Genomic DNA, 135716 nt, shown 5'->3' on the forward strand with positions numbered 1-135716 from the left:
ACATCATGTACTTTCTCATGAGGCACAACCTAGAAGATAAGTTGTAAATGTATAATATAACAGGCCAACAATTATGGTGGATACTTAAGTTACCAAAATGGATTCATTTCATCGGTAGCTTAACCAAACTGAAGATTGCTACATTCTTCACCAAACTGGGGGAATTCATGATCAATATTTTTCGAATGCACTGAATCAGTTGGAAGACGAAGTAGTCCATCATTTTTTTCTCTCATATGCATGCCATATATGGTTTTTAACGACTTTTGCATTTGCAAACAAACACTTAACTTTGGGAATGCTTGGAATGTACCAATCTAATTTCAAAGCGAGGTCATCATTTTTTAAATGACTATTATCTTTAATGCTTTTTTCTTGTTTGTACAATCATCACCCACCTTTGAATTTTTTTTGGTATAATATGCAATCATTAGGAGATGCATGTATCCTTTTATACTTCATACCCATTAGACAAAGAATTTTCTTGGCATTATAATTACAAGTGAGTAGGTTTTTTTCTTTTCATTCGAAAGCATTTCATTCAATAACGCCAACAATCATGTGAAACTCTTATTAATCAATTCATTGATTGCCTTCAAATTCATGAGCCTTAATACCATCAATAATCGTGTGAACTTAGTTGAACCAAGACACAACGGAGCCTCCACATCAGTGAACATTCTCTCATACACATGTGCTTAGACAAAAGCTTTTGCGCCAACATCGTGGATTATTTCCTCTAATTTGTCTTCTTCCAATCAATCTTCCATGGTGGAATCAACAATATGTTAAGTTTGGGAGACAGTTGGAAAATTTATTAATTCGTCATGTCATGTCCATGTGGTATAACTTTGAAGGAAATCATAATAGATAAAGTGTTCCCTAATTTCTGTTGTATTCAACTTTCTCCTATTCAAACAATTAACACAAGGACATATGAACTTCACTTCATCATCACTTATATACCCTCATTATGTTACGCAAATTGTATAGATTCTTCTACTACTTTCTCATATTTAACACTGATGCGTGATGAATTAATCCAATCTTAATCCACACGTATATATACTTAAATTTTTACCATTGTTACGTCAATTGGGTTGATTTTGCCATGTATTTCAAAACTGGACAGCTCATTGAATATTGGCTAAAGTGATCATTACACCGTTAGCGTTTTAAACACCGTCAACAAAAATGACCAAATTGAATCATTTTTACAAAAGAAAGGACCACTTTGAACAACTAAAAAATAGGAGTATTGTTTTGAACCAAACTAACTAATAAGAGGACAAAATAGATATTAAACCAAAAAATAATTTAAAATAGGGTTAAATATGTTTTTAGTCCTTTAACTATTAAGCGATTTTGAGTTTCATCCCTCTTTCAAACTTTGCTTCACTTTCATCCTATCCTTAATGAAACTATAATTTTTAGTCCTCCAAAAGCAACAGAGTTAATTTTTTTGAGTTGGCTAACGGTGTGCCACACTATACATTTAGAAACTCTCACTCTCTCCACAACCACTACCACATCCGCTTCTTTTTATCCTCTGTCACCAACAACGCCAAGAAGATCGATCCTTTCCTCCCTTCCTCCGCCACCAAAACTCCTCCCTCCCTCCGCCACTAAACCTCCTCTCTCCTCCTCCCATTGAAGAAAGTGTTGTTATGTCGGTGTCTCATAAAAAACAGAGTCCCTAACTCGCAGACCTGCGAACTTAAGGTCTGCAATTGTCACAACCAATGAGGAAGAAGGAGAAATAGCTAGCCAGGAGGAGTGGATCTAACTCATGACATCATTCTGTTTGAAGTACTATCAAAATTGTGATTTGCTAAGAAAAAATAAATCGAACATTGCTTTAACTTCCAATTTATGTATTGATGTATTAACAAACTATACCTGTCATTCCTATTGGTTATTGAGTATTTTATTACAATTTTCTTGAGGCTTAATCATCACAATTACCTAGATTACATATTGGACCCTTCATATATCATCATGTGCAGTGCTCATATAGAATGAAATAGTAATATACCTGTTAATTGTATTTTTATTTATTTTTTATGAATTTGTAAGGTGAAAACAAGGTTTGAAATTTGCAGATAAAGGTATGATTGAGTTTGTGATAAAGGTTTTACTTTTGTTCTCTGATTGACCATCTGCTCTTCAAAAGTGTGGTGTCAACTCATGGCATCATTCTAAAGTCTCCAACTCTAAGGTTGATTGGGTTTATGCCATTTGATCTTGAACTTGCAACCTACAGAGGGGATCATGAAGAACAAATTGTTACAAAATGGATGCATGTGTTTAGAGTTTCCCCGTTCTTCCTCATTCTCTTTCCTCCTTGCAAACTCTTGCCTCTACCATTTCTTCCCCTTCCTCCAAGCCCCGAACCCTAGTTTGCAGCTTTGTGCACCACTTCAACCACTTCCCTTTGTCCACGTGCCTTCTTTGAAAGACGAAGTCGTTCGATCACCACACGTTTTTCACGTGCAAGGGGAAGTTGCAGAGAGCAATGCAAGCTTGAAGCCTTTCTCTGATGAAGAGTTCGCGAAGCAGATAGAGGATCTCGCGCTTAAGTTTCAACTCTCTTATGATGCCGTCAATGCCAACGTGGCACAATGTTGCGATCGCCGTTGTGGCTTGACCACCGGTAACACTGTCGTGGAGGTTCAGGACCAAAGGGGTCACATTCATACCATTGATTCCTCTAACGTCAAGACCTTTCCTATTTCCAACGGGAAGAATAGAAACGTGGCACACAGTTAAAATGAAACCAGACATCAAACGTGACACACTTTTAGTCACCTCACACCAAATTTAACGTCGCTGCTTTTGGATGATTGAAAATTATAGTTTCATTAAGGAGAAGGATGAAAGTGAAGAAAAGTTTGGAAGAGAGACGAAATCCAAAAACGCTTGATAGTTAAAGGACTAAAAACATATTTAACCCTTTAAAATATTATATCTATTACTAAATATTGTTAAAACTAAAAGATTAAATATGGTGAATTATTTTTATTAAAAGATATTTATTTTCCATTCAACAAAATTTAAAATAATTAACGTTTATATTTATGAACTATAAAATTTTTAAATTTATATAAAATTATTTGCTTTCCTCCTTTTGAGTTATTAACTTTTGTTATAACATATATTCTAATAGAGATATTATATGTTATATATTTTTAAAACTTTATTTATTGACATTATATCAACAAATTAAACTTGAAACGATAATTTTATTTTTAATTTTAAAATACGTAAGTAGGAATGACAAAAGTTTTTTGTACATCCGTGGATAAAATTCATAATGGATAGTTGGTACCTAGGAGTATTTATTATTTACGGGTAATGTGACACCCGGGCACTGACGAGGGCGGGGAGTGATCGCTAGTGCAAGAGGCACGATGTGCGAGGGGCACAAACAAGGAGCGGCTCCTGACAGGCTTCTAGTGGAAGGGACACATGAATGAATCGAACATACACCGAAATGAGAGGGATCTAGAGACTGTATAGGTATGGGACTATACGGTTGAAGGATAGCTTAAAGGGATTGATTTTGCTACTCATATCACCAAATGCATTTTCTTTTCTCGTAGATGTCTACTACTCACAAAAAATAAAAATTTAATTTTAATATATGTTTAATTTAATTTATATTATATTTTATATATTTTTTTATAATTTTATTTAAATTTTATTTTAAAATATTATATAATATCTTTTTTAAATATTCGTTTATATCCATGAGTATCCATGAATTTTAAAATATCGATAAATTTTTTTAAACAAATAATCTCGTGAGTAATAGACTAATAGCGATATACCTAATTCCATTCATTATCATCTTGTACCTCCTGTTTAAAAAAATTAAAAATATATTATTAAGCTACAAATAAAATAAGAATTAACAATGAATTAAAACATTGAAAAAAATATTTAACATGAGTTTTCAAATTTTATATTAAATTAAATATGTTTTTAATTTATATATTTTTACATGAAATTATAATTTTTAACGTGGAGTCTCAAATTCTTTTAAAAATAATCTAATTATATTAAAAAAAGTTACATATTAACAAGTTGATTTTTCAACATTTGACATTATTTCACACATTTTAATTTCAATGAGTCTATAATGTCTTTTAACACAACAGAAAAAAAAAACTCAATTAAAAAAATCAATTTATTATTAAATCTTAAAAATAAAACTATAGGAAAATCTAAAATAAAAATAAATCTCAATTTTATATTCATATTTATTTTATTCCTGCAACAAAAACGATGGGTGGGGAAGTCAAATTAAAGTTTGTAAGTCAAAGATTTCGATCAAAAGTTGTCCTGTGTGCAGGTCTTTCACATTACACCTGGGACCCACGTAATCAATTTCCGAACTAGGACAACCGTGAAAAATATGCATGAAACACGGTACTTCCATATTATTCTCCTAATTAAATTAAAAAAAATAATACTTTAACAAGAGAAATATATTTTACTTTAAAATCACTACAATAATATAATAATATGTGCTAAAATTTTAAATTAAAAAAAATATTATTAAAATATAATTATATCGAGTTATGAATTGAGTGTATTTTATTTTATGAAAGTAAATATATCACGACCGACATATAATCTTTCATTGAAGAATTATAATTTTACAACCTAACAAATTTCTACATCTATTTTTATTTTTATTTTTTCATAAATATAAAATTTTGTTTTTTATTAATCATATTCATAAAAAGTAAGTTAATTAAAAAATATAAAAATAAAATAATACATATATAATAAGTGTAAAAATTTATTTGAAATCAAAACTTATTCTATATCCTATTCTTAATTTAAGAACCCATGGTAACGTAATCTAGAACCTGATTCTTAAGAGATGTTTCTACAAGCATGATTGGGTTTGTAAAGAACCCTATGTAATAAAGTAGTTATTATGTATGATTATGTCATTAACATTTACATTGTTATTTTGAAAGGCATTATTCTTGAGGAAGAATATAAAACGAAGATTTGAATATCTTTTAATGTTTTTTTAATGATGAGAAAGCGATGGAAAGTAATTTTTGAGATAGATATAAATTCGCCATCCCCTGTTATGAAGATATATTTGAGAAATAAAGGTAGCGTTTTTACATAAATATTTTTATTACTTTATTTTCATAGGCATACTATTGTTATTTTTTATATGTACCATTATTTTTTACGTGTACTTATGAGACTCCTAAAGAATACAAGAGATATTCATTACCTCAAAGGTGACCACACACTCATACACCTTTGACTTGTTGACCATGCACAATTGAGTTTTTTTCGATGAGTCATTAAATAGTTGGTTGGTATATATTATTAATTGAGTAGCGGTGGGGAGTTGTATTATATTGTTTCCTCGAAGTACTCGTGTAGTGATGTTTTTCCAAAGCTTTAAAGATAATTTGGTGTTATACCACTAGTGCAATACAAGGATATTGCTTCAATTGTTTTGGTTTTATAACAGTGGTTGAAGAACCGAGATATATTCATGCGAGGTAAAAAATTGAGACTTTTGGCCTCAATTCAAAAAACCCAAAGCTATAAAGAAAAAAAACAATGAGTCTATTGCTTGGGTTGGATCTATAACCGATGCAATAGGCCTTTTTTTGCCTCGATTTTTACTAGAACCGTTGTCTAAAGTATTTTTTAAAAAAATAAATTGATCGTTTTTGTAACCATTTCAGATCACAAAAAATATATTACATAATCCTAGAAACACAAAAACAAACACATAAACAGACCTGCACACAAAACACTGTCTAGAAAACGTTGTTTTGTATTTATCGGGAAAGCATAAAATGTGAAATGTTGTCCAGAAAACACTGCAAACAAAACGGTGTCCAACAAACAACCAAACGAAAACATGAAAACCCTAAAATGGATCTAACCTTGAAGGTGAGTTTGGGGTTGAAATGAAACGAAATGAACATCCCAAAGCGTCTATGCAAAGAGCACATGTGCACAAAATCAATCGGTCAAAATGAAATAAAATCATTCCTAAGCACTTAATCAATGAAAAATGAAAGAAAAATTGGAAGAAATGTTAAAGATGGTGGTCACGAAATCGAATACAAGAGAGAGCAGCAGCGTAGAAGATAACTTCTGTCTAAAAATGCCTCTGTTCACGAAATTTAAACATAAACGCATGTTATTACCTCAGTTTTTTTTTAATCGAAGCAATAAGCCTCTACCGCCTTTGTTCTGTAAAGAACTGTTGCCTAAAGACAATAAACAATCAGCTATTTTATGTCTCGGTTATCTAAACAACCGAAGTTGTAGACCCCTTTAGGCCTCATTTCTTTTTGAACCGAAGCATATACGTTTGCGATAGTTACAAAAATGTCACTGCATCATTTTATGCTTCGGTTTAGACAAAACCGATGTCAAATGGACGAGTTAAAATCCTTATTTTTTACTAGTGCACACTGCTCAAATCTAGGTGAGTACATAATGATTGTGACAAGTGTGTTGTTCATGGTTTATGGAAAGTATTATAGTAAGAGTAGCCTTGACAAACATCACAATAGCCCGATAGCGCATAGAAGCTTAACATCCAAGAAACCCGATAGCATGTTAGTCCAACAAACATTATAGTAGCCTAACAGCATAGAAGCTCAACATCATACCAACCCGGTAGAGTAGATGTTTGATGGGTAGCATAATAGCTTAGCAACCCAACACTCCAAAACATACATCTTCTTTTATAATAAAAACTTGGTTAGATTCGTATTATAATTCTTGTGTGCAGGTTGAATGGCATGACACATGCATTGAATCGAATTTGTGAAGATTTGGAACCGAATATGTGAAAACTTGGAATAGATTCCAAGAAGAATGAAATACGTTCTCGTTTGTTTGGAATCAATTTTAAGGTGTTGGAATTTGTTTTCTTGTGTACCTGGAACCGGTTCCAAAGCTTTCACTTGTTCTAAAAAATGTGTTGTGTTATAGGAAGTGTTGGACAGGTTGTATGAGGTGGTTCGATAGTTGAACCGAAGACCTATGATGGTCGTTGGTGGAGGCGACATGGTGATAACCGTTCGTGGTGGAGGTAACTTCACCATTGGAGGGTGTTGAGTGGTTTGATTTATGTGGATTTTGGTGGTTCGTGGTTAGGAGTTCCTACTAGTTACTTATGGTAGAGGTGATGATGTTGCCATGTGTTTTGTTTGATGAAAATTTTTTATATTTGATTTGAATTTCATTCCATATTATAGGTGATATATCATGGAAGGAGGTGTTGTGTGCCTTTTGTTTGGTGGTGAACAGTGAGTTCATTCAAGCTTGTGTACACATAATGTATACATTGTTATAAGTTACAAAATTATATGAATGAAAGAATTAAACATTGATTGATCATAAATCATATTGTTTCTTGTAATATACGTTCTCATCCTATATTATGACATATTTTTAGTTGATCTTATTACTTGTGTGATAATAAATCTTTAATTATTTTAAGTTTTAATATTAAAATTTAAAATATTAATTTTTTTAATACCAAATATATTGTATTCTTTATTTATTTCAATTAATATTTGGTAAAAAAATTACTCATTAAAAAAATTTCTATAATAATTTTAATTCATCTAAAAATATAATTTTATATTACATTTAACATAAAATCAATTGATAGTCTTATTTTCTAATTTATTAAAAATTTTATTTAATTTTTCACATTAGTCAAATCTCTCACGACAAATTTTACTCATAAATCCACGTCACCTCCAAACCTCTTAAAATAGCCAACACACACTTTATATTTAAATTCATATAAATCCATCCTCTATCTCAAGTCATTTCTTTCAAAAGAACAAAACTTAAAGTTTTTCTAGTTTTTAGGTTAAAATTAAATAATTCTATTTTTAATTATTAATAAAATGTATATAAGATCTATCTTAATAATATTAACAACTCTTTAAAATATATAAATTGGAGAGCTCTATAATGATGTCAGATATTGTTTCCGCTGAAAGAGACTGAGGAAAACTCCTGCAGCTACCGCTCGGGAACGCTCCTCCTTCACCGATGAGTCCTTCTCGCTTCCGTCTCACCTCTGACGCTCAAGTCAGAATTTATCTTCGCAAGTCTAGTGAAAATTAGTCAAATCAGAGCTTACCTCCTTAATCCCCTATTATTTATAGGGTTTCAAGGAATATTAACTATTAATTTACTTCTTAATGACCATCAATGCTCACCTTAACTGTTCGACAATGACCGTTACCTCATTAATTATGCATTCATTGTCATTCAAGTATACATTCCTTGTCATTCAAAAGCTTGTCTCCAGCCGGCTGGAGAGTTCGCGAATATCACCCTGGCGTCCGTTCGGGAATTACCGGCTTCCATCACCCTTACGTACTCGGTCGGTCGTTGGACGATCGATCTAACCTACTTAGTAGCAACTAAGCATATCCGGTCGGTCCATCCTACTCAGTAGTAACAGATATAATTCTTATTAAAATGTATATGAGATCCATCTTAATAATCAACACTTTAAAATATATAAGATTGGAGAGGCTTTCTGTAATGATTTCAGATGAACTTTTATTTCACTTTTTAATTTTTTTAAAATCGAGCTCAATTGATTCTCTTAAATATATATTTGTTATTATTGATAAAAAAAATTTATTAGGTTAGTGAAAAAAATGTGTTTTCATTGCTTAGAGAATATATTCGATAAGATGTGTTTTCTATTAAGATGAATTTCTTAATGTTTTTGGACGGTGGGTACATTCAGATTCCTTTTCCTGTTATGTATTTCATGTTTCACATTTATTGCATTATTTCTTTATTTTTTAGTATACTATAAATAAATTGGCACAAAAATTTTCCTTATACCATTATATAAAAAGAATTTACTCTTTTGGTATACCTTTTCTTAATTTTATTTTTTAATAAATATATAATTTTGAAACTAAAATATATAACTATTTTATGAATTATATTTATGTAATTTTTTTTTAATTTAATCATTTTTAAAACTTAACTATTTTTTTCAAGTTAAAATAATCATTACATACAAAATAAATAAAAACTATTTAAAAATAAATTTTAGATCTAATATAATTTTACAAAATCTATTTTTAAGTTGAAATTTACAACACACTTGTCATGTTAAGTTATAAAATCAACTTGGAAAGTTAAATTTGTATTTATTTGTTTATATACTGTAAATTGACTTTAACAAAATTATGAAAATTATTTATATTTAATTTTATTATTATTATATTAATGTTTACTATGATAAGAAAGAAAATGTATACATGTAAGTGTTCACACTGATAATGAATAAAGAATATAAATTTCTTTAATATTTTCCGGTAAGATCCGTAAAAGAGTTTGGCTTTTTAAAATTTAGGAAACATCAAATATATTCTTATTATTTAATTTATTCATAGTGATGTAAAATTAAAAATAAATAAAATTAAGAAACTTTATTATAAGTACATATAACACTCCGTTCCTTCCTTTGTCCATCAACAAAACCCGCACCAAGTTCTAACCCTATTTCTCTCCAACCTTCTCCCATGGACTCAAAACCCCGACCACACGACTCTCTAAAGAGAACCCTAGACCTCACTGTTCTATCGGTGGAGGACCTCCACGCCAACTGGAGGCACGCTGCTCAGAGCCTCTACGTGGTGGTGCGAGCGGACTCCATCGCCAGCTACGCAACCGGCACGGCCACGGTAGAAACCACCAGCGATGGCAGTGGCAACCCGTCATGGAACGAGAAGCTAGAGGTGGACGTGCCGGCACAGGCGAGGTCCGTCACGCTGACAGTGAAGTGCAAGAACGCGCCGAGCATGAAGGACGTTGGGATAGCAAGGATAGCCATAGCCGAGTTGCTCAGCGCTGCGGCGGCGGCGGAGCAGAACCTGCAGATTCTGAGTTACGGGTTGAGGGATTGGGAAGGGAGGCGCAGTGGGGTTATTAAGTTCAATGTTAGGGTTAGGGAACGGGACATGCTGTGTTCTTCTTCTGGCAACGTTGTTGGAAATGATTTAATGTATGACTGATTTAAGAAATGCCGAACCAAATATGCTCAACTGTTTAACCTTGATTAAGGCACTCAAATTATTTATATAAATAAATAATTAACTTATAATACTAAAATCGATTTATTCAACTAAATATAAAAATAAATTGGCTGAGTGAATAACAAGAAATTATTTTACCAAATGCAAATTTATATTTGACTATAAAATGTAAGTTTTAGAACAAGATTTCATGCAGAAGCACACTTTTGCAAGTAACTAAGACAACATTTATCAGTTTAAGGAGTTCTAAATCTAGTCTCGAGAATGATTGTTGTGGTGTGTTTAGTTAAAAACTCAATTCTTCAGAATCAACACTTGGTGAGGTCAGCATGTTAAACCTAATTTTACAAATATTTGTACAGAAGTTAAAATTAATTTATATAGAAAATAAAAATTAAGAACTGAGAGAAGTTATATAAAATTAAAATTCATTGACTAACTTATTATGAGGATTAGAAAATATCCAAACCTGGCCAAACTTAAGCATAGGATTTATTCTATAGTTGCAGATCGATTACGTTTCTTTTTTTCACATTGAAGTATTGTCATAGGCAACAACAGTTTGCTGACAGGTAGAACAAATTCCTGACAGCAAGTTATGACCTGTAACTAGAGAAGGGAAGGGAATTTAAACTATCCTTAAGTCTTAAATATATACACGAGTCTCGTATAGTCTAGAAGTTCAAATAAAAAACAATTTAGATCAAATTTGATTTTTCAATTCTTTGTTTTTAAGATTATGAGAATCCTTATACTCTAAAAAGAACGAATAATATTATATATAACTATTGTATATTCTTTTTTCCACACTAAAATATTATTATAATTTTGTTTTAAGACTAAAAATTCATCTAAATTGATTTTGATTTGAATTTTTAAATGATGTGAGATTAGTATATATTTCAGATTTCAAGGATAGTTTAAATTTTCTTTTTTAACTTTTTGATATACTTTTTAAATACAAAAGTAATTACAGGTTCACATATAATACCTTAAATATAATGATTGACTATAATATCATACTATTTCAAAAAAACACTTCAAATTGAAATGTTAGATAAAAATTAAAATTGAAAGATTAGATAAAAATGAAAAGAAAGTTCCAAAAATAAATTATTATTCTATTAGTCTTCATTAGAGATGTTTAAATCCCGATTAAAGACTTGTTTCAATATATCTAATATTTACACATTTTTTAAGAATTAAAATTAAAGAAAAACCAAATATTTATTTTTTCTTAAATTTTTTGAGGTGTTTTTTTTAAGAAAAAACTGAACAAAACAACGTAAGGTTTCAAAATGAATAATACATCAAATACATCGAATACAGTAATTCACCGTGATGTTATCATTAAGTAATATATAAACATAACGTTCATAATTAAAACCTATTATTTATTACTTTAATATTTTGAAGTGAAGTTGGATTTGAACTTTTTTGGTAAGTTTAGTTCACATCTTATTATTTAATCTTTTACTAATATATCTCTTTGCAACCATGTCCCATCATGTGCAAGTGTGATATAAAAAAGGTCATGTATAATCACTTTCAATTAAATACAGAAAAATACTCCTGTTAATAATAAGTGTAAATGTTGTCCTGTTTATATTTACACACATATAAAGCTCTTCTCCGTAGTAAAAATCAAATTGGAATTATTTATTATGTAGTTTTCCTTTATTATTGAAGGTTTTCTGTATGAAAAATTGTTTGTTAATTTCTATTTAGAACTCAATTTTAGTTTAACTTGTTTTTAACTTATATCGGAAAGAGGTATCAAAGTATCAATTGACGGTGACATATCATTCATGATATAGTATAATACGTATACTTTTTTTAAAGGATTTTTTCATGCATGTTATACGGTGCTATTTATAGTTAAATGCATGTAAACTAGTCAATTATTTATAAATGTATTATAATTATCCGGTAGTATGATTGTTCAATCATTTATAAACTAAATAGAAAATCACGAAAGTGTCAAAATAATTAATCTTAGTATTGATTAACTTAAAGTATGATTATCCTTAATTAAATCATAATACGTTAATAAAAAAATTATTTTAAAATATAAAAATATAGATTTGAGATAAAAAAAAATAGGTGATAAAGATTTACTTCACTATTTATATCTCAATTGTCAACTTTAAATTAATTTTGACATTAAAATACTTTTTCAAATACCTCCAAATAGTTTAAACAAACAATTACCCTTAAAACTTAGACTTCAAAACAATTTTAGATTCACTGGACTTTAGACCATTAATATCAATAATATATTTTGAAATAACAATACTTCAACGTGGCGAGCGAAAATTATAAGCAAAAGTTTACTTCAATCTTATCAATGTCAATTATCCTTAAACAACTCTATCAAGAACAAATTTTGATTGAAAGGCTACTTAAAAGACAATTTTAATTAAAAGGCTACTTCAAAAAACCTTAAACAGTAAAATATTTGTGTATTTTCAGACAATAAAAATACCTTTTTCATGTTAAAGAAATATATATTATTTAATTCCAGAATAAAACGCATATATAGGTTTTCACGCGCATCAAATTCTTTGATACCAAAGATAATCTAATAAAAACCCTAACAAATCCTTACGTTCCTTCAAAAACGGCTCACCGGACTTTTTAAAACGGCTCACCGGACTTTTTAAAGCCACTTTTGTGAAATCAATTGAATAATAATAGAATTATATTTTCTTTTAACTTTATGATCTGGGCCGACAAAAATTGTAGGCAGGCAGAAAAGGTTCATGGAATCCCTCCAAATGAACGGAAGTTAGAAGGAGGAATATTTTTTTTTTCATTTTATTAGAAGATTTTTTTAATAACTTTTTATTACTTTTCAATTGTTTCACTCACTCTATATTATTTAACTTTATTTAAATATTGTACATACTTTTATTTATTATAATTTTAAGTAAACATATTTTCTTTTTGTGTAATTTTTTATATGTATTGTGTTTTGGTTGAATTGGTCCGAAGGTCGGTCGTCCTTCCTTGCTCTACTCTCTTTTGATCTTTAATCCTCTCCGAGAATGCGATCCACTACAATGAGTTTCTGACCTGCAGAAGACACTAGACGCTCTAGTCAGACATGTTTCATAAAGAAGTCTATATTTTATTAGGATAGAAAAAGGTGACGCTCAGATATGTTTCATAAAGAGGTCTATATTTTATTAGGATAGAAAAAGGTGATTCTACCTGAACATCAACTGTCTACTTATAAGGCTTGTGACAGTCACGTCCATTAATTAACCATTAGTGCAATATATTTTAAGTAATCAAACCCAATAATTAATCATTAATGCCGTATACTTGTAGAATGTAAGGCAATCTAGCCTATTAGTACCTACTTAATGACAATCGATTTCGATCGGTATACTTCATATAGTACATATTGCATTTTTAAAAAGTAATTATTAATTTTCTGAAATTAAATCGTCTAAATTCTTAATTTATTAGATGATTTAAAAAAAATATTTTCGTATTCTCAATTTCGTTCATTTGAATAGTCCATAGTCAAATCTTCATTGTACATAATATTTTAAAATTTAAAATAAAAAAATTGTTACATTTATCAAAAGAGAGATACATTTATCAAAAGAAAGAGAATTACTCGAAAGACACAACACCAATTAAGTTAGGCAAGTTCGGATGTCATCTATCAAGCTTAACTTTATGCTACCGTCTAAGTAGGCTAAGGTGTTGTCTAAGCAAACTTAACTTGTGCTACCATCTAGATAGGCTTAGATCTCGTGTTTGCGAGCTTAACTTGTGTTATCGCAAAGGTAACTCTCGGGTATCAAGTTTGTGGGCTTATGTTATCGTCTAGATAACTCAGGATGTTATGCTTGTGGGTTTTTGTTACCGTCTAGGTAACTCAAGTTTCGTTTTGTGAGCTTTTGTAATTGTCTAAGTAATTCGGATGTCACGTTTGCGGGCTTTAACTTATGTTATCGTCTAGGTCACTCGGTGCCATGTATGCGGTCTTTACTTGTCTTACTGTCTAGGTAACTTTGGCGCCATGTTTGTGGACTTTTGTTACCATCTAGGTAACTCGGTGGTTCGTTTGAAGGCAAAACTTATGCTACTGTCTAGGTAACATGGTATCGCATTTGCGGGTTTAACTTATGTGATCGTCTAAGTAACTCGGGTGCCACATTTGTGGGATTATGTTATCATCTAGATAACTCTGGGCACCGCGTTCGTAGGCATAAGGTACCATGTTTGTGAGCTTTATGTTGTTGGCTAAGTAACTTAATGCCTCGTTTGAGGGTTTTATTTGGGTTACTGTCAAAGTAACTCAGTGTCTCGTTAAAGGGCTTTACTTATGTTACCGTCTTAGTAACTTAGTGTCTCATTTGAGGGCTTTATTTGAGTTACTGTCTAAGTAACTCGATGTACCATTTGAGGGCTTTGCATATGTTACTGTCTGAGTAACTCGGTGCCTCATTTGAGGACTTTTGTTTATGTTACCACCTAAATAACTCAGTGCCTCGTTTGAGGGATTTTCCTATGTTAATGTATAAGTAACTTGGTGCCTCATCTGAGAGCTTTTCTTAGATTACTATTTAAGTAATTTAGTGCATCGTTTGAGGGCTTTACTTATGTTACTATCTAAATAACATGGTACCGCATTTGAGGGCTCTACTTATGTTACTGTCTAAGTAATTTCATGCCTAGTCTGAAGGCTTTGCATGTGTTACTATCTACGTAATTTGGTGTCTCGCTTGAGGGCTTTGCTTATGTTACCATCTATATAACTCAAGTGTCTCGTTAAAACCTTTCCTAACAAAACCCAACTTAGGAGCAAAATTTAAGTGAAGGAAAAAAACTACAGACTTCCTCATACCTTAATTGTAATACATTTTTAAGTAGGTTATATTCCACATCCTCGCTCGGGATAAACTTTTTATTTGACCTCTTTTAGTTTGTAGACTTTATTCTAGAGGGAATTTGTAATGCAATACGGTTTGTCCCAGATGAGTGCAAGCTTTCTTTATACTTAAAGTTTTTGGCATAGTCCAGATTAGGTCTATCTTCTACATCATTCTTTCTTGAATCTGAGTATTATAACTCTAGGTTGTTATCTTCTCTTGTACTCAGGTAATGTAACGCCAAGTTACCCCTATAATCAGACACTAGAACGTCAACTTACTCATATACTTTGTCATAGAAACATTAAGTTACTTCTATATTGGAACATTGAGTTATTGTTGTACTGTAACACCGAGTTCTTCTTACTAACTAAATTCTTCTTGTACTTGGGTATGGAACACTGAGTTGCTCTTATTCTTGTACTCTGGTGTTGGAACATCAAGTTGCTTCTGTACTTATTGGAACACTGAGTGATCATGTACTAAAGCATTGTAACGCTGAGCTACTCTTGCTTTTGTACTTAAGTGTTGGAACACTGAATTGCTTCTATACCCAGTTACTTGAACGTTGACATGCTTTTGTACCCGGGTACTAGGAATGCCAAGTTTCTCCTTACTTGATCAATGGAACACCAAGTTCACTTTTATATTCAAACACTGAAACATCAAATTGTTCTTATATTTACTGAATTATTCTTGTATTTGAGTATTGAATTAAACATCAAGTCGTTCTTGTACTCAGGCATTGGAATGTCGAGTTGCTCTTGTATTCGGGCATTGAAACGTCGATTTGTTGTTGTACTCGGGTGTTGGAACACCAAACTACTTCTGTACTCGGTCACTACAACATTGAGTTGCTCTTTTACTCGAATACATGAAATGTTGAGTTTCTCCTATACTCGATCACTGGAACACCAAATTTATTTCTGTATTTCGACACTGATTCCAAGTTACTCTTGTACTTGTTGAATTCTTCTAGTACTTGAGTATTAGAATGTCGAGTTTCTCTATAGGAGCATAGGACTCAGCCACCCTTTTATCTTGATTAGATGAAGTGTGATCTCTCTTCGACCTTCAAGACTCTTCTCGTTGTGTATTATGCTAATCTGAACATTTTGAAGATCGGAATTATTACTTCTTGAAGTGGTTGTGCAAGACTTTGCTATTAGGATGAAGTTCAACAATTGCTTTTAGAGTTATTCCTGTTGAAGGAATCTTTGTGTTAAGTTTCAAATTTTTTTACTCAAATGTTGTAATGATGTGCAACTTTCTTATTTTGTTGTTGCTTCTCTTACGTAGTTTCTTTCTTAATTTCATGAATAAGATCCGGATCAACTTTGAGATTTTCTTTGTTTATTGTGTTTTTCATTAAAATGTTATCTTACCAAATTCTAGTATTAATTAATTCTCTTCTTCATGCGTGAGAATGACTTTATGAAGTATCTTTGTTTAACTTAACAAGTAAGAAACGTAAATGCTATATTTGGCAGATAGCTAGTTATACAATAATATTACAATCGTATCATAATCAGTTTAAGGAGTTTTTCTAAACACTAGACACTTTAGTCTTGGAAATATGTCTCAAAGAGAATTTTAGTCAAAATAAAGTTCTATATTTTGTCCAATTAAGTATTTTGGCTTTTGGAGCACAAAGAACAAGATTAACACTAATGGAGGAACGTTTTAAAATGTTTTTACATTTATTTCTATTTTTTCATTTTTCATTTTTCATTTCATTATAGCTTTCTTACATTTTTCCTTCTTTGCCCTTTTAGCAGGTGGCTCAGTATATTTAAAAAACTTTACTAATACTATATTAGAAAATAGATTTAAATTTAATTTAATCTCATAAATCTAATACTATATTATTTTCGCATGCACCAGATAGCCGTCATCTACTTAATCACGTAACTCGTCCATGACATGGTTCTTTCGTGTATTGCGGCACTTATAGTGATATTATTCTTATTATATTACTATTATTACTATTTTTCTTTGAAATATTGTGTACACTCTAGATGTATACTAAGTTTTCGTGATTGGCTAGATGTAAATATTAATTTACTCTATATATATATTTTAAAATATTTACTAGATATTACGTAGGAAAAAGTTTGTCTTTAAGTATTATTCACTTAAAGGGGTTAGTTGCGAGAGATACAAACACTATATTTTCTGCTCAACATTTATTTAATATTAATAGAAAAATATTTTCATTTTAGAATATAAAATAAATTAAGATAAATTAATTAAAAAGTAAAAGTATTGGACTGCCGTATAAGTCCACCAAGAATAAGCGACCGGTTCCAATAAGTTGTGATTAACACCATCAGGCGTCATCCAACCAAGACAAGTATTTCTTATTAACTGACCACCCGGTCATGGAGATGGGAGACAAAACGGACGACCTCCAAGATAAAGACCCTTAAACATAGCTCTTGATCAAGATCACCGGTAAAAGTTAAAAAAATAAGCCCATCTTGAAACCTATGAATAGAGGTTAGAGGTAGGTGATGACATTTAATACAAATTTAAGATTTTTCAGTTTATCCAATCAAACTAATTACTGACTTAAACGCGTTCAGAATTATCTCAAGTGACTCAAAGAAAAGTGTAAAATAGTATTTTGTAGAAATCTTCGACCCCTGTATCCAAAATATATATAACTTGAATAGACTACCATAAAACAAAGATAAAAGGGGTGATAGTGTGGAATTAAAAAACCTAGAGAAAAAAAAGGTAGAACATAAAAACAAAAATATATTATGAAGACTACTTTTCTCAAGACGAAGCAATTCAGAAAACGATCTCATTGTCGCAATTCAGAAAACGTGCATGTACCTGGAAAATTAGAACTTTAGCACTTAACATTATTCTTGTCTATTTAACCACGCTTCTCTTTTTCAGGTTATAACTTTTCCCCACGTTTTCGCTCACAGCAAAGAAAAACAAAAGGAATAGTTTCATGTTTCTCCACTGTCTTGCACGTCAATCTAAACATTTTGTTTTCAAGCTAAAAGGAAAGATATTTTATTTACAAATATAATTTAATTTACTTGTTATGTTAAAAAACTCTGAAAATTTATTTATTCTGCTAAATATCATACATTTAGAATTTTAAATCACCGTGATAAACTTGCCCACTGAGACACGCAGAATAATGAAATTCTTTTTGCAGAAAAATCTACAAATTCTAACAACTTTTGTTGAGAAAAGTAAAGATTCATTCAATCTTCCGTTAACAAGACCATTCCCACTGAAATTTACTTTTCAACTTTTGCTTTTCCTTCTAATTTCCTCCAAAACAGTGACAGACGAAGAAAGCAAGCTCTCCATCAAATACGTACAGTTCAAAAATAGCTGCACCTCCTTGGTTGATATTTATATATGTATATTATATCATATTTAATAAGAATTTTCAAAGACTAAGAATTTTCGAGTTTATTAATGTTTTCATGGCTATTATCTTGTTTACACAATACTGCTGCTTTGTTTTGTTCTATTATGTTCTCTTATCCATATTAAGTTTATTTATTATTTAAAAATAGATTTTAAACTTACCTTAATTTTACAAAATCCACTTATAAAATAAATTTTACATTTACTATCTATTATAAATTAATCTTATACTTAATTGATGTTATACTTTCAACACATCTCCTTTACTCTAATGTATATCATATTAAACATAAGATTAAACATTATTTAGTGATTCTTTACTCTAATGTATATGCATATTAAACATAAGATTAAACATTATTTAGTGATTCGATAACACTATGATATTGAATGAAATAATAAATTTAACAAATAATAAATTTGTTATAATAGACTTTAATACATTATTATGATATCAAACTTAAAAAATAAATTTTAAATTTAATTTACTTTTACAAAATCGACTCAGTAAAATAAGAGTTTTACTTATTGTAAATTGGTGAAGAATTTCCAAGTATACTGTCAACTAATAAGTCCAATTCAACAGTGAAATTTCTTGACTATTGTAAAGAAGAATATTGGTATCTGCATAAATTTCCATCTTCTTTAAAATTTCTCTACAGACCGAACAAGCACCAATATTATTAAAGTATATTACAAAGCCATTACTAAAGGACAAGAAAAGCAGACGTTTCATGTCTCAGACATCATGATCCTTCTATCTTAATCTTTTCCATTTTCTCTCTCTGTAAAATCCAAATCCCATAGATCTTTATGCACTTGCATTCCTCACTCACAGCATGGAGATCACGATTATATCAGCCGAAAATCTTTGCATGAACGGAAAACCAATAAGAAAAGACACATACGTTGTTGTTCACACGCAATCATGCACCAAATTCTTTACAACCAGGACAGAAGAAGAGGGTGGGAGCAACAACCCATCATGGAACGAGAAGTTCTTGGTTGATGGAGCCAACTGCATCACGTTAGAGGTGCAATGCAAGACATGGCTGGGTGTTAAAAGTGTGGGAGCAGCACGAATAGCAGTTTCTGAGTTTGACCTTGGAGGGTTTGTTTCAGAAAATAGCTTGCAGTTGTTGAGTTATAGGCTTTGGGATGAGAAGGGTAACAGAAATGGGGTCATCAATTTCTCAGTGAGGGTGGTGAAGGCACCACAGGAGCGTGAATCTTCGTGTTCAATGGTGGAGATTGAAAAGAATTCGAGAGGGTTTGGGAAACAAGTGACAATGGGTGAGAATGATGCTGCAGGAACTGTTACTGGGGTTCCTGTTTTCTGGAATTTCCCTCTCAATATTCCAAGATGAATGTTTTTGTTTTCTTCTTGATTTGGTTAACAGTAATTTAAGCATATTGACAATGGTTTAGTTTCTGACACTAGTTGTAGAAAAGGTAGAGTATTTTACTAGTTTGTTCACTTTGTTGACCTCTGCATTTCGGATGTTAATATTAGTCTCTTTAACTGTACACGGATGAATGAGTTTATAATGTACCAAAAAAAAACAGTCAATGTTTGTAGAGAAAAAGTTAGCTTTTAAAATTTTTTGTGTATGTTCTACTTCCAACACGTGTTATTTTGAGCACACAAAAGAAATTTAGTAAGTCATATGATCAAAATAAAAGAGAAATAAGTGAAGTGTAAGATGAGTACTTAAAAATTGAGATACAAAAAATGGGTGTTAATAGATTGTATTTCCAAACATCAAATTTAGGAGGATGATTGTTGGACCAAGACCATCTTTTAGACACACTCTTCCATAATTTAGGTTTGAGGTATATTGTATTCATGTTACATATTTCTCTCTTCTCAAGCAAACAAAATATATGGAGGCCCATCGCTCCCCAAATAGGAAGAAGCTAGAAGATCTCACAAGAAAAGGATGGATATTAGAAACCCATCAAGAGAGATTTCAGCATTACTGCCAGTAATAACCGTGCATGAAAATAAAATGTAGCAATCATATTTTATCTTGAAGACTACGAAGGAGTAAAACAACAAAAAAACCATTGCATGGAAATCATAATAAATTTTATTTTTCTGTACAGGTCCAACAATGTACAAGAATTTGGATATTCTCATTCAGGCCTCCATGACCTTGTCATCGTAAGATACAGTTATACAGAACAGGTGTGAAACCTTGTGCAATAAATACGATTTTCCTAATATAAGGCATCGTGTCTATCTGGTCATGTCATGAGCTGAAGTGAGAGGGCTTATGGTCTTAATAGTTAATGCACATTTAGCTGGAAACAAACTGTTCCCAACATGATTAAGGGAGAAATATACACAGCACAGAAAACAGAGCGATGTCAAAAGGGCTCTGTTTTCCTACTAATCAATGCAATGAAAAAAGGAACCTGTTCAAACTTCATGATGGTGGTTACCAACCAAAATATCAAGCTTGCAGAGAGGGCAGGTAGCATTGATTAGCAGCCATTTGTCTATGCATGCGCAATGAAAATGGTGGTTGCAAGGAAGTTCTCTGATTTCAGCACCATCATCATATGGAGAGAGACAGATACAGCATTCCTGTCATTATACCACAATCATCAATGTCATAAGTGGGATTTCTTTTAGCAAAAATGAATTTTGCTCTTCCAAATTGTGAAAGTGAAAGTGTGAAACCATCCATCAAAATATACAGCTACCTGGTGCAGCATACTGGGCATTATAAAGGTTGCATCGGCTTTAATAAACAAAGATATAAAGTTCAACAAATAAGATGTTTATATTTCAAATAGACTGAGTACTCAAAACACATAAAGGGTTTAGTTCATGTTTTAATTATTGGTGCAAGTATTCTAAATGTACCTTAAAAGGTACAACTTTTTCCAAAAAATGAGGAATTCCTCCCAACAATAAAACAATAATAATCTAAACATTGATTTGCTTTGACACGATGTAGATACGATTGTGCAAATGTTATGCCCAAAGAATAATTTGATATCGGTCTGTAACTTTTACGCAAATCCTCTTAATTCCTAATCAAAGAAGAATTAAATGTTTGTTGTATTTTGTTTTATGTACTTCTTTTTATGAAGTATCAAGAGGTAATTGTTGGAAAATATAGCAAGGCTCTATATACATGCACAAGAGCTTACAATAATATATAGCAAGTATCCAGAAACACTATGCCTAAATTTTTAAATGTTTTAAAAATATAAAACAGAAGAAAAATATTTAAAATCATAATAAAAATATGTAGAATTAACTTAAATAAATAAAAGATATAACAAACAAATTTAAACAGAAAAAAAAAATTAAAAGTGAATATACATAACTAAATTTTTTAGACAATTTTAATGGAATGTGAGGAGAAGAAAGAAATCTTAACACAAAAAGATATGTATTCAAATCCTAACATTTGGAGGATAGGATCATTTTTATTCTGAAAAACACTAGGAACTTACTGCATCTTCTAAGGCAACAACATGTTCTGTGGCTGTCTCACTCTCAGATTCGATCATTATTCCTCTTGAAGATTCTTCAATATCACCTTCTTTTATTATTCTGAACTTATATTTTGGCAACTGGTCAATCTCTTCCTTCGTTGCCCCTTCCTGTTACCAATCAAAGGTCAAAATTAAGTATGAAAAAGTTGGAGAAAAAGAATATGACGCATACAAAAAAGGGAATGAAACAAAATTGAAAACAAATCCATGATTCGACATTGATAAGTTTGTTGAAATCACAGGGATTTACGTACTGAAGGGACAAAAGACAATTCTTTTAATGATATATAAAGATGGGTTGCAGAATGCATGGCATTACGACCTGATCTGTCACTGCGTACAGGAGAGCAAGGATGCATGGTAGACAGCAGCAAACAGCAATACCAATAAGGCATGCAACAGCGACACAGATCAGTACAATGACAACGTCGAAAGAAAGAAATGCGATAGAGACCCTGCATAACACAACATGCATGATGATTACAAAATGGGATAAGGCAGAATACTGCAAAGAGAGGTGCATGATGATTAAATCCATGAAGATATTATTAACTTTTCATATAATTTAACCAATACATAATGTTACAGATTCCAACTAACCAGTAAAGCTGAGGTGCATCCGTTGTCAGACTCTGGCCACCAAGAGTTACCCAGTAGACTCCAACAGTCCACCATATAAATGAAAGCATGGTATTTGCCGACTCTATGTATTTTATGATGCTGACAAAACAACAAACAATAAGTTTACAAACATGCGTAAGGTAAAAAAAAGGAACAGTTCGACATTCAACCTACAATGCTAAATACAGCAAAACTAGTCTCAAAAAGATACTCTCTTTATGAAATGCGGTTATATTGGAAGAATTGAAACGGATATATAGTAGAGAATGAAAATGCATCAAGACATTAAACAATGCATAACTGAATGATTCCAAACTTGTTAGTTTCAATTTCTTCACTTTATACCGCTTTCATTCATTGTCACCCTAACCGTCCGTAGTCCAGAATGATCATTCAGACGGCGAAAAACACACACTCGTGAAATAACGTGTATAGTATTGTCCTTCAAAGCATCGTTTCAAACCACAAATTTATCATTAAATTCATCACGAGTTTGCACAGACAAACAGGAAATCTATTGTTGCCTTTTCACAATTTAAAGGTCTATCTGTTCCACGTCCAGAATAAATATATCCTATTATTTTCACTTTTCATCTATATTCAGAATTTCACAGAAAATAATCTACGTTGGAAAACTATAATTCAAAATAAGAAACCAAGATCAAAACTTAACAAATTTCGGGTTTCCACCAATTACCCATGTTCGAACGATAAAGAAAAAAAAAAAAGAACAAATACGACAATGCATTTGCTTTCATTTGATCGAAGAAATTATAAAAATTAAAAAGAAAAAAAAATCTACATAAATAAAATTCAATTTGTTTTCTCCTATTTTTTCTTTAACTCAAATTTCAAACTTTTTTTACCAAACATATTATAGTTTACTACACTAAACTAAGAAAGGAAAATGCAAACTAACAAAACATAAACGACCAAAATACTATGGTATAGATAATAAATCATCATGTGCCGGGGGAGCTACTAGTGTTCTAAAGGACCCAAGGCAATGTATGTTTTTTCCTACAAAAAATAAAATAAAATTATGAAATAATCCAATTAAAATGCAATCAATTTTACAATTTAATTTGATGAATCTCTGACTAAATATAGATTGTGCATTTTATACTTAAAAATTACAATACAACAATAACAAAAAAAATATAGTGAAGAAAAACCTTAATTGACTACTAATACACAACTTTTAACATGACATTGTACATTTGTAGTTAAACTATACTTATTACCTGCTAATATTTTTATATATACAAGTTATATAATGTGGTGTATAAACACTTTGTAATAATGTGTACACTGTCCAACTAAATTATTTCTTTAAGCAAACAAACATGCTTAATCAATGAACTTTACCTATAATCATTTATAAAAAGAAGAAATGTTATGTTCATAAAATTTTATGTATAACCCGAAGTAATAAATGATCATAAGAGTTGGTACCAGTTTTCATCACCCTGGAGAGAGGGTTCGTAATAATAAAACTCTTGGTCACTTTCAGAAGTGAAGCTCCATTCAACATGGTTTGGCACATTGGAACGGAAATTGGTCCCACTCATCATTCTCCTTCGGAACTCAACCAGGACGCAGAGAGAGTGAATCATTCCCTGCACTAAATACCCCAAAATCCACGTCCTGAGAGGCACGCTCGGCTCCTCCGCAGCGCTCCGCCACAGCACCGACGCACCGATCACCAGAAACGCCGTGTTCCACAGGACGTCCACCGCCACCACCGGCCGCGAGTACGCCCACTCGCTCTGCCGCTCCTCCACCTCGGCCGCGGCCGCTTCCCGCACGCGCACCGAAGCCTCTCCCAGCATAAGGCGCCGCCCGCTCGCGCGTCGGAAGAACCTCGTCGCTGTTCGTAGTGGGGCACGGCGGGCGACGTGGCGGCTTTGTGGGAGGAACGGCACCGGGTCCACCGGCCCGGCTGAAGCTGGAGAAGATTCAGTAGAGTTTTGCATTTGGTTTGTGAGATTTTGTTTTGATTCGTTGAATTGAATCTGAGAAGGATCTTTTTGAACAGTTCACACCGAAGCTTTGGAATCAGAAGAAAAAAAGATTGGTTTGATTTGGTGTTTAAATTGAATTTGACTTTTCTCTCTCTTTAGTTTGAATCACACTTATTACCTGATTCATGATATATAGGTAAAAAGAAATCTAAATGTCTAAATTTTTGTTCAAAATTGAGTTTAATTTCATATTTTTGAAATTAATTATTTTCATTTATATAGAAAGTCCAATTTGAATGCCTTTTGGTCAAATAAATTTAATTTTTACCTGAATACTTTTTAACTGTTATATTTAAATACAAGGTTAATCATATTTGAGTGTTACTTTTACTTGTTATTAAATTTTTATCATAACTATTCTTTGATATTTAATAAACCGTCTTATTCCAAGAACTTTTGACAACGAACTCAATTAAAAATATTTACAAACAGTATTCAAGTGTAAATATTGTCATTAATTTTTAAAGAGAACAACATTAAAACAAGTTATGTGATTTTAGTTTTAAATTAATTAATTATTATCCTTTTTCAAATTATTAATATAGTTGCTTAATTTAAACTACTTTCCATTTTTACACTAAATATAGTATTTTTATCTTAGTTTACGGGGTTCTTCACTATTCAAACATATTTTTAAAACCATCTTACAATCTTTGTTTCAAATAAAGAATTTTTAATAATTATTTCATTTATTTTTTAATTTCTTTTTTACCCAAAGTCCTATTTTGCCAATACTTCATAAAACTGAAATCTTATAATCATGGGTTTTGCCCTTTATATTTAACATTACAAGTGTAGAAATTATAGTTAGAATCATAAATTTTAGATTTATATGACATTTTTATTGAAATGTGATGGTATATTTAAAATTTTATATTATAAAAATAAAAGGATTATTTAAAATATTTGATACATTAAAATTTAAATAAAAATTAGTGAAGTGCGACTTCTATAAAAACTCTTTTATTAGAATAAGAATTTTAAATATTGAAAACATTGCCACATATTGAAATTATGTAAAGTAAAATGCATTTCATAAATGATTATATGAAAAATGTTTAAGATGTTAAAATAATTGTCACGTTACTGTGAGAAATTATAATAAATTATTTTTTGCACCTAATCTTGGTAAAGTTCTACTCTTTATATTTCAAAAATAAATTGTCTTGCAAAAATTTTATTAACCTCTTCATTGTTCTTTCTGATAAATATTAACAATATGTTATGTTTTAAGAAATTAATTTATTTTATTTTTATTTATAAAATAAGAAAAATATTTTAGAAATTTTTATCAAAAAATGATTTACTCTTTTCGTAAAGATATAAAAAATAATTAAGAGTAATAATTGTCTTGATCATACTCAATTATTTTGTTACTAAAAATTTGAGTATAAAAATAATTTTTTTATTAATCGAATTTCTCTGTTATTTTTCTAAGTCTTTGGCTCCATCTTTCATTTGTTTGAAGATCAAAATATGTTATAGAACTCATGGTGTCGAGGTATACAATCTTACCTAATCAAAATATTGAACAAAGTAAGTTCATATTTTGTTCTTTTTTTGGATCTTGATAGTAAATATGTTGCATGTAGGGTATAGTTGTTTGGATGTGATGTTAAAGGACTCAAGATGGGTATTTGTTCAAGTAAAATTATAATTGTGTGTTCTCATTGTTAATCAAAGTTTTATGTGTGCAGGTAGTTGAATTATAATGATTTATTTATTTTGAATTGATGAATTGATTGTGATGAAATTAATAATTTTTGTGATAATTATTGGTATTTTCGATATGTTTGGTTTTGTAATACATTTGTGGAATTGGTTTGATAATGTTAGAATTATCCAATTTGCTCTACTTGAGACTTATTTTGAACTAAACAAAGTACTTTGAACTAAAAAATAACTATTGACTAGATTGATAAGTTGGATAATCTAACGTAATTGAATCAAAAGTTATTTTATTGATACAACATTAAGCGGTACCACATAACCATTAGGCACCAGTCGAAGAACTCAAGTCAATGAACTCTAGAGGTCCAGGATGTTCAATGGTATCGTGGGACTGTTGATGCCCACTTGAAAATAATCTTCAAAGGTATAAGGCGTTGGACAGTACCCTGGTTGTTGAGCGCTTACTTGACAATGAGCAAAGGGGTTCTAAAGCTGGGTGCCAAGTGTAAGGTGTTGAGCACCACCTTGGTTTTGTATCTAGGCTGCCTCGATAAAATTTTGATTTATACTTAATTAACCGTTGGATCAGATTGAAATTGTGACTAATGGTTTTTGAAATATGGTTCTTCACTTTGACTATTGGGATTGTCAATTAAACATTTGTGGTTAGATAAATGATTTTCAATATTTTGATATACTTAATGAAAATATTGTACTTGAATATTATACCAACGTAATAAAAAATAAATGATAAAATATTAACATTTTAATTAAAATAAACAATATGTGGGTGATGCTATATGATGAGTTTGGATTGAGGTAAAATACACATGAATGACATAGTATGATGATTTAAGTGTAAGTTAGGTGTGAAGGTTGTATATACTTTGAAGTAGTTGTATTTTTACTTCGGTTTGATATGAACTTGAATGGAATGAAAAGAGTGATTCCTATAATGAGAATTCTACTATGTGTTGTGATGTGTGTAGTGTATAAACGATAAATATTGAAATGAGATGATTTTAACTTTATTAGTATTAAACTCATATAAAGGAACATAATTAGTTGTAACTGTCAAGGAAGGTTGTGAGAGTCGAGTGAGGTTCATATCTAGAGTTTTAACAAGAGGTTAAACTTGTAAGATATAAAATTTACCTAATTATACTCTGTGGATCAAAGATACGACCTAAATATGATATAGTTATAACTCCTAAAGAGTGAGAGTTACAAATTTTTTCCTTTATAACGAACATTTTCTAGAAATTATAGTTAAAATCACAATTTTTACATTTATAAAAAAGTTTTATTAAAATGTGATTTCATATTTAAAATTTTGTTATAAAAATAAAAAGTATAAGTTTTGAAAAGTTAAAATTCTCTTATTAGAATAAAAATTATAAAATTTAAAAACATTGTCACATAGAGTAAAATGAATTTCAAAAGATGTTTAAGATGTTAAAATAATTATCTCTTGTTGCATCTCATCTTAGTAAAGTTCTACTTTTCATATTTAAAAAGTAAATTATCTCGCAACATTTTTATTAACCACTTTAGTTTTCTTTATGGTAAATTTAAAAATATTTTATGTTTTAGGACATTAAATATTTTTTTATTTATAAAATAATAAAAATATTTATAGAAAAAATTAGATATGTTAAATTAGTCATCTCATAAAACTTGATCCTAGTTCACATGGGTTGAGACAAAAAAAAATTCACATGTCAAAAAAATATTTTATTAAAGAAAGTTCACAAGATCAACTATCTATAAAGACCTACAAGCTAATGTCAACCCATGAATTTCCTTTAATATGTTGATTATTTCATTCCTAATAATATATTTATAGTAACATTTAAAAGTTTTTCGATTAAATTATCGTATTGGTCTAACTTATTTTATAACTTATCGTATACATTATTCATGAATCAATATTAACATCTAGTTTCTTTTATATATATATATATATATATATATATATATATATATATATATATATATATATATATATATATATATATATATATATTTTAATTTCATAAAATTGTGTGTATTATTCAATTTTGATATACAAAAATGTTTATGTTATATTAACATTGTTTTATAAAAATAATAACTTATTTGATTTTTGTATAGATTATTCTTTTGAGAAAAAATTGTTTCTTTTTAAATTGAAACATGTTTATTATATTTTAGATGTGAAAACTAAAAAAAAAGTTAAAAACATATTGATATATAATTTTTTAAAATAGTTTATCAAAATAAGTTCATAAAAACTAAAATAAAAACAAAATTAAAAGAAATATGCTTTTACGATTGTATCCAAATATTGTTAAGAAGTGAACTCTAAGCCTAACTCAACTCCACAAAATCTCTTATAAGATGACGTTTGCACCCACTTATAAGATGTGAGACTACTAACACATCCTCACGCCGGGTATATACATACCGAGCGTGAGACTAGACATTAATGGGTTGTCCGATAGCGGATGAAACAATATGTCCAATAAACAATAAATATCGTTAGGATAAGTTCTAACCTAAATCTGATACCATGTTAAGAAATGAACTTAGTCTAACTCAACCCCACAAAAATTTCAAAACACAAACAAATTAAAAGGAATATGTTTTTGACGATTATATCCGAATATAATATGAACTTGTAAAAAATAACTTGTTCAAATATGTTTTGACGATTATATCCGAATATAATATGAACGTGTAAAAAATACCTTGTTTTGAACATTTTTTTCTTTCAAAATTATCTTATTTTTATGTTTAAACACATATATTATTTTTCAATTTTTCTAAATAATAAAATTATATATCTAAAATATGGTTACAATTAAAAAATTAATTTGAATAACTTTTTATAAAACCAATATTTATATATTCTTTAGGACTAATAAGTTTTTAGAAGCAAATATAAATTAACTTTCATTTTTCAAAATCTGTAAAAAGTAATTATTACACAATTTTTATAAAAAATATCTATATTTTATTAGATAATGAAAAACTACTATTGTACAATAAAATTTTTAAATTATATTTTTTAAAGTATTTTACATTTCATAAAAATGTTTTGAGTAAAAAGAAAAATGATAGGAATAAATTATTGTCAGATCTCATTAAAACGCATCCAAAACTCATTTGAGTGGACGTCAAGTGTCAAGCAAAGAAAATCTGGAAATCAGAAAGTGGGAGGCAGGTGTGAGCAGCTGAGTGGTCGTTCATCTTTGACGGTAGAAGTAAAATTCAGTTTTCGAAAATTGACGCCACTCTCTGCATGCAACCATCTTCTTTAACCTTCTGAGTTTCCATTTTCTCCTCCTTCTCTCTAGATTTCTTCATCTTCTCTCTGAGAAACACTCATTTTCTCTTCTCCGATCACCACTCAGGCACCATTTCTACTCTTCCGGCGTAGAGGGCGTCCGTTTGAACCGATCAGTTTCAGATTATGGGCTGGTAAGTTCCTCTCTCTCAGCCGAGTAGTTGTCTGTACATGCAAACTCAGTTTCAGTTACATGAGTTTCTTAAACCCTTTTTGAACGCCTTTCTGGTCTTTCATTTGATTAGTTTCATATATCACGATCCTAGTCTTCTAAGAAATTGGTGGTGAGCTATTCTGTTCAAGCTGTGAACGTTCGGTCACGTTAGAGGTAAGGAAAGCTTATATAATTTGATTTTTATGTTCGTTTTTATGTTCGTGTTGAATGGATGCATGTTCGTTGATTGTTGAATGAATATGATTTTTGCTATGTTTTGACTGTATGAATTTATGAAGATAAATGTTGAGAAACGAATTGATATAAAGAATTTTAAGTATGTAATTCCATATGAAAATTTATGTTCGTCACTGAATGGTCTTTGACCGTTTGGTTTTCCTGTGGACTCGGTAAGAGCTGGATTCTTTCATTTGGAAAGAATTCTAGTGGATGACCGAGCGTCTTCGTTCTGTAATATCTGTATATAAGCGTTCAACCAAGGATATCCATTCCTTGGTGTTTGATGGTAAACCTAAGTATATCTATATGTAATTGTATATCTCGTTCATTCTTGAATACTAGTTAAATGGTATCTTATATTTATCAAGCCTTTATTCTATAAGTTTAGTAGTGCTCAGTCTTACACCAGGCGCTCATTCTCCTTTTTGTAATCTATCTTGATAATAAGAACGTTCGTCCAAACTCAATAGTGTTCGCTCTTTACGGTGCTCGGTCTTCGACTGGCATTCTGTTTTTCTTGATGTTTAACTCATTCAAAAGCTAAGTATATATTGACGTTCGGTTTCTTCACAGGATTCCGTTAAGTACTATTATTTGATGTCTTACAATGTCTATCTCAATTGGTTTCAGCCTAGAGTCTTAGTACTTGGCCTAGGCTTATTGGCGTTCGGTTTAAACTCTCGTGAGTCAGTTCATTCAATTGGCCCACCTTGTAAATAACGTTTAGTTCTATTCGTCCTTGAGAAATATTATTGTAATCAGTCTCTATCTCAAACCCCGATATTAACTTTCCCGGTTTTGATCTGTTTTGGAACTGGAGACCTTTCGATCTCACTCCAAGCGTTTGGTCTCGTTCGGGGTTGAAGTTTAACGTTCGGCATTTGGTATCCTAAGAGATCTTTAATCAAATTGGTTTCGTTGAGGTCTTAATAATGAAAGATGATGGAATATGATATGAATGAAATGACTTGGGTTATGAACGAGTATTCAGGGGAGGAATAACTCATGAATGTATATTGGAATTGGTAAAGTATGAATGTGGGCATGCTAAGCTGGCGGTTCATCCTGATATTCGTGATTACTCGTTTCTCACGTAGAGAAGGGTAAGTCATGTGTGAGAATGATAGGAGGTCCTCGTCCTTATAGTTAATTTGGACAGAACGGACTAACCTCGGGTGGCAGCTGTTGAGGGTATCCTAGTTACTACATCACCCAGGTGCACGAACGTCGTAGCTACACAGAATTCATACAGTCTAGACAGTCAGAGTCTAGTATTAGGCTTTGCATGTAAAAGTGAATGAACTATCTCGTTTATTTGAATTGTGTGAAATCTATGTTGATACTTGAATTGAATTACATAAGCTTACCCTACTTCCTGTCTTGTCCGTTTTGTACGTTCGGTGGTTGTCTTTGTGTTGTAATGATCATCCGTGTGGATGTGAGCAGAAGGAGAAGCGTTGATGGAAGAGGTGCTGGAAGAAGAAAATTTGGTAGAGGTAGATGTTAAGGTTGAACAGTAGAACCGTTTGGCCATATGTTGTTTTCTTGCTTTGGAGGACCGTTCGGTATAAGTATTCTGTAAACCGTTCGGTCTAGGATTGTATATTTGTACAGTTTTAACCCCTTGCTATTTTGTAAGGCCGTTCGGCCATAACCGTACATTCTATCTTTTGTAATAACTGATCTGTAGTATTATGAATATGATGTTCCTATCATATATGGCTTTACACTATAGTTTTGGGATGTTACAATTTTTATGTTGCAAAACTAAAAAAAAATGAGTAGCAAAAAATATATTAAAAATAAACTAATTTAATTTTAAAGGTAGAAATTCACTCTAACTATGTTCCAGCCCACTTTACATGGGATTTTGGAAATTATGACTTTTAAAAAAGTTCCATATTAAGTAAATAAAGTTTAGTTTTAGAAATGGTAAGATTACTACATACAGCTCTAGAAAAAATTATCCAAGAATCATTTACTCTTTATGGTGACGTTTTTGGTCTTGTGTCTTTTATAATTACTAGTTTTGTCCCTTCATCTATTCAAAAGATCTGTAAAATACAGTGAAATTCACTGTTAATTAATAAAAGTGCGAAAAATATATATTTCAAAACTATATACATTAAAATTAAAATTGACCAATAAGTAAACAAATAAAACCCATTATACACAATAAACTGAAAGAACTTCCATTAGGTTGAATAAAGAAAACTGGGGAGTTCGTAGTTTTCTTTTTTCCTTTTTTTAATTGAAACAACAGAATCAAGCCAAACCAAAAAGAAAAAGAAGATGAGGTTTGATTGTGATTTCCTTTTCTTTCTTTTTTTGTGCATAGCAGAAATACCTATTTTAGTTCCCAATATAGCTGCTATATGTTCTATATTTACCGCAGTAACACACTTTTTTTCAGGTTAGAATTTTCATTTTTGAATAGTCGAATTCTAATCTTTGTTTTGCTGCATTTTCCTCAACAATATTAATATTAGTCCGAATTTGATTTTCGGAAAACCAAATTTTGAACTGATTTTTTTATTTTTTTAATTTTATTAAAATAATAGAGAACGAAAAATTAAAAAAAAAAGTTATATGTTTTTTTAATGAAAGGATATTTATTTATATGGTTAGATTTTGTTAAACTATATTTTTTAAATAATTTTTTTATTTTTCATTTATTAAATCATAGAAAATGAGAATAAAAATTAAGAATGGATAACGTATAACGGTAGCATTTTAATTTTAGCCCGCATACAACTAATAAAATAAAATGTTATAAAATTTTCTTAAACCACAAAACTCTTTCTCTCTCTAACAAACTCAAATCTTTCTTTTTCTTAAATTTCAAAATTAAGAAACCAAACTATGAGTGTATAATCTCATTACTTTTATAAAAACATTTTATATTCTCGTATAAACTTAAACTCTTAAATTGTAAAGACACGATAAACCTACGACCATAAGTCATCCTAAGAACTTATTTGATACCAAATTATAAAATTCCAATTTTAATAGCTTACAATTGATAAAATAAGATGTTATAAAATAAATAAAACAAAAATAAATTTGTCTCAAACTTATAAATATAATATTAATACAATTATCTAATAGAAAATAACCATAATAATAAATATATCTAAGAGAATTAAAGATAATCACTAGATGACCAACAAGAAAACTTTGTAGCATTATCATCTTCTACCAAAGATGCTTAAACATGTATCTCTCTTATCTGTCCATACCAATAAAATGATCATCGCAAAAAAAAAAAAACAAAGGAAATACAAAAAAAAGAAGCAATTGTAATGTGTAGAAGATTTGCCCTAATTAATCATAAAATACCAATTTATCAACTAAACATGTATAACTTACAACTAATCATATATTCACATAAATAGTTAACACTAAACTCAATTATATGAATAGATGTCTTTGATATAGGGCTTCAACATAGGCGTGTACTTGTAATGGTATCTATGCTCTGTAAATTCATAAACAAAGAAGTTATCACCCTACCACCTGATAACAGTTGATTTTACGTGTTTTTGTGTATATATTTTGTGAATAAATCAACTCCTTCATAGCTTTTACCTTGTGTTATCCTCAAGTTTAGTGTGCTTTCTAGTTTTCTTGTGTTTTATTTAGTATATGCTTGTTTTTACCTCTAATATCTTTATTTGAGTGTGTGAAATAAATGAATAGGAAGCAATTCTAGTGGAGGAAAACAAGCAAGAACTCAAGAGAACATGTTTTGAGACAATAAAAGATCAATTTGAAGCAAATACCCATGGTGGACGCCTTTGGAGCAAGCAGATCTGCAGAAAAAGTGAAAAAGATGTAGGACAGAAAAATCAGGCCGGGCCCTCCCTAGTTCAGGGGGGCTGAGCGCCACCTACACAGAAGCTGATTTCTGGTGTGCTCGAGCCAGGCGCCCCAGGAAGGGGGCTGTGCACCAGTCTTCGCGCAACTCTCGCGTCGGGCGCCCCAGGAACGGGGCTGAGTGCGGACGGTGCTGATGTGTCAAAATGGGTTATTTAAACATGGGTCTCGCGATTTTTTTTAGCATTCTTCTCCTCCTACACTTCATTCTTCACCTAGAGAGATTAGGAGAGGCCCTTGGAGGGTGTTTGGGGGTGTTGGGAAGCTCTCCCACTCCTCCTTGGATCTTCAAGCTTCATCAATGGTGATTTTGCCCCTTTTGGATTGAGGAAGAAGATGAGTCACAAATTGGAGATGGAGATGCGAAGGGGAGGCACAAATGGAGCATGGAGCAACTGCCAAAAACCTTGGGAAAGGCTGTGCATCCTCTCTTTGGTTCCAATTTCTTCCCTATCTCTTCAATTTTGTAGAACCCTAAGTTCTCCACAATGGAGGGCTTTTCCTATTTGTTGAGATTAGTTGTAAAACATGAAATTCTTATGTATTTTGTGATGTTAATGCTATATGCTTTTCCAATTCATGTTAGTATTTGATTTCTATGCTTAATGCTTGCTTTGGATTGATCCCCCATGCATGAATTTTGGTTCTTGATGTATTCAGAAATATGAATTGAACCTATAACTGAAATTGAACACTTATTGGATGGAATTGAGATGTTTGTGAATGCATGAGAATGAAATGGATGAATTCTAGTCTTAACAAATTGTAAATACTCTATGTTAAATTCCTTGCAGACCAACTGTTTGATAAAAATACCAAAAAGAGTTTCTTGTGTTTTTTGTACACTTTGATGTCTAATTGAGTTATGGAAAGAAGAGTTGTCATGTGTTGCATAAGTCCCTTGGGAGAGAAAGATATTATCACTTGCTACGCTGCGATCGGTGCACTTGCCGTTGGTTTTGCAACTAACAAGTTTTTGATGTTAGTCCCCTCCACACCTAGGACCAAACATTATCCATAGACTAGGACCTCCTACAACTCTCACAACATAACTCAATATGAGATTTGAGTGTGAATAGCTATTAGAGTTCAGGATACCTCATTTATGACCCCTATATGTCAATGCATATACTAAACATTACCACCACACAAAATTTCTCCTTAAAATTCTCTCAACAATATTTTCAAACACATTCTCAACCATGTTATCACTTAATAAAATCATCATAATACATCTTAAACGTACATAAAAATCATAATAAATTTATCTCAAACAGTTTACAACATAAGAAAATTAAATGTAGACACTAGCACTCAAAAGGTGTCGCCTCGCAAAATGTTGTGCTTAGCAACACCCTTCTTCCACTTAGTGTCCTGGAACCAAATTGCTCTATACTATAGTGAAAAATGGCACTCAACGATGCCCTACTACCACTCAATGCCCAAGCATTTGTATTTTCTCGCACTGTGGTACAATACTGGCGCCCAACAATCTTAAGCTAAAATGCTTTCAAACTTGCACAATGAATTGACACTCAACGCCAATTTGTCACTACTCAACACTGCATCAAATATCAACATATGAAAATTTTGTGAATTGTGAAAATAGAACCTGTTCAAATGGTCTAATTGGTATTTCATTCTTAGTACTTGAGTCAAAAACAATTTTTAAATGTTAGGACACATACCAAATGGCTCAAATGATTAGATCTTGATTTCTCAGATCAACACAAACACAACCAAAAAATTCAACCAAGTAACATTCAAAACAAAAGAAAATTAGCAGATTAAACTTATCATATAATTCAATCATAAAAATAACAAATCTTAAGATATTTATAACTTAAAAGCAATGCAATTTATTTCTCTTCCCTGGCCAACTGCTCACAAGACCCTAACTAGCGAAACTCTTCCCAACTTGCAGGATGTTCTATCTATAAATAGAAACATCATAAGGACAATAAGGATATACCTATAATCACTAATAAGTAGAGACTCAAATATATGATTAAAAGGACACATGCGAGTTAAAAAAGGCCCACATGCAACCAATAACATAAAAAGACTAAGAAAAGAGCTAAAACTCAACTTACGCGAATGAAGAAACTGATCAGTTCAAATTGAAAAGCTCATCGCAATGATCAATCTTACAGTCTCAGTTCTTTAATTAGACAAACAGAAAAAAAGAACCCTTAGAAAGAAGTTAAAGAACTTTAAAAAAAGTGAATTTTAAGAAAATTATATGTTTTAAAATAATGAAACTCGTTCATAAAAAGGTATTTATATTAAAACTTTTTAATATTAAAATAATCTACTCTTATTATTTTTAAACGATTATCCCTTTTAAAATGTCATTTTCTAAGTTTTTGCGAGAAACAAATAAAAATTCAAATTTGAAAGAAATAAGAAATAAATGTATAAGTATATTTTTAATAGAATTTGAATATGAAAGAAATAAAAAATAAATGTATAAGTATATTTAAAAGAATTCAAATATAAAAAAATAAAAAATAAATGTATAAATATATTTAATGAAATTTGAATATGAAAGAATAAAAAAAGTAAAAACATAAATTGGAAGATAAAAAAATTTATATGTATATAAGATGGAAACAAAATTATATTTTGTAGTTTTATTTTATTTTTTATTAAGAATAGTGAAAATATTAGTTATTAGTAGATACGTAGAAAAAAGAGGAGAGGAGTTAGTTAATGTTAATTGTAAAGAAGTTTTATAACTTTTTTTTTTATTTTAACAAATTGATTGATTAAAAAAATATTTTTTAAACAAGTTGGTTTTGTTTTGTTTTGTTTTTTTTTTTTTGTAAAATATAATTTTTAATGAGACCATGAAATTGAAAATGATAAGTTAACAGAAAATGAATTTATTAAATTAAAGCAATTACATCTAGACATAATTGAAAATGAAATAAAACCAAATAACTACAATAATTGTGGTCTAAATTTTATACCTCTTTTGAATTGAGAAAATTTCAAGATTTTAGATATTTTCATTGTTGGTTAGGTGTTAGTAGACATATATCTATTGTTTGGATGAACAATTTAATATATTTTTAAGAATGGGATGATACATAAATGGACCTATACGTTGAACTTTTTTTCAATGGTTGATCATTTGTGCAACATCATTATTTGAGTTGATTTCAACCATATCATGGATAAGTTTGTTATTAACTACCTTAGAAGACAAAGATAGTCAATTTCAATTACTATTTATTGTTTGCACAATGTACTTTTTGGTTTATTTTGTGTAGAAGGCCATTGAAGATGTAATTGTAGAGGATTGACATGGTGGTAGGATTGTCTGATCTGAAGTATAAATCATAACCATATGGACTATCTCTTATGCTTGTCCATTTGAGAGATAATAAAGTATTGCTAGTGAACACAAAATAGAGTTTGAGTTTAGGGAAGAGGATAAGGATGAGGGAGTTGGATTTAGAAGAGAAAATATTTCTTCAATCGACCTACTGAAGGTAACAAAGAATTCAATTATTGTGATGAAACATACAAATAATCATTTTTGCAACGTCATCATTTGATATTTGATGAGCATCATACGTAGTGGATCCTTGTTCATTCACTTTGGATCTTCGGAAGTACAACTTATTGGTGGATGTAATGGTTGGAATTTGTAAAGTTGTGCACATTTTTTCCTTTAGGAGGTAGAATGTGCAGTTATATGAAATACAAAACAGTTTTGGACTTTCACATTGGAACTACACACCATCTTTAGATTCGGTTATTTAACCATTTGAAAATAATGCTACAAGGTTGGAATTTAAATGGTTTTATTTGTTGTTGATGGCAAAATTCTCCATCTCAAAGAAGTGGATGTTTTGATGTGTGGAGAGTGATTGTAGTGACTGAGTTTATTAAGCAATAAAATATTGTGATAGGTTGGGTGTGAAGTGTTAGTATTTATAAGGGAAATATTTTAGGGTGTTATTATTGATTGAAATAACTAGTGAGCCCATGTCCCAATAAATGTTAGGTTTAAGTGTACTAAAAGCAATTATGTGTTTTGGCATGCTTACCCAATAAAAGTGTTGAGTCATGTTTTTGTGATAGAATATATGTGAGAGCATTGATTCACATACTAAATCATTGATTTACATACTAAGTCATTGGAACATCTCCCAATACATGTTAGTTTTAAATGTACTAAAAGAAGATATGTGTTTTACACTCTTATCCAAAAAAATATTAAGTATTTTCTTTGTGATAAAGTAATGGAAGAGCATTATTTCATTAGAACATTTCCCGATACATGTTAGTTTTAAATGTACTAAAAGAAGATATGTATTTTACAATCTTATCCAAAAAAATATTAAGTATTTTCTTTGTGATAAAATAATGTAAGAGCATTATTTCATAAACTAGTCATTAGAACATTTTTCAAGTCATGTCATATTAAAGTATGAAAAAGGCCAAGATGTATTTAGCACGCTTATCTAATAAAGTTGTATCTTGTTTTTGTGAAAAAGTACATAAGAAAACATTGATTCATAGATTGAGTCATTAAAACATCTCTCCTTGAACATTGATACTTCACGTAAGTAGCATACATGAAATATTCAGAGAACCTTTTTACAACTTAAGTCAATTTTAAGCTTGTTTAAATAATGATCTTCTAAGTTGTTCGTAAAAATATTTTGTAGCTTCTATGAAAATAGTTTAGCAGCTTTTAACCCACAGAGAACCTTAGTCATTGCGAATCAAATAACTTATATTACAATTATCTAACGGAAAAGGTGGCAAAGGACATGCTGATCACCATGAAATTCTAGGATCAGTCCAAAATTTATCCTTTAAAGGTACTAGAAATCCACTAAGAATTTGTCAGAAAAAGAATGCTTAGCAGTCAGTAGAACGAAACATAACATACAGAATGAAAGGAGAATCTTTTTATGTTATTACAAAGAAACAAATACACAATAAATAGGGGCCGAAAAAAAAAAGATGCCTACTCATCTTATAATTCCACATAGTCCACCTTAAGAAGAAGCAGCTTGAACTATATGAAACATGAGCAAAGAATAGTAAGAACTGATTATCTTTTACAGCTGGTGGATTACATGAATCAATCATAAACTACTTAAAAAATGGTTGCAACCCCATCACCAGGCTGATCTACTTCATTCATCAGATTGTCACCTGCCAGTCCTTGACGACCAAGAGGTTGCATGGCTTTAAGGTTTCCTATGAGCTGAATAGTCATGATTGTGTAGGATGGACAGCAGAGACCTAGACTGTTAGGGAAAGTAGCATTGCTGGTGTGGTTATCTATTCATCCAAAATCCCATTTACAATGCTGAATAATGAATTCAACTTCTTGCATGATCAGGAATGAGACGTCGACGCAACTCTTCCGGTTTGCCTGCTAGTTCTGCATTGTTTTTTCATGTAAGTAATAGAAAAGAAAATATTTAACTGAACACACTAAGATTATCCCCTCCATACCTTGTGCACTGAAATCAAACAACGGAGGCAGTGGTCGACCATTTGGCAAGCATGCATTTGGATCTCGCAGATCATCAAAGAAAGGGTGTGCACAAGCCTCCAACTGCAACAGAATAAACATAGAAAACTGAATATCTTCCTAGTTTTAATAATATCAAACTGTGTACAAGCATGGATGAAGTTAAGTATGAACGATGTAACGTAGTTGATCTTTATATTGTAAATAAATATACAATTAAGCTGCTAAGCGTAACATTTCTAAAAGCTAATTAACTTCTTACAGCAGTGCAACGTAGATTTGGTGAATACTGAAGCATCCTCGACACTAGATCCACTGCTTCTGCTGGCATCTTCTTGTGGAAAACCTGATATAAATAGAATGGTCAAGTTAGATCTCTGATTGCAAGTATTTATCAAGTACTTACGAATTGCATACTCCAGGGGCAAGTGGGGGCACAAAGAAGTAAAGAACCGCTAACCTTGTGCCACGGGTGAGCTTTTATCTGAGGAAACTTAAATTCAGTGTAATTTGGATTCATGCACTTTATTTCTTCTCTGGTTGGTGTTCCCAAGATCTACAGTAAACATTATTACACTCAGATTAATGATGCAACGCTCAAGACAAAAACATATATTCAAGCAAAAAGGATAAAGAACATGAAAACCTTTTACCTTAATGATCTCAACCAACTGATCAACACCACTCTCTCCAGGAAACATTGGCTGCAAAGCAAAACACAATCACAGATAAGCATTACTATGAAAACGTGTCATTTATTCAATTCTAGTGCTTGCTGGGATGAAGTTATATTCTACTAGAAACACATTGTACAACAGGTATTAGGTTAATTGTATGTTACTTCTTGCAGCATCTGAGTACCAGTTCCAAAAAATACCAAGAGAAAAACAAGTAACCATCAAAATACAACATAGCAGTATTGAAATGCAAATATCACCCAAAGAACTCTCAGATAACTTCAACGAAATGTAACTTTTACAACAACAAAAAATGAAATTTCCTCTACAAATGAGATTGAGAGAGAATTAGTATAAATTCTCACATGTCCTAGAAGAAGCTCAGCCATAACACAGCCAGCAGACCAAATATCAATAGCAGTTGTGTATTCTGTTGCACCAAATATAAGCTCTGGAGCTCTGTAATACCGCGAGCATATGTATGATATGTTGGGTTCGCCAGGCACCTAAAGCACGATAATATCACAAGCTAAGGCACAGACTATTGTATGACTTTCATAGTGATAAGGAAAAACAAAAGAAACATACCAACATCTTTGCACTCCCAAAATCACATATCTTTAACTGATGACTCTGGGGATTAACCTGTGACATGCAATCACATGTCAGTTATAAAGAAGAGATCCAAGCAGTAGGCAGAGTCAAAATTATCATTATCGGAAAAGCATTATTGAAATCTACAATGAGTAGATCAACTCAGTCCATCCACAGTATCAATGAGAACAACAAATTAAACAGCATGAGGCAAAATTTACTCAGAACCTAGCTATTTTTCCAATCAATAACATAGGATATCTATAGTTTAAAAACGTATGCCCTTAGGCAAATTTAAATGAGGTTTAACATGCAATTTTTTTTTTCAATTTATTCAATTAGTGGTATCAAGCATGATACTTGCAATGATTTTTTCTTGTGCTTGCAAGAAATATATAAAATATAAAATATAAAATACATTTAACAAACAAGAAATTTTAAAGAAAAAAAAAAGTTCTTACCAATAGATTCTGGGGCTTGATGTCCCTATGACAGACTCCAATCACGTGATGCAAATAATTTAAACCCCGGCATATCTACAAGAGTTTTAGCACGATCATTCAACAACAGCACAAAAGTAATAAGCTCAAAGCAAATAACTGAATACTACAAGCACAATCAAGGAAATTCATAACCAAAATTTAATGGAAAAGATTAATTAATAAATTCACAATTACCTGGTACAAATACAGTTGCACATAAATGATAGGCATATGTTGGTGCATTCTGATATAGTGCTTGGAAACTCTGTAGACTGTTTCAGGCACATACTCCAAAACTAGGTTAAGGTACAACTCATCTTTCTCCGCGGCTGAGTAGAAACAGTGCTTTAGTCTGAGAACATTATTATGGTCAAGTATACGCATAACCTGTAGTTCCCTATTCTTATATCTCTTGTCTTGCAATACTTTTTTTATGGCAACTGCTTCACCAGTTTCAATGCACTTGGCCTACAGTATATTCAAGGCAAAGTGGATAAGCAAAAAAGTAACTTGACATATACATAGAACAGTGAACAAAAGGATCAACCATTATGAGTGAAGAAATGCTGCAAATCAAATATAAATACCTGATAAACAACACCAAAAGAACCTGTGCCAACTATGCGTTCTGCCATGTACGAGATTGTCTGAACCAGGCAAAAATAAAGTTAACCAATGCAAAAGTATTTTCATAGCAAGTCATTAACACAAATAATTATACATCTATACAACAAAGTAAAAAGAATATTCTACCTAAACCTAATATTCCATAGTTACAATCCTTTGTCCCATAGTAACTAGAAAGCACTGATAAGGTAACAGTTACAAACATTGTAGGAAAGTTTCTTTCACAATACCAACTAGTGAAATTTTACAATAAACAATCCAATTTTTAATATTCAAGCCAACAAAATATATCCAAACTGCAGAAGGGATATTCTCTCACCGTATGATCCTTTTAATAATTAATTAAATTTAAAAAGAAGTTATTAATAGGGTAAAATTGGAAAAACAAAAGAGGACATCAAAAAGGTTGATCCTCTTCATATAAAGATTAGATATAACAGGTAGGGTAATGCATAAATAATAAATTTAGAAAAAGGGATTCTAAGAATCTAACTCGATAAAATAAGATTAACAAATAGGATAGTAAATGATCAAGTAAGGAGGAACTCATGGAAACAATACCCGCTTTGGTTGTCCATCTCGACCACCAATAACAGTTGTAATTAGTTGGCCTGTTTCTGTTCCATTACCATTTACAACAGTGGCTTCCATATCCTGCACAAGCAAATCATTTATCAGACTCAACGATTGCATTCAAAAATAAGAAACAGCTTTACGTTTAGAGAACTATGATAGTAATGACCAACAAATATCAAAAGTAAGAAAACAAGAAAACTGAATCATAAAAAGTACCTTTTCATTGTTATTTTTTCCTTTGTCGTCTCCAATTTTCATTTCATTTAATTCCTTTGGAAGTTGATCATAACCTGACTTCTCAGATCTGGTTGTAGCATTATTGGAATTAACACTTTCTGCCAATGCATCTCCATACTGCTCGTGATCTTTTCCACATTTCTCCATAGAATATGTTTCCTCAAAGACCTTTTCTTCGGTTCCTTGATCAAACTTAGGTCTTTTTGTGGTAGAATCACCTACCTGGAAAGAAATGGTTTGGATTTAACTAACACAATAGGAACATATCATGTGTTTTTACCATGCATTAAAAATGGAAAAACATATTGAACTCCAAGGTAAACAACATTTTCCCAACTTCCCTCGTAGTTAGGCTTATCATAGTTCTCGCCAAAATCAAATTAATACAATCATGTAATACTAACACAAGGCTTGTGCCTTCATTAGCTTGACAATTGATCGAATCCAAGACACAAATATATAAATAAAACAACAGCAATGAACACACAAATGGTCAGATCATAAACCATCTTAAATCAAATAAAGCTACATCTCAAAACCGATATAAGAAAAACAAAAAACAGAAGAAATATAAAAACCACAATTAACTAGGCAAAAAGGAAATCACTCATGTAATAACTCCCATCAGGGTGCTAAATCAAATTCATAACCATATTATGAAAAAAATAAAGAAATTTGTTTACCCACAACAAGCATAATCCAGACAATCCAAATCAATGAACATGTTGATTTCTTGTTTCTGGATCAAAATTTAGTTTTTCAATTTCGCAAACAACAACCTAATGGAAAAGGAACTTCCTCCAAAAAAACAAAAATGAAAGCTTTTGGTAGGGGAAGAAAAACAAAAGGGTGTTAAGCTTACAGAATCTGATGAAATGGAAGTCCTCCCGGAAGCAATGCTTTTCAACCTTCGCATCATATTCATAATAATAGATTCTTCCAACCCCAACAACGCAACTCAATCAACAACCTAAGCACCCTCAAATCCCACCAATTTTTGTTTTTTTTTTGTCAAAAAAAATGAAGAAAAAGAAAAGAGAAAGAGAGAGAAGTTTCTCTCTCTTCTCCTACAACAGCTTTCTGCAAATACAAAATGATGAAGAAGATGAAAGCGAAAATGGAGCCAAACACACAGATCTTATGAACCCACTTTCTCAAATTTGGGTGCCAGGTGGAATTTTCAGTTTTTTTTAACAACTAGTTATTGAATTTCTCAAATTTCTATGGTTAAACTTCCATCGATTCCAATCATTCCAGATTCAAAGTCTGTACCTCAGTCAAACGTAAAATTTGGACCATCGATCAGTCGTTGATACAGATTGGACCGTTTCGATCTTCTAGTTTTGACACAAAAGTTGGTGTTCGTAGCTGAAGTTACGCAAACACCCTTGATTTTGGGTGAAATAACAGAAAAGGTTTCTTCAGACAGATATGAGGTATAAACGGAATATTTGGAGGAATTATCGTGTTTCTACTATGAATCATGCGACATTTTAGGACAATGTAGGACAAAGTTTCAAAAGCAAAACAATTTTAGTTGACAATTCTTATTTATTAATTTTGGTTTGAATTTTATTTTTTTTAACATTATTGTAGGAATCTAATAGGAATGTTAAATTACATCATTTTTATGAATTGTTTCCATGTAAATTATATGTCATTTTGCTATGAAAAAAGCAACAATGGTATTTTTCTAATTACTCAACAAATAACATATATATATATATATATATATATATATATATATATATATATATATATCTTAAAATGTTTTGTTATATTTCCTTGTCTAACAAGTAAGAAAAATTAAATGTTTTCTTATTTTGAAAGAAGGTGTACATTGTCATTTTATTATAACCAATAAGGTTAATTATATATACCAAATTGTTTTACATGTTTTTGTGCCTCAGTTTATTATTTATAGAACTGTAAGAATTAAATAATGGAAGATAATAATCTCACACTCACGAAAACATGTAAAACAATTATTATAAATATTCATTAGGTTCTAAAATATATTGTTATATCACTATTTTTACTTTAAAAAACAAATATCACCAAAAAAAATGTTAATTTCGTTTTGTATTTTTTTTTTAAAATTACAAATTATTAATTTGTGTTAAAAGAAGAGAAGTGGTTTCAATGCATGAAAAATGTAAAAAGAGGTATTATCTTGTTAATAAGAAATGGATATTTGAAAGGAAGTATTTTGCTAAAAATTATCCATATAAATTTCATTCAAGATATTAAATATTGACTTTCTTGATGAATATTAATATTTCAAAAAACAATCTCATCAGAAACACCAGTTTAATAAAATGTTTAAGAGAAAAACTTTTTAAAAAGAAACACTTCAGATTTTAATCACTTGGCAAAATTTTAAAAAAAAAATGCCTTCGAAAAATGTTTACCTTAATGAGCTCCACAGTTGAAGACTTAATAACTTTAGTGAAGAATTCCAATATGATACAAAAATATTAAAGGTAGTTAAGCATTTTTTTTAATAGTCTCCATACTTTTCATCAGTTATTCTTTATGATAAGAAAAAGAAAATGCAAACTATTTTTTATGTCTATAAGAATAATATAAAAATAGTTACGTTAGTCAATGCCTTTTAATATAAAAGTTGAACCGATAAAAGAATTGATCAAAGATTCAACCATTTACTAACCTCCATGATGACTTTCATTTTTTTAGTAATCTTTTGAAACATTGATTTTTTGGATTTTTTAATTCATACATTATATTGTTTTAGTAGTTTTCCTGTTGAGACGACTTAGTTTTCAAAGTTATGCTCTAAGTTTCTCTATATAGTATACAATAAATAAAATAATGAAAGAATTAAATAGTAGCAGAAATATATGTTACTGTAACATATTGCTTGAACATATTACTATTCAAACACATTAGTCATTTGACAATTTTATTATTAACCGAAGTGACTACATTAGATGGTCTGATTCCTTACATTCCTTAGTTTTTAATGATACATATGACACTTTCTTCAAAAGTTTAAAACCTATATTCATTATTTTGTTAAAAATTTGTACATAACATTATTTTAACACAAAATTGATAGGTTTTCCTTAAAAAGTAGTGTGTTATGTATTGTCATTATGAACAATTACTTAATGCAATAATCTTTAAATTTATTTATATAAATACTCTATATTATTGTTTGAAGCAATATATATATATATATATATATATATATATATATATATATATATATTGTAGAATAAATTTAAACTATATTAATATAAAGCTTATACAAGTCATAAAAAATAAATATATTATATCGGAAGGATAGAGAGTAGTACAAGAAAAATTAGATGAAGAAATAGTAGGACATTGGTAATCAGCTAAATAAAGTGGCGGCTTTCTTACTCGAGTGGATACTCTTGCATCTAATTTAGTGACTTGAACTTAATCAGTAAAGAATCATTATTTTATGAAAACTTGAGATTTTCATATAGAGCTTAATTGTTGTGTACAGGTGGAACAAAAGCTTTAAAGAGAGGTGTGTCAACAGTGAAATGACAATCAAATTTGTTGTGGTTTGTAATGCTATTAACAATATTAGTATACATTTGGAAGCTAATCAAACATTGTTTTTGCTAGATTTTCAGACACCATTCATCTTGGACCTTTAATCATTAAAAACACTCTTTATGTATGAGATTTTGTAGTTCATTTAATTTTCTCTCCTAAATCATTTTCCATCCTTAATTTTATGATTTCATTTTGTGATTTTCACTATTACATCATGTAGATATCCAACTGTTAGATTATTGGTATAACTAAACAAAAGAATGGATTGTTTTACTTACAAAGATCCAAGTGACTTGAATTCGTGTAGACATACTTCTAATACATATTGTTTTCCATTTCATTGTTCTTCTGCAATGACTATTGACAACTTTCAGTTGTGACATTTTAGGCTAGGCTAAACATCTCATAAAATGTTAAAATACTTGTATTCTAAATATAATTGTATTATTTTTTATTCTTTATCTCCATGTGATACTTGTTATTATGCAAAACAAAAGAAATTACCTTTTACAAATAATCATAGTTGAACTTCCAAATTCTTTGAACTCATACATATATATAGTTGGATCATGTTGCTCATTGATGGTTTCCAATACGTTTTTTTTTTCATGGTTGCTGACTTTACACATTTACTTAAATATATTTTTTAAAAACCAAATATGTTGTTAGAATCATTCTTCTATCTTTTATTCAACTAATTGAAACACAATTTATTTTAAAACTTAAAAAAAAACAGATTCTAATAATATTAACTTAAAAAAGCTAGACTCTAATACCATATTACCATATTAATATTTATGAAGAGAAAAAGATAGAACATTCATAAATGAAACATTAAACACTTTATTTTATCAACGTGAGAAAACAATATACAATCCTCACACGATTCAATCCTCACACACACACAGAGCAAAAGAATAACCTCTTCTTGTATTGACAGTAACAAGAATACAATGTACAGAGAACCAAATGAGAGCCTAACCTCCCCCACAGGATTAACAATTCCTGTTAGAAATACAATCAATCAAATAGTCCCCCCCTCAACTAACCGAATACTATTTATACATTCTTATTCTCGCCTTTCCTAACTGCTAAGTCAGTTAGACAATTAATGTTTATTTCTTCTCTCATACACACTAGTAAAAAATCGCATTTTTAACTCGCACATTACGCTTCGATTTTTTTGGAACCGAAGCGTATCAAAACGTGGTGGCAGTTTCGTAATTTTTAAAACACTATATGTCTCGGTTGTTAAGCAATCGATGTCTAAAGATAATACTGCCTTGGTTGGAAGGGTGAACCGAGGCATAAACCTCACACGACAGAGATACTGCCTTGGTTGGAAGGGTGAACCGAGGCATAAACCTCACACGACAGAGATACTGCCTCGGTTGGCAGGATGAACCAAGGCATATAAGCCTTTTTAATAAGGTAGACTCTGGGTAGCAAAAGAGGAAACTTTTCCCTAAATACCTCTTCTCCTCTCCTCTGCACGCGAGTCTCCCTCGTTCTCTTACGCTTCACCCGCACCAGCCATAACTTCGTTGTTCTCAGCTTCACAGATCCACCATCACAAAACCTTCACCGTAAGTCAGATCCACCATTTTACCTTTCCTTCATTCTCACCGATTGAAATCGGGTTCTAGCCATTTACACCAGTTAAATCTTCATTTTCAGCCTTTTCCACCGTTTAATCGGACCATTTCATCGATTAAGCCACCATACAACCCCGATCTCTAACCTTTACCGAACAATCCTTCAGATCTAGGGTTTGCTCGTTCCTTTTCCTCTTCAACACCGAAACCTAGAGTTTATAGACTTGTGTGCTTCTTCTGTTGCCTCATCTTCTCCAACCACGCGTTCAGCTCCAATTCTCGGATTCTTATGACAGTGAGAACGCAACGACAGTGCAGTGAGGGCGTAGTCGGTGGAGCAGCAATGGCGCGACTTAGGGAGCAGCAATGGCGCTGCCTCCTCTAAGCCCTGCCCTGTCGCCGTCGGGAGCCATCATCACCTCGTCGTGTGCAACGGCTACAAGCGCGGCTTCTACCTCGCCTGTGAGTGCGTCGCCTCTGGAGTGAAGAGCAAGCGGTGGCCGTTGGGAGTGAAGCAGCTTCTCGATAACAGCTCCTAGGGTTCTAATCCAGATCTCCATCCCCAATTTTAGTGCTGCTTGGTGAAAAATCTCAGATCTCACATGCTGTAGGTTACAAATACTCTCACATTTCTCTTCAAAATGCTCACTTCAAATGTTATTAACACATCTGCTTTGTTTTGGCAGGAAAATTTGCTTTGTGGATGATTTGCCCACTACATCTCTCTCTATTTTTAGCAATTTGTATCTATCCATATATCTAACACTTGCTATATTTGATATTTGGGCAGCCTACGCACACTAGGTTTAACTAAACACCTAATATTCTTTATAATTGTTCTAAGATTATATGCATACAATTCAAATTTGTTTTCAAAGTTGCGGTCCAATGAGCAATACGTGTTCATTATTTGGGAATCGATGTTGTTTTTCTGTATACTAAAAAAGTAAAAGTAAGTGTTAATGAGTCAATGATCTCTTTTAGAACACATGTTTTTTTGCATCTTTGTATTTTTAATGGGTAGCAGAGGTTCTTCTGAACCATGCTCCACTTTTAGTTGGTTGCTTAGGCATAAGACCCTCTGTTGCAGAAAAAAAAAACACCCTTCTATTGCCTCGGTTCAACTCCAAATCGAGGCATAAGACCTCCTCTACTACCTCGGTTCACCAGCAATCGAGGTCAAAAGTTTGGCGAAAAAAAAGTAAAAAGAGGAACACCCTCTACTGCCTCGATTTCATTTGAATCGAGGCAAAAACATACACCTTTTTGTCTCGGTTCATAACCGAGGCAAAAAGTGGTAGACTTTTTGTCTCACCTGTATATACCTCGGTTGCAGAACCGGTGCAGATAGGCAAAAATAACCACTATCGTTTCCTTTTACTGCACTAGTGACACTCTCCATGTCCTAACAGATGATTATGTCATTCGTTTGTTTTGTAGATTGACTGAAATTTAATCTCAAGTTTGCTCTCAGATTATGATGATAGATCTCATGTCTTTCCTTGTGAAGAGTTTTTCTATGATAATGCAACATGAATGAGAGTTTATTGGTGTGCCTCCAATTCCTTCATCCTAAGATTCCATTGCATGTACTACTTCCTCTAAGAACTTTCTCATGCTAGCCATAACAACAAATATTGTGAGAATTGGAAGAAAACCAATCACCACAACACGTGATTTTCCCTCTGGCTATAGCCAATCTAATCAGACTCAAACTCTCAATTCTAACTAATCCCCCTTTCTCTACCTTTCATCGGAACCCTATATAATCAGGGTTCCAGCTCTTGGCTTTGTAAGAAAACAATATACAGTATCAGAAAACACATTCTCATACAATAAAAGAAATCTTCTATTTTACTTACCTCTATTACAACATCTTCTTTCTTTTCATTTCTATTTTCTGTCTGCTGGCTGCTGTTCCAAGCTTTGTTGGTGCACTGCCATGGAGATCGTTCGCGTCTTCTTTCTCTTGCATGACTCACAACTTTCAATCTCACCAACCATTTAACGAAATGAAGCTTCTAGCGAAAGTATTACTTTTCGCTTATGGGCCAGAAACCATTGGGCCTCACTCACACTGACTTGGGATTATTTTAATATGGTATCATAGTAGGTTCTGAACCTGTTATGCCTTTGTTTCTGCTGTGTCCATTTTCTTTCTTGATTTCTTGGTGTTTTTTCTTTTCCTTAGTTGTTCATGCTATCATGGAAAACATGGATCAATTCAACAATCCTTCCAGCCCTTATTATCTTCATCCAGGAGAGAACCCAGACATCTCCTTTATTTCTCAGATTCTTGATGAATCCAATTACACCTCTTGGAGCAGAAATATGAGAGGAGCTCTTCTCTCCAAGAACAAGTTAAAATTCATAGATGGAGGGATCAAGAAACCTCAAAGAGATGATCCCCTTTTTTATTCTTGGGAGAGAAGTAATATAATGCTGTTGTCTTGGATCATCAAGACTCTTTCATCCCAGATAGCAGAAAGCGTTATATATATAGAGGATGCTCAAGAATTATGGGAAGAATTGAAGGAAAGATTTTCCAAAGGAGATTACTTCAAATTTTCTGACTTGCTACAAGAAATTCATTATATTAAGCAAGGAGAAAGGAGTGTGAGTCGGTATTTTACTGATTTGAAGTTTCTATAGGAGGAATTGAAATTTCTCAGACCCATCCCGCATTGTAGTTGCAAGATTCCTTGAAGCTGTGATCTATCTAAAGCCTCTCATAAATACAGAGAAATGGAGCATGTCATCTGCTTCCTAAAAGACCTAAATGAATGTTACAACACTGTGAGAACACATATATTGCTGATGGAACCTCTACCCAGCATTAACCGTATGTTTTCCCTCATTATACAACAGGAAAGACAGGAGAAACATGATTCTGGTCTCACCAACCAGAATGATATCAAGATCCTTGCAAACACCACTGAAAAACAGAGTCACTAGAGGAGTGACCGGGGTTGGAAAACCCATGGACGTGGATTCACATCTCGTGGTCAAGGAAGAGGGAAAGGAAGAAATGTCAATCATGAGAAGCAATGTTCCTACTGTCACAAAATGAATCACACAGTTGATGAATGCTACTCTAAACATGGATATCCACCATGGTACAAGAAAAACGATAATAACAATCAAAACAGTGTGGGACAGAATGAATGAGGATCTGCAAATGCCTACACTACCTCTACTGTATGTCAAACCAGTCAACAGAACAATGCCAACACTATCCAAAACTTCTTCACCCCAAAATAAATGCAGAAAATACTGGAAATGCTTGAAAAGACTGACAACTCTTCCCATAGCATCAGTCAAAGGCACAAAGACACTATAGAGGACAAACAAGGTATGTTCTCATGGATTATAGATACAGGGGCCACTAACCATGTGACCCATGACAAAAATCTATTCCTAACATTCAATAAAATCAAACCTATATCTGTTAAGTTGCCAAACAACTCCATTATTACAGCCCACTATGCAGGAACTATACAGTTTTCCAAAGATTTCATTATTTTTAATGTTTTATACATACCCGATTTTACTTTCAATCTTATATCTGTTCAAAGTTTAACTAGAGATATAAACTGCACACTAACTTTTTCCTCTAAGATGTGTAAAATCCAGGATAATTCTACATTAAGGATGATTGGATGTGGTAATGTGTATAAAGGGCTCTACTACTTGCAGTCTGTTGGAAGGGACCTGACACCTAGTTTTGTTTTCTCTTATGAGCATGTAAATATAAATCTGTGACATTATAGGCTAGGCCACCCTGAACATAAAATTGTTGAAAGAATGTGCAAAATTTTTCCTTATATTCAAACTATTTCTAACAGTGCTTGTGACATCTGTCATTATGCAAAGCAACACAAAGTGCCTTTTTTCATAAAAAGAATTCTTTGTCTGCTAATTGTTTTGATATTATACATTGTGACATATGGGTCCTATCTCCATCCCATCTGTACATGGGCATAAATACTTTCTCACTATTGTTGATTATTGTAGTAGGCATACTTGGGCCTTTCTCATGCATAATAAAAGCCAAACTAGAGAATTTATACAATCTTTTATTATAAAAATCAAAACCCAGTTTAATAAAACTGTTAAAACCATTAGGACTGACAATGGTCCTGAATTTAATTATTCTAGCATATACAATTCTTATGGAGTTGAGCATCAAACTAGTTGTGTTGAGGATAAAACTCCTGTTATTAAGGATAAAACCCCTTATGATGTGTTGCATAATAATCCCCCCACCTATCTTGACCTAAAAGTCTTTGGGTGCTTGTATTTTGCTTCCACTTTGGAAAGTAACAGAAATAAACTAGACTCTAGAGCTAGAAAGGGAATATTTCTAGGATACAAGAGTGGAGTAAAAGGATACATTGTTCTTGACATCAACACTAGGGAAATTTTCATTAGTAGAAATGCCATCTTTTATGAAGATATCTTTCCCTATAAGAATGAACAAGGAAGTAAAAATAACTGCAATAACAGTGAAGACAACACATTTTTTCTTGACAATCCACCTTGCAGCTATGAGCAGGTTTTAGTCGAGGATGGAAGAGATAATCAAAGTCCTACTAATGTTCAGAACACTAATCTTGTGGAAGAGGAACAAAGAAACAATCAGAGGAGGTCAAACAGAGTGAATAAAACTCTTGAGAACTTAAAAGATTACATACATCAAACATATCAGTCATCATTTGCATCTTTGTGTGTCAAGAATGGTTTGAGAACTCCTTACCCTATCACTAATACTTTATCTTATGAATCTCTGTCTGATAAACATTTAAGGTACACTCTTGCCATAACTACTAGCAAAGAACCCAACTCCTATGATGAGGCCAGAAACAGTCCTGAATAGGCTGATGCTATGCAGAAGGAGATTAAAGCCCTACAAGATAATGGTACATGGTTTTTGACTCAACTCCCCTTGGAAAGAAACCCATTGGGTGTAGGTGGGTCTACAAAATAAAACACAAAGCGGATGGTACTATGGAAAGGTATAAAGCCTGATTGGTGGCCAAAGGCTCACTCAACAAGAGAGAATAGATTTTTTAGACACCTTTTCTCCTGTTGCAAAGCTCACATCTGTCAGACTATTACTTGCTCTTGCTGCCTCAAGGAATTGGTTTCTACATCAACTTGATGTAGATAATGCTTTCTTGCATGGGGACCTAAATGAGGATGTTTACATGATCCTTCACCTGGTTTAAACACTAATACAAAGGGACAAGTCTATAAACTCACTAAATCTCTGTATGGTCTGAAACAGGCCAACAGACAATGGTTTGAAAAACTATCCAGCTTTCTTATTTCTACTAATTATGTTCAGTCCAAATCTGATCACTCCTTGTTTGTAAAGAAAACTTCCACAAATTTCACAGTTTTGCTTGTGTATGTAGATGACATTGTTTTAACAGGGAATTCCATGAGTGAGATCACTCACATAAAGGCTCTTCTACATCACCAATTCTAGATAAAGGATCTTGAGGAACTCAAATATTTTCTAGGATTTGAGGTTGCTAGATCTAAGAAAGGGATACATCTTTGTCAAAGAAAGTATGCCCTTGATATCCTTAAAGAAACAGGAATGCTAGAAAGCAAACCATGCTCTACACCTTTTCTAAGCAGCACTAACTCCTTATACAAAACAGAGAATTATATGGATGATCCCAGTGTTTATCGCAGATTAATAGGGAAGCTTTTCTATCTCACTAATACTAGGCCCGATTTATGTTTTACTGTTAATCTTTTAAGCCAATTTATGCAAGAACCCACTAACTATCATTTTCAGGCCTTGCAACATATCCTTAGATATGTCAAGGCTAGCCCTTCTGAAGGTCTCTTCTTTGCTGGGGATTCTAACATACAGATAAAAGGATTCAGTGATTCGGATTGGACCACTTGCCCTAACACAAGAAGATCAACTATTGGTTACTGTGTTTTCCTAGGAACCTCTCTTGTTTCATGGAGATCAAAGAAACAAAGCACTGTCTCAAGGTCCTATACTGAAGAAGAGTATCGTGCCCTAGCTTCCACTGTTTGTGAGATGCAGTGGCTTCACTACATTCTCCAAGATCTCCAAATTCAACCCACTGCTACTGCAGTTCTTTACTGTGACAACAACTCTGCTAGGCATATTGCTCACAACCAAAGCTTTCATGAGCGGACCAAGCATATAGAGTTGGATTGTCACGTGGTGCGTGAGAAAATTCAAGCCAAGTTTCTGCATCTTCTTCCCATTCGATCGGAGGAGCAGCTCGCCGATGTCTTCACCAAATTTCCTCACCGTACTCGATTCAAATCTATCATCCCCAAGCTTGGATTAATGAATATTCACCATCCAGCTTGAGGGGAGGCTATTAATGTTTCTATTTTGTAATCAATGCTCCTAAGAGCAACATTCAATGTTTTAGGGTTTTTAGTTTTAGGAATTTAATTTTCTGTTAGAGATTCTAACTAATCCCCCTTTCTCTATCTTTCACCGGAACCCTATATAATCAGGGTTCCAGCTCTTGTCTTTGTAAGAAAACAATATACAGTATCAGAAAACACATTCTCATACAATAAAAGAAATCTTTTATTTTACTTACCTCTATTACATCATATTCTTTCTTTTCGTTTCTCTTTTATGTCTGGTGGTTGCTGCTCCAAGCTTTGTCGGTGCACCGCCATGGAGATCGTTCGCGTCTTCTTTCTCTCGCATGACTCACAACTTTCAATCTCACCAACCATTTGACGAAATGAAGCTTCTAGCGAAAGTATTACTTTTCGCTTCTGGGCCAGAAACCATTGGGCCTCACTCACACTAACTTGGGCTTATTTTAATACATACCCTCAAAAGTCTCCTCCAACAAAGCAAGGACACTTCGACTGCTATCAATCACACTCAAGTTTCATCTACCAAATCATTCAGGTGAAAGTTCTTATTTTTCTCATTAGATTCTAGATAATGGAGGCAACAGGTCACATTTTCCCTTCTAAATCTTTTTCAATATCCCTTTAGTCTAGCACACCTATTCCAACAAAATTACCTAATCAAACATTGTTTTTGCTAGAATTTTTTACACCATTCATCTTGGACCTTTAATCCTTAAAAACACTCTTTATGTGTGAGATTTTGTGGTTCGTTTAATTTTCTCTCCTCCTTAATTTTATGATTTCATTTTGTGATTTTCACTATTACATCATGTAGATATCCAACTGTTAGATTATTGGTATAACTAAATAAAATAATAAATTGTTTTACTTGCAAAGATCCAGTGACTTGAATTTGTGTAGACATACTTTTAATACACATTGTTTTCCATTTCATGGTTCCTCTATAATGACTATTGACAACTTTCCGTTGTGACATTTTAGACTAGGCTAAACATCTCATAAAATATTAAAATACTTGTCTTTTAAATAAATTGTATTACTTTTGATTCTTTATCTCCATGTGATACTTGTTATTATGCAAAACAAAAGAAATTACCTTTTTCAAATAATCATAGTTGAACTTCCAAATTCTTTGAACTCATACATATAGATATTTGGATCATGTTGCTCATACATCTATTAATGGTTTCCAATACTTTTTTTTATCATAGTTGATGACTTTACACATTTACTTTAATATATTTTTTCAAAACCAAATATGTTGTTAGAACCATTCTTCTATCTTTTATTCAACTAATTGACACACAATTTCTTTTAAAACTTAAAAAAAAAAACAGATTCTAATGCCATATTAACTTAAAAAAGCTAGATTCTGATACCATATTACCATATTAATATTTATGAAGAGAAAAAGATAGAACATTCATAAACGAAAATTAAACACTTTATTTGATCAACGTGAGAAAACAAGATACAAAAGTATATATAAAATAGATCAAAAGAAAAATTGATTATAACATGATCAGTAGTATAAAAAAAATAGATATTCCTTAATATGCAATATCTCAATTTGCGCGCCACTGGCATTATTCATGCCATCTTCCTCTTGTTTGGAAACTATCTATGGACTTTGCCACTGCTGTGAGACGCCATTTGAGTGCTCCACTTGAGTCCCAAAACTATTCGAAAAACCACATTTTCTACGTGAATTGGGATCATATCCATTGTAATTTGTGTATATATTATATCAGTTTTATTCGATGTAAAATATACCATACTTTCTACACCAGTAACATCTGCATCCATAGCTTAATTGACCCAAAATCTACAAAATAACCAATATAATATGTTTTATTAGTAGTGGATGGTCCATGCTTTAAATGAAGTTGTCACTAATATGCATTCTCATAGGAGTTTTAGTGCTAAAAATCTCAAATTGAATAAAACAAACTTATATATATTTTAGTCCAGTGACTTATATATATATATATACATATATATATATATATAGATAAACACGATGGATTAGTATTTTTAGTTAGATTTTTTCTTTTTAAGTCCTAATTCTTTGCTTCAATGCAACAATCTCGTCCAGTTTCTTCTTCTATAAAAAAACACAAGATGGTCAATAAGTTGAATTATGCCTTGTAAAAGGGAATAAAAATTCCTAGATTGCAATTCTATTCCTATTCTCAGTATTGCAAATTGCATACTGGTTTTGTTCAAAGCGAAAAGAAAGAGGTGAGAGAGACTCCAAGAGTTTGATCACTAATGGAGATAATAAATAGTAAAAGACTATAAGGCAATGTTAGAAAGTAAAACATGAATAATGAGCTATTGGATTAAAAAGATTAGTGGGTCATTGGTCGTGGGTCAGATGATGGGTTGGGATATCTATATCAAAATGAGGCCATTTCTTTTTACAGTTCCGATTTTTCTTCCTCACCCTAACAAAATCTCCAAAATATCCTTTGTTCGTATCCTCTTACCCCTCACAAAGTTTCGAGCACCTCCCCTGTTGCGGTCTCCCTCCCTGCGCTCAAACGCCGACGCAATTCCGTCGAGCTTCCACAACCAACAACGACAACTACTGTAATCGAAAACAGTTCAACCATCGAGAAAACAATGTAATTGAAACCAACAAGAAATAACAGTCTACGAAAAACACCCTTCATAAGAAAAAACCCAAGTTAACAAGAATGAGAATGGAAGAAGGTGAGTTGGAGAAAGGTATTTCGATTCCTAGTAACCACCCTCTCCCTCTCTTTCTCTGTTGCAATTTCCTTTTTAATTTGAATCTGGTTCTGTGGAGCTCGGCAAATTGAATCTCTACGGCGATTACAATTTTTCTTAGTATTTTTTTCATAAGGTCAAAAGGGGACTTCTAAAAGTTAGGGTGCAGTGAGAAAACAAAAGGATGTGCATTAAGAAATGGCCTCAAAATGATATGTTATGGGCTAATAGGGTCTGGCTGCTTCCTTTTCTTTCTTCCGTGTATTGCTTTTATTTAAAAAGTTATCTTTTCTAAAAAGAGAGTTTAAATTAAAATAGTTTTAAAAATTAAAAGAGAAAGGAAAAGATTTGGGAAAAACTGAGGGTAAAGTTGCAGAGTAGTCCTACTAGTATAGTTGCTATATTTACAAGTTGATCCAAACAGAGAGAGAGAAAGGCATCTTGGAAAAACATTCCCATGATGAGAAGAAAAAGGTTTAAATGCAAGATAGCAACTTGTGTAAGCAATAATAGTGTGGTGTAGTAGTTTGTATGTTGTTTTTGTAGTTTTGTGGAGACTATAGTGACAATTGTGTTATTTGTCCCTATAGAATGGGGGAAAATATAGAGGGGTCCTAGCATTTGACCTACCCCAAGAAACCCATGTGCCTAATCTACCTCCTGAGGGTACACATATATACAAAGGAAAACCCAGCTCATGAATTCTAGCTTCTGCTTTTGCTCTATTCAAAACAAGACAAACAGCTTACTTTGATCAAGTTAATGCCAATTCAACCATTCGGTGTCTCTGTTTTTGTGGCTTCTCAGTAAGAACATCAACTTCTATGCTCATTACTCAGTTCTGGTACATGGAAAATATGATGACAAAGTATTAAAATTTGTTTCTTTATTTTCTTGATGTTGAAGAGGATTTGACTGGATTGAAGATAAATATAAAGCACTATACCATCTGATTACGATGTTCAGAAGAAGACAGAATGATAAGAAGAAAAAAAAATTACATGCAGCAAGCATGCATGCTGCATAAAGAACCCAAGTGAGGCAAATTTGCTTTTTCTTTTGAATATCTGTGATTGGACCACGTAATAAAACTGTTATATATACTTAGTTAATGCATGAACTTTGAACTTGTATATATTTATAAACCTCATCAGACACAAATTTATGACATGAATCTTTGGGAATGGATGAAGATATATATGAGATATGTGGTTAACCTTCAGAGAGACCAAATAAGTAAGCTAAATGAATCAGTTTATAGTTTGCTGAAGAAAATAAAACTCTTTGATCTAAAATGTTCTAATTATGCCAAGTTTTTCAAACCGATTTTCTCACCAGAGTTTCGTAATTAGTCTTTCAGTTTACAGCAATTTGTATGAACATATGGACGTCATAAATTAATGTATTACGTAAAAGAGAGTGGTGTGTTGATAAAAACGATGGCCATTATGTTGGGGAACATTAATGAGAAGAGTTTGGGTGTTAAGGATATCCGATGTGTAGGGTGTAGGGAGGACATCATGAGAGAGAGAGAGATAGACATGAAAAGGTTCATGCAACTTGCCAGAGATAGAGACACCATTTGTCAAAGATGTTTCAGTGGTGTTGTGCTCTCCACTAACGTTTCAAATACTGTGAACTATGGTAGTAGTAGACCACACTAAAAGAATTAGAATATATAAATTAAATGTAACAGTTCTGCTAATATTATTCTTTGTAGATATATTTCAATATTTGAGATATTGTTTCAAAATCAATTACTATTTATTTTCTTAATTGATTACTTTTATGATGCTAAAATATTTTTCTACTTTATTAATAAGACTTCTTAATGGGCTTTTTTTTCACTATAATGCTTTTATTTTGAATAAAAAACATATGTAATCGTCAAGAGATTTAGACTGAAACAAGCTTCTTAGACAAGCTTCACTGTTACCTTATAAATATCATCTTATAAACTGACTTTATGAAAATAAATTAAGATTCGACTTTTTTTTATAATAAGATATAATAATTTATTCGTTGAATCTATTATAACATATGAGATATTTATGAGAAGTATATTTAAAGGTCTTGTATTCACTAAATATTAAACTAATTTATAATAATATAAGTAGAAACAATCTTTATCTCTCAAGTCGTATGAGAATGACTTATACTAACATTTTAATTTTAATATTAATATTTTAAACAAAAAATGTATACAAGCACAAAACATATATAACTTTTTCTTCAAAATTAAGAAATTAATCATTATTTTTTTCAAAATTAAAGCAAAAATTGCATAAAAACTTCAATATACAAAAGAATATTCCGAGTTCTCATTGTCGAGATCTCAAATGGTCTAGTATTTTAACTTCTCTAAATGGTTTGATCATTTAAACTAACGGTCTAATACGAATAGATCTATCCATAAAATTTAAAGATAAGTGTTTATATGTTTGAACGTGGTTGATTTATCTGAATATTCTAATATATATTTTTGTGACAATTAAAGGATATATTTATTGTCTATAATAGTTATCACGCTAAATAGTCTAATGGACCACATGCAATGTTAATCTAGATTATGTCCTAAAAATTGTGATGATAAAATATTTTCTGAATAAATATTATGAGCTTGAAAAGCTTTCCCTAATGACTATAATATCTAAAAGCTAAAGATGCTTTGTAATTCAATGGTCTGAAACATAGTTCAATAAGGAAACATGTGAGTTTATCCAAATCTATTTTGATCACAATTATTTGTCATATATTAAAAAATGTTTGACTTGTTTCGTAAAAAAAAACAGAAGCTAAGAACAATTGGAAGAATAAAATCAAATAAGTATAATCAAGGTTTAACAAACCCACTTATGTTAATTAATGATTGATCTTCAATAAATACTTTTGGTATCAATTTTTTTCTATAAATATATAAAAATATTTGGAGTGTGAAATATACTAAAATATAAAAAATATTTTAAATTATTTACTAATTTATACTTATAAAAAATTGATACCTCGAAGAAAATTCACTCTGGATAAAAATTGAGAAGGATTACAAGTGCCATGATAAGTCAAAATTTTGTTCACGATAAACCTTTATGATTATTTGTATATTTTAATTTGGTCTGATTTTAGATTATACAGTATGATCACTTGGTTTGGCGAGAACCACGCGGTCGACCATTCAATGAGAAAATGAGCTATTGGTTTGGAACAATCCTTAATTGATAATAAATTTGAGTAATAACAGCTATCAGTAATAGTCATTAATTAAAAATTAATAGAAATAATGAAAGACATTTATTGGTAATTAATTAGTCAAATTTAATTGTCAGTCCATTATAATATGTTTGACACGGGAGGTCAGATAATTAATTCTGCTTACTCATCTTTATTAGAACGATATTACGCAAAGTCATTACCTCTCACACACACAACTTGGACAAGGAGTACAGAGAGAGCGATCAACATAACTTGGATGATGGAAGACCATTAGGAAGTTCATCTGGTCTTTAAGACAATTTTAAATACTTTGAGTAAGAAATCTCAATCCATACCCGAAATATAAACAATATAAAATCTCCAATATGTCCAACACAAAATCTTGTTCTTATGTTGTATAAGCTTCCTTGTACTAGAACGAAGATTCAAAACTCAAATAATTTGAAAATGCATCCCAAGTTTTAGTTGGTACATCCCAATTAAAATATATATATATATATATATATATATATATATATATATATATATATATATATATATATATATGGGGTTTGCTAATATATGTAAAAAGGTTTTTTAGTTGGTACATCCCAAGTTTTAGGTTACAAAAAAATTTCTATTAAAAAAACTAACTTTAAATTCAAGGGTATTTTAATAATTTTAAAATTTAATTTAAAATAAAAAAATAAGAGGTAGTTATTTATCATCTTGGTTCACGTGTATGAGAAGTTATTACCTTTTATTATATATATTTTTTTTAAAAGGTAGTTGTTTTTTAAAATAAAAAATAAAATAAAAGGTAGTTGTTTTTTAAAATAAAAAATAAAATAAAAAGTAATAACTACTCATAATCCCTTTTATTTTTTATTTTAAATTAAATTTTAAAATTATTAAAATACCCTTAAATTTAAAGTTGGTTTTTTTTAATAGAAACTTTTTTGTAACCTAAAACTTGGTACACTTTGCTACAATATACCAACTAAAAAAACTCCTTCTGTAAATTAGCAAACCCATCTATATATATATATATATATATATATATATATATATATATATATATATATATATATATATATATATATATATATATATATATATATATATATATAATGTTATATTATAAAAAGATAATTAATTATAATGAAGTGGATAAAAAAATATTTAGCAAATCGATAAAACGATATTTTTATGATATTGTTTAAAAATAATTCTTCAACTAAAACAAATTAAAAATTTAATTTTCATTTTATTTCTCTTCAATAAAAAAAATCATTTTCACTTTATTTTTTATTTCTATTATCACCGGGGCTTTCTGTATTACTCTTGTGTATTTTTCTTTCAAAGTAAATAGCTTTAAAATTTAATTTTCACTTTATATTTTAATTAAATTAATCTTACTTTTACTTATTATTTGTTTTTGTTCCATGTCTTTCTTCTCCGTGTCCACCCTTCCAATTTCGCTTGTTTGGTATCATTAAAAGTAGCATGAAAAATTTTGGAAAAAAGTGAGATCCATTCAGCAAAAGTTTCTCAACTAAAAAGAAGAAACTAACTAATATATTAACAATTACCAAACTTATTTGCTTATATTTGGTGTTCAAACCAACTTATGAGTATAATTAATTATGTTTTTATGTCAAAAAGATAACCCTTGTATTTCTCCAATGCTCATTTAATCTACCTTTAGTTATGTTAAACTTACTTTGATGAGAGAATAAGGGTTTTTTTTTTATCAGTAATGTTAATTGTTAGTTTTTGGTAATAAGAAAGTTAAATCTACAACCTTTTCCACATTTTTTTTTCTAATCCTTGTATTGATTTCTCCATTGCTTATTTAATCTACCTCTAGTTGTGTTAAACTTTTGTTGATGTGAGGATATTTTGGAATAGATTGTACGATAAACACTACCTCTAGTTTTTTCAATAAACTTTCTTATTAACAAAATATTAATTGTTATATTTTGTTAATAAAAAAGTTTAACATACAATTTATTCCACTTTTTTTTCTAAACTCACTAAACCAATCTTATATCTTTATATTGTTGGTTAATTGAATCCACAACCTTCTCTCAGTCTTTTATTCAGCTTTATTTCTAAGTCAACCTTATATCTTCCATAAATATAATGTTAACATCTTCCTATAAATGTTTGTGTTAGGTGGATTTGCATGATAGGGTAATATATAGGATAATATATTTTCACAATTTTTTTTTAAATGTTTTTGTTCTTATAAGGTGGGATATATATGGTAAGATCTTCAAATTCTCTTCTAGTGTGCTCCAAACTCCAACTTCACTCTTAAAAGCTGAAATATTCTAGATTATCATTTCTTAAATATCGAATAGGGTGTCCTTATAGAAAACATTATGACGCTCAAATCAACAAAGTGCGTTAGATGAAATAAATGCAGTAACAATGGAATGTAATCAAAGACCGAATAGGGTGTCCTTGTAGAAGACACTATGACACTTAAGCCAACCAAGTGCGTCGTCAGATTAAATAAATACAATAATAGTGAAATGTAACTAATTCACTTCATGTACGATGTTATTTATATCATATTTATGAACTTTTACTTTGATGGATAATCTACATGGTTAATTAGCTTGATTAATTCTTTTGAATACTTTGCTAATATACTTTCATAATTTCGTTGACTTAATTGCATTTTTCCATTAACAATGAAGTAACCTATATAATATCATTTTGACCGAGATTATGTCCTTCTTATTTAAATATAATTAGGTGGAATAAATACAGGATCTCGTAAGATATTTTATAATTTATTTTTGCCATGATAAGTCACGTAGCTTATAACTCATTTTCTTATCTGGTATGAAAGCTTATAAAAATCCATTTTTAGTATGGTTAATGTATTTTGATTCTTATGTATAATAAAAATATTAATTTACTATTTGAGAAAATAACTTGTTTTACAACAAAAAATAATTTATTAATGATAAAAGAATTATATGATTTTAAAAAATATAATAATTAAAATAGTGATATTTTTTGTATTTGTTAAAATGTAATAAAACTTGTGTTTTTTAATTAATATATATATATATATATATATATATATATATATATATATATATATATATATATATATATATATATATATATATATATATAAATTAGAACATTTTAACTACTAAAACAAAACAAAGATTTGTTTACATTGATAATTTTATATATTTCATATCGAATGAGAGTTATAAGAGATGAGAATAAAAAAGAACAATAATTATATTACTTCACTATCATAAAAAAAATATGCATATAATTATTTAACAAACTTAACTAAGTTAATCCATCAATTTGAAGTTTTACAATACTCTCAAGAAAAAGAACACACTACTGCAAGTTCTTGAATGAGAATAAGGTCTAGAACAACAATAATTAAAGAAAACGGGCCGCACTGAAAAAAATAGGCCCAATGGCCTTTAATCCAAAACGCAGCCTTTGAATCCAAAACACAAAACTTAACTTTCGCTAGAAGCCTCCTTTAGATTAGATGGTAGGTGGGTGATAAGACAGAAAGGCTCGTGTGAGAGAAAAGAAAAGTTCGAGGGCTTCCATGGAGATCCCCCGTCGGAGCAAAAGGTTGTCTTCACCAGAGAAAGAAGAGGAAAGAAAACCGAAGAGAAGGAGAAGAAAAGAACGATTAAGAAGTTAGTGAAAGAGTTCCTGATTTGCTTTAGAGAAAATGTATATATGATATTATTGTTTGAATGTGTGTAAAAATTACAACAGTTTGTGAATGGAAAAACTCTATTTATAGAGTTCCAAAGGGAAAGGGATAAAAACAGAAACTAGCCTACAAGAAAATAACACGATTACTATTTTTGGACAGTAATCCACCGAATCAATAATTTTTAATAGCCTCCCCTCAAGCTGGATGGTGTATAGTTACCAGTCCAAGCTTGGGAATAATAGATCTGAACCGAACACGGTGAGGGAACTTCGTAAATATGTCTGCTAGTTGTTCATCTGAGCTAATGGGGAGAAGATGTAGAAGATTAACTTGCACTTTTTCACGAACAACGTGGCAATCGAGCTCTATTTGCTTGGTTCTTTCGTGAAAGCTCTGATTATGAGCTATATGTCTGGCTAATTTGTTGTCACAGTATAGAGCTAGAATTCCAGCTTCCTTAATCTGTAGGTCCTCTAAGAGATAATGGATCTACTGTATCTCGCAAGTAGTGGCTGCCAAAGCACGATATGCAGCCTCAGTGGAGGATCTAGAGACAGTGCTCTATTTCTTTGATTTATAAGAGATGAGTGATGACCCAAGGAAGACGCAAAAACCTGTAATGGACCTCCTACTATTGGGACAAGTTGCCCAATCTGAATCACTGAAGACCTTTAGATGTATGGGAGAGTCAGTTGGAAAGAATAGTCCTTCTGAGGGTTTAGACTTTATGTACCTAAGAACATGTTGAATAGCCCGATAATGGTAGTCAGTTGGAGATTGCATAAATTGACTCAACAAATTAATAGAGAAACACAAATCAGGTCTAATGTTAGTGAGATAGAGCAACTTACCTATCAATCTTCGATAGGAGGTTGGATCTTTCAAATAGTTGTCGGTTTTGTATAGAGTACTCGTGTCACTCAAAAAAGGGGTTGAACAGGGCTTGCAACTTAGCATTCTCGTCTCCTCAAGTATGTCTAAAGTGTATTTTCTTTGAGACAAATAAATTCCTTTCTTGGACCTTGCCACCTCCAACCCTAGGAAATATTTAAGTTCTCCTAGATCCTTTACTTGGAATCTATTATGCAAAGGACTCTTTATGTGATTGATTTTTGTCATGGAATTCCCTGCTAATATGATATCATCAACATAAACAAATAAGGTTGTGAAACCAGTAGGTGTCCCTTTGATAAAAAGAGAATGATCACTTTTTGACTGTATATAGCTAACAAAAGTGAGGAAAGTGGACAACTTTTCAAACCATTGCCTACTAGCTTGCTTTAGGCCATATAATAACTTAGTGAGTCTGTAGACTTGGCCTTCTTTATGAACATTAAGACCAGGAGGTGGCTCCACGTAGACTTCCTCATTTAGGTCTCCATGTAGGAAGGCATTATTCACATTTAGTTGATGTACAAACCAGTTTTTAGAGGCTGCCAACGCAATGAGTAATCTAACGGTAGTTAGCTTGGCAACAGGAGAAAATGTGTCCAAATAATCTATCACTTCTTGCTGGGTGTAACCCTTAGCTACTAGGCGGGCCTTGTACCTTTCTGTGGAGCCATCAACCCTGTATTTAATCTTATATACCCATCTGCACCCAATTGCAGTCTTCCCTTGAGGAAACTGTGTTAGAAACCACATGTTGTTGTCCTGCAAGGCTTTGATTTCCTTTTGCATTGCCTCTGCCCATTCACTCACACCTTTGGCCTCATTATAAGAGTGAGGCTCACTGTTAGCAGTGATAGCCATGGTATGTCTTAAATGTTTCTCTGTCAGAGAATCACAACATAATAGATCAGAAATGGGGTAAGGGGTTTTGAACTTATTTTTCACATACAAGGATTGATTAACCTGGTGGATGTAGTCATCTAGATATCTTGGAGGCTTTCTGATCCTGTCAGATTTCCTATATTCGTGATCCCCTTCATCGTTATCGGCCTCATTATTAATGTTATTTTCTTCGACAATGTCATGTTGTATCTCCTCTTTTGCAAACCTTTCATCATTATTAGAGGCAGAATTGCCTAGGGGATCATTGAGAAAAGTAATTCTGTCAGCTTCTTCATCATCCACTCCTGTGTTGTTCTGCTGATTCTTCCAAGGAAAAATGTCTTCATAAAAGGCAACATTCCTACTTATAAAAAGTTATCTAGTGTTGATGTCAAGGACAATATAACCCTTGACTCCACTTTTGTATCCAAGGAAAATCCCCTTCCTTGCTCTTGGGTCAAGTTTGCTCCTGCCAGCTTCAAGGGTGGAAGCAAAACAGAGGCATCCAAAAGTTTTTAAATCTAAATAAGTGGGGAGAACATTGTAGATACGATCATGAGGTGTTTTGTTGTTAAGAATGGGAGTAGGCAATCTGTTTATGAGATAGACAACATGGCTTACAGCATAGGACCAATAGGCATTAGGTATACTTGACTGAAACATAAGGCTACGGGTTACATTTAGAATGTGTTGGTGCTTACGTTCAACAACAGAGTTCTGCTCAGGCGTCTCTACACAACTAGTTTGATGGCTAATACCATGCAAGTCATATAAGTTGACACAGTTGAACTCGGGTCCACTATCAGTTCTAACAGTCTTAATTATTTTACCAAACTGATTCTTAATCTTAACAATAAAATTCTGTAATAAGCCTCTAGTTTGGCCCTTATTGTTCATCAAAAATATCCATGTATGTCGGCTATAATCATCAACAATAGTAAGAAAATATTTATGCCCATGAATAGAAGAAACAGAAAGAGGGCCCCATATATCACAATGTATCATTTCAAAACATTCAGCAGATAAGGAATTACTTATAGGGAAAGGCAATTTATGTTGCTTAGCATAGTGGCAAACATCACAAACAATATTAGCATTCATTTGTACATAGGGAAAATGTTCACAAATCTGTCTGATAACCTTGTGTCCAGGATGGCCTAATTTATAGGGCCATAGATTTACATCAATATATTTTAAAAAAAAAAAACAGATCTTGAAACAAGGCCCTGATTAGGATTTGGAAAAGTTTGTAGGTAGTAGAGAGACCCTTGTAAGAGTTAGCACACCCAATCATCTTCAATGTAGAGTTCCCCCTTATCTGGCAAACCTCAGAAGAAAAGATTAGGCTACAATTCAAGTCTCTTATAAGACTTTGAACAGAGATTAAATTGAAAGAGAAATCAGGGAACACATTAAAAATCACAAAGTCTCTAGAAAATTGAACAGTTCCTGCATGTTTGGCAGTAATAACAAAGTTATTAGGCAATTTAACAGTAATGGGCTTAATCTTATAGAAGGTGACAAAATTCCCTTTCTCATGGGTCACATGACCAGTGGCTCCAGTGTCAATAATCCAAGAAAGAGTACCTGATTTGTCCTCCTTGTCATTCCTCTGCATCTGATTGATCTATGTGTAGGCTCATCAGCTTTCTCAATCATTTTGAGAAGTTTTTCAATTTTCTCTAAGGTAAGTTTGTTGAAAGTAGTGCTGGTGTCTCCCTGATGGGTATTTTCTGGTCCAGAACTGCCTTGGCAGACATTAGTAGAGTTCCAGCCACTTTTTTTCTCTTGATTGCTATCATTCTTTTTGTACCAAGGTGGAAAATCGTGCTTGGAGTAGCACTCATCCACAGTGTGATTCATCTTGTTGCAGTAAGAACACTGTTTTCCATAATTAGGATTCTTTCCTCTGCCTCTTCCCAGACCATGTGACCCAACACCACGAGCTTGATTTTTCCAGGTCTGGTCTGCTTTCCAATTGTTGTTCCTGTTAGCAACATTGGCTAGGACTCTACTGGTTTCAGTAGAGTGATTATGGCTTGCAGTGCCAGATTCAGACCTTTCTTGTCTCTCTTGTTGCATAACGAGAGAGAAAACACGATTGATGTTTGGCAAGGGTTCCATCAACAGAATCTGGGTCCGGATAGTATTATAGGTGTCATTTAACCCTTTTAAAAAGCATATAACATGCTTTACTTCTCTGTATTTCAGAGAGGTTCTTGAGAGTTCACGGCTGCAAGGGATTTCGCAGGTACAGTTGGGTATGGGCCTAAGAGATTCCAATTCTTCCTAGAGGATTTTTAAGTTAGTAAAGAATTGATTAACAGTTCTTTCCCCTTGTTTGATTGAATGAATGTCTTGGAGAAGGTCAGAGATTTTAAAATAGTCACCTTTAGAAAATCTCTCCTTTAGCTCATCCCACAATTCTTTTGCTTCTTCAACATATACTACCCTTTCTGCAATTTCTGGAGAAAGTGTTTTTATAATCCATGAGAGTACCATCATGTTGCATCTTTCCCATGCATCAAACAAAGCTTCATTTTTCTTGGGTTTCTTGATAGACCCATCAATAAATTTGATCTTGTTTTTGGATAGGAGTGCTCTTCTCATGCTTCTGCTCCAAGAAGAGTAATTAGTCTTACCCAGGACTTGAGAGATGAGGGTTAATCCTGGATTCTCCCCAGGGTGTAAGTAGAAAGGGCTGGCAAGGTTGGTAGATTGGTCTGTGATATCCATGGTAGAAGGAAGCAAGAAACAATGCAAGAAACTAAGCAAGAATCATCAAAGAACGGAACCTGGACAGCGGAAGTAAAGTGGGTATGGTTTCTACTCTTGATACCATAAAGAAAATGGGCCGCACTGAAAAGAATAGGCCCAATGGCCTTTATTCCAAAACGCAACCTTTGAACCCAAAACACGAAACTTAACTTTCGCTAGAAGCCTCCTTTAGATCAGATGGTAGGTGGGTGATAAGACAGAAAGGCTCGAGTGAGAGAAAAGAAAAGTTCGAGGGCTTCCATGGAGATCCCGCGTCGGAGCAAAAGGTTGTCTTCACCGGAGACGAAAGAGGAAAGAAAACCAAAGAGAAGGAGAAGAAAAGAACGGTTAAGAGGTTAGTGAAAGAGTTCCTGATTTGCTTTAGAGAAAATGTATATATGATATTATTGCTTGTGTGTAAAAATTACAACAGTTTGTGAATGAAAAAACTCTATTTATAGAGTTCCAAAGGAAAAGGGATAAAAACAGAAACTGGGATAAAAACAGAAACTAGCCTACAAGAAAATAACACTGTTTTTGGACAGTAATCCACCGACTCAATAATTTTTAATAATAATTTTTTAGTTAATATGAATACATTTATTCTAATAGGTTAAAACCAATTCAATAATTTATATGTAAAAAGTAGAGGTGTACGAGTCAGGCTGGGTTTGAACAATCCAACATCCAACCTAATTAAAAAAAATTAGGTTCGATGAGATAAAAGTTTCTACAATTTTTTCATTACATTCAATTTAATTCTTGATCAAATCGGATTAGATATAAGTTTGAAAAAGAAACATTACTTTTTAATTGTTAAATATTTTATATTATTTAATATTTAAATAATTGGATTATTTCATATTTCAAAAGTATATATTTAATTAATATAATAATCATGTAAATTAAATAATAATTATATCACTTTATTATTATTATTATTTAATAATTTTGATTAAGTTGAATTAAAGTGCGGTTAAATATAAAAAATAAAACTTATAATCCAATTCATAGAAGAATTGTGAAAATAATTTGATACCATCATAAAAACAACGTCAACCAATTTGTTTGAATTGAATATGTGAGAAACAGTCATAATATGAAGGTGTAAGGAAGCAACAAAGATAATAGCTAACCACGTGAACATGTAGTTTTTAGGATTCCTATATACACAACAACATCACCGTCTTAAAAACCCATTCACGCCATTGTTCTCAAAATGGAATGAAAGTCAATACATGAATCCGTAGGCCCAGATTCGACATATTAACTCATTTTTCCAAAAAGAAACTATTTTAAAATGGGATGGTTATTTTAATTTATTAATTTTGAAAATAAATTATTGTTCAAATAATATCAAAATATTTTACTAGTAAGTAATACTAACACACAAACGATAAAAAATATAATAATATTAATATTTTTAGTGTTAATTAACATTAACAACCTTTTACTAAACAAGACATTCAAATTTTCAATCAGTATGATATTTTTATTCAAGTATTATTTTTAATGCTTAAGCATGAAGTAAGGGTGATGTAAATGTGTTTTATATGTTAGATAGTTTGAGACACATTATATAAGCACTTCGTTGTGGTTTGATATTGATATTAAAGTAATGAATGCTTAAGTGATAAGATCGTTACTAAAGTATGATTGTATGTTGGTGTTGAAGTAATGAATGTTCAACTGATGAGACTATCACTAGAGTACTAAAATTTTTGAAAGGATGTTGTTGTTTAATTGTTTTTTTTTTCTTAAGTGATAAGTATGTTGGTTTATCGAAATGTGCGTCCTTAAAGAGGTTATTTAAACTACAAAAGTTTGTTCAAACTATAATATGTTGAAATTACCTATTAGTTAAATGATGTTGTAAGATGATTATGTTATGTCGTACTTCACATTGATTACACATGTCACAATGTTTTTTATACATATTTATGTTAATGGTTTGATATAACATGTAAGATTTAATTATATATCTAGATATAGTTAACATTGAGATGCACACAACATATTGATAATTAGTATTATCATATTTTTTATTATATTTACTTTTATCTTTTATTCGTTGTTTTATTATTATCATTTAGATAATTAAAGTTTTAATAGATAATTTTGGAAAAGATAAGTTTTAGATTTTATTTGTGAAATATTTTGTAAATAAGTGAAAATCCTACAAAATTTAAAATTTTTTCATTCGAGTACATTTTTCAGAGTCAATTTGACCAAATTCACCACATACATATATATATATATATATATATATATATATATATATATATATATATATATATATATATATATATATATATATATATATATATATATATATATATATTAAAAACATAATTTCACACAAAAATTCAATGTTTTACATCTAATCTCAACAAATAGAAATAATTCTCCAAATTAAAGAATCTAGGGTTTACAAATTGAAGATATAGAAAATATATTGAAACCCTAAAGATGAAGGCTTTTTCCCAAGGCACCTAATAGCTACTCCAAGCTTCAATCACATCTTTTCTTCACATTTCTACCTCCAATTTATAGTCCATCTTTCTCTTCAACTCTAAAAAGGGAGGAAACCAGCATGGATGAAGGAAGAAACCCAAAGAGGAGAGGGAAAGTTTCTCAGCACTCCAAATAGTCTCAAGGAGTCTCTCTCTCATGCACCCTAAGCGATTCTATTCAAGTAAAAGTGAGGAATGCTCAAAACCCTCATGAAAACATGATTAAATATTCATTTTCACGTATTAAGGCTGACAAACTGGTCCAACAGCTTCATTTTCGCCCAACAAGGTCTAAAAATCGATATTCTCTAACTTTTAACTCGTTGGACGAGTCATATTTTCACTTAGCAACTTGAATACTATAGGTTTGAAGTGTCATTTTTTCCTAGTGAACATCAAGCTCGCCCAAGAACTCAATATGGTGCCTAATGGTGGTTTTTTTTATCGTCTTGGGGAGGTCCATGGTCGTATAATCCTACAAATGAGTTGTTTATAGCACTGGGTGCGATTCTGGTACCCCCGACGTGAGTATTTGTCTAAAAATCATTCTTTCTTGTTCAATTATGCTTCCTTGAGTTCCAACTTGTTTTCCTCCACCAAATTTGCTTCCTATTGGTTTATTTCACATATTAGAAATATAGATTATAGGTAAATAAGAATAAAACAATTAAAACACAAAATAAAGCAAAAACAAGATAAACTGGAGGATTAAACAAGATAATAGTTATGAAAAAATTGGATTTTATTCACAAAACTTAACACAAATAAAAGGTAGAAAATAACGCTATCAAGTACTTAATGGAAATTGTATATAGGGATAGAACTTTCTTCATTAGTAATCTTAATACTCTTAAATATAATGCATAATTTCACTTGTTGACGATCCAAGGGATTGGACTTTCTTGAGTTAACTTTGATGAGTTATCATTGGCTCAAAGTCTTTAGGGATGAGATTTGAGTATATTTATAAGTTGATTTTAACATGAAATTGAAATTAAGATGTTTGTAGATGCATGAGAACGAAGTGAATCAAATCTAGTCTTGAAAATTGTAAATCTCTATGTTAAATTTCTATTACGCAACTATTTGATAAAAATACAAAAAATGTTTCTTTGTGCTTTTGTGAACTTTGTTATTTAATTGAGTTGTGAATTATGAGAATTGTTGAGTTTTGTACAAGTCTATTGGAAAAACAATATCTAGACTTTCCACTTTATTACTTCTGCAATTTGGTACACTTAACAATATCTTAGCATAGATTACAAGAAATTGTTATATATTGTCGACAAAATTTTACGTGTAGATAAAATTTGTCAATAAAATAGAATTTACAAGAAAATCTTACTGAAAAATTTTAAAATATTAATTATCAATGGAAATAACTGTTAGTAGTGGATCTATGATGAAATATAACATCAAATTGGAATTCTTATTATTGAATAAAATATTCATCGATAATTGATCTATCGATAACATCGCCAATAATTTATAATGTTTAGTATCGATAAAAGGTAAATTCTAACAGTACAATGAGCTCCAAAGTTTTCTCTTTGAACTTTAACCATTTCATGGTAAAATATGTTAGTTAATATGTCAGTAATTAAATTTTTTTAAAATTTGTTGGTAAATTCGCCAATAATAATTTTTTTTAAGCTTGCCATAAGTTCATCGATTGGTAATTGTATTTGTTTAAAATTCATTAGTGTTGGTAATTTGAGTTCCAATTTTCCCACCAAATCTAATTAATATATTTGTTATAAATTAATTAGAAGTATGTGAGCAGAAGAAGAGAAGAAGAGCATAAGGAAGAAAAGGATGTAGTGACTGCAACAATAGTGGAGAAAGAGTAAAAGGAGGAGGAAGAGTCAACGACACAACGATGGTGATGCAAACATGGCAACAACGATGACGATAGACAATACAACACTGAAGAAGGAAGAAGGGAAAAAGGGGAAGAGGAAAAAATGAAAGAAAATGAGAATGAGAAGAAAGAGTAAGAAGAAGCCTAAATTACAATATTTACTAAAAAAAAATTATCATTGATAAGTCATCGATAATTTTAATTTACCAATAGATTTTGGTATTACCAACAAATTTTTCCTATCAATAGTTCTACATCTGTTTAGTGACATGCCTCAAGTTATCACTTACATTTGCTTAGTGACATGCCTCGAGTTCCCCTACAACTGAGTGCGTGAAATTTTCAAAATTGCCACTATTTTTTTAATTATTTCACCATGGCGCTGAGTTATAGATTTCCGCAGAACCCGAAGCGATACATATGTTTTTCTTTGGTTGTTAAAAAGCTGCGGTCGAAAGGTTGACTAAAATTTTGAAAATTGTCACTCAAAGATTTAGGCTTTGGTTGTTACAAAATCGAGGCCTAAAGGTTAAACAAAATTTCAAAATTTTCATTGAGTTTAAAGGTTTAGGCTTCGGTTTTTACTGGAATAAAGACTTATTCTGGTTTATGTCAGGACCATTAAATTCAAAGAAAGTGGAATCCAGGTGTATGCAGCTGGTTGGACCGATCAGCTTTTGATGGTAGTATATAAGTAAACTTTTCAAAATTTCTGACCATTTTTTGCATGCACATCTTCTCTCCAAAATTCTGAATTTTATTTTCTCCTCCTTCTATCTAAAATTCTCCTCCTTCTCTCTACAAATTCTCATCTTCTTTTTCTTCTGATAATCAATTTAGACCGTGCCTGAGTTTCCTGGTGGCAAGAGTTTCTCTTTTGACCAATCAAGTTGTTGTTTGGTGTTGGTAAGTTAAATTCACTCGTTCTTTGAAGTTTCTGTATTTTCTGATACATGCAAGCACTGTTCAGCTTGCATGTGTTCATCATCTACTTCTCTGAGTTTGTTTTCTGTCTTTGATTCTCTAGTTGGTTCCTTTTCACCGATCAGAAAGTAGTAGGTTGCCTTAGAAGCTGTTTTTTTGGTTAGTCAACACAGTGGAAGCTTAGGAAGTGTCTAGTTTATTTGAGGTAAGGGAAGCTAGTAATTTAATTATGTTTTCTGTGTTTGGAATTTCTGTTTGAATGCTTGAATGTATGAATCATGGTATGTTTGATTGAATTGTATTGAAATTCTGTGATTGGCCTAGACCTGTGAACTGGTTTGGAAAAGAGAGCATGTAAAAATGTAAGTTGGGGTCAGTGTGAAATAGGTTTAGTGGAATAGGTTTAAAATAACTTAGAAATCAAGTTTGGAGGTTTAAAAATTAAGAAAAACTATCTTGTTTTGGTCTAAGAAATGTTATTCAGAATCTTGTTTTGTTGACCGTTCGATCGTGTCCGTTCTCAGTCATTAACTGGGTTCGGTCTATTAGAGGTGTTATTTATTTATGATCGTTCGGTCTAATCACAGTTTTTCGATATTAAACTAGTGTTCGGTCTGGATAGAGTATCTAGCACGCTCTAAGTACTCGGTCTAGTATAAGCATTCGACCTAAGTTTTTAAGAGTTCGGTTTGAGCTATGAGTATTCAGTTTAAGCTCTTCGAGTTTAGGCTAAGTTCCTAGTAGCTGGTTTTCTATAGTGGTCGGTCAATAATAGCGTTCGGTCATTTCTTCTGTTTTGTCTCTTATGGACCATTCGGTGCTCTCGGTTGGGTAGTGTGAAGGTGTTCGGCCTCCAACGTTCACAGGTTTTCTCTTTGTTCTATGAATGAAAATATAACTGATGAATGAATGTTTATGTTAAATATGAGAATTTTGATGTTCAAATACTGTAGACGAGAATTCCAAGGCGGAATGTCTCATGGATGGTTATTGAATTGTAAAGTATGAATATGGATATGTTAAGCTGGCATTCATTCTGAAATTCTATGAGTATCATTATCACATAGAGAGAGATATTTCATTTGTGAGAATAGTAGGAGGTCCTACCACCCCGGGGTGCCGAGGTAGGTATTATGGGATTAACCTTGGGTAGTAGCTTGGTTGGTGTCAGCTGTTACACTACCACAAGTACAAGAACGACTGTAACTACATATTCATACAATCTGGATGATCAAGTCATAGTGTTCGATTTATAGCTTTTCTCTAAAAACGTAATTGTCTTCACTTGCAACATTTTCTTCTTTCTCCTTCAATATGAATTGCCAAATCCATCATACATTACTCAATTTTTTAGTTTACATGTTATTTATGTTTAGATTTAAATTGTTTTTCATACAACAATAGTCGCATTAAAAGGAAAATATTAAATCCAAAAATATTTTTCTATCTATTAATGATTATCTTGATGTATTATACTAGTTTCCTAACATTATAAATGATGAATCAATGCCAGTTTTACGAAATTCAGAAAAGATATTAACATTCCACTGTACTTATATAAACAATATATCTTAGAGTTTGTATGGAAGAAAAATAAATAAATATTACCTTTATTTTAATTATTATAATGTAAATCTCTGAATTATTGTTTATATTTAATTGATTTATATAATTACTTTTACATTCCCATGTTATAATTAATATATATATATATATATATAATTATTCTGACAAATATGATAGTAATAATTAATAATGGTGAATAATAAATATTTTGTTAATGAATGAATAATTTCATATAAAAAAAAGTGTATTATGACTTTTGTTAAAAAAATCAATTAACAATTTTAAATTTGTAATCATTAAAAAAAATTCTAAGTCAGTTCAATTATTACAACTACGTATGGATCACTTATATATATATATATATATATATATATATATATATATATATATATATATATATATATTAACAGATAAGATATACAAATTTTTATCCAATGACAATTATCACATAGATTTTGATATATACATCTTATTATGCACAGAAATTTTATTTCTTATTTCATAGTATCTATTGTAATAACACACCTCTAATTTTGAATCAAGAACTTTATGAAATCAATAATTGAATCAGTTATTTACATTAAAACTAAAAATTGGTAAAAAGATAAAACGAGATGTTGTTTAATCGATGGAGACGAGGAAATGGTAGGATATATAGGAAAAGTCTTTATGCATTAATTAATTTATTAGTTATATAGGTAGAATATTGAAGTTGGCAATAAATTGGTAAAGCTTTAAAGTTGTAGTTGTAGGACAATCCCATCAAGGTCACTTCATGCCACACTTTTGACATTTTTCTCATCTCAAAGAGAAATGGGTTGAAAATTGAAGATAGGGCGTGGCTTCCAATAACCCCTCAGATGTAGTTGTCCAATTCCATCTAATACCTCCAAACCTTCCCATCGTTGTCTTAATATATAATAATAACAATAATATTACTCCCAACCATGGAACCCACATTATGTGTCTTCCAACCAACAAAACACAACAAGCTTCAAGATCCAACTCTCGAGGATTTTCACGAACGATACGAGTAACTTCTGTACTATGTGGTAAGAAAAAAAAAAAAAAAAAACAGGACCATAAGATAATGTCCTAGACTACAACAGCCAACACCCAACACCCATTCCCTCTTTCGGATGGCCTTTCATTTTCTTGACTTTATTACCTTCATCGACTCAAGTAGTATTGGGATTTGAGAGATGGATTCGATCCTGCGATCCACACTCACGTGTACTTTTTGTGTGTGCATGCATGAGACTCATCGCGAAACATGCATACAAGAATTATTAGCTTCTTGAAAGAAAATACGTGCAATGCTGGGGCCAGTGTTCATTGGTTGGTTCATGGTTTTTTGTGTAGTGAATTCAAAAGTGGGACCTTCGCTTTCAATAAATGAGGATAACAAAAATGGCTTTCTACTCATTTGGAGCTTCGCCATTCACACATGACACATAGAGAGTGTGAAACGAAGTGGAAAAAGCACATATTTAGGGTTTTGTTGGGAAGGGGTGGTCCACGTATGAGTAATTGGAGGTGAAGAAGAGGGTGGTGGTGAAATGTCTACAATAATATTGGCAATTTCGATCAAGTGTAAGACATTGATTGAATGATAAGTGGTAACACATGCCATATTTTTTCAAAGGAGAATTGATTGAAGAAGAAAGTTATAAGTTGGAACCCAAAAGACCTTTTTTACCCACACATTCATATATACGATTCCCATATTTTTTTTTTTCGTATTATTTGGAAATGTGAAGTGTAATTATCAGCTAAGATAGGACATCTGATTTTTTAAGCAATGGTCACTTTCCCAGTTACGAAATCACTTTATAATCTTCCAAATCTCACACTATTCTCCACAGTACCCACTTCAAATCCAATCATCGTCTTACCACTTTCATGTAAGATATATTTCCAACTTCTCTTATTATATTTCTGCTTAAAATTTCCTTTAATAATATTTTTATTCCAATATTCATCATAATGATTTAATCTTTTTTTATTTCATGTCATTTTTTTCGTTAAATCTGCTTGGATCAGCGTCAATTTACATAAACTTAGATTCTTTAATAGATTTTTCTCTGTTGTTTCTCTATTATATTTTCGAATTATATTAATGGACCTTAATTTTGATGTTTTAAAATATATTAAAAGAGTTTTAAAATATCAATATTAATGTATTTAAATGCTTAGCAGAAGAAAGCATAAAATTAATAACTTGATAAAAAAATTTTAAACTGTGTGACACAGGTAAATTTTTGAGCGATTAGAGAAAAAAATGGGTTTCAAATTGCTCGTTTGTATTCATACTAATGATTTATTGACACGTGTAATAATAAATTAATTTATATCGTGAAATTGTAAATTATGACAGAAAAGAGAAAAAGGTAAAATGAGAAGAAAAAAACATAAATGTTGTTATATATATATATATATATATATATATATATATATATATATATATATATATATATATATATATATATATATATATATATATATATATATATATATATATATATATATATATAAAGATACAGATATTTCTTTTCAGTTTCCATGTTAATAGGAGGACTTACACTTTTTGAGACAACGATAAATGATATTCGTGGTATGTGGATTTTCTTACTATTTTACTGCTGATTGCAATTATGATTTTTTCAGTTGATATATTTATACTCTTACCATCAATAAGAATTCCCACATAAAAAGAAAAAATAAAAAAGAGTTGTACATATGGTTTTAGATCATAAATAACGATATTTATTTATAGTTACCAATGAGAACGAGACATAGGAGAGTGACTTTTATTATTTCATTTTTATTTTTAAAGTAAAAGTTTTTTTATTTTTAGAAGATATGAAATTTTTTTTTTGTTTAAATTTCATAAAAAAACATATTCATTTCTTTATCTACTAAATATTAATTAAATAATTTTTAAAAATAGAAATTACAATAAAAATAATAATATTGAGTATTTAATGTTAGAAAATATATTTTTTCTTTAGAATGTCAAATACTAATGAAGAAATTATAATTTTATAAATGTTAAATAATAATTAAATAAAAGTATACTCACAAAAAAAGAAATGCAATAAGTTACAAAATTAAACAATAGAAAACAAAAATATAAGTTTGTAAAGTTACCTAATTAAAAGCTTTTTAGTAATTTGAAACCGAAACAAATATGAAAATAAAGAGAGAAGGATAAATATGTTCACTCTCACCTTTTTTTTTCGTACCAAATTTACAAAATTAAATACTACTCGTATTCATATTTTACTGAATTTTTTTATTAATAATAACTATAAATAAAAGAAAGAAATATTGATGTCTCAACTCATGTATAATACCAATAAAAACATTGAAAATGATAAATTGAAACCTTTGAATATATTAGATTTCCTTTGAATATACTAGATTTTATTAATAACAATTTGATAATAGTGTTATTATTTTATTGGTCCGTATATTTGGAACAGACCGATCACAAGCTACCACATAAACAATTATAAAAAATTGTTAAAAAAAATTTTAAAAAAGAAGTTGTTAAAAAATATTTTCCTTTTTCTATATATATAAGAAATTATATAGTCTTGTAAAAAACATTCAATTTCTCATATATATATATATATATATATATATATATATATATATATATATATATATATATATATATATATATATTGATAAAGTCTTGTAAAAAACATTCAAATTCTTTAATAATTCAGGTTAAATTATATAGCTGTATCACATTCAAAAGTTAAGCTAAATGTTCATCCACATAATTTAATACGGTAGCTTCTTTCAATAATTATAAATCTCACTCTGTTAGAGGAATGATTAAATTAATTCAAATTTAACTATCCAAACATCGTAATATAACAAAAGACGTGGTTCACATTCTTCAGCAATTCTTTAATACATAAAGAGATACAAACCCTATTTATTAAAATATGTAAACCCTTTTATATATAATAATCCAAATCACAATGGACATACATTGCTTTCACAGTAGAATTCAGTTATGGCAGAATATTTTGCTGGCTACCAAATAGACCAAGTTTCTTTTCAAAACGAGTCACATAAACTTCCTTTTCCTCAGAAAAAAAAAACACTGTTATGCATCATTAAAACGAAGAGTGAAAAACAAACATGAGTAATATTAGGTTTTATTCTTTAAGAAATATTGTCTCTTTCAGAGAAAAATGAAAGAGTGTGAGATATTTGAAGATATCTGAAATTTATTTACAGTAATGAAGGTGTGGTGACGCAAGTATGTAAGTATGTAGCATGCCATGCCAAAGCCATTGCATTAAATGATGGCAACGCTTCTCCCAACACCTTCTGCTCCCTCATTTAATGCAATCACACGCTCATCACCAAACACTTCCATTCTATTTTATCTTTTCAATTCTCTCAAAAATAAAAATATAAAACTTAAATCCACTTTTTTCAACAATTTAATACCTCTTGTAAAATTCAGATATTTGATTAATTAAAATTTTCAAAATCATCTTTCCACAATTATATTCGTAATTAGTACACAGAAGCCATATTCTTTTTTCTAATCATATTAAATACATATTTTTTTACTATTTCCTTGTGTTAGCATACGTATTTTTTATTAAAGACCTTGGGATTATTTAATCTTCCTAATATTATTTTACAGTACGATAATTTTGCATGGAAAATTGTCTAAACTGTAGTTTTAATTTATTTCCAACATTTAGAATAATTAGTTTGGTCATTTCACTTTTTTCTAAAAATGCTCAAACTATAAGTTGTGTATAATAAAAACGTATTGGTTTTAAAGACTAAAAATCAGGTATTTTAAAAAATTAAAGATAAAATGATTATTTTGAAAAATTGAGAAAAAGAAATTAAAACATGACCAACACATTGTTTTTTTTTTCTGTAGTGATTATCTCGTGTTACATCTTATCAGTATTATTATCATTTTGGTTAGAAATATAATTTCTGAGTTGATAGATACTTATCCAGAACCAGAGTTATTTATTGTCTTGTTTATTATTAAACTCTCACTATCAGCAAACGGCGCGTGGATAACAACAACCCATCACCATTGTTTATCATTTTGAGAACACAAGTCATGTGTTCATACTTGTAGATTTTCGGTTTCTTCATTTCTCAACCAGAGGAAGAACCAACGTTAAACTTCACTTTTTGCACATGCTAATTTTTTTTTTTAAATTATAGTAGCCAACTTAATAAATATAAAATGTTTAGATGAAAAATAAAGAAAATATATTTTAATTGACAATAAAACATTGATAAGCATGTGCCACTAACTTTTGAAAGTTAGTGTCATTATTGAGAAATAAGCTTAAAAGAAGACGAGACATGGAGATACTAAAATTAAGAAAAGAAAAAGGTATAGGATCTAAAAATGTCAAAAAATGAAAACAAATTATTGATTTGATCATATGCAACAAACTACTAGATCCAATTCTAGCAAACTCTCAAGTCAATACAGATAAAAATAACCAGAAACACAATTTTGTTCCTTTTTTTCTCTTTTCTTTTCTTCTGCTGCTAGTAGAGCAGACAAAGGGTCGACCCGAGTCAATACCCGAACCACCACCCCTGCCATGTGTTAAAGATCCTAACCCGACCCGAACGAGCCTCGGACCCTCGACACCTTGCAAGGAGTTTTCACACCCACGCGCGGTTCGTTCTTGACTCAACACCCCCACCCCTCGCGTCATTCACACGCGCCACCTATCGCAACTTTAGCTACAACAAATTTGAACTAATCCCCAAAACCAAACAAAATAATAGTAATAATAATAATAATAAACAAGTCACGTGAGGCGCCCGTGACACTCAACTCTCGCTGTGAAGCGCTGCTTTTATCTTCTGCACGGTGCACGAGATGAGGTTGTTCACGGTCTCCACCGACTCCACCGTCAGCTTCGCCGTCGGTAGGCTGTTCACGAGAATCTGGAACGCCACCGTCAGAAGACATCCACCCGCCCTCTTTTGCGACGCGCCCCCGTGTTGCTCTCCACCAGCCGCGGATCCATCCGGGACGATGGCGAACCCCGACGGGAGAAGCGCCACGTAGGCAGAGTCGCCGCCGTTCATCACCACGTGCATTGCGGGAATGTCCACCGGCGCGTACACCACAAGCGACCCCGACGCGTCGGTGCACGTCTCCTGCAAAATCAACATGCTGCTCTGGTTCGCATTCATAGCCTGCAAGAAGAAAAATAAAATACAATAATAAGCTGTAAAATTAATAAAGAAAAATAAAAATAAAAATAAAAATTCAACTTTAGGTGTTGTCGTTTTCGTTAAGTTCGGTGGGGGGTAGTCAAAGCCCGGTACCACCTTTTTTTCCCCCAAATTTAAAAAATTAGGGCAAAATAATGAGGTCAGAAGAGAGGAAAATAGAAAGTTGACAAAAGTCCTGAATTTTGACTTTTTATAAAAGTTTGCTGAAACAAACGCTGCCCTATTTCTGGTGCCAATTGTCTTCATAGATACTTCCAAAATTTCCAACCCTGTCCTTCTCAATTTCACCTTTTTTATCCTTCACACTCCGCGACAATTCATCATTCACGTTTCCTCTTCTCTACCACATTTTCCTCTCACAATGGTAAAACACCACTTCCCCAACATTAAAAAACAAAACCAATCTCTCCTATTTTCTATGCATGTCTGCACATAATATCAACTTTAATTATATTCACTCATCATAAGGGAAATCTGCATTGTATCTATCTATGTATGTATATATATATATATATACGTACACTGGCTCTGAGGAGGGAGACACAGTTAGCATGGTCTTGTCCCTTGGCAATGTGAGCCATCTCTTGCATGGGTCCACCGTTCGAGAGGATGTCCCACTCACTCCGGAGCCGCTCGTCGCGCAGGAAGTCGAAAAGTCGTTGAGGCGACACCGGCAGCCACACTGAGGTGGCCGCGCTGAGAACAATACCCGGCGGCTCGCCGGGGTCGTCCACGCTCTTTCTTGTCATCACCCTCACGTCCTCTCCCACGTTCCCCGCGTTCAGCTTGTTCCACTTGTGCACCGTGGAGGCACAAACTCCAGCACAGAAATTGTTCGTCATGCGTTGTGCTAGCTTCAGCATGCTCCTCCTTCCACCTGAGCTTATTGCTGCAACACCCAGATCATAGAAATTAGTAAATTCGTAACATAATGTGATGTCAAGATTAAAAGATTACAAATATCTAATTTTGACTATCTATGAATGTACCTGAATGTTCTCTAGAGGGAACTGCTGAGGACATTAGAATGGCTAAGCACTCGCATTGGCGTTGAAGGGTGGCAACCCAACGTTGTGCACCAAACCCCGTGCCTGAGCTCAACAAGGGTCTGTACAGCTGGTGAACTTGGCTTTCGTCGTATTCTGCATGTTCCACCCATGTCACCTGTGTGTAATTCAAACAAATGTCTGTTATATATATTATACTCTCATACCCACCATTATTTTTGTTTTATGAACCTAAAATTAACTAATTTTGTCATCATGCCACAAAGTGGACCATTTGAGGAACAAATAATAATTGTTTTGTGAAGACTTGGGTTAGTTGATTAGAAAAAATGAGTTAAATCAGTGTTTTAAGTTTTTGGGGGATTTAAAGAAGATGGTGTGGTGAATAGAAGAAGCATGTGGAAGGGAAATCATGGAATATCAAAGAGAGACAAAGTATCTGTGGAGCCTGGAGGAAGTACATAAAATATAAGGTACTAGATAGAGTGACCCGGGATATGGAGTATAGCTACTACAACGTGCAGTGTAAAGGGGCATCGAGATTTGTTACGACAGTGTGATGAACTCATCCCAAACACCCAAGAAACAGACAAAATGTTCAGTCTTTGATCTTGACTCAAAGGGTCCTCATTGAATATTTTTATATAACAGACCTATGGACTATAGGGCTGGAACCAGGTCACGTATAGTCTACAAAATTAAATAATGCTTAGGGAATGACAAATGTAGCATAAAAGAGTGGAATAGAAACATCATATGAATTGTTTATGGAATAAAAAAGTAGGTGAAATATTGCAAGGCAAATTGCTCAAAGGGGGATATCTAATTAATGTGTTCGTGCTACAAAAATTTAAGTGATAGAGACTTCCATCAATAAATTAATGGGATAACCTAGATTTGTGCAACATGGTGTATTACTCAATTAGTTTATGGGATCAAAATCAGTTGTTGAAAATTGAAGATTGGAATATAATTGAGACAAAGGGAAGCATACTATCTCAGGGTGCAAATTCTTTGAGAGACTAAAAATATATATTGGAATCATCACTGACAGAGTGGTTCTATAGTGAGTAATCACTAAACAAGCCGAGTTACTTAGAACTAGGAGCCTTCTTTGTAGCTTGGAAAAGCAAAAGCTCCATGATTCCTTAGCCTGGTGTTTTGCCCCCACTTTAAATAATGCACAATTAAGCTACCATGGTGCAGTTACTTGCACCCACTTGGAAAAAATACAATAAATGTGATGAAAACATGAAAGCAGGTGAGATAGTACGGTTCAGTAGGTGGCCTATATATATATATACACACACATATATATTTAGAAAAGTATTAAGACAAAAGGCTTGGCAGAATGTACTAGTAAATCATTTTTACTGTCTTCAAAAAAGAGAAAATTGGGATGCTAAAATTGCAGCGAGAACATAAAACCAGCCATTAACTAAGAAGAATATTGGTAATTTACTCACCTTAGAGTAACCATTTGGCATATCTTGCACTACGCAACCAGAAGGAAGCCTCCTACAGTTCACAAAAGTGGGTGCACCAGAAGTTTCTCGGATGGTGTCTATGGACACATCCACCACTGCCCACAAGCCCTCTGCGTGCTGCTTGCAAAAGCGTAGAAAATTGACCTCACGAACAGGAACCAAGGGCGAAAGGACTTGAAGTTCAGCATGCATCTGAGAATAAATTTTATGTCATTGAAAAATTGAAAATTTTTTGTTTTAAAAGGAAAAGTAGTTTGTAAGAAAACAATTTAGACTTACAAGCTGAAGGGCACCATTCCTAGTTCCATTTATTCCATTAGATATAACTTCAGCGGTTGAGGTTCTAGCAATCATACAAGGGAACATCTCTGACCATCGATTCTGTCACAGCAGAAAGTAAATCAGTTTCACACGCATTCAAAATTAACAGGGACTGGCATCTCTTTTCTTATACAGTACTATTTTTAATATACTATTTATGTTAGAAATGAGACCCCCAAAAGAATAATAGAGATATTCACGTTACTAACATTACTGAAGAAGAACATCAACATAAAATGAGAAAATAACAAAACCAAAGGAGCCAAGAATAATAAAAGGTATTAAATTAGAGGGAGGAAAAGTTTGAGAAAAGTGTGAAGGTAGTTGAAGGGCTTACTGAGTCCATTAATGTTTCAACAAGAGCCAAGCTGTTTATGATGACCATGCCAGTTTGTCTAGAGGCCTCGGTGACAAAACCATTGGGTCTCAAACCAATGCAAGGTGTCATTGTCCTTGTGTACTCCTCATAGTTGAGAATTTCTCTTCCCCCTTCCAAACTCCTGATCCAAAGAGGCTCCCCGGTCTGAGCCATCTTCACCAGCTCATCCATTGCAGCCAAAGCAAGTTCCAAAACAATAGACCTCTCCACTGACCTGTCAAGCCCAGCAGTCACCACAGTTGATGTTGCAGTTGGTCTAGTTGAAGGTGACATCATAGCTAAGGGGCTTGATATCCCCACCCCAAAATCAGGCAATGTTGCAGGCACAGTGCTCAAACCTCCAAAACCATTGCTCCCAACCCCAAGCTCCAAGCTTGAGTTTGGCAATGGAGGCCCAATTGAGCTTGTTAAAGAAGAAATGGGGCGACCCAAAAACTTGCCAGCGAGTGCACAAACACGGTCTAATTCATCCTTCAACCTAGCATTCTCGATCCTGAGATGCTGTTCTTCAAGTGAAATCTCACCAATCATTGCAGGACCACCACAGTTTGAGCACATAGGATTTCTCATAGCCTCCCTCATAGACATGTTCTCCGCTCTAAGCTTGTCATTCTCTTGCCTTAGCAGCGAGTTCTCGTGCCGTTCCAATTGTGTCTAAACAACACAAACGATCCATGGTTTCAGAACTCCCAAAAGAAGGAAATTGAAAGTGAAAATAAAATAAAATAAAATAACTCGAATGAAGGAAAAGTTTTGACATAAGGGTAGTGTTGGTTTTACCTTCATTTGTGTTCTTCGATTTTGGAACCAAAACTTTACTTGCCTCGTTTCCAAATTCAGCCTTCTGCTGAGTTCAAGCCTTTGCTTCTCATCCGGGTGAGGACACTCCTTGAAAAGCCTAAAACCCAGAAAACACAAACGAAAAATAAAAAACAACACCTCCAAAAAAAAAGCAAGAACACTCAACATGAACCTTAAAAAAAAGACTATTTTTTTTAAATGAAAAATTCATCGTACGCTTCAAGCTCTTGAATTTGCTGAGGAGTGTGTCGGTGATAACGTTTTTTTCTTGGTGGGTTGTCGGCGGCATCAAAATCATCACCAGAAGCTCCATCCATGTTATCACTGCCAGATCTGCTTTCATGCTCCTCTTCCCGGCTCCTTCTCAACCCATTTTGCTCAAAATTCTCGGGCATTAATCTGTTCATATCCCCTTGTCCGTCGACATCACTTTGCTGTGTTTTTTTTGCCAAACAAAACAAGAAAACCAAAGTAAGAAGAAAAAGAAAAGAACCACCCAAAACAAAAACCCTTATGAACAAGAAGAAGAGAAGTAAAAGGGTAGGGATGATTCTCACAAGCGCAAGAGAAAGGCCAGGAGAGTTAAACATGGATTTGGCCAACGTAGGACTGGCTAAACGAGGCTGCGAGATTGCACCAGAGGGCATTATATCGTTGCTGTGGTTGGAACCGTTGCTGTAAGGAATATCTGATACGATCCTACCCCCTCCACCACTTTGTTTGACCTCAAGAAACCCCCCAAAACTCATCAAAGTAGCCACTTTTGCTTTTCTTTTTCTCTTTCTCTTCTTCCTTTCGTCAATCAAACAAGCACACCCCCCACAGAAACTGCTACTACTCAAAGCCCCTCTGAAAAACTCAAGCTGCCACTAATGACTCAGCCTTGTCGCAGAAACTTTTAATCCTCGCGTCGATTGATTCGTCCAACCCCAGAATTTCCCAGCCATGTAGCACCACAAAAGATGAAATGGGTCTCTCAGAATCTGCCTTATATACCTGAGAGCGCAATCAAAAAAGAACCTTTTGAAACCAGGGAAAATATAAATAAATAATAATACAGAGAGAGAAAGATAAGTAGACAAAAGGATAAAGCCCAAAACATAAACAAATAAATGCTGTCTTTATTTTTATTTTGTTTCACACTCTTATTATTATTTAGAAAGTTAAAAAAAAAATATATTATTACCAGTTACTCATCAGTAATAACAACAATAAGAAGAAAAAAAAAGTTCTTAACTTTGGCACCTTTTCCTTATAAATGAAACGATGGCATAGAACCCTAGTGTTTCAGTTCAGTGTGTGCTGTCTTGTTCCCTGCATGATAACCGCTATGCTTGACTATGGTAAAGCGTGAAAGAGGAGGAAAAGAAAATGAATATTTAAACTAAAAGGTTGTAGATTTGTGCAGAGACAAGAGAAAAGAGAGAGAAGGGGAAAGAGTTGGAGAAGAAAGCAGAGATAAAAGGTAACATGTGGACACTTGAAAGCCTTACAAACACATGCATCCAAAAAGGGTTTGGTTGACTCTTCACACTGTGATCACACACAAAGTCTCTCTCTCTCTGTATCTCTATATCTCTTTCCACTTTAACCCTTTTAAAGTCTGTGAATAGCTGTGAAATTTGCAATATACCTTTTGAATAACTTTTTGAGGATATGAAGGAAAATGAAAAGTTTAGTTATGATGGTGTTGCTAAGATGCACGGCCACCCTCTTCTCAGTGTTTCCTATAAACTGATCTTGGGACTCTCAATAATTTGACTAATTTAGCTTAATTCACTCATATGGCAACAAAATCATCACGGAAGTTTACACTTTTAAAAATGTGAATATCAGAAACTTGGGTCCATTTTCCTTTGTCCTTTTCTTCATGCATTATGAGCCTATAAGGTCTACTACCAAAATGTATGCACCACTCAGTGAATTCATTTTCTTTTACTACTCAATTCATCTTTCATAAACTTCATTTTTCTTCCATTTTGATGCTCTCCTTTCAATTAACCTGATTATCAAAATAATCACAAGAGGAAAGCTTTTTAATTCTCCATGATTTTTCTCTCCCTCCTTCCATTTCTGGTTTTATAGTACACAATATTCATTGAATGCCTTTAATTTTTAATATGTTAATTAAGCTACAATTGAGTAGGTGGATTAGAAGGAAAATATATATATTAATTGTTTTTCTCCTAAGCTGATAACTTAACTAAAATGGTCAAAATAATTAACTCTTTAGTTTAATATATGTCAAAAAAGAAAAGGAAATTTCACAAAAAACGAAAACAATTAATAATCTTTTAATTTTTTGTGAGGCACTGTTTTTCATGTATCTTTAGAGTAATTGTGTAAAAAGTTGAAAAAATATATTAAATCACATTAATTATAGGAGAATATAATTACTCCTAACTATAATAATATTTTAACTTTCTTTAAGCAAGTTAGAAAATCAAAATAAGATAATAATCACCTCAAAATATGGTTTTAATAATTGAATAAATTTAAAATTTATATAAGAATGTCATACCATTAAAGTTTATTTAAGCTATTTTGTAGTTATTAGCCACCTTAACTTATTCTTTTTTAAATACTGTAATTTAATAAGTTAGTTTAACCATTTGGATCTTTCAATTATTGACTATTAATAACTAACTAGTTTTCTATGTTATATTTGAAAAATAAATTAAAAGCTAGATGAAAAGAACAACTGATTAGAAGTCAAAACCTTACCTAGTAGCTAAAAATTATGAAATTAAGTTATTCAATTATAAGTATTTGCTGAACGTTAAATGATAATATATGATATTTTATATTAATTTAATTTAATTATATAAAATATATTTTTTTGTAAAAATATAAGCTTTTTTTATTCAATTTTATATTAATTTTAATTAAATTAATTATTTTAACTGTACTTTTTAGTTTGAATAATTTGGGACCATAACAAGATACTTATATGCTTTCTTTTTCTCATAATTATGAAATATGTGTCTCTTATATATATATATATATATATATATATATATATATATATATATATATATATATATATATATATATATATATATATATATATATATATATATGTTTTCTTATATTTTGAAATATTTTTTACTAAGTTTTAAATAAATAAAAATAATATGATAGGTGCAGTATTTTTTATTGTGCTGATTATAGTACATGATAATAAAATCACATATTACTAAACAGGATAAACATTAATTTCAATAAGGAGGTTAAGACAAAACTATATAAAATATACAAAGTTAATATTTTGAAATTAATTACACACTGAAAAATATTATAATTAAAAGTAAGGGAATAAAGAAATTGATAGATATCAATAAAAATTATATAATAATAAAATAATTAAAAACGATAACGAAATACTTCAGTATAAATATTTTTACCTGTAAAATAAAAATTATTTTACAATTAGTGCAAGCAAATTAGTGCAAGCAAAATGCAAGCATCTCTCTTTCTCTTTGAATGTGTCTTTCCCTATTCAACCAATATTTTATAATTTTTAATTTTTTTCCACGTAAAACAAATTAAATGCTATCATTTAAAAGAACCAGATCCTGAAAATATTCAAAAGAAGAAATATTTCACATTGTATATTTATTATTCTCAACATTTCTCTGACTAGTTTTAATATAGACAATTACTGAATTAACTTAATTTTAAAATTTGTTATTTACCTATATGTGGATTGGTGTAATTTTTTTTGTTTACATGGATAAGTGGATTTTAATAGAAGTAAAAAAAAATGCTATCTTTTTTATACATTGATAGAATTGTACAATATTATAAGAAATTGCATCAATTACCTTTTATTATATAAAATAAGTAATTATGAGTTAATTTAAATGGTTATGATAATTTACCAATTTTTATTCTATAATTATTTATCAAATAAGGAATATTTTACTCAAAAACAAAAGATAATAAATAATTCTTTCCGAACACCTCTTATAAATATATTAGATATTAAATGGCATTATTTATTTGAGAATATACTCACAACTACCAACATTAATATTTTACTTCAATACCTAAGTAAGTAAACATTTCACCTTTCATTTAACAAATAAAAGAACTATTTATTACTGTTAATTAAACTGTTTCAATTCTTTAAAAAATTGTATTAAATTTTATTTTATAATATAACACTAATTATTCAATGATTTCATTATTTTTTTTTAAATATAGTATGCTTTTAAAAAAATTGTTAACTTCTACTTGTTTTTATTAATTAGAAAGTTCTTTTAATCATATAAGAGCTTTTGATATAAAAGTACTTTTTTAATAATATGTAATGTTTTCAAATATTGCTTTAGATAGCTTTTTTTTTTTTCAAAATATCTTCAAACATATATCTCCTTTTTTTTTTCTTTTGCCTTAAATATTTATAAATTACTCTTTTTATCATGAGAGAGAATTTTATTGATTTTTTCATTACAATTTTTCCATTTATTTATTGACTCACATTATTGGCTCAATTCTTTCACATATTCCTTTATTTATTTTAAATTTTCTATTTTTACATATTTATATATATTTTTAATATGACAATGTTAATTTTTACATATTTTGTGTGTTTATTTTTGTAAATAAAATAAACTCTTCTATAAATTTTATCTTGTGTATTATAAATTTTTGTATTGTTTGATGTTTTAAATATTTTATGTTGTTTTATCACTTATATTTGTTTAAATGTGTGAAATAAGTGAACAAAATATAATTGTGATAAAGGAAAATAAATTAGAACTCCAAAAAAACATAATTGAATAACAAAAGATGGATTTTAAGGTTACCTAGGAAACGTGATTGGATAACAAAAGATAGATTTTAAGACTACCTACATGGAATGGAACGACAAAAGAATCACTCTCATTCTTACAAAGTCATAAAACAAACACAGTTTCAAGGTTGCAACTCGCTGGGTGAAACAACATAGCAGTTGGGCACCACCACTCTCGTTGGGCGAGAGAAGAAACTGAATGGACAATCCAAGCTAGGATAACCAGTGACGAGCAATGTCAGTACCAAGCGGTGATGAAATGGCACCAAGCGACTCAAAGTCATAGAGCCCATTTTCTTATTTTAACATAGGTTAAACTCCTTTGTCTCTATTTTCGTGAGTTTTTCCCAGTTCAATCTCCATTTTATTAGAATTCCCAATTTATTTCTAAAAAGTGCTAATTTGAATCAATTGGATCCTGCCGTTAAATTGGGTTAACGGGGTTAAGTATTTAATGAGGTGAGAGATTGACGTGGCAAGTTTTTTAAACGTGGCATACTGAAACCTTTATACGTGGCATTTCTTAAAAGATTAGATTTTAATAATAGGGTTTCTGAAATGGGATTTAATAATAGAATTTCCAGTAAGTCGATTTTTCCCTCGTCGGTGCTTCTTCTTCCGGTGAATCACCACTTCCAATGGATCCTCCACGCGCCAATCACATCGCGGTTTGGTGCGATCTGGTGGAGACCCTCACTCTCCAGAGATGCGATCTGGTGCGGCCAGGCGCAGATAATGGGTCTGGTACTCCAGATTAAGTGGAAGGGTCCCAAACTCACACTTAGCTCGCTGCGTAGAAACGCCATAGCCAGGAACTTCACTAGAGAGGCGCAACCTCAACCTGACGACGTTGTTATCTGGGACGAGGAGTTTCACACGCTCTGCACCCTTTCTACCTACAAAGACAATGCCTTTCACCCCTGGGAAATCGCTTTCTCTCTCTTCAATGTCTGTCTCTCTTTCTCTCCCTCCCTCTCTATTTCGTGTTTTTTTTTCTCTGCTACAATTTTAGAATTTTAGATTATTTTTGTTTTGGGTTTTTTTTTCATATCTCGTAAATTGATTTTTTATTTTATTTTAAAGAAGTGATTTTGGGGGTTGATTGGAAAAAGGGTGTTTTTCTTTTTCCTTTTCTTGTTTTTGTGAATTATTATATAATTATAATAATAATTGTTGTTGTTACTTTAAATTTGATTTTAATTGGTTAGTTCTGTGTTGCAAGGTTTGAATCAAAGGTCAAAGACTAAGGTTCCCGTGGTCGGAATTGCGACTTTGAATCTGGCTGAATTTGCATATGTGGTTGATCAAAAGGATTTTGATTTAAACATTCCTATTACAGTTTCTGGTGGTGTTGCGGAGTCCTCTCCTTTACATAGTGTATGTTTATCATCCACGATGTTTTAGTTGATTTTGTCGAGAGACTGGTGGTTGTTTTCTTAATCAACATTGTGCCTTTGTGTTTGTTGTTTTTGTGTTCATAATGGTAGCTTTTGGTTGTTGCTTGTAGATATCGATTAGTTTGGAAGAGAGCACAGAAATAGTTCATAAATCAATAGTGTCTGTGCCTTCTTCACCCGTGGTTCAGCCAGGAGAAACTACCTTGGTTGAGAAAGATGAGCTTTCGACCTGCAACCGGAGGCATCGCCAGTCAGAAGCGTCACTAGCCCGTTTCCTTCCTCTTCCAAAACGGGTTCACCAAATCGCGAGAAACGCTGAACCGTGCATCTACCACTGGCACTCCAACCACCATTTCCACTCTTCTTTACCCATTGCTTCCTTCTTCTCTCTCTATTGTTTCTCAGGCTGGGAAGATAGGATTTTTGGATGGTGCTTGTAATGGAGGATGTTTTTTTTTAATCAAACATTTTTCACGTTAAACTTAGGAAATTACATGTAACATCCTGCTTATGCCACGTTTAAAAATCATGCCATGTCAACATCCCAACTCATCAAAAATTTAGCTTCGTTAGCCCAATTTAACGGCAGGGGCTCAATTGACTCAAATTAGCACTTTTTAGGACTAAATTGGGGATTCTAATAAAATGGGGATTGAACTGAGAAAAACCCACGAAAATAGGAACAACTAAAGGAGTTTAACCTTTAACATATGGTGTCAAACATTTCTAAGGTGTCGTCAAGAGGTATCAATGCTAAGTTTTTAAAATTGGGTATTTAGTCATGTTCTTAGCAAGGATTTTTTGGGATATTCCTTATTTTACGTGAAGAAAAACACCTTGTGTGCTTAGGAGAAGCTCTTTGATGTTATTAAGGATGCTGAGAAATTTTGTCTTCTCCTTTTTCGGTCTCATTATTCACCCAACGAGGTTTTTCTCTTTTTATATTTGAGAGGAGGATGAACTATGAATAAAAAATGGACATGTAAAGGAGAGACGCAATTGGAGTGTGGAGTAGATGCTAAGAACCTTGGGAAAAAGCTTTCAACTTTTATATGGTTTCAATTTCTTTTCTATCTCTTTAATTTATAAACCCTGAGTTCTTCATCATGGAGAGATAACCCTATTATTTATATTAGATGTAATAAGTTCAATTCTTATGTATTTTGTGATGTTAATATAATATATATATATATATATATATATATATATATATATATATATATGTATGTATATTAAAAACATTGGCCCACAGTAAGAACAGTAGAGACCCAAAAGCCTTTAGTCCAGAGACGAGAAATTAAAGTTTCACTAGAAACTTCTTCCCATCAGAACACTGATGAGGCTTAACGTTGTGCGACATGCGATAGCGAAAGGGATGTGTGTTTTCCAATGTGCTACTCCGGCGAGGCAGACAATGACACTGCTTGGTCAGAAAAGAATGGCAGAGTCCAGGGAGAGAAGACACGACGATAAAAGGTAAGAGAAAAACTGTATTTTTTTCATAATTACCATAGTGTTTGTTTCGAAGCTGTCTTTTTCTTACAAAAGAAAATACTGAAACCCCAGTTATATAGGGTTCCGGTGAGTACAATAAAAGCACCGGGATAATTAATTATCCCTAACAGAAAAACAGAAACACTAAATAGAAAACCCTAAAACATAAAAAGATGCTCTAAGGAGCAATAATGACAAAACAGAAACATTAATAGCCTCCCTTCAAGCTGGATGGTGGATATTCACTAATCCAAGCTTGGGGATGATAGATCTGAAACGAGTACGATGAGGGAACTTGGTGAAGACATCGGCAAGTTGCTCCTCTGAACGAATGGGTAGACGCAAAAGTTGGCTTGAATCTTCTAACGCATGACGTGACAATCCAACTCAATGTGCTTGGTCCGCTCATGAAAACTTTGGTTATGAGTAATGTGCCTGGCGGTGTTATTGTCACACTAGAGAACAACTGTAGTAATAGGTTGACTTGAAGGTCTTGAAGAAGGTAGTGCAGCCATTGCATCTCACAAACGGTGGTAGCAAGGGCACGATACTCTGCTTCAGTAGAGGATCTCAAGACAGTGCTTTGTTTCTTTGACCTCCTCGAAACAAGGGAGGACCCTAGGAAAACACAGTAACCAGTGGTAGATCTTCTGGTGTTAGGGCATGCGGCCCAATCCGAATCACTAAACCCTTTAATTTGTATTTTTGAATCAGCAGCAAAGAAGAGCCCTTCTGAAGGATTGGATTTAACATATCTTAGGATATGTTGTAAGGCCTGATAGTGATAGTTAGTAGGTTCCTGCATGAATTGGCTTAACATATTAACAGTAAAACATAAGTCAGGTCTAGTATTAATGAGGTAGAAAAGCTTCCTTATCAATCTGCGATAGATACAGGGATTATCCATATAATTCTCTGTCTTGTACAAAGAGTTAGTGTTGCTCAAAAAGGGGGTAAAGCATGGCTTGCTTCCCAGCATTCCTGTTTCTTCCAAGATGTCAAGAACGTATTTTCTTTGACAAAGGTGTATCCCCTTTTTCGACTTAGCAACCTCAAATCCCTTGAAATATTTGAGTTCTCCCAGATCCTTTATCTGGAATTGGTGATGCAAAAGAGTCTTCATGTAGGTGATCTCACTCATAAAGTTTCCTGTTAAAACAACATCATCTACATACACAAGTAAAGTCGTGAAATTTGTAGGGGTTTTCTTGATAAAAAGGGATGATCAAACATGGATTGAACATAAGTTAGCATAAATAAGAAAGGTGGATAGTTTCTCAAACCATTGTCTGCTAGCCTGTTTTAAGCCATATAGAGATTTAGTTAGCTTGCAGACTAGTCCCTTTGTGTTAGTGTCTAAACCAGGGGGAGGATCCATGTAAACATCCTCATTTAGGTCTCCATGCAAAAAAGCATTGTCCACATCTAGTTGATGTAGAAACCAACCTTTTGAGGCAGCAAGAGCAAGTAAAAGTTTAACAGAAGTGAGTTTAGAAACGGGAGAAAAAGTATCTAAAAAATCTATTCCCTCTTGTTGGGTGTAACCTTTAGCAACCAATCGGGCTCTATACCTTTCCACAGTACCATCAGCATTGTGTTGTACCTTGTAAACCCATCTACATCCAATGGGTTTCTTTCCAGGAGGAAGTTGGGTTAAATACCAAGTATCATTATCTTGTAGGGCTTTGATTTCCTTCTTCATGCTTCAGTCCATTCAGGACTATTTTTAGCCTCATCATAGGAGTTGGGTTCCTTGCTAGCAGTTATGGCAAGGGTGTACCTTAAATGTTTATCTGACAAAGAATCATAGGATAAAGTATTAGTGATAGGGTAAGGAGTTTCCAAACCATTTTTGACATATAAAGAGGCAGATGAGGACTGATCAGTCTGATGGATATAGTCCTTTAAGTACTCAGGGGTTCTCTTTATTCTGCTAGACCTTCTCTGATTATTTCCTTGTTCTTCATCAACAAGATTAGTGCTTTCGGCACTGATATCAGTGCTTTCAGTAGGATTTTGGTCATTCTTTCTATTCTCAGCAAAGTTCTTCTCATGGCTGCAGGACAAATTATCAACAAACAATATATTGTTTTCATTGTAATTGCAGTTATCTTCATTACCCGGCTTATTCTTATAGGGAAAAATGTCTTCATAAAAGATGACATTTCTACTAATGAAAATTTCCCTAGTATTGAGGTCAAGAACAATGTATCCCTTCACTCCATTTTTGTACCCTAGAAATAATCCCTTTCTAGCTCTAGAATCTAGCTTGTTTCTGTTACTTTCGTGAGTTGAAGCAAAACATAAGCAACCAAAAACTTTTGGATCAAGATAAGTTGGGGGATTATTATGCAGTACATCATAAGGGGTTTTACCTTTAATAACAGTAGAGGGAAGTCTATTTATCAAATATATGGCACAGGACAAGGCTAAGACCAATAAGCATAGGGAATGCTACACTGAAAAATCAGACTGCGAGTAACATTTAGTATGTGTTGGTGTTCACGCTCCACAACAAAATTTTGATGTGGAGTTTCAACACAGCTTCTTTGATGCTCAATGCCATAAGAATCATATATGTTGGAACAATTAAACTCAAGACCATTGTAAGTCCTAATGATTTTAACAATTTTATCAAATTGGGTCTTAATTTTTATGATAAAAGCTTGCAAAAGCTCTCTAGTCTGGCTTTTATTATGCATAAGAAAAGTTCAAGTGTGTCTACTACAGTCATCAACAATAGTGAGAAAGTATTTATGTCCATGAACAGAAGCAATGGAAATGGGACCCCATATATCACAATGTATGATATCAAAACAATTAGGAGACAAAGAATTATTATTAGGAAATGACAATTTATGTTGCTTAGCATAATAGCAAATGTCACAAGTATCACTAGAAACAGTTTGAACATAAGGAAAAGTCTTGCATATTCTTTCAATAGTTTTGTTCCCAGGATGGCCTAGCCTATAATGCCACAGATTTATATTTACATTCTCATAGGAGAAAACATAACTAGGTGACGAATTCCTTCCAAAAGATTGCAGGTAGTAAAGCCCTTTGTACACATTAGCACATCCAATCATCCTCAATGTAGAAATGTCCTGAATTTGACACATCTTAGAGGAAAAAGTTAGTGTGCAGTTTATATCTCTAGTTAGGCTTTGGATAGATATAAGGTTAAAAGAAAAATCAGGTATGTGCAGAACATTAAAAAATATGAAATCTTTAGAAAACTGTACAGTTCCTGCATAATGGGCTGTTACAATTGAATTATTTGACAGTTTAACAGATATAGGTTTGATTTTACTGAATGTCATGAATTGATTCTTGTCATGGGTCACATGATTTGTGGCCTCTATGTCTATAATCCAAGATAATATACCTTTTCTGTCTGTTGTAGTATCTTTGTGTATTTGGCTGATGACATGAGAAGAACTGTCAGCCTTTTCAAGCATTTGCAGAATTTTCTACATCTGTTCAGGAGTGAAAGAGCTTTGAACAAAATTAACATTGTTCTGTTGATCGGTCTGTGTCACAGTGGTGGTAGAGTAAGCATTTGAAGAACCACATTCATTTTGTCCCATACCATTTTGAGTATTATTATCGTTCTTGTTGTACCATGATGAATATCCATGCTTAGAATAACATTCATCAATAGTGTGATTCATTTTGTGGCAGTAAGAACACTGCTTCGCATAGTTGGGGTTTCTTCCTCTTCCTTGATTCCGAGGGGAAAATCCACGTCCATGGCTCTTCCAATTCTGGTTATTCCTCCATTGACTCTATTTTCACTGGTGCTTGCAAGAACCTTAATGTCATTTTGATTGGTGAGACCAGAGTCATCTTTCTCCTGTCTTTATTGCTAAATAATGAGAGAAAACACACGGTTAAAGCTAGGTAGAGGTTCCATTAATAATATCTGTGTTCTCACAGTATTATAGCATTCATTTAAGCCTTTTAAGAAGCAGATATCATGTTCCATTTTCCTGTATTTGTGTGAGACATTGGACAAATCACAACTGCAAGGGATCTTGCAGCTACAGCACGTGATGGGTCTAAGAAATTTCAATTCCTCCCACAAAATTTTCATATCAGTAAAATACTAGCTCACACTCCTTTCACCCTGCTTAATAGAATGAATTTCTTGAAGCAAGTCAGAAAATTTAAAATAATCTCTCTTGGAAAACCTTTCTCTCAATTCTTCCCATAGTTCTTGAGCATCTTCAACGTATATGACATTTTCTGCTATCTGAGGTGAAAGAGTTTTTATGATCCAAGACAGCACCATCATATTGCTCTTCTCCCAAAATCAAAAAGGGGATCATCTCTTTGAGGTTTCTTGATTCCTCCGTCTATAAACTTCAACTTGTTTTTGGAAAGAAGAGCCCTTCTCATATTTTTTCTCCAAGAAGTGTAATTGGACTCATTAAGAACCTGAGAAATGAGGGAGATGCCTGGGTTTTCTCCTGGGGGAAGATAAAATGGGCTGGAAGGATTATTGATTTGATCCATATTTTACATAATGACAAGAAAATCTAAAAGAAAAGGTTAGCACCAAGAAATCAAGAAAAATAAGTGCAGCGAAAGCAGAGGCAAAACAGGTACAGGATCTGCTCTGGTACCATATTAAAAACATTGGCCCACAGTAGGAACAGTAGAGGCCCAAAAGCCTTAATTAGTCCAGAGATGAGAAGGTAAAGTTTCACTAGAAACTTCTTCCCATCAAAACCCTGATGAGGCTAACGTTGTGCGACATGCGATAGCGAAAGGGACGCGTGTTCTTCCAAGGTGCTACTCCGACAAGGAAGACAGCGACACCGCTTGGTTAGAAAAGAATGGCAGAGTCCAGGGAGAGAAGACACAATGATAAAAGTAAGAGAAAAATTGTATCTTTTTCATAATCACCATAGTGTTTGTTTCGAAGCTGTCTTTTTCTTACAAAAGAAAATATTAGAACCCTAGTTATATAGGGTTCCGATGAGTACAATAAAAGCACTGGGATAATTAATTATCCCTAACAGAAAAATAGAAAAACAGAAAAACAGAAACACTAAGCAAAAAACCTTAAAACATAAAAAGATGGTCTAAGGAGCAATAATGACAAAACAGAAACATTAATATATATATATATATATATATATATATAATATTTTTAGTTTATATATAACATATGTATATAAGTATGTATGTATGAATATGTGTGTGTTTTCATTTCTATGTTAGTATTTGATTTTTAGTTATTATGATATGATCACCCCTAGCTTGATTTTTGGTTCTTTAGGTATTGAAAAGTATCTTTTGAACCTAGAACTGAAATTAAGTACATAATTGAGCTTGTATATAGGGATAAAACATGATTATTAAAACTTTTTGGGCTCTTAAACCTAATGCATGATATAACTTGTTGAGGATTCAAGGAATTAGAGCTTAATGAATTATTATAGGCTCAAAGTCACCAAGGATATGATTTGAGTAAACTTATGAGTTAATTTTGACATGAAATTGGAATTGAGATGATTGTGAATGCATGTGAATGAAGTAGATAAAATATAGTCTTGATAATTGTAAATAAACTATCTCAATATCTTCTTAGTTAGCTTGATAAAATATCAAAAAAGATTTTTATGTGTCTTTTTGTAAGAGTTATTGAATGCAAGAGTTGTCATGTATTACATAAATCCATTTGAAAATAACGGTAAATACTTATTACTTACTACGTTGCAACCGACATGATTTCATTATAACAAAATAGTATACACTTAACATTATTTTTTCTATTATTATAACATTATATAAATACTATAAGGATAAAATAAAGACTTTAATACTAATTTGGTCCCTGTTTTCTTTGAGTTTTTTCAATGATATCCTAGTTTTTTTGTCAATCAAGTTTCAATTTTCGTTAATTTTGTTTAATTTAACCTTTTTTTACTAAAATTGTTTAAATAGGTAACGATACATGAACATGGTATATCACGTGTTAGTATGCAGTTTTTTTACTTTTTTTTATTTTATTTTTTTAGTTTTTTCTTAATTTTAAAAAGTTGGTCCACGTTTCAAGTTAGTATCTTGCCACATGAGAGTAGTAGTGCCACGTGACAATGTCAATGTCATGTGTCAGGGGCAGTATCATGTGTCAGTACGAATATCACGTGTCAATGTCTTATATTCAATTCAGTCTCAATTTTTGTTGATATTTAAAATGAATCATTTTTCTCCCTTTCCAACTTAAAACCAAATTTAATTGTTATATAAATGTTATACTGAAATTTTGATTAAAATTCACATTTTTATGAAATATTTTTTTCATTATTTATAAATCAACTCAAAGTATATTATTATAATATAATTGTGAGATTTATGTTTGATTATTTCTATATGTAAAGAATAGGATTAGAACTGCTTTACAAATAATAAAGAATTTTTCTTCTAATTTTAAACTAACTATAACCATATTTTTTAATTAAGTCTAACCTTAATTAAACTAACTCTAATCTTATTTTTTATTGGTAGCTAAAGTCAAACACAAATATAATAATTATATTCTAATTATATAATTAGAGTTGGTTTAAAAATAATTCTAAAATTATATAATAAAAATATGAATTTTAATAAAAATATCAACATAACATTTATATAAAAATTAAATTTGGACTTAATTTGGAGAGGAATAAAATTATTCCATTTATAAAAAAATTGGGACAAAATTGAATATAAGACATTGACACATAACATTAACCTTGACACGTGGTAGTGTTATTTATGTTAACTTGCCATGTGGACCATTATTTAAGCAAAAAAATCACAAAGTAACACGTGACATACTCTCACATGTCCTTAACTATTTAAATGGTGTTAGAAAAAAGAACAAATTAAACAAAATTAATAAAAATTAGAACTTGATCGAACAAAAAGAACTAGGACTAAATTAAATAAATTCAATAAAACCGAGATCAAATTAATATTTAAGTCTCCAGTAAAAATATAATATTTATTTAGTTAGGTTTTATGTTATGTAAAGGAAGATTAAATACAAAATTAACAATATGAAATATACAATATCTACGTAGTTTATAGAATTATTGAAAAAGAAAATATTATAATTATCTCAATTATTTTAATATTAAATGATTTTAATATAAATAGTTTTGTCATAAATGAGTTTCGTTATTTTAAAACATATCATCTCTCTAGAAACCATTTTTCTAGAGTTCTCTGATTTCTCTCCTAGCATTCTTCCTCTCTACTCGTCTGATTGAAGAACCAAGACCTTAGGATTAATCCTTGCGACAAGCTCTTCAATATAGACTGATCAGTTTCTCCAGTTGAATTTTCAACCATTTTTCTTGGTCTTTTCTTGTACCCATTGCATGTAGTCCCTACTTAGTTTGCATACGTCCTTTGAGTTTCCAGTTTGAGTCTTTATTGATTAGTGGCTCTAACGATGTATCTTGATCATGTTTATGTTATTCGTAGGAGCATATAGAGATTCCTTGGCTTTTGGAGCTCTGTTAGGACCCTTTGTTTGGTCATCTATCAAGTAAGGAAAGCTAGTTTATTTGCTTTGGATTGGTAGATATGTTATATTTGATGTTTGTATGATGATGTGATGATGGATTTGTGAAATTGAATTGAATTGTGAAATTTGGTATATTGAGTTGCTTGAAAAAGTGGTTGAAAACTTATGAATGTTGGTGTGTGGTTGGTTTACTGATGTGAAAGTTATTTATCAATGAATTTGGGAATGTAATTTTATTAAATTTGAGTTGATGAATTGTTATAGAACTTTGATTTGGAATAAATTAGAAAAAGGGTGAGTTTTAGGCATAAAATGAGGGTTTTGATAGGTCAAATTCTAAAAACATGGTTTTGGAGAAATTATGCAGTTTTGGGAACTGTCTTTGAGCCATTTAAGACTTAGTTCACTTAGTTTGCTGAAATCTAGTCATGAGCGTGTGGTGGTAAGCGTTTGATGGTGAGCGTCCGATAGTGAGCATATGGTAATGAGTGTTTAGTGGTGAGCGTCTGGTGGTAAGCATCTTGTGATAAGTGTATGGTGTTGAGTGTCTGGTGGTGAGCCTCTAGTGGTGAACGTCTAGTGGTGAGCATCTAGTAATGAGTGTTTAATGGAAATCATCTAGTGGTTAACGTTTGATGGTAAACGTCTGGTGGTAAGCGTCTAATGGAGAGCGTCTGGTGGTGAGCGTCTGGTGGTAAGGGTCTGGTGGAGAGTGTTTGGTTGTGAGCGTCTAGTTGTGTGCATCTGGTGGTGAACATCTGATAGTGAGTGTTTAGTGGTGAGCATGGTAAGCATCTGGTGGTAAGCGTCTGGTGGAGAGCGTCTGGTGAATCTGGATTGTCTGGCAATAACTAAGTTTTCCTATACCTCTTGTAATGTGTTCAATGAATGTCTTGTGTGAATTGGTTTACGGTGCATATGTTTTGATAATTGTTGATGCTTTTGGAATGGTTTGAGTATGTAGTGAGAATGAAAGATGTGTGTTGTGAGAAGAATCTCAAGGAGAGATTCTATATCAAATAAGTTGTGGTTAATGCTTGATAGAGAGACTTTAGTAAGCATGTATCATAATATTCTATCAACCATTTAACTCATGTAGAGCTGAATGGGGTGGCAGAGAGAATGGCAGGAGGTCTTTACGCTAGCCCTTTGGGTTGCAGGAGTGGAAGATTAACCTCATGGGTAATAGGTCGAGTTACCCTTGTTTATAGCTCTATGGAGTATAAATACTACAATGGATGCACCCTTTAGTGGAGCTTATATTATCATCGTATCTGGATAATTGAGTATAGAGGTCATTTGTTGTATGATTAAATGGTTATGGAAGTTTGTAAGCTATTGATTTAAGTTATGATATGTTAATTTCTTTGTATACTAGCTTACCCTTTCATTTTTGTCTATTCATGTGTGTGTCTTTTTTCTTTTTTGTAATGATCACCTTAATAGTGTGAGCTTAGGTGAGTTTCTGGTAAGCAGGCACTAGTTGATGTCAGAGATGAAGCTTAGAATTGAGATGTTACAAAATAAATAAAATAAAAATTAAATTTAAATTTAAATTTATATAAAATATCAAACTTTATTATTATCATTTTAATTTATGGTTATTAATTATTACAACAAATAATTTTACTAAATAATTAAAATAATTTTACCAAATAATTAAATTATCATTTTAATCTTTAAAATTGTATGTCATTGTTATAAATATACACCCTAAAAGTTACAATATCAACTTTACTATAAATCTATCAAATACAAAATTCATATCACTACAAAATGCAATCTAGATTTACAAAAAAATATATATAAATATAAATATTTATATATTATTCAAAATAAAATTTTTAATTCTCATTCAATAGTTCATTATGCACTTATTGTATCTATATCTATTTGCGTACATAATATAGTCATATTAGGTCACACCATAATAACATATCTAAGAAATAACTTTTTTAACTCAAGAAAATATGTATAAATGTAATATTGTAATTAGATAACAAAAGTAATTCAATTTCATCAATACACCAATATCCATAAGTAGAATCTTAGTCTTAAAAGATATTCAAAAAAACGAAATTTTGACTCACAAAAAGTCATTAAGTGTGTCTTACTAGCGAATAATATATAATCTAATTCTTGACTTACAAGATAATCCATAAATCAAGAAATTTTGGTAAGTTCATTAGAAACTAAGTTGCACATCTACACATGTCACAGTGTATGACCCATAATTATTCTTAATTCATTTGTTATAGTAAGACTTACAAAAAAAAAAAAAGTAAACACTTGATACAAACTCATTAAGCTAAAATCATAAAATCATAAAATCAATCATAATTTGCTTAAGTGTCAGTCTTTACTCATTTCAAATCAATCTTAGTCATTTAACTCTTAAGCTCATCAATTTCATAAACTATCATAAGAAAATATACAAAGATTTTGCTTTACTTGTCTAAATTATATTCAAAACCCAATTCACAAAAGTTCTATGATTGACATTCATAATCTATTAGTGAGATTCACATATCAAAACTATTATTTAATTCAAAACATGTTAAACAATCATTTATATAAGAGAATAACATTTGAGTTCAAACATTTAAACCTTTTCTCAACCAACCACGACCACACCTTGCATACAAACCCAAAATCAAATGACCAAGTCACCTTCACATAGAGGTATTTTATTCTATGATTTTATGAAAAAATTCAACATCAAAGTAATTTCCAAAATGGAACAGTAAATTATTCCAAAGTCTAGGAACCTAAAATAAGGTATAAACATAACTAAATTTTAATATGTGATAAAACAATTGAAGAGGATCACATTTTTTCAACTAATCCTACTTAGATTGATAGCATGAAAAAAAAAAGAACAGATAATATTTACAATAAATAGAAACTTATTCTATTTGAAAATTTATTCTAACGCTTTAATTACTATGAGATGTGATCAAATTTGTGAAAGAAATGAAATATGGAAAATAATTTTTAAAAAAAAAATCGAAGAGAGAATATTTTAAGAGAGGAAAAGAAAAAGGAAACAAAAGAAAGAAGAATAGGGACACGAGTTTTACAATAAAATATTTTAAAATTAATAAAATTTCAGTTAAATACTATAGTGAAACTATTATCATTTTAGTTCCAAAAATTAAAGTTTATTAGCTTTATAATTCCAATGAAATTTGTGACCACTGCCTAAATCCTAAATCCCAAACATTAATAGTGCAACTACTTTTTCTTTTAATGTTGATAATCAGGGATTAAAATGATAATGAATGTAATTAGTTATTTATTTTTTCATTAATATTTTTTTATAATAAGTTAGCTTATAACAAGTTTTAACCTAAGCTTATACTTTTACCTACTTTTATTTTTTTTAGTATTAATTACAGTATAAATTAGTTAAGTTATTGATAAAACTATTCTAGTCCAAGTGACTAAATTAAATACTCGGTCGTGTTTATTTGTTTTAAACAAACAAATAAGCTTAAATAGGAGAGTGAATTTCATTATTTTAAGAGGTGAACTTAAACTATACAATTTTAACATTAATGTATTAGTCTTTATTATTTAATTCACGATGAAGATTTTATTAGTCTTTATTATTTACATATTAACTAGGAAAATATGTAAATATTTTGATATAACATTAAATCTAATTCTGATTTTTTAGTAGTTAATAAGATATGATTTATGTACTAAATTATAAGTATAATTTTATATCTCTAGACTCAATTATAACTTAAATTGCCGAGACTTCTACTATGCCTAACTAAGTTAGTTAATATCATTTAACTTTGCTAATTACGTATAAAAAGCATTTAGGTGTCTTTTATTAGAACTTGATATTAAGAACAATAAAAAGTAATTTGAAATAAAAACTTAATATCATTAATGAATTAAACGTAGTTAAATATTACTCGTATTTTGGTTTGAAAAATGTTTTACTTGTTTCTTGAAATTTGTTTTTTTAGTATATAGACAAAAATGGTGGGACTTAAGTATATAGGCAAAAAAAATTTAAATTACACATTTAGACAAGTCGTGAGGAAGTTCAAACGACTTCGTATGAAGAAGCCGTGCCCTCTCTGCACAACTTCACCCTAACACAACAGTCACAGGTGAAGTCATGCACTCCCAAAACGTTTTTAGGTTCTAATAATCGATTACACAGTGCTAACATTGTGAGGGGGCATGTAATCGATTACACTCCTTCTGTAATTGATTACAGGAAGTATAAATGGACATGAACTCTCTTGTAATAGCTCACCAAGGCTGTGTAATAGCAAAAATGACCCTGGTAATCGATTACAGACCTTATAATCAATTACCAGAAGGTTTAAGTGTTCAAACAATGCAATTTTTTAGTTGTTGACCAAGTATGTTGTTTATAGGTATTGATTACATTGAGAAACTTACTCACTGTATCAATTAATTACTATCAATTATAATTAAAAACATAATTAATATTATCAGTTATAATTAAAAACTTAATTAATATATCAAATATATTTATTTCATTATATTTAAAAACATATTATCAAGAATAATTTTAATAACAGAATTTTAATAATTATTGTGTATAATTAATTAATTCAAAAAATTAAAAACCAAATATAATTTAATTAGAAATATAATTAATACTACATATTATAATTAGAAACAAAATTAATACTATCAAATATATTTATTTAATTATATTTAAAAACATATAATCAAGAGTAATTTTAATAACAGAATTTTAATAATTATTGTGCATAATTAATTAATTGACAAAATTAGAAAACAAATAATAATTTAATTAGAAACATAATTAATACTATCAATTATAATTAAAAAAATAATTAATACTATGAATTATAATTAAAAACATAATTAATACTATCAATTATAATTAGAAACATAATTAATACTATCAATTATAATTAGAAACATAATTAATACTATCAAATATATTTATTTCATTTTGTTAAAACAATATAATGAAGGATAATTTTAATAATTATTGTGTATAATTAATTAATTGACAAAAATTAGAAAACAAATCTAATTTAATTAGAAACATAATTAATACTATCAATTATAATTAAAAAAAATTAATACTATGAATTATAATTAGAAACATAATTAATACTATCAATTATAATTAGAAACATAATTAATACTATCAATTATAATTAGAAACATAATTAATACTATCAAATATATTTATTTTATTTTGTTAAAAAAATATAATGAAGGATAATTTTAATAATTATTGTGTATAATTAATTAATTGACAAAAATTAGAAAACAAATCTAATTTAATTAGAAACATAATTATTACTATCAATTATAATTAGAAACATAATTAATACTATCAATTATAATTAGAAACATAATTAATACTATCAAATATATTTATTTCATTTTGTTAAAAAAATATAATGAAGGATAATTTTAATAATTATTGTGTATAATTAATTAATTGACAAAAATTAGAAAACAAATCTAATTTAATTAGAAACATAATTAATACTATCAATTATAATGAGAAACATAATTAATACTATTAATTATAATTAGAAACACAATTAATACTATCAAATATATTTATTTCATTATATTTAAAAACATATAATCAAGAATAATTTTAATAACAAAATTTCAATAATTATTGTGTATAGATAATTATTTGAAAAAATTAGAAAAAAATATAATTTAATTAGAAACATAATTAATACTATCAATTATAATTAGAAACATAATTAATATTATCAAATATATTTATTTCATTATATTTAAAAACATATAATTAAGAATAACAAGATAGATATAATGAATAAGTTTCTAAATGTAATCAAGAACCATAAAAAATATACATGGTCAACAGCTAAAAAACTCATTGTTTTAACACTCAAACCCTCTGGTAATCGACTAATCGATTACCAAAATCATTTTTGGTAAGCGACTACTAGATCCATTTACACTTCCTGTAATCGATTAGAGAAAGAGTGTAATCGATTACAAGGCTGGATAATCAATTAAGAGGACCTAAAAACGTTTTGGGATTGCACGACTTCACCTGTAATTATTGTGTTAGGGTGAAGTTGTGCAGGAGGCACAACTTCCTCATACGTTGTTTAAATGTGTAATTTAATTTTATATATATATATATATATATATATATATGTATATATATATATATATATATATATATATGTAAATTTCATCCCATTTTTGCGTATGTATGTACATAAATAAAATCCGGAAATTTAGTAGGACCAATAGCTTGTATGTTAAAAACAAATCCTTGAAAGGGAATTTAATCACTTATTTTCTTTTTCTGCTAGAAATATGATTGGGCAATGCCTTCTTGTATTGATTTAAAAAGTTATTCAAGTTTCACCTTTTTTATCATGAAATTAAATTATTCTTTATTAAAATACATTTTATTTTATTAAAACAACTATTTTACTCATTGTTAATATTAACCAATATAAATTAAATTAAAAAAAATACCATGTTTTCTTCAACGCACTGTCAGACAATTAATCTTCTTTATCATTCCATGCTCTATGACTGTAAATTTGATTTCAATTTGGTCCTTTTGATGTGGACACCACGTGGAAGAACATTCAAGATATTTCCAAAGGACACCTTACATAGAGTTTCGGAAAAAGAAAATTGTGATATCCATAATACTTTTAGTGGTTTCCATAATATCACATCATTGTTAAGAAATACATACTTGATTCAACAATTTTTTTATATTAAAATAGTGTTGTGAAAGTGTGTTGCAACCCGCCGCGAGTCAATCTGGCTCATCACGGGTTTGAGTCGAGTTGAATTTGAAAAAAATGTAATTTTTTTATGTGGACTAGTATTTAACTCGGTTCACTTAGAACCCGCTTCATCGAGTTAAACCCGTGGCCGTGGTGAGTCAAGTTGGCTCACCAACCCACCTAATTTAATTTAATTATTTATTATTTTGTGTTTCAATATTATTAGTTAGCATTTCTTTAACATCATTTTAGAGTAGTATTTATTTAGATTTGAATTAAAAAAATTTAATTTATTTATTTAAAAAAAAAACTTATAATTAAATGAGTCAGTGAGCCAATCCGTTAACCCACCAACCCGTGGTGGGTTGAGCCAGATTCGAATTTTTTCATTTCGCTAATAAGTGAGCCGGGTTGGGTTAAGTGACCAGTCCGTGGTGGGCCGGGTCGAGTCGAGTCAGGTTACCCGTTTTGACAACTCTAAAATCTTCCAAAAAATACTTAAAAATTTGAATATATTCTTTTTTATCTAGTTTTGTTTCAAATATATTTTAAATTTATTTTAATGTGAGTATTTTTCATTGAGATTTTATCATTAGTTGCATATAATGAGTGTCTTATATTGTCATCTTTACTTATCTCTCCATATTAAAAATTTAATATTTTGGTAATTAATATAAAATAATATTACAAATGTAATATTTTGGTAATTAACATAAAATAATATTACAGATAATGTAAATCAACAATACAAATCAATACTATAGTTAAAGACTAATTTTTGTAATCAAAATCTAAATAACTAATTTAGAGACAATTCATATATTAATTATAATTTTTTATTCATAATAAAAATAATTTTAGTTATCAAGAAATTTTAGTTTATAAATTAGTATCTAAATTACTCATTATAATGATTAGTTATCTTTTGTCATTATTTTAAAAAAATATAGTGAATTTTTGTTCACTCAAAATTTATGTATCTATATATTATCACTAATACAATATAAATGAATATATAATTTAGAATAGTATTAACTATAAAATAAATTATACATATAATGGATTGTTCTTTTTTCTTCACATTCTTGAATTCATCAACAATTGAATCATAATTAAAATTTATAGCTATTTCTTTTTCAATATAAATAATTATATTGCAGTAATAAATTCATCTTTTATTTTATTTCGTAATTTTTTTAATAATTTTCATTGCAAGAAACTATCTTTCTGTTATAGCTATAAAAACAAGTTAAAATAAGATGAATTGAATTATTAATTAAGTAAAATATCTTTGATTTTCTCTTTTATCACTTTAAATAGTGAATCTATTCTTTTATTATTAGTCAATATACTTATATTTAAAAAAAATTAAGACTAAAAAATAATTTATCATAATCCAATAAAAAATTGAGAAATGTAATATTAATAAAAAAGAAATATACAAAACACTGAAATAAAAACAATGTTAACTATTAAACTAATATTTCTTTATCAAATGAGAGAAAAGAATTACTTATTTTCTTCAAATGGAAGACAGTATATAATAAATAAAAATAATAATAATAAATCTATGTTTAATTTTCTTTATTTCTTCATGAACAAAAAAAAACACATAAGTGTGGAAGATGAGTATATGAGAAACTCAAAAGATAATGCTAAAGAAAAAAATATCTTAATAATTTTTTGTGTTTATTATATTTAATTTTATGTTTTATTATTTATTAGCATTAAATGTTATAATTTAAAAAGAAATAAAAAGATACATAATTTAATAATCATCAATTCTCAATATATATATTCTTATAAAAAAAATCAAAACATCAAATTTCCATATACTATATATAATTTAAAAAATTCAAAAAAATCAAATTTCCATATACTATATATAATTTAACAAATGTTTCTTCAATTATCCATCACTAAATAATAAAAGTCATTTATCTTTACATTAATAATAATATTATTTTATATTAATCACAAAAACTTAACATTTATTAACATAAACAGATAAGAATAAAAAACAACGTGACAAGATAACTTAATTATCACCTACTTAATGAAAAAATTAGACAACAATTACTTAACTGAAAAAATAATAAAAAATTAAATAATCAATATAATAAAGGAAATCAATTAAAAATATTTAAATTTATAAAATATTTAAAATTTAATTAAGTTTAAATGTTACTTAAAAATTTGTTAGCTTTATTTAGGAATTCACGATTTCACCTTTAAAATTGTTTATTATACAGAGAAACGTTGAAGAAAATACTTTTTCTCTTAAAATGTAGTTTCTTTTAAGTCAAGAAAATCATTAAGAAACAATAGATGCTTTAAGAAGAATATAAACATCAACTATAACACTTAATTTGAATATCACTCATTCATTAATTAAATTACAAACAAAAGATAACAAAAGAATAAACTTATATGACCAAATAAATTGGCATGAGAGTAAGGGAGGGTAATTGTGAATGCTCGTTCCATGAATCATCTAGGAACCTTGCATTCTTCATTAAAATAAATCGCTTCCTAAATAGTTTTCAGCTTATTCATGACATATATGATGTAGTTTTAGGACCTTCTCACCAAATTTCTATCAACTTATTCAGTATTTTCTCAATTAATATGTTAGTTTAACAAAAAGATTTTATTAGGACAAGAGAGTCTAACTCAATTTAACAAAACCAATTTATAAAGTGAGGTTTGTATCTACTTATATAGTTATTATTTTGTTTTTAATCGATGTAAACATACTTTTTCACGTCAAGGTATATACACACTAGTGCAGAAAGGGCTTTAGACGTCTGTTATTTTGGCCTTTTGACGTCCGACATGCACCCGACATCTTTGTGGGTGACGTAAAGCAAACGTCTGTTGTGCAAGGTCGGACGTCTATATAGACTTCCATTCTGACACAACAGACGTCTATATAGACGTCCGTTTGTGTCAGAACGGACGTCTATATGGCTGAACGGGTTATGGGTTTGGACGTCTGTTTGTTCACTGCCAGACGTCTAAGGGTCACTCAATGAAAATTATAATAACACGTCAAAAACATGCATACACAAAACGCTATAAAAAAATTATTAACGAATAAACTAACCTGAAGAGCATATTCAAAATGAAAATGGAGGGAAGCACGACCTAAAACGTAGGCCAAGAAATGCCGCCCAAGAACACAGAACAAACTGCACCAAAACGCACCGAAAACGATTTTTAATCGGTCCAAATGAAAGATATTTCATCACTGAACAATTTAATCGGAATAAAAGTAAGATTAAATGGTCCAAAACAGATAAAAACCAACCTGGAAATGCAAGGCGCAGAGGGAACTCTCACGGAAGCGTGTAACTCCTCGCGGGTTCGCGTTTTGGTATACATGTCCTTCTTTTAAACGTCTTTTAAACGTCCGTTCTTGAGGGGGTCGGACATCTATAATATTATAGACGTCTGGCCCCCTCCAGAACGGACGTTCAAAAGGCTGAAGCAATCAACTCTTCAACTCCCCCCATCAGCCTTCTGAACTTCCGTTCTGGAGGGTGCCAGACGTCTACAATATTATAGACGTCCGTCCCCCACCACAATGGACTTTTAAGGGGCTGAAGACAATTAACTCTTCAACCCCCTGTCAGCACCCGAAACGTCCGATATTGGGGGACGAACGTCTATAATATTATAGGCGTCCGTCCCCCTCCACAACGGAAGTTTAAGGGGCTGACAAACAATTAATTCTTCAACTACCTGTCAGCACCCTAAACGTCCGATAAGGGGGGACAGACGTCTATAATATTATAGACGTCCGTCCCCCCACAATGGACGTTTAGTGGGCTGACAGGGGAGTTAAAGCGTTCATTTGTTCAGCCTCTTAGACGTCCATCTACCCAGGACGGACGTCTATAATATTATAGACGTCCGGGCCCCTCCTAAACGAACGTTTAGTGGGCTGACATGGGAGTTGAAGCGTTCATTTGTTCAGCCTCTTAGACGTCCGTGTCCCTCCCACAGACGTCTATAATATTATAGACGTCCGTCCCCCAGCACAACGGACGTCTAGAGTTTCACTTATTTACGAATATGCCACCGGTCAATTATTTACGTTGGGGCTTTTGTAGACGGACGTCTATGGGGGACGTTAAAAGTCAATTATGCACTAGTGACATCTCAAACGTAAGATTAAATACTAATAAGTGGTCTAATAGTGCCTAAAAACAGGTGAAACAATATGTTTAACAAACAACAAATATCTCGATAGCGGGTAACACAATAAGTTAAACAAACAATAAAACTTGTTAGCATAGACTCTAATACTATGTTAAATAATAAACTTTAAGCTTAACTTAATTCTACAAAATTACTTTGTAAAATGAGATTTGTACCCATTTAATATACTTTGAACTAACTTTATCTTTATTTAATGTAAGACTTTGAACTTTTTGCATATAAACTTTTGAAGAAAAACTTAAATCTTCCAAAAAAAATTCTTTTTAGACCAAGTCACCACACAATAAAAAAAAGTTTTAGAAAGAAAAAGAGTGAATAAAAGAATAACACAAAATGATGAGAAAAAAAAAATAACTGGAGACTTTGTTTTTAAAGTTCACTATTCATTAAGTGATACTATTTGATAAGTCAAATAGAGATTGTATTTAACTTTTTGTTTTTCTTTTGAGTTGTTACTAAGTGACGAGAAACTTTGATTGATTGAAAAACTCCAAACTTAAAACCTTACATTCAATATTTATCCCATTCAAACAAAAAGTATGCAAAATCAACAACTCTAACTTACAAATTTGATTAATCTTACCAATAATACTATTTTACTATACTATATAATTATAAAGATCTATTCAAAACAATATTTATTCAATTCACAATTGCTAATTTTAACATCTATAATTTTAAATCATAATTCAAAACAAAGAATCAATATAAAGTCAGTAGTCATTGAACCGAAACTATTATTTTTGGTCAAATTCCTACACATTCATAAATCCTACATTAAACCTTTTTCCCTCAATCAACATTATATGTACACATACATTAACAGAAACATAATTATGTTATAATTAAAAACATCAGTCAGCTAATAATAAATCAATCGAACCTTTTGCTAGCAAACAAACAAATAAAAATAAATAGGCCTTCTTAAAATAAAGAGTACTTCAATCATTGGCGTGAAATGAATGCATTTAATTTGTAGTTTGTGATAGTCTTCAATGTATATTATATATATATTATGGCTTGTATGATCTACTGAAATATGGCATGTATGAATTGTGGTTTTCAAAGTACCCAACATTAGAATTTTCATTCACATGATGAAGAAGGATTTTTAATAGCGTGCTAAATAATCAATGATTGATCCTTTTTTCCGTGAAAGTACGGGGTGCATACTATATCTCTATAGTTTCATATTTGAGGTTCATTTAATTTGGTTCATGCATATTATGCATATACATCATTTCATTAACTAATTTCTAAGTTCTTCCACCCCTAACATATTTTTAATAATAATAAAAAATGAAAGGTCAAAGAAGTGAAAGAAGAAACACTGGTTTGTTTGCATCAATGTCCAATACCTAGTAATTTATATGGATAGAGGAGTTTCCAAACAACAAACATCTTAGATATTTATAAATGGATAATGTTGCACCTTGCACATAAATGATGTTCACACATCAACTTAGGGGAAATATATATATAAATGATATTTCTCAATAAGATCCTAATATTCTTAATTTTTTTAAATAACTCCCTATTATTTTTATTTTCATTTATGATAAATGAGTAAAATAATTGAGTATTAAAAACTCCATGCTTATAGATAAAATAATTAGTATTATTTTTAGATTTAAATGAATAGAAAAGTAAACAGATTAAGATTTTGAAGTTTTTAAATGAAGGAAGTAGACTGAATAGTTTGGTTCGAAATAAAATTAGCTATTATTTCTTAATATTATATGTCATGCTTGTATACTAGAATATATTGGTATATGTCAAGAAAATGGTAACCAGTGATAACAAGTACATTAAAAAATCAAGGAAATAAAAGAAAAAATTGTTAGGTAAGAAAACCATAATTTTATTTAAATATAAAAAAATTTTATTTTTATTAAAAAAAATTTGCTCAAAAATATTTTTAAAATAAACGAGATTTTTTTTTCCAACAACACTTTTATTCATTCTAGATATAAGTTTCAACGAAAATTGCTTTTAAAAAAAATAAAATACAAGGGAAAAATTAATCTAAAAATAATTTAAGGCTTTGGTTGTTAACAAAAGAAAAAAGTTATAGTAAAGATTAAAGTAATTGTTATTATTATCAGTAGATATTAATGAGTTGGTTATTAGAAGATATCAAAATCATTGTCTAATTTATATATTTTTTTTAATTTGATAGAGTTCTGAGTTATAAAAATATATAATTTTTATATTATTATGTGATTTATGATAATTATCTTCATGATTTATTGTTTATATTTTTATTTTTATTTAATGCGATGTGAATATTCGTCCGTAAACTAAATATTAGAACAAATCCCTTATTTTGTTATAGTGATGTAGGGGTATGATTTTATTATTACACCTCACATTATTACATAAAAACCATATATCCCAAATGCCAAAATCAGTAACTAAGATGTTTCTATAAGAATTCAGAAGGAAAGAGTAGAGAACATACCCATCAGATTTCCTCGAATCCAAACAGTAGTGAAGCTTAGAAGGCTTATAGGACCTTAGTCCCTTAATTTTGTATATTTATTTTGATACTTCCAAAATATTTATTTATATATATGGCTAGACATTTAATTGTGACATTGAATAAAAATAAATATCTAAGATGATATCAATATCAAAAAGAAAGAATATTTGTTACTTACTATGTTTCTTTTTATATCTCTAATTTGAATTTCTTTTATTAATTTTATACACTTTCGAGATTTTTTAATTTATTTCAAAATATTTATTGTTTAAAAATTAAAAATATTAATTTATCATAACATTATTTGTTGATATTTCACCTAAACACTCAAATGAATTCAAAACTATATTTAACATTAGTAATATATTTTGTCAAAGAAATTCGTTATCATAATAAATTATATAATTAATAAAATAAAATGAGAGACAGGGAGTAACACCGACATTAAAAGACGTAATTAGTAATATTGTCATTTACAGAAAAATGTTTGTAATTATTTAATACGACTTATTCTTATTCTTTTTCATTGATAAGTCATCAAAGATACGAATTTGAAAGAAATAAGGGCTTCGCTGAAAAATTATTATTATTAACTGTATATAAGGAAAATGTTAATAATAATTAGTATCTTAACACACTGAGAACAGCTATAGAAGTGCGAATTTGATAAGTTATTAATAAAGTACTTGTAAAATTTAAATTAAATAAAAAATGAAAATGTTATTTTAAAGATTACAAAAGGAGTTGAATTAATATATTTTTCATTTATTATAAAATTGAGAAAGATGAATTGGTTGTTTAAATCTATGGTCTTTTTGGTTATTTTGTTGATTTGACAGTCTTTAAAAAGTTGGAAAGCGGCAATGATTTCAGCGCTGTTGGACCTCGGCCTGTAGTATGTCAGCCTTTACCACTCAAAGTACTCTTGGACTTGGGCATGAAGTATATTGACTTTTACAATCTTGACAGGATCTCAATCCGTAGGAGCTCGGTTTGGAGATGTCGACTTCAGGAGGTTGGTTTAGAGGATATCAATTTGTAAGAGGTCCGTATGTTAGAACTTGGTCTAACTCGATCTGAGAGCATGATCCGAAAGAAGTTGCTATTGAGAACTCGACTTGGAAGAGATCCGCACAATAGAGCTCGACATGTAGGACCTTGATTTGGATAGCTTGGTTTGAAAGAAGTGAGTCTGAATAGCTCGCCTTGGAAAAGTTTGTAGGAACTCGACCTGAAGAGTTTAACATGTAGAACATGATTTAGAGGAGATAGACTTGGAGGAGGTTGACTTATATGAAATCACCCTAGAGGAATTCAATGTTTAGGAGTTCGGTGTAAAAAATGTTCACACGAATTGAGGAGGTCGGTTTTTAAGAGGTCGACTTGTTATAGGTTGATCCGTAAGAGTTCAACCTGGAGGAGTGTGACCTTAAGGAATTTGATCAAAAAGAAGTCATCTTAGAGACATCAATTTGGAAAATGTTTATCTTTATGATACATTGACAGAGTTTGTCGGAGCTCGATATCAAGAAGATCATTCTAGAAAGCTCGATTAGAAGAAGTCTATCCGGAGGAGGTTGACATGTTAGATCTCAACATGTTGGACCACGATACATGGTTGACACCTATTTTAAACAAGACTATTTTAGTCATTTATATTGTATTAATTTGACAATTAACCATGTCCATTGCATTCATTTGATTGGTCCAAACACACCACCTTTATGTCGAGCTAGGTTTGGAGGGAGAGATCGGCCTGGAGGGAGGAGATGGCCTCGAAAGCTCGACTTATAAGAGCTTAGTCTGGAAAAGCTCACCATGTAGAGCTCAACCTATAGAGCTCGCCATGGAGAACTCGGCTTTGAGAGCTCTACTTAGAGAGCTTGGACTCAAGAGCTCAACCTAGTTGAGTTCAACCTAAGGGAGCTTGGCCTATGTAAGTTCGAAATGATGGAGTTTGGCCTAGGTGAGCTCGTTTTGGAAGAGCTCGACCTAGAAAGCTCATCTTATGGGGCTCGAAAAAGGAATTCAGCCTAGGAAAGCTTACTTTGAAGGGGCTCAACCTCAGGGAACTCAAGCTAGGGGAGCTTGGCTTGGAGGAACTCAATCTAAGAGAGTTTGACCTAGAACATGTTGGTCTAGAAGAGCTCGACCAAAATAGTTCAGTTTATAGAGCTCAGTCTGAACCACTCGTTCTAAACGAACTCGACCAAAAGAATATCGATAAAAAAAACTCTACTTAGAAGAACTCAAATTAAAGAAACTCAAACTATAAAAATCCGCTTGAAAAATTGGCGCCCAAATAATTCAACCTATTAAAAGCTCGGTTTGTAAAAACTCAACTTACAAAAACTTAATTTTATATTAAATAACTTAACTTAAAAATTTTAATCTAAAGAAACTCAATAAAAAAATTTCAACCAAAGAAACTCAAACTCAAACAAACATACAATATAATTAACTTAATAATAATAATTACAAAAATACAACTTAATTTTTATAATAAGTCGTTACATAATAATTTGGTTACTTTATTATTTTTAGAGAAAACAATTATTAACAAATAAAAAAAAACAACCCGTGCACTCCACTAGTTGTTATTACATAGAGAACTACGCTGATATAGAAAACTGGTGTGGGATAGTACAAACATTTATGGTGATGAGTTCTATGTTAGGTTTTCTTTTTTGTTTAAACATACTTATGACTTTGTAGAAAATATTAAGTTAAAACAAATTACCTTGATATCATATAATGTATACAATTAATTTTTTTTAATTATGAGTAAATGATATATATATATATATATATATATATATATATATATATATATATATATATATATATATATATATATATATATATGAACAAAAGTATTTCTCAATTATTAATTGTAAGTAAATGTAAGATTTTCTTATATAAGTGAATGTTAAGTGGGTTTACTATGAGTCTCCGCTAGACGATCATTATTCATTGAAACAATCTCATTAGTTTGATGAAATAGAAAGAAAGTTGCTAAAATTGTTTATTTTAGATGATAATCATATGGAAATTATTACAGAAAATATATATAGTGCAATTTGTAGCGTATAATTAGCATCTGGAAGCAACCAATTAAGTGTAATGTTTCAATGGATGAAAAAGAAAAACAAAGGGGTAAGTTGTTTCTTTAATGGCAAGTTAAACCATTGACCTTCATCGAGAAATAATAAGCACATATAACTTCTACTTAACCATATGGATAATGATTTCTAGATTGCCATCTTAAGCCACCTCACTTTTATAAAACAAACATATAACTCTTATTTTTAAATAATAACTAACTTTTACGTTAATTAATAAATTCAATTAATATCATTTAAACCTATTAATTATATTTAAATATTTTTTCCCTACAATTTCTTTTGATTATAAATTGTTATATGATGTATATAAAGAGGTCATTAAATACAGAATATATATCAATAACTGATAAGATGATACCATTAAATAGAAAGAAAGTGGTTAAATTTTGTTTATATTTAAGTTCCCTAATTTTCTTTGTAGCTTATAACTGAACCACTAATTTAAGTTCATTACTTTCACTGAAAATAAAATCACAGCTAAACAAAAAAAAACATTTTAAAAATATACTTTTTAAACGAAGAAAACCTAATTGAGATTTACCTATATATTTTGAACCAATATTCTAAACATTAGTTTTTATAGATCGAAAAAGACCCAAAAAGTATAATGAATGTGTTTTTATCATGTCTACTAGTCCTACATCATTTAGAAGTTAAGATCAAAAGATAGTTTAAATATTCATTTTTTTTTTATTTTTTAAGATATTTTTAAAGATAAAATTGTGAAAAAAAAACAAATTCCAAAAGACAATATCTAATCACATTTTCCTTATTTTTCGATTGGGGTTTATATTTCTATCACGTCGAATACTTTATTTTGTTTGATTATCTCATATTCTTTTTAAAAATAAAACCGTGATAAAATATTTTTCTATTAATTCTCAAGTGATCTTAAATTTAAAAGTGAAAGCTTTATATTTATAATAATGCTTCCAAAGCATGTTATGGAGGCACATTTGGTGTATATGATTCAATTGAAGGTGAAGAAAGGACTTTAAATGGCGTGTAAATGTAACATGTTTATTTAACATAAATGTAACACATGGGTGAAAGAAGAAAAAATAAGCCATAATTGAAGTGAATAACGAATTTAGACAGAGATTATTACTCAGCAAATTATCCTATTTGCTTAGACCCAAATTGTTCATCACTAAGTTCGTTCAGCCTTATACGGTATGCACCTGCAACTTGCATTAAAAATTGCACATGGTGTGCTTGGTTTCTGGCAGATGAATAAGAACTATATTTATAACCATATCTAGTTAAATGAACATTCCTTGGTGGGTATATTCTTCTTCATTATTGCAAATAATCAACATGTTTGGTTTGTTTTTGTTTTCCTTTTAGTTCTTCCTATACAAAAGAATTATAACAGCAGTTGTAGTCTTTCACTGATAAAATATAAATCAACATTAAAAGCGGATACATACTACATTAAAAGTCTAATTTTTTATAGTATAGTCTGCATTTAAACATGAGCATAAGTGGTAGTTCATGATTTTTGTGTGTTGTTTCAGTGTTTCAGACAAGATGCAAATTAATGCTGCATATTGTGTTTTGAATATTTATTTGTCTTTAAAAAAACCTGCAACAGTTGGTGCTCTGAATCTTTCAAAAGCAAAAGTGCATTTACTATTCTCTCTGAAGAATAAGCAAATGGTAGAGGAAGAAAAGTCATCGGCCATGTTGAAATTCTACTTCTGGCATGAAATATATATATCATAGGTTGCAGCAAACGGACATAACTGCAACTGTGACATCTCATAAATAACTACGTGCTTTTATTAATCACTTCATCAAAAATAATTTCTCCCAATTGAAAATCTTGCCTCTTATACTTACGTAAGCATTAGAAAACCATCAAAACAAAACATTCAACAACTTTAGCCATATACAAGCTCCAACAACATTTTTTTTATCGGGAATATAATATTTTATCATTATAATATTAGAATATCGACCTGTTTATAAACTATTTTAAAAATGATAGATAGAAATGAAAGTATTCACTTTTAACAAAAAAATAAATTAAACATTTAAATATTATTATTCCTGCCTTTAAAAAATTAAATTATCAATTTACTTAATTAGAAATAATTAATAGTTATAATAAAAAATTTATGAAAAAATAATAAAAGATTGTTATTGGTAAATTAAGGGTGAAAATTCATACGTAATTCAGTTTAACTTATAAATTATGTGAATTAGATTCAATTCAAAAAATTGATTTTTTTTTTAAATTCAAGTTCAATAAACTTGTGTATTTGAATCGATTTGACATTTTTGATAAAGTAGTGATTAAAGAACCCATTTTTATAAAAAAAACTTAGTATATAACAAATAAAAATATTTCAATATTTTCTTTCGAACAATAATATGTTAATATATATTCTTTTTATAACATTTTAATACAGTACATATGTCATTTTCTTTATTAAATTTAGAATATATTAAAACAATAACAAATAAATAATGAACTAATAAAAAATTGACACATATACTGCCTCAAAATATTGTCAAAAAATCTGTGTCAATATATATATATATATATATATATATATATATGTATGTATATGTATATTTTTAATAAAACCATGCTCAAGATTATACCACGTTGTGTAATTAATTTCTATTAATATGTCATTTTTTAGAGCTACTAGACGATATATCAAAATTACTAATCATTTTTGCGTTTAAGAGTTCGGAAAGGAAAATTTTATAGGAAGAATGAGATAAAATAACAATTAATAGCGTGTAGATTTTTTTTCTTTTGTATGAATGTAACGTGTAGAGTTGTTGAATTGAATACGAATTAGGAAAAGGAAATAGATTTCAATTTATTATCACATTGGAAAAATTTGGATAGGTTATTAGTACAAAAAATATGTACAAATATTTAACTATGAGCCGCATTAACTAATACGAAAAGTTTACGTTAAAGAAAACAAATAAATGGGAAGAGTTTTAAAAATCATTCAACCCCTTTATTATAAGTGAAAAGAAAAATATAATAGACAAATTTTGATGAAGTGTTTGATTAAAATATCATTACTCTTATTTTAATGCTTCTTCCTTTGATATAAGACATTTTTTTAGGTGACATAATCATATACAATGATATTAATGTATCTTGAAGCCAACTTTTGATCCATTTCACCTATTGACCCACAAAAAACACAATAAATCGGGTCGGTTTATTGTTTAAAAACGGATTAAAAATCTAAATCTATTATGTTAAAAAGTAGATTAACAAGCTAACCTATCAATTTTTTTTAATTTTAAAATTGATTTATACATATAGATTAACAAATTAAAACTTCAAATTCAGTTCGTCAATTTTTGGTGGGATCGATAGATGAAATTGTTAATCATTATACTTATTTATATAAAGGGGTTTGCTAACGCGCGCACGCCTGTTTTTCAGTTGGTACATTTTAGCAATGTGTATCAGGTTTTAGCAGACAAAAATACGCTTATATATCATGGAGAAACTCTCAAACCCTTACTCACCTCCCTCGTTCCTCTCAACCCTTTCTCTTTCATCTCTCTCACTCCAACATTTTCTTTGTCATCCTATGGTAATCCAACTGAAAAAAAAATCAGAAACATTGACGGTTAAACAATCTTACAAAAAATGATTTTATAATGAGTTTTCATTTTATAATTTTTGTCTTATATAATTTTATCCAATTTTCACAAGCATAAAGGAATTGGTAATTGACCTGAAAAACAATTTCTTACAAAAAAATGATTTTATAATGAGCTTTCATTTTATAATTTTTGTCTTATCTAATTTTATCTAATTTTCACAAGCATAATGACATCAAAGGAATTGGTAATTGGCCTGGAAAAAAATCAGAAACACTCGTTAAATAATTTCTTACAAAAAATGATTTTATAATGAGTTTTCATTTTATAATTTTTGTCGTATATAATTTTATCTAATTTTCACAAGCATAATGACATCCGAAGGAATTAGTAATTAGCCTGGAGGGTTTTTTTTAGAGATGATGATTCAACATATGCAGATGATGAAATTAGAAAGGTTAGTGAAGATGGTGAAATTGAAGAGATCTTGAATGAACCTTTGCCTGAAGGTGAATATGTCAATGACTCAACTCTTTCCAAAGGCAAATTGTTTAACGACAAGTGTTTATGATTTTTTCAATTGGAACTACAGTAGGGATGACAGAGAAAATGTTGGAGTGAGAGAGATGAAAGAGAAAGGGTTGAGAGGAATAAGGGAGTTGAGTAAGGGTTTGGGGGTTTCTTTGTTTTTTTTTCAGTTTTGAGAATGAAAATTATTAAAATACCCTTAACCTTAAAAGATAGAATCCATGATATATAAGGGTATTTTTGTCTACTAAAACCCGGTACACATTGCTAAAATGTACCAACTGAAAAACAGTCGTACGCGCGTTAGCAAACCCCTTATATTAAAACCTATCTATTTTTATTGTGAAATTATATTCATTGGATTCTAGAATTGATTCTATATATATTGTGTTACTATGGGCTGATTGTCGACCGAACGGTAAAGATGCAGGAGAGCCTCTAAGTTACTTTGGGCTCATACACTACCGATCAGTTAGGATGACATACGACCCTAAGTAACCGAACGATCAACGTGTAGGAAAGAGCCTCTCAGTCGTTCGGTCCCGACAACCGTTGAGCAGAGTTAATGCACAAATAAATGTGATAACGACTACTGTTAAACAGTTAAGGTTTGCATTAATGACCATTAAGAGGTAAATTAATTGTTCAGATTCCTTTAAACTCTATAAATAAGGGTTTAAGATTCAAGGTAAACTCACGTTTTGCTCACTACTAAATTATAAAAGGCTTACAGAGAAAATTTCTGACTTGAGCGTCAGAGTGTGTTCAGGTCACCCCTCATTCGGTGTTCTGTTAACTGGAGCTAGGAGAAGTAGGACGCTCGACAGCGACAGGAGGACATTTGCAGAAATCCTCGTCCCATTTCAGCAGAAACATTTTGGCGCCCACCGTGGGGCCGAAGATTTTCGAAGACACCCTAGCAAGACCATAAGGATAGCTCAAGACCTAGTGGCGTTTATGCAGGAGATGCAGAGGAGGATGGAAGCCATGCAGGCTGAAATTGAAACTCTAAGGGCCGAGCGGGATGCAGCACCTAGGGACAGTGACGCGGGGCGGAGGGCCCCGCTTAGTCAAAGGTCGGCTGCACCCACTCGGACGCCCATAGTGGAATTCCCAAACTCTGATCAGGAAGGCACTGATCAGGGGGGAAATAGTTCCCGGAGGAGTCATGCTCGTCCGGTTCATGCCGCTCGGGCCAGGACACTTCATCCCTTTACAACTACAGTCATGGAAGAGAAAATGCTGGAAAGGGCGCTCTTAGTTCTGGAAAGGGTTTTTTCCCTATCGGTTAAAGGAGAAGTTTTGGAATGATTTCACTCTTTTCGTCCCAAGACCATTGATAGTTTTGCGACTTTGAGACGCTTGTTTGAACGACAATTTGCTTCCAGTAAGACGCAAGACCTTACCTACATGGAGCTTACTAAAATCAAACAAGGAAAAAATGGAGACCTAAGGGACTTCATGGACTGCTTCAATCGGACCGCACGACAGGTGAAGGGTGTCGGCAAGAAGTTCATAATCAGCACCCTGTCAACAGCCTTAAGGCCATGCTCCTTTGTGGATAGCTTATTTTCTTGGCCACCTTTAACCATGGGAGAAGTGCAGGAGAGGCCGCTGAGTTCATTCGAATCAGGGAGATGCGGGCTTTCCAAAAAAGGCAGCACGAAGAGAATGATTCACCCTCGGCAGGCCGGGAGCGAAATGAGGGCAAGCGAGTGTGCACGCAGGACCGAACGGCATAGTCATGGCAAGAATAGAGATAAGCTTTTTACTTGCTTTTTTCCAGTTTAAAAAAGTGTGATGTAATTTGCAAATCTAATATTAGTATCAAATGATTTCTATCGAAATTTTGAGCAAGTTATGTCAACCGTTCGACCAAAGAAAAAAGTTCTAAAAAGAACTCCAATCAACCGTCCGGCTCAAAGAAAGGGTTCTAAAAAGACCTAGGTTCTAAAGAGAACTCTTATCAACCGCTCACATTGGCATCTTCGACCTTGGGAACGCTCCAAGTGAACTCCTAGTGTCGACCAAACGGTGAGGAACGTTCTTCGTGAACTCTCACCTTGATCTTAGGGTACGCTCCAAGTGAACTCCTAAGATCTAAATCGAACGGTGAGGAACAATCTTCGTGAACTCTCACCTTGATCTTAGGGAACGCTCCAAGTGAACCCCTATGATCTAAACCGAATGGTGAGGAACGCTCTTCGTGAATTCTCACCTTGATCTTAGGGAACACTCCAAGTGAACTCCTAAGATCTAAACCAAACGGTGAGGAACACTCTTCGTGAACTCTCACCTTGATCTTATGGAACACTCTAAGTGAACTCCTAAGATCTAAACCGAACGGTGAGGAATGCTCTTCGAGAATTCTCACCTTGATCTTAGGGAACTCTCCAAGTGAACTCCTAGTGTAAAAATTACTCGATCGGTAAGGAACACATGCTATTGTATGAATCGTCATGACCCTTGAAAACTCGGGTAAAATCCTGTGTCGATCGGTATAACTTGACAAACCCAACGCAATATCAAAGATTTTGCTAGGGCTTGGGGGGCTTATGTTACTATGGGCTCATTGCCAACTGAACGATAAAAGTGCAGGAGAGCCTCTACGTTACTTTGGGCTCATACACTACCGATCGATTAGGATGACATACGACCCTAAGGAACCGAACGGTCAAGGTGTAGGAAAGAGCCTCTCAGTCGTCCGGTCCTGACAACCATTGAGCAGAGTTATTGCACAAATAAATGTGATAACGACTACGGTTAAACAGTTAAGGTTTGCATTAATGACCATTAAGAGATAAATTAATTGGTCAGATTCCTTTAAACTCTATAAATAAGGGTTTAGGATTCGAGATAAACTCACGTTTTTCTCACTACTAAATTATAAAAGACCTACAGAGAAAATTTTTGACTTGAGCGTCAGAGTGTCTTCTATAGGTCACCCTCCATTCGGTGTTCGATTAACTGGAGCTAGAAGAAACCGGACGCTCGACATCGATAGAAGAACGTTCGGCGGAGATCCTCATCCTATTTGAGCATAAACATAGTAATTGTAATTGTCAGGTAAGCCGTAGGCGTTTAGGATAAAGTCATAATTATATAATAAATTATGTAGGCTTTGTTTTCATGCATTCAAACAATATATGAATAAGAGTTTAAATAGGAACAAGTTATTAAAATAAAAAATGAAGTGAACTAATAAAAATATGAATATTGATGTAAAATATAAGAAGAAATTAAGAAGAAGTAATTCAAATAAAGAGTAGTAGAGACGAAGAAAAGAGTACTTAAGAACAAATTTAAAATAAGTGTACATGAGAAATTCCTGAATTCATAATATTTTAATGTGAAGTTAATATGCATATATGGACTCAACTTAACTTTTATGGGTACCTTCCAGTAGGGTCCTCAAATTGCAGGTTTTAACTATCTGTTAATTGAATGAGTTAGCACAAAGGATATTGTGTTGATTTTACTATTCTTGAGTTACGAGGATACTCATGTTAAATTTATGAACATTTATTATTAGATTAAAAGTTATAATTTATAGTTAGAGTACAATTCTTTGTATTTAATAGTTCATAATTTTCATTCTAAAAATTAATTGTTAGATGGAATTCATATCACTTATAAAAAAGTTATACTTTATAGTCAAAACACAATTTCTTATATTTAAGAGTATTGTAATTTAAACATTATAACAATTCAAATGTGACTTTCTAATAACAATTCAATTCAATTGCGACTTTCTAATAACAATTCAATTGTGACTTGAACTATCTACCATACATTATAATATAATTATACAAATATCAATTGTAACTTTTTTATTAATTTCTCTTAAGGACATTGTTTGTTAATTTTAGTCATAGTATCATAATTCCAACGTTAACACAAAAAGAAGATAAATAAGTATGTATTTGAAATTTCTTAATTATATTTTCTAATTATTAATCTTCAATTATCATTTTATCTAAATTGTTGTCCAGTACAATTTGGTTAAGAAAAACTAATTTTCTAATTTAATTCAATTATTATACCGTATAATGGGTTCGATTTTTATAAATATCTATACTGATAATTAAGATTGTGATGGCTTATCATATGGATGTAAGAAAAATCGGAAATTTTGATAAGCAACTAATATAACTTTTATCATCGTTTCACAATTTAGGTATTTACTTGACAAAATTATATTCACAATTTAATTTATTTTAGGTTTAAGGTATTAGAGAAAAGAAATTATTGACACTAGATAAATAACGATATCAAGAATGAATAAAACATGCAAAACCTCTTTCAAAGTTTCAATAATATAATAATTTATGTGTATTATAATGTTTATTTAGAAGCCTTTCAAATTTTAAATTATATTACTATCTCATTATTTAATTGTAATATTAGAAATTATTCTAAAACAAATAATATATTAAAAAATTTTGAACTTTGTCTTTTTTAAATATAGATTCACATACCACTGCACTACTCTAACAAGATGTCGCGTTAGTTATTTTGATATACCTAACAAATTATATGAATGTATTAAGATAGTAGCTACTACAAGAATAGTTTATTTAATAAAAGTCTAAAACAATTAATATATATTATTTATTTTAAATGCCTATACAAATATCCACTAATTCTATTACTCACTAATTTTCATAATTGAATTGACGGATTGTTTCTCTATTTAATTATTATAATCTTATTTGGAAAGTATAATTAATTGAGGAAATATATATGTTCTTAGTATGAACTAAAAAATTTAAAAGAACTTAACACATATCTTAATTAATATAAAATTGAGATAGTTATTTTTTTTTATATTTGATACACAGAAGCATTGAATATGAGAAGGCAGAAAGTTTAACGTAGAATAATGAATTAAAAATGATATACAGTAGAGTTTTGAAAGTGAAGATGAAAAGGGCATAAAGATGGAAGATGCATGCATATTAAGAATGGTATGAAACATGAAGATATGGGTGGGTGAACAGGTGAAAGGTAGAATAATGAGGCTATGAGAAGCAGTGGCGGTTGTGAAATTCAAAGCCAAAATTAAGAATGAGTCACTGTCAGGATGGCACTGAAATATAGGAACATATATATATATAAAAAGTTGGATAGAATTGGAAGACCCACATGACCTTTCACACTCAAAATTCAGCCCTAGATGAGGACACCTTCTTCACCCTTATGTCTTCACTTTCTTTGGACTAGAGAGAGAAAGAGAGAGAGAGAGAGAGAGAGAGATTAGGTATAGGAGAGGGAAGGACCACTAAGGTGGTGTGGGTTAGGTGTGGCTATTTGTTTGCATTTATGAATGGCAATTTCGTGTTCCAGCACATCTACAACTGTTGTGGTCTGGCTTTGTGTTCAAGGAACCCTTTGCCCAACCACACTACTCATGTTTTTCACTACTACATACAGGACAACCACTCCTTCATTCTATACATACTACCTACCAATAGGGTATTGCCAAAATCTAATTTCTAAATCAATTTTTTCTTTTTTTTTTCAAATTTTAACTTTTAGTTTTTTTTTTTTAAAAAAAATCAACAAGAGAACCAGATAGGAAACTAAAACACTCTAAAAAAAAGTAGTAGGTGTAAACAATCAAACTATTAAAATTAAAAAAAAGGTAAACATGAAAAACTTATTTATATTTAAAAGTTCTTTTACTACTTTTTATTTGGAAATTTTGTGTTTTCTAAACACAATGTTATTTTTTAATATTATTTGATAGATTTGTTGACTATAATAATAACGATAACGATTAAAAGAGTTATAAAAGATGTTTCTCTTTGAATGATAATATATATTTTTTAAACTACAGTGCATGGTTATTAAATTACAGTGCATGCTTTTTTTTTTTTATTGTTGTTGTTTTAACTTTTGGTTTATCGTATTTTAAACATGTTGAAGCTCAAAGTTTTCCCTATAGAATTTCTGGTTGTACTTGACACTGTTTAGATACGGATATATGATTTAAGTTGTATTAATTTTGATTGTTAAATGATATTCTTTTAAGATAGTTTTGGTTGTTTGATGTATAGTTGAATGTAAGAACTTGAATGTTTGGTTATTTGGTTGTTTATTGTTTTAGATTAGTTTATTAGTTCTAAAAACATGTCATATTATGTGTTTTAGTGGTCTATTTGTCTTCTTTATTCTAAGAACTCGAGTTTTTAGGAGTTAAAATTAAAGAAAGTAAGATTTTAATTGTGTTTGAGATTGGTGTCTTCTTTACATGTGATGAGTGTCTGATATTGATAGAGTACTTTTTTTAAGTTAGAGGTTTTATTATGCTTTTCTGGAGAGTAGATATTATGTTTACAGTCAATTTTGGTTTTGATTGTGATTTATAGATTTTGAGTGATTATACACTTCTACATCCATAACATACTTAACTTTAGGTATATAAATTTGTTTCAAGCATTCACATTGCATAAAACATAGTTTTAGTGCGCTTAGGCCTATTGTGAATATATATAAGTTTTAGTTTCCATTGCATAAAACATAGTTTAAATTCACTTAGGCATATTGTGAATATATGAGTTTTAGTTTCATTGTATATATTTTATACATGTATGAACTCTATTATTCTAGTTTAAAATAGACAATTATATGTTATGAGTGCCTTCAACATCCATTTACGAGCATATTCTATATATGTGCATTTTGAACTCAAGTTCCAAAATTCTCATTGGACAATGAGCACTTGCATTCAATGAGAGTTTGTGTAACTTGATTTCAAAATACACATAGCACATACTCAGGAACGAATGTTAATTCCATTGCTGAGAGATCTTTATGGATATGGAGATTTATGCCCTCTTTTGGTAGTTGGTAATATACTCAAGATTAAAAGATTTAAACCATAAGTTACTCTTTCTATATTCTATTGGAAGAAGGTGAGATTGAGCTAATTGGAGCTTAACACGAGTTAAACTACTATACTTTTTTTTGGAAAACATTTAATTAAGTACACACTATGAACTTGAAATGTCAATCATATTGGGTTTAAGATGTTAAAATGTTCAATTCTTTCATGATTGATAAGTGCTCATTTTACCTATAATTCACATACAATTTAACACTTATCTTGATTGGTTATATTGCAAATACTAAGCTTTTATTACTTCCTTTTATCTATTATTCAATAAAAGCATTTGGATATGAAAGTGATGGCAAACTAATACATTTTTCCAATGAATTTCTATAGATTTAGAAGAAATAAAGCATAATAACTTGAGTCCCAAAGTCACAGCCTAGGCACATAAAGGCAACTTCAAGAAGATTCAAATTTTTCTTCCAAAATACCTCAACTAGAGAAAATGACGCCTAAGCCATACAAATAAAACTTCACCATGAAGCAATCTGAAGCATGAAGTTCTAGAGCTCAATTAGGGAGAAAACCTACAATTGAAGAAAGCTTCATGATTGAACAACAAGAAAAAAAAGTCTAAGCTACAAGGAAACCCTCCATGGAAGGAAAGCTCACAAGATTGGCCACCATGTTTGGAGCCACAACCAACCTCCAACTTTTTTATAAATTAAGGGGTAGACCCCTTTGTTTTAAGATCCAAATTCTTAGTCTTTCTTTAGACTCCCTCTCTCTTCACTTGTAATGTTTTCTTAGGATTTAAAGAAGACATGGGGAATCAACAACAAGTCTTAGTATTGGATGTTCGGATCATCATGAGTTGCTAAACTTCCTACTGTTGAGATTAGATGTAGCTCTTTGAACTTATGTATTAGTATTGTTTTACTACTTTATTCAAGTGTTCTTTCATATGTTAATGATTCAATTTGCTTTTCGTGTGTGACGAACTAATCAGTAATTCGTTGCTTATATAACTTGAGTTAGGCAAAAACTTATTCATCTTATAGATCCAATTGAGTAATCTAAGGCTGTTAGGCGAGATATGTAAGACTCGAGAAAAATGTAGTAATTATGAAATAAAGTGATTTTGAGGCTTTAGGATTATTGTTTTGGTATTTGGGTTTAATGTTTAGATGTTGCTTAGAATTATAATTGCCATGTTAATTATTTAATGTTATTATTGATAAAGTGCAACACATGATTGATATGTTATTAAATTGGTGATTTATGTGTGTGATATTACCAATATGATGTTGATTTATTGGTTGGAAGGGGGTTTAGGATTGAATGGGTGTGAGTTCAATTTTAGGGAGAATGGAAGTTAATGGAAACCTTTGTTTTATTTGTATTTTGCTTAGGGGAAAAATGGTCCTTTAACTTTATTTAATTGGTGTAAAAATTAAATAAGGGGGTGTAGGAAGTAAAAATGTGTGAATTAAAAAAATAAAATAAAAGTTAGATAGTGGAACATGAGATAGAAGGAGAATATAGATTTAGATAGATTTGGTTTTTAAAATATATTATTATAAGTGAGAAAATATTAGAGATAAAGTTGGGTTGATTTATAAACATTAAGATATAGAGAAAGAGGTGGTATTTATGTTTAGAAACCTTAGAAACTCTAAATCAAAGAGAGAGGCATAAGAAAGAGACGTTGGGAGATAAGAGAACGAGCAGCAGAAACCCTTAGTGCAAAGGAAGATTTGTGGTGTTTTGGAGTTGTAGTTAAAGCCCTAGTATTTGTCAAGGTATGAAGAAACTTACCTTTGCTTGTTTTCTTGTTTGTTTGTATTATGAATAGGGTTTGCTCTTGATTATTATGAAAGGTAATGTTGTTTTGGTACATGTATGAGAATCTGTTGTACATGATGATAGGATTATATCATGTTTGTGTTGAGTTTTCCCTATGAATTTATGTATGATTTTGTTGGATTATCCCATAACAGGGTTTGATGCTAAAGGGAACAAAGTTATGATAATTGGGAGTTTTTCATGAAAATATATGTTATAAAGATGATATGATGATCATATGTAGAAAATTGGGTTTGTTGGGTTGTAATTTGGATAATGATGAGTTTTTAATGATTCAAGTGATGTAATGTATGTATTAGAGTTTTTTCATAAGAGTATGTGAGGCTTGAATGCATGCATGATGTATTGGGTGTGTTTCCTCGTGGTTTAGGGTAATGTATGTGTGTTTTGAACACTTGAATTTTGTCCATGATGTGTTTTGATTCGGCAATAGTCAATTATCATTAGTCATAATAGATTATCTGTGCATTGGTTTTGAGTATGATTTCGAGAATAATCGATTATCTGGGATGGTAATCGATTATCCTTTCGTAAGGGATGACTTATGGTAATTGGTTGTGAAAAACAACTGAGATAATCAATTATCTTAAGTGATAATCAATTATAAAAGGGTATTTTGGTATAAATGTCAATGTTTCGGGAAAAACCGATTATCACTTACGATAATCGATTATCCCAGTATATTTTTACTAGAAAAATGCGTTTTAATGAAGAATGGACGTGAACCAAGCTTAAGGAGCTGTAGAACATGATGATAATAAGATAATAAGGTTAATGGTTATGTTTAGGGTCATATTTGACTTGTGTTTAAGGTTGGAGCATGAGTGAGTATTGGGGTGTACCTGAGTATGTGGTTGATGAGCATGAGAGTGATGGACATGTCTACTAGCTATACCTAATAAATTCTAGTTTTATCTGCGGATAAGTACTTCCTTTTGCCTTGTGTGCATAAGAAGGGTTGTTCGGGTATTGAACCTTCCTTGTATAGGTGATGGTGTTTTTCTTGTCCTTGTGTGGAAACATTACATGTTCCTTAGCTAGATTGTGAAACTGCTCAAGCATATATGTAGGGGAAGATACAAATTGGTCTATAGGAGCGGCTACAGGGAAGTGAGGTAAGGTACAACAGTGAGACTAACTCTTTCCACTATTGTGTTCATGGTACGATGATGCTTATGGTTTTGTTCATGATTGTGATAGACATGATGGTGATGTATCTATAATGATGATCATCGTATGAGAGATGCTCCAGGTGATGCTATGTTGATAGTGGTGTTACTATAATGATTATAGTAAGTAGTTAACATAGGTGCTAATGAGTGGATAAACTAATGATCTATGTGTGATATGATAGTAATGACATCAAGGTGCTAAAGAAAAAATCGTTTATACCCTTAATTTCTTTGAAGTTTAATCAAATAACATTAAAACGAATAATAATTAGTAAACAACTCAAGGTGAAAACACAAGACTTAGAGCCTAAATCACAAATACACAAAACCTAGAACCAGAATCCTCAACATAGAAAAACTTAGGAACACACTTAGGTTCTTAGGACATAGAAAAACATCTAGGTCAAAACACCCAGATGCATGGCTAAACGATATTGTGCCTAAAACGTCTAAAAGAGATTGAGTTAAATGCTCAATGCTTATAATATCTAGAATAGGTATTCAGCTTCTCTAAAAAACAAAATAGGTCAAGACAATGTCTCTGACAAAACATATTAAAAGACATAATTATTAAAATATGAAAGAAATCATAAGTAAGCTAAACGTTGTCTGTCTAAAAAGAGACAAAAGTTAAAGAAACATTTACTTGACTAAACGATTCCATGAACATAACAAGTACCTCATCTTATGATGAAGAATATATACGCCTGATATCTTCAAAAAAGAACTCAATTGTAAATGCTACCTAACAGTAGAAATTCAAAAATCACTTTGTTGTTTTGAGCAAGCATTAAATGATATTAAATGCTCAACATTCAAAAACAACAAAAGTGATAAGAAAAGACGTATGTGTTGCGTACATAATTTACTATAATCTTGTAGATAAGATATTCTACACGCATCCATAGTGCTACAGATCAAATATCAAAAAGTGGACGTTAGAGACAAAGGAGATATTCACAGAATGTTCCTCACTTGAAGTAAAGTCTAAGAAGACCGTACAACCTACTTCAAGCAAAGGACTAAAAAAGCATGTCTGCTCTAACAAGTTGACTTACCCAACTACTGTTGTGCAAAGAAGAAAGAGAAAGCACGAGTGTCAAGGCTACAAGCCCATTCTAACAAACAAATATCCATGAAGACTATAAATAGAAGATCTCTTAAGAAGAAAATCAAGAGAATAACATAAGAGGATAACATAGTGAACAAAAGCTTACAATGAAATATTCATCCTGAGAAGCAAAAGAGAAAGAGCTCAAGAAAAAGAAGATATCTGAGCTAAATAAAAGACAAGAGAAAAAGAGAAAGAGATACTCTTGCACTTCATTGTCATATTGTTTACTATAGTAAGAGAGAAGAGAGAAACGCCTGCGAATATTTAGAATTCTTTGTATTGTAATCAAATTCTCTCTTCGAGAAATATAGTTTAAACAACTTGTAAGCAATCATTGATTGCAATTCTGAAGAGAATTAAAATACTTACAACCAAAATCTGTTTGAGTTGAGAAATATTGGCAAGGTAGTTAAGTACTAAGGGTGGTTTGAATACTCAAAGCAAATCTCGGCTAAGGTTGTTGAGTACCAGGAGTGGTTCAAATACTCAAAGGAAATCTTGGCTAGGGTTGAGGACCAAAAATAGTGCGAATACTCAAAGGAAATCTCGGCGGGGTTGCTAAGTACCAAAAGTGGTGCTAATAATCAAAGGAAATCTCAACGAGGTTGTTGAGTACCAAGAGTGGTGCTAATACTCATTTGTAATCATGTAAAAGTTATAGTTGAACCTCTACGGAGGAGACTGGACTAGCTCAATTGGAGCAAACTAGTATAAAATATCTCGTACAATTATTTGTTCTCTTTCCTAAATGATCCTCTTGCAAAAATCTGTAGTCGCACTTTATTTCTAAACACAAGAATCTTCCAAGGTAAACGATCTTTTTCATAAAGGAAGTTCTTAACAAAACACTGCAGTATCTACATTCTTAATAGCGCGATAAAAGTTGTTATTATACAAATCTATTGAATCGAGCTTCTAATCATTTAAAGGAAAATTTCAAGAGCTCGATAACATGCTATATCAGAAGGGTTGCAAAAAGTTTTCCATAAACATTATTCAACCCTCTTCTAGTGTTTTTCAGGTACTTCGATGGACAAGTAATCAAGGATCGAAGATCTAAAATCAAGGATCGGGAATTGAGAATTGAGTAAATCATTGTTATTGAGTTGTCATGGTAGAGGATTAGGAATCTTATTGTTATTACTATTGGGTATGGGTTGGTTTATGGTTGATATATGTTCAATGTGTTTATATCTTATTATTATTATTACTTTATTGGCAACTTACCCCACACGTGTTTGTATTTTTGTTTGTGTGTTGTGAATGATATTATCAGCAATGATCGTATAATGTGTTATATGTGAGTAGATAATATTGTTGATCGTGCTGAGGCATGATAGATTTGAGAGATGACGATGCACAGAATTGGAATTTTTATTTAAAGTTATTGCATTTGAACTTTAAGACAATGTGATTGGAGTTATTTTATTTCATTCGTTATTTTCATTGGATAAGTGTTTTGAAATTATTATGTTTTGAATAAATTATGGACATTTAAATGTTGAGGTTTTGAACGTTTCCGCGCTATAATAAATTTTTTTTAAAAAAATGCATCTATATGACTTAGCTAGATAAAGAGTCTTAATCAATAATGTAAAGAGTTCTTCATTAGGAATGGAGAAATCGCACTGAGTTTGAATGTCTTTAGACCTTAGGCTGCAGGCATAGGTATAAGATTACATTAGTGTACTTTCAAGAACAATGAGTGAACTTTATTAATCCAATGAAACAATAAGTGAGCATGAGAACAAAGTAGTGAAGTCAAATCCCAGTACACTTTATATCATTTAGTTTCGATTTTAACTTTGACTTATGGATCATCATCATTACTTTACAATGAAACATTTAAATTTACAAGTCCAAAAGCATCATAATTTCTTATAAGAATTAATCAAATCCTTGTAGATATGACACTTAGTACTACAATTGAAACAACGCATTTTTGGTGTGATTGTTCTTGAATATGGGAATCATTAAGTTTAAAAAATAATTTCTAACGCGCCTCGATTCTCATGAAACCAAAGACTAAAAGGGCGTAGTGACATTTTTGCAATTTTCACGAACATATAGGCCTCGGTTCTAAAGAAACCGAAGCCATAGAGTAACTTTGGCCTCAATTCTCTACAAAAACGCTGTCATAGGGTGTTGTGAAACTGATGATTGAAGACTTTTCAACTGATAAGATTTCTTAACAATACTTATGTCATCGATTCTCTACAGAACCACTATCATAGGGCCCTATGAAATTGACAGTTGAAGACTTTTCAACAACAAGCTTTTTGGACAGAACTGTTGGCCTCGGTTCTCTACAGAACTATGTCATAGGGTGCTTCAAAACTGAAAATTTAAGACTTTCAATTGATAAGCTTTCTGGACAGGACTTTTGGTCTGGGTTCCTTACAGAATCGTTGCCATAGACTCTTGACGTTGCATGTTGTCTTTTCAATTGACAACCCTATAGACAGCTCTATGGCCTTGGTTGTTTTGAAAATTGGTGCCATTGAATCTTTATGCTTCAGTTATGCCACGAATCGAGACATAAAGTTTGAAACGAATTTCAAAATTTTCACTTGAAAATATTATTTTTTATTTTTCGAAGGCTTTAAGTAGCGGTTCTTCATAGAACTGAGGCATAGAGCTCTTATTGTGTCAATTAATATATAACCAAGAAAATATGTGTTCATATGGTTATATTTTGCGGAATAACAAAGTCTCCTCTTTCACATTTGTTCATTTTCAATTCGCTTTCTCTTTGCTTCTTCTTCTTCGATGCTACAATGAGGCTTTCAACAATCAACACAGGTAATTTTTCTTTCATTTTACACAAATGCTCATTGATTAACTACTTTAGGGATGATTTTCTTTGTTTTGACTGATTGGTTTCGTGTACAGGTACCCTTTCGTTTTCACCGATTACCTTTTTTCCTCACCGGCGCAACGATTTATTTCGGCACTAAACCCACCTACCTTCATTGTTAGTTTTGTTTTGAGTTTTAATGAATTTTCGTTTTCAATTTTTGACCTAGTTCATTGTTCATACACCATAGGGTAAAACTGAAAATATATCCAAATGACCTAAAAATTTGTTCAAACCACCAAAATACCATGAAAAACTCTAACTCTAACCCTAAAACCTAACCATAAACCATAACACTAACACTAAACCCTAACTCTAATTGATGGCCCCTACTCCAAGTAAGCATGCGTTAAGCAAGGTGTAGAGGTTATGTAGGTGTGAAATTTTATGGAAGATGGGTGATATGAGCACATATGATGAAGGATGGTGAGTGTTTTGGGTACTCTCACGAGATGTTATGTAAACTCAAGTTCTAGGATGACTAGAGGAAACCTAGAAAGGGTTTTATAGCCAAGCAAATTAAGAGACGAGTATGACACAAATTTGGTAGCATAACTTTACTAATCTTAAAAGTTGTTTTTACATGGATGGAACACCTTTATTTATAATCAA

The 135716-nt window shown here is 31.1% G+C and overlaps 5 protein-coding genes and 1 pseudogene across 6 annotated transcripts; 3 read left to right on the forward strand and 3 right to left on the reverse strand.

Moving 5' to 3' along the window:
- Window positions 1–9508: 9508 nt before the first annotated feature.
- Window positions 9509–10105, forward strand: LOC124832177 (BON1-associated protein 2-like). Its single transcript, XM_047306314.2, has one exon. The coding sequence runs from the start codon at window positions 9576–9578 to the stop codon at window positions 10065–10067; it is 492 nt and encodes a 163-aa protein (XP_047162270.1). The 5' UTR covers window positions 9509–9575; the 3' UTR covers window positions 10068–10105.
- An 8885-nt stretch (window positions 10106–18990) lies between these two features.
- Window positions 18991–19961, forward strand: LOC124832180 (BON1-associated protein 2-like). The gene has a single exon (XM_047306316.2). It carries the CDS (start codon window positions 19216–19218, stop codon window positions 19741–19743), a length of 528 nt encoding a protein of 175 aa, XP_047162272.1. The 5' UTR covers window positions 18991–19215; the 3' UTR covers window positions 19744–19961.
- Window positions 19962–20424: 463 nt separating this feature from the next.
- LOC124832179 (E3 ubiquitin-protein ligase At1g63170-like) lies at window positions 20425–24616 on the reverse strand. Its single transcript, XM_047306315.2, has 5 exons — window positions 23966–24616; window positions 22490–22609; window positions 22212–22344; window positions 21848–21997; window positions 20425–20966 (listed from the first exon to the last, which is right to left on the reverse strand). The coding sequence occupies exons 1-5, from the start codon at window positions 24484–24486 to the stop codon at window positions 20799–20801; spliced, it is 1092 nt and encodes a 363-aa protein (XP_047162271.1). The 5' UTR covers window positions 24487–24616; the 3' UTR covers window positions 20425–20798.
- Window positions 24617–38709: 14093 nt separating this feature from the next.
- LOC124832181 (shaggy-related protein kinase epsilon-like) lies at window positions 38710–43666 on the reverse strand. Its single transcript, XM_047306317.2, has 13 exons — window positions 43362–43666; window positions 42479–42721; window positions 42248–42340; window positions 41647–41706; window positions 41255–41527; window positions 41039–41113; window positions 40572–40628; window positions 40349–40489; window positions 39960–40010; window positions 39767–39862; window positions 39569–39652; window positions 39288–39390; window positions 38710–39213 (listed from the first exon to the last, which is right to left on the reverse strand). The coding sequence occupies exons 1-13, from the start codon at window positions 43422–43424 to the stop codon at window positions 39152–39154; spliced, it is 1401 nt and encodes a 466-aa protein (XP_047162273.1). The 5' UTR covers window positions 43425–43666; the 3' UTR covers window positions 38710–39151.
- Window positions 43667–53323: 9657 nt separating this feature from the next.
- On the forward strand, window positions 53324–54013 carry LOC148199069 (secreted RxLR effector protein 161 pseudogene; annotated as a pseudogene).
- Window positions 54014–80490: 26477 nt separating this feature from the next.
- LOC124836984 (homeobox-leucine zipper protein ANTHOCYANINLESS 2-like) lies at window positions 80491–86746 on the reverse strand. 2 transcript variants are annotated; one of them, XM_047312262.2, is made up of 10 exons: window positions 86578–86746; window positions 85890–86328; window positions 85549–85766; window positions 85312–85429; window positions 84490–85185; window positions 84111–84212; window positions 83811–84023; window positions 82327–82501; window positions 81859–82226; window positions 80491–81298 (listed from the first exon to the last, which is right to left on the reverse strand). In XM_047312262.2, exons 2-10 carry the CDS (start codon window positions 86079–86081, stop codon window positions 80927–80929), a joined length of 2454 nt encoding a protein of 817 aa, XP_047168218.1. In that variant the 5' UTR covers window positions 86082–86328; window positions 86578–86746; the 3' UTR covers window positions 80491–80926. The 2 variants fall into 2 exon arrangements, with proteins under 2 accessions (XP_047168218.1, XP_047168219.1); XM_047312263.2 differs by lacking the exon at window positions 86578–86746 and having other exon boundaries at window positions 85890–86372.
- Between the last annotated feature and the right edge of the window lie 48970 nt (window positions 86747–135716).

The sequence above is a fragment of the Vigna umbellata genome, chromosome 4 (genome assembly GCF_029865625.1).
Source record: "Vigna umbellata cultivar VRB3 chromosome 4, Vumbellata_1.0, whole genome shotgun sequence".
NCBI classification, from domain to species: Eukaryota; Viridiplantae; Streptophyta; class Magnoliopsida; order Fabales; family Fabaceae; genus Vigna; species Vigna umbellata.

What these genes read in the sequence shown, in the direction of transcription:
- LOC124836984 (XM_047312262.2), bottom strand. Translation starts at nt 86,081, where the DNA reads ATGAGTTTTGGGGGGTTTCTTGAGGTCAAACAAAGTGGTGGAGGGGGT. An exon ending in CTGGCCTTTCTCTTGCGCTT is followed by an intron (nt 85,767 to 85,889) that starts GTGAGAATCATC and finishes AAAAAAACACAG; the next exon opens with CAAAGTGATGTCGACGGACA. An exon ending in GGAATGGTGCCCTTCAGCTT is followed by an intron (nt 84,024 to 84,110) that starts GTAAGTCTAAAT and finishes ATTTATTCTCAG; the next exon opens with ATGCATGCTGAACTTCAAGT.
- LOC124832181 (XM_047306317.2), bottom strand. Translation starts at nt 43,424, where the DNA reads ATGAATATGATGCGAAGGTTGAAAAGCATTGCTTCCGGGAGGACTTCC. An exon ending in TCAAGCCCCAGAATCTATTG is followed by an intron (nt 40,629 to 41,038) that starts GTAAGAACTTTT and finishes TGCATGTCACAG; the next exon opens with GTTAATCCCCAGAGTCATCA. An exon ending in CAAATCTACGTTGCACTGCT is followed by an intron (nt 39,391 to 39,568) that starts GTAAGAAGTTAA and finishes ATTCTGTTGCAG; the next exon opens with TTGGAGGCTTGTGCACACCC.
- LOC124832180 (XM_047306316.2), top strand. Translation starts at nt 19,216, where the DNA reads ATGGAGATCACGATTATATCAGCCGAAAATCTTTGCATGAACGGAAAA.
- LOC124832177 (XM_047306314.2), top strand. Translation starts at nt 9,576, where the DNA reads ATGGACTCAAAACCCCGACCACACGACTCTCTAAAGAGAACCCTAGAC.
- LOC124832179 (XM_047306315.2), bottom strand. Translation starts at nt 24,486, where the DNA reads ATGCAAAACTCTACTGAATCTTCTCCAGCTTCAGCCGGGCCGGTGGAC. An exon ending in CTCCAGGGTGATGAAAACTG is followed by an intron (nt 22,610 to 23,965) that starts GTACCAACTCTT and finishes TTGTTTTGTCAG; the next exon opens with CATCATAAAATACATAGAGT. An exon ending in GATGCACCTCAGCTTTACTG is followed by an intron (nt 22,345 to 22,489) that starts GTTAGTTGGAAT and finishes TGTGTTATGCAG; the next exon opens with GGTCTCTATCGCATTTCTTT.